The 144,179-nt window shown below is 39.6% G+C and overlaps 1 protein-coding gene across 6 annotated transcripts; it reads right to left on the reverse strand.

Moving 5' to 3' along the window:
• Positions 1 to 14,288: 14,288 nt before the first annotated feature.
• On the reverse strand, positions 14,289 to 67,563 carry DAB2 (DAB adaptor protein 2). Of its 6 annotated transcripts, none has more exons than XM_057540493.1 (15): positions 67,034 to 67,555; positions 36,258 to 36,450; positions 35,136 to 35,275; positions 34,333 to 34,431; positions 32,495 to 32,626; positions 31,927 to 32,007; positions 31,468 to 31,494; positions 31,168 to 31,221; positions 30,696 to 30,758; positions 25,327 to 25,980; positions 24,200 to 24,359; positions 19,112 to 19,744; positions 18,262 to 18,371; positions 15,980 to 16,015; positions 14,289 to 14,672 (listed from the first exon to the last, which is right to left on the reverse strand). In XM_057540493.1, the coding sequence occupies exons 2-15, from the start codon at positions 36,346 to 36,348 to the stop codon at positions 14,610 to 14,612; spliced, it is 2,343 nt and encodes a 780-aa protein (XP_057396476.1). In that variant the 5' UTR covers positions 36,349 to 36,450; positions 67,034 to 67,555; the 3' UTR covers positions 14,289 to 14,609. The 6 variants fall into 6 exon arrangements, with proteins under 6 accessions (XP_057396476.1, XP_007192229.1, XP_057396478.1 ...); XM_007192167.3 differs by lacking the exon at positions 67,034 to 67,555 and adding an exon at positions 52,417 to 52,503; XM_057540495.1 differs by lacking the exon at positions 30,696 to 30,758 and having other exon boundaries at positions 67,034 to 67,563.
• Between the last annotated feature and the right edge of the window lie 76,616 nt (positions 67,564 to 144,179).

The raw sequence follows: 144,179 nt of genomic DNA on the forward strand, positions 1-144,179 counted from the left end.
GCAAACAGAAAACTCCGGTGGTTTTCATTTTGGGAGACTCTGGCAGGGATGATAAGGGACTGTGTAATTTGGGGAAAAAAAGGTCTGTGGATGATTCCCATAGAGGCAGAGACTCAAAATTAGTAAAAGAATTGCACTGACCAGAAATGGAGACACAGACGTAGCTGTTCCAATCTGAGGGAGAGCTGTGTGGGTGATCTCCACACGGGCAAAGTGTAAAATGCATTTACAGACCTGGCTTTCTTTAACAGGTATAGTGGGTCATTTTGAAGAATCCAGGTACCCTCCCTAAGGCCTTTCCAATATCTTCCAGAAGGATATGGTCTCTTTATCTCAGAAACACACCTGTCAGCAAGATAGAGTCTGAGATGGAATAACTTGCTCTAACCCATCGGAAAGAATTTTTTCCCCCTCACTTTTATGTTCTTCAGGACTTGTGGAAAGGGCAGGATATTTTGGAATTATCGGAGAATGGGGACATCACAGCGGCTTTTAAAACACTGGTTGCACAATAGAGTGACTTGGGGACCTGTGAAAAAACACTGGTGCCTGCCCACTCCCACCTGATACTAATTATTGATCTGGGATGGGGCCCTGCATCAGTATTTTTTAAAGCTTGCTGGGTCATTCGAATGTGCGGTCAGGGTCGAGAATTCAAATGACTACCTTGAGAAAAAACACATGAAATGCGGTATGTTATTGGTTTTTAAAAATTTGCTGACACTTAAGGGGACTTCATAAGTATTCATTAAGCAAAAATAGGCCATTTTCAACCATTAGCACAGCAACACAGAGGGTAGGGTTGAGGAGATAACAGATATAGAGCTAGTTTTTCCAGTACTGCCTACCTTTTGATCTTTTCCATGGTCTTACCTAGAGTAAAATTACCTAGTCTTATCACCCTTTCTTGCCCCCTCTTTTCTTTTTCTTTTTTTAAGCAGGGCTAGAGCTCTCTAATGGGACTAATTTCATCAGTTCCTGAGTCTGCTGACAATTTTCATGGTCGACATGTAGGTCATGCAGAGTTGCCAAGTAATAAGGTGATTCGAATGTGTGTGGCGACACTTCTAACTACATTGATGAATAAATCTATGCCACAAGACACTTCTTGGGAATCTTTGCAAATGACAAGTGGGCTGTGTCCAGATACGGTAGGAATCTGTCAGATATAATGGAGGAATGCTGAACCCCCTCTCTTACATGGCCTCTCTGAACCCTGCCAGGATATGTATGGAAAGAAGGACTTGGAAGCAGGCAGGGTACAATGATACTTTATGCTAATTAGACTTAATGCTAATTGATTAGACTTCGTGATAATTGACTTCACAATTAGATGTGACTGGAGATTGAAAAATCACCTCTCTCCTTGGAGACTGACTCACTGGAGGCGGGGAATGGAGTATAGGGGGGTTTCTTAGCTGACTGGTTTGAATGTTGAATTGCTCTGTAGAAGTTATATTTATTTTTTTCTCCATGGTTCAGGCAAAATGTAACGTAGCAAAGTAATGGAAGCGGTAAAGTATAATAGTAATATACTATAATAATAATTATAAAAATATAGTATGTCTTACATTTTTGTAGCACTTTTAACTCTTTTTTGCCCTTAACATCTATCATGTATAGGACATGTTTTGAAATGAGATTTGTGTTTATCTCAGGGAAATGAAGACTACAGAAGTGAAAATGATAACATTTTAAATTTGTGTAATACTTAATGGCTTCCAAAGAACAGAATGAATAAATGTTTATGGAATTTCCGTAATATGCCAGGTTATATATGCGTAATCTCATGTATTCCTCAAGATAACCCATTTTACAGTTGAGGAAACTGAGGTGCACTGAGATGACATCATTTGTCCAGCATCACCCACCCCCAGTGGTGAGTAGCTGGAATTTGAACTTGGTGAATCTCAGGCTTGTCCATCAGTTCTGTTGTTACTATTCTAATTATGTAATGTGAAACAACATGAAACTATAAAATTCCTCACTAAATCCTCTCAACTCCATAAAAGGTAAGCTTTCAGTCTAGTCTTACAGATGAAGCTCAGAGAAACAACAGCCAAGGTGACATGTAAAGAAATGACAGAGGTGGGATTTGAATAAACCATGTCTTCAAACTCTAATTCTAGGGTTTCCCACTCTGTTGAGGGTTCTCAAAGTTTTCACCACTCAGGGGCCTTTTAAAATTAAAAAAAAATTAAAATTCCCACTGGTTTCAATTTGCTTGGGAAGTTTGCGAGCTTAAATTATATTTATCGCACAATAATAATACTTTTCCCTATTTTTAAGGCAGAGGCATGCACACATGGACATTAGAATGTGTACCCATCAGGCAGAAACCCTGAATTTTTACTGAGGTGATATAAATGAATGCATTGAACAAAATTTCCATTTGGCTCTTTTAAAGTGGTAGAATCAGTGTTTTGAAAGTTTATTATTAGTAATTTCATGGAATCCCTTTTAGGGTCCAGAGATTTCAAGTTGGGAACAGTTGTCTCATTCCATATAGGCTTCTAGCTGAGTCCCAAAAGATCCATGTGTCTTACAATGCTATGAACTTGTTGTGCTTTTACTTACAACACATGCACTTGCTGTAGATAATTAGAATCATTGAACAGGGAGAACTTGGAGATGACTGTCAACTGTAGACCCCTTGGTTTTAGGTGTGTTTTCCTTGCTGCTAGGTCCTTAACATCTAGGATTGTGCCTAGCACATATTAAGCTTCAATAGATATTGCAAGTTATATGCATTAATAGATGAATGAATGAATACAGGTGGGGAAAGTGATGTCCAGGACGGGTAAGTGACACATCCAAGGTCACACAGTCAGGGGCAGAGGCAGCGTCAGATTCCAGCTCTCTTCACTGCTGGTTCTGTGCCCGTTCATTACAATATTCTCAGCTGAGCTCTTTTACAAGAAAAGGGAAAGAATTTCTCTATCGAGTGGTTTTGGGGCTATTGTGAAGCTCAATGGAGTGATGTTAAGTCTGGCTATCCCTTTACAGTAACGAGGATTCCTGTGGCTCAGATCTGTTTACAATCAATCACATGGAACTACTTGGGAACCACTTGATTGCATTACAGCACTTCATTTTAAGGGAAGATTCCACACAGTCCCTTTCTCATTTGAAGTTCACAAAGTCTGGCTCTGTCACCTCCTATCTTTCTGTTTACCAGCACTCTTGACCTCCTACCTTCACGGAAGGCTTTGACATCACGTTAGAATCTCCCTCTCCACTCACACCCCAGCCTTTACTTTAGTTATTCTTAAAGGCACCATACTCACTGCCTTGATTTCATCAGTTCTATCAGTATTTGTCTTAATTCCATTCAGCCCACTGCCATACTCAGCTTCATCCCAACACTTGTCATGGCTTTACCTTGAGAATGTCAATGATCTCTTCTCTGACCACAATTTCCAATTCTTCCAGCTACCTCACTCTCATAATACTCTCAACATCCCCTTTCTTTGGCTTTACTGAGACATCCAGCTCCTTGATTTCTCCATTTTCCCCCAGATTAACACCCTCTTGCTGGCCTCTTTTCCTTTCCTCCTCTGTGTGCATTCCTTGCCCATTAATGGACCCTTCTCACAAGCTCAACCCCCTCACACCTCTTCCATCCCTTGGACCATCGTCTACAAACTCTCATCCTGGGATCAGTCCTGTCAGTTCAGTTTTCTGCTGCTTTGCCTAAATCGAGTTGGACACTCATCTTTGTTTACTCATTGGACTTTGGACACATTCTTTCCCCATTTCTCTTAAAGACTCCTTCACCTCTTGCTCTACCGAGAAATTCAGAAACACTTTGTCTTCCAGTGGGTGCCTGTCATGTTAACTTGCATGCATCTCAATCAAATCTCAGAGGAAGGGGAGGCTTGCTTTTATTTAGGAAAATCTGGTGCTCTATAGTTATCTCTTGACTTGCCAGGATTCTTCTGTATTAGCTGTCCTGTCCCTTATATCCTCCATTTCTTCATTTTGATCAATTTCTTCTCCTCAGCCTTGTGAATATGCTCAAGTCTCTTTTACCTTTATAGAGTTCTACTGAATTCTTTGATTTTTTTTCTCATTGCTAACACCCTTGCAACCCAAACTTTTGCAGTCTGTATCAGTTTTCTTCCTTCACCACATGGTTCTTCCTTTACCTTCAACTTATTGCAGCCTGCCTTTTATTCCATTGAAGACCTCCTTACTGCTAAGTTTGAGGTACATTTTTTGGCCCTATCTTTGTCTCATAGAGGCATTTGACCCTACTGGCTGCTCTTATGCTTTAAAATTCTCTGTTCCTTTGGCTTTTGCGATACAGCATTTCCTGTTCTTCTGCTTCTCAATTGTTAGCTCCTCTCCTTTGTCCATCATGCAAATTGTACTATTCCCCAGGGGAGTCTGTCCTCTGCCTTCTTCACTTCTCAATCTCTACCTACTTTTCTTACCTACGCTTTAAGAGTAAACCTATCATTTAGAACCAGAAGTCTCAAAGGGTGGTCTGTTGAAGTTCCTTTACCAAAATCTTCTGAGTTCTTGTTTTGAAATTATAGATATCTAGAAGCAATAATTTTCAAAAATGTAAAGCATATTGTGTTACTTTCCAGCTTAACAATCTTCAAGTACTTCTAAGAAATCTCCAGGTGGATTTTAATTTGTCCATCATAAGTTGAACTTGCCATGTCTAAAATCAGATGCGTAATTCTTTCCCTGTCCCTGTCAAGGAAGCTCTTTTTATATTCCTTATTTCGTTAATGAGTCACCACCTGCCTTGTTTTTCTGTTTCTATATCTCAAAATCATCTTTATCTTTTATTGCATTAATATTCTGACAGTATATGAAATGTTAAGCAGTTACTTCATACTTATTTTATAGTTACTGAATGATCGGTTGATTTCACTTGGTTCAGGTATATTTGGCTTCTGGAACTTGGGACTTTGACAGAAAGAAACTAGCATTTGAGGACCAAAATATATACAGACTTATTAGTTTACGATATGCAAACCCAGCTAAATATAATAGGGGATGATGCTTCAAAAATATTAAATTCTTAATTTTCTCTTTTAAAATTATGTTTTCTTGATACTTTGCAATTTCAGGGCTGAACCCTGAGGCTTAATGCCCAGGGAAGATGGTGAAATAAAGGAGCAATCGATCACCTGTGAATCTCAAAGCAGTGGGGACAGCACAGGTTACAATACAGAGAATGCTGCTTCTCAGGCTCAGAGACTGGAAGAGGCTAGAGATGGCAGAGGCAGGCTTGGAGCTGTGTGTCCTAAGTCACTTTTTCAGGCCAAATTCCAGAATGGGGTCAGCATGTTAAGTAGGTTGAGGTCAAAGACAGATGTTTCTGTCCTTGCCATCTGGAACTCTGGGAGAACAATTTCCAGACTTTCCCAGTTTGGGGGAAAAAGGTAGATCAAAATAGAAGTGTTTGTGCTGTGTGTTCGGGGAGGGAAGGAGGGATTGATTTGGCTTCCTAGGTTTCTTTGTCTGTCATGTGTCACAGAGGATATTTGTTCCCCTCTGTCCTGAGGAGGGGTGGGGAGGGAGCTGGCAGTCTTGCTATGTCAAAGACAAAGTGGCTCTGGAAGAGAGGGCAGGGATGGAAAGGCACTTACAGTCACAACTCAGGAGTCTAGTGTTAGTGAGGGCCACGTTGGGGGGCCCAGGCAGCAGGGAGGACCACCAGGCTCTGTAGATCCTCCAACTTCATGGAGAGGAACAGATGCTACATTCCTCAGCCAAAAGCTTTGGCTACAGATACCAAGATGGTAGTGCCCAGGTAGACGAGATAGATGCTGTAAATACCGGAAGAACAAGAGGCTGGTATAAGGACCTGACTGAGGGTCTAACCCCCTTCTCAACACTCCCCTCCACATCTCCCATAAAACTAAACATCATTGTAGATAAAAGCAGGAGGAAGGGGAAGAAATCGAAAACATTGGGCACATATGTGAAAGAGATGGTGTCACCTAGAGAGGAAGGTCCTAATGACTGCATTGAGGTTCCAGGACCGGATTTTGCAACCAGCAGAGTGGAGACTTGTAAGAAAGATCAGATTCATGGGAAGAAAGAAAGAAGGAAGGAAGGAAAGAAAGGAAGAGGGGTGGGGGGATGGAGGGAAGGGGGGAAGGAGAGAGGGAGGGAAAAGAAAAAGAAAGGAAGAAAAAAAAGAATGTGGATACATTTTTCTTTCTGCACCTGAGTGTAGTGTGAGCAAAATTTTGACCCTGTTTCAGAGGCACATGGGTCTTCTCTAGACACGTTTTACTAATCCATCTTCTCTAGGGATGGGGCCAGTCGATAACTATAGATGACTTAAGTCAGGAACGTCATCCTGTTTCTGATCCAGCATCACCTCCTTCATTTTTTCCCTCTCTACTGACTTGAGTTTTTCTTTGTCTTGAGGTTTTGTATGAATTGTTGAAGGACTGCAAGGTGTCTCCCTGCTTTGAGTTCACCTTGTCAGTTTCCAATCTCTATAGGTCTAGGGTTTGTGTTTGTCAAATTAGGAGACGAAGAAAGTCACCACCACTGAAGAAATGAGGAGAGAATAAGAAAGCACTGTGTAAAATAAACCATGTGTCATCAATCCATGGCTTCAATCCAGTTCATGAAGAGCATGATACCATCGGATGTTAGATTTTGATGAAACTGTACAACAGTATTACTGTTATAAAATGTGCTTGTGTGAACAGCTTTCCTCATTGACCGCGAGCCATGCACCTGGCCTAACTGTGGGCAGATGCAGGAGAGTTTGCTATTTACAATGTAGTAGAAATCGGGAGAACGTTACGCACAGCTCATCTTTCACTGTGAGCAGTCTGAGGCTTGCATTAAAAACACTTAAACATGCTGATGAGGAATGCCTGAATTAGAATGAACTGAGCCTGAGGTTAAGTTGGTGTGCTGCATTTGTAACAACTAGAAAATTCAAACTTTGTAGTGATGCTTATTTCATCCTGAAAATGAGCTCTGGAAAGGTCAAAGGAAGATCAACTTGCCTAATGAAAAATGGATGAGAAGTGTTTTTTCATTCAATCTTATGGTAAGTATATTGGTTATAGGAAGCATAAGAGGAGAGATGTACTGTGGGGAGAATACAATCTGGGCGAATGTAAGGTGTGTCAGCCTAGAGGCAATGGAACCAGTTTCTGGAGGCAGCGAAGTGGATAAGCGATTAACTTGAGGTTAAGCGCAAGGACGCTGGAGCCTGGGTTGGGATTCCACTTTGGCCACTAGCTGCATGACTTTGGACAGTGACTCAAGTTCTTTGTGCCTCAGTGTCCTCTGCTATAAAATGCTGGTGGTAGTAGCAGCCCACCTCATAGAGTTAATATGAAATTCAACTGTTTATTGTTACACTCTCAAAAGAGTGTCTGCCTGTGGTACAAGCTGGGTAGGTGTTTGGTGGTATTATTCCACGACTTCTATGGACCGTCCCTGAATCCACTACCCTTGCTTTTCAAATCTGGCAGCGTTGTGCCTGCAATGAAGAATGGCAACGTCCTTAAAATGAAGACTCTCAAAGCCCTTTAGCAAGTAATTGCTCAGGAGATTCACAGTCCTCCCCTCAGGATCCTTTTAACTGAAAAGGCACATCCCTTTGAGTTCAAATTAGGTTGTACTAACATCGAAGCCTCCTGGACTTCCCTGGTGGCGCAGTGGTTAAGAATCCGCCTGCCAAGACCTAAATAGACATTTCTCCAAAGAAGACATACAGACGGCCACGAAGCACATGAAAAGCTGCTCAACATCACTAATTATTAGAGAAATGCAAATCAAAACTACAATGAGGTATCACCTCACTCCTGTTAGAATGGGCATCATCAGAAAATCTACAAACAACAAATGCTGGAGAGGGTGTGGAGAAAAGGGAACCCTCTTGCACTGTTGGTGGGAATGTAAATTGATACAGCCACTCTGGAGAACAAGATGGAGGTTCCTTAAAAAACTAAAAATAGAATTACCATATGACCCAGCAATCCCACTACTGGGCATATACCCAGAGAAAACCGTAATTCAAAAGGACACGTGCACCCGAATGTTCATTGCAGCACTATTTACAATAGCCAGGTCATGGAAGCAACCTAAATGCCCATCAACAGACGAATGGATAAAGAAGTTGTGGTACATATATACAATGGAATATTACTCAGCCATAAAAAGGAACGAAATTGAGTCATTTGTTGAGAAGTGGATGGATCTAGAGACTGTCATACAGAGTGAAGTAAGTCAGAAAGAGAAAAACAAATATCGTATATTAATGCATGTATGTGGAACCTAGAAAAATGGTACAGATGAGCCAGTTTGCAGTGCAGAAGTTGAGACACAGATGTAGAGAATGGACATATGGACACCAAGGGGGGGAAAACTGCAATGAGGTGGGGATGGTGGTGTGCTGAATTGGGCGATTGGGATTGACATGTATACACTGATGTGTATAAAACTGATGCCTAATAAGAACCTGCAGTATAAAAAAAAAAAAAAAAAAAAAAAAAGAATCCGCCTGCCGATTGGGATCGACATGTATACACTGATGTGTATAAAATTGATGACTAATAAGAACCTGCAGTATAAAAAAACAAACAAACAACAAAAAAACTAATACTAAACTTTCTTTGGGTTATTTGTATGGAAATATGTTAATATAAATGTTTCAGACATTACATGAAATTTCTAAAAATCTTATATGTTCTGGTATAATGTTATAAGTCATAATTCTAGCTATTACTTTAAAATGTATATCTCAGAAATAACTAAATTTCCTTGTCAATTGTATTATTATGAACTTTCATCAAATCTTTAACCGTGGTCATTTTTAAGTCTTTTGTCATTTATAGACAGTTCTGGGTGTACACTGATGCTTTTGCAAAAATGTCCCTATAAAAGGGTTTCATCTTCAAGGAATTCATGGAAAAGACTCTGACAAGTACAGGTTTCTGGTAACTGACTAGACTGCTGAACTGAATGAATAAGCATTTTCAGAACTCTAATGGAAAACTTATGAATTCATAAAAGTGCTAACAAAAGATCAAGATGAAAAAAAAATTAATTACATGGGACTGAGTGAACTGATGAGGATGATTATAATTTTTGTGACTTTCTGTTGGAATAAAAAAAAAAAAAGAGTAGTGGTAACAAGTAGGGAGGCTATGAGCTGTAGTCATGTGATATGATTATTGATGACTGCCCAAGACACGATAAGAAAAATCCTATTTATTTTGAAAACGGAAGTGCATTAGTTACAGTGGGAATTTTTACATGCTATAAAACAGTTTTATGAAAAGATTTAGTGATGAGTTCCTAGCTTTTATAGGCCAGGGAACATATCTTATCTTTAAACATTAGGTACTATTTTCTCTCAGAACCATTTATGTTCTTATACCTTGTCTGTGTGACTTTTCATTTACTAAATATCAATGTTGTGGAAAATTCATCTATTTATATTTATGAAAACTGAGCCTCTTAAACCTTATACAATTAAAAAAAAAAAGAATCCGCCTGCCAATGCAGGGGACACAGGCTTGAGCCCTGATCCAGGAAGATCCCACATGTCACAGAGCAACTAAGCCCGTGAGCCACAACTACTGAGCCCACACGCCACAGATACTGAGCCTGAGTGCCACAACTACTAAAGCCTGCGTGCCTAGAGCTGGTGTTCCACAATAAGAGAAGCCACCGCAGTGAGAAGCCCGTGCACCGTAACGAAGAGTAGCCCCCACTCGCCACAACTAGAGAAAGACCGCGCGCAGCAACGAAGACCCAACGCAGCCAAAAATAAATAAATAAATAAATAAATAAATAATAAAAGACGTTGAAGCCTCCTGTGCAGTGACTTGTAGTTTCCCCCCCCCACTTCCATTTTATTATGTGTGGTGACCTTCATGGTACTAACTCACAGAGACTAGTCCTCTACATTCTTTAGCTCCTACCTTCTAGTAAAAGTGCCTTACCATTAGCTTTGCTGACTGTGCTCTCAGCTGTGCTTCTTTTCTGCCCTGAGGGCGCTATGGGGTCAAAGACTGCCCTGATCTACATTTGGAGGTCGGCCAACTTGGGGTTAAACTATGACCCAGGCATGTGGGAAACACATTAGCTAATCCATCACCCATTTCCAAGGCCCTCTTGCCAGGACTGGCTTCACGGGCACGTGAAGTAGCACAGGGCTCAGCACTCAGGAGGGCCCCAGGCTTTGTTTAATGCTCTGCTGATGCCATCTTGAAATTCTGAATTTTCCGTGGGGACTTCTGTTTTGAAAGCAAAGTTTGATGGGAAAGTGGAGCCTGTGCACAAACAGAAGAAATATGCACTGTGTGTCCCCCTTTCCAAGACACCCCATTTGCACAGAGTGTTTATGTTGCCCTGTGAACATGGGATTCAGGTGGATTTATGATGTGTGGGAGTTCAGTGGCTCAAAGTAAAAGTGAGTATAAGCTAAGTGTGTTACGTCTAAGACTAAGTTGGGGGGGTGAAGTGGCTGTGGGTGGGCCACTGACAGCCCTGAGAAGTCACACCCTCTGAACCAGAACTTCCTTCCAACCCACACAAAACCCCACAAATGACCAAGAAACATTATCATATCTTTCTTACTAGTGTTCCTTCCCTGCATCAGCATCCATGTCATTCTGAAAATAACAATATAGAAGGAAAGAAAAAATAGGGCAACACGTAGTTTCTTTTTTTCTATCTTTTTTTACTCATTAGTGAGATGTGCTGGTAGGATGCACATGTGTCAAGAAGTGAATTAAAAACAGTTGAGTTAGCTTTGTGCCGTGTTTCTAACGGTTCTGGGAAGAATGAAATACGTGCAAATACATGTGCATATATGAGTGATGAAATACAAAAATTGTGTAATTTCAGTGATTCCACATATAAATTAAAGATTAGAGTTAAAATTCACGCTAATGTTTTAATATTTTAATTTTTCTTTATTAGAACAACACTAAATGGCAAACAAAATACATCATGTTAAGAGAGAGATTTCAGAAGAAAGGAGATAGCTTTATATTTTATTGCCTTTAACGGCACTTTTTCCCCTGCTTTTTGAACAATGGATTTTTGCTCCATTTTTGTTTTTATTTTGCTCTGAGCCCCACAAATGACCCAGCCAGCCCTGCCTCTTCCTTCCTATAGAAGTTGGTAAAGTTAAAAGCTTGATTTCCCAGCCTCCCTTACACTTAGCAGTGGCCACGTGACCACATTCTGGCCAGCGAGCCATAGCTGAAGTCCACTGGAAAGGCTTGGGGAAAACCGAAATGCCTGGTTCGAGGAGCAGACATTGATTGTACTGCCTTTCCCCTTCTGCCCTACTTGAACAGTAATATCCTATTTGGTGCTATGCAGCCATCTTGTGACCATTAGGAAATAAACATAAGGAAAAAGCCAAAGGCTATAAAAGTTGGAGTGAAAAGCTAAGCGTCTGTGTCCTTGAGGGTGTTGTTGAGCTGCTGAGCCAACACCAGCAGGCATCAATCTAGACTTTTTTGTGAAAAAAATTATCCCCTACTAATTTTAGCCACTGTGAGCCTTCCATTACCCTTGTCCATTCATTACTAGTGGACTCGTGGGCCCTGAACTGCCTGCCTTGCCCAAAGTCTTTCATCAGAAGAAGAAAATTCTTCCTTCTTTCAGCCCTATTGTTTCCACCATCAAGGCTCTCTACTAGTTTCACAGGCCAGTGAGGGAGACAGGGAGGCAATGTCCTATTGACCCTTCCTTCTCTTCCTCATCCCTCTCTGCTATAGCTCCTGTGTTCCAGCACTCCTCTTAGCTGCTCCCAAACAAAAGGTTCTGTGATGATCCATCAGTGTAAGTAGGTACCTCGTGGAGGCAGCCTCAGACACACCCCAGAAACATCCAAAACCCAGACTCAGACCAGTCGGGTCACCCTGTAACTTTTGGACTGGCAGTAATTTCTCTTTCTTACAATTAAGGTAAGATAATAGAGATTGAAGTCAAGCAAATGAAAAAGAATTGACAGAAAACTCCACAGCTAACATCATAAGGAAAACTTAGTCTGGAGCCCTTCATAGTTAGATTTTTTCTTCTTCTTCTTCTTCTTTTATGATCACTCCATCTTTGGTCCCCGCAGAAGCCCAGTTTCCTTGCCACGAGCAGCCGCCACTGTCATCTCCCTGGAGACTGGCACTCGTATGATTTCAGCACATGGTAGAGGTCCAGTTATTAAGCACATACTTTCAGAGAAGCAATGGAGAACAAGGGGCTCAGTCTCTCATTAAGTGCGATGACACCTGGGTGGGCCTTGTCCATCAGCATTGCTGTAATTAGGACACGTTAACAGGGCTGCTGCTGCCACAGCCCGTGTGTGTCCATGTTTGGCATATCGACTTACGACATGAGACGTAGTTGTTTGTAATAGATGGGGGTTTGTTAAAACATAGCATTTCCCAGCAAGAATTAGGCATTTTATTATTTAGCAATCTCCTCCAACGGTTATAATAGCTTAAATATTTACCAGGGACTGTTGGGGAGCTCCTGTCTTTCACTAAGAGACTTTGTATTGAAGCTATTCCAGGAATATGGGTCAGAGTCCTCACTTGTCAGCTTATTGCAAGGTCAACCAAACTCCTGAGTTAGCTATATCCTCTGTTCTTTCCCCTCCCTGCTGTCACAACAGGAAAGACACAGAATCATACTCTGTTTGGCTCTCGAGACATGACGGTTAACATTTTGATGGAGGAGTTTGAAATCACTGCCTGAAAAGATCTCCCTACATAGCTGAATGAGACCTCAGCTATGGTTCATTGTCCAGAACGTGGTCACATGGCCACAGCTACGTGCAAGGGAGGCTGGGAAATCAAGCTTTCAGCTTTACCAACTTCTATAGTAAAGGTAGTTAAGATGCACAGTTCCACAATCAAATACCTTGGAAACCACTCACTAAGAGTTGAAGCACATTGTAGCCATTGTAAAGCATGGATGACATTCTCAGATGAGCTGGAACAGTAACAGATCCCACCTTGCAGAATTACAGTAGCAACAGAATAAAGTTATGTTGTGTAAATGGTAAAGCACTTCACAAATGCAAGATTATTTTGAGAAAATCAATACCTTCTCCCTTTGCATTGCCTGTATATGAGAGAAGTGGAGGCCCAGGCTGGCTGTTAAAGTTCAGCTTTTAGCTTAGATCTATGTGATGCTTAAATGAAACCCTCTTCTGTGATAATAGTGTTACCCTAAAAGCTGAATTCCTGGCTTACAGGTGTGAACACCACTGCTACTTAGAGACTCTAAAGAGGTCTGTTTCTACTTTGCAGGGATACTTCAGGAAGCACCTCCCTCGGCTTGGTCAACAGTAGTTCCTACTGCACTGAAGTGAATGTCATCCCTTGTACACACGAGCAAGGGTTAACCTCTGGCAAGATCTTGCTTAAACCACGTGGCAATATCACACAGGTTCAGTGGGTTAGATACACTGCAGAGTCACATAATTTGTGCAACCTGTGCTTATCAGCAGCCTTCTCCAGTTCATCTGTGGTTGTTTACTTGAAGCTGTTTATGTGTGGGGTCTGTTTCTCTATATTCTACTCCTTGTCAGAAAGAGACCAGATGTTTCAGTTAAAGGGAAAGGTAAGGCCGTACTACCAAACATCCCCTAACAGTAAATGCCAATCAATGACACCTACTCTGTCAAGTTCATCTTATTCCCTAGAGGAGTCAAGTTTAACATCAAGACTTCTACACTCAAGCAGGGTCTGCCTTGGGGTCATCTTCCCTGTAGCTCTAGGTCTTCTTGAAATGAATGAGAGCCTTGAACTTTTTTAATAGGGGAGAGTGTTTAAGAGTGTCCTAGTGCTAAAGACATTTGAGCATCGGCCTGCCCACCTAACTCAGAAGCTCAGAAGCCTCTTCTGAGTAGCTTATACAAGTCTGGACCAGTCCACACAGTTGTGTTTTGATGAAGTCAAACATGGCTAACTAAAGAACAAGGGGAGGCAAAGGGTAAAAGGCATGAACCAACAGTTCACTAAAGAATGATTTTTATACTAGACATAATTGAGGTTGTTCTGGTACAGGTCTTATCCGCTAGACTCCCGTTAAACTCCCAGGGAAGGACTATGTATAGGTCTGAGAGAGAAAATAGAAGCTTGAAAGGCATGAGACAGTAATTTACCTGTGGTCCTATTTTATGGATTTCCACTTTTTCATTTTTGTGACAATCCAGAATCTATTATAACTAACATTTGCTGACCTCACCCTGGTGTACGCTATACCTTGACTCTACTACGTCAACCGAAAGCAGGGGTCAAATGAACTGACAGTAACACATGAGATTCTGCCATTCCAGTTTATTGAAATGAGTAAATTTATAGCTTTCTTTGCATACAGAAAAGTGCACAGCAAAATAAGTATGTACAAAACAATTGTGTGGCTGGTCATCACTTTCAAAATGTTTCTACTTTCAAAAATTCAATTCCCTAGAAATAATTGCCTCCAGTTAGCACATTTAGGTATTTGGACATATAAAATACTATTTCAAGTCTGTGTTGATAATGACTGAGTGGGAAGTCAGATGGAAAATGATGCCATACGTGATCATCTATTGTCATTCAACGTAAAACCACAGGACTTTAGCTCGGACTACTTGGAGCTAATCAGTAGAGGTTCATGAGGCCATCATCTTGTTTAGATCCTGAGCAGTCATCCTCTTCTTCCACCTAAAGATAACATTGTATGTGGTTGATTAACACCCACAAGAACCTGAGCACTAGGGGTCAAGAGACAACATTAAAAAACCCAACATAAACAAAACAAAACAAAACAAAACTCATATGGCAAGAACAAACCCTTCGACTGTGCTGACAGTAGGACTGAAAATGAACTGGAAAGGTTTCCAAGGTTATGAGGAGAAAAATATTGCAGGCATTAGATTTTTAATGATAACACCGCAGATTTTTCCCCCCATTTATCATCCTACTAACTGTAAGACTGTGTGGCATCAAGAAAGCTTTCCAGTTACTTGATAAAGGCCTGGCATTACCCCAAGTAAGCACCTAACATGATTGGCACTATCACATTTAACTTTGTGATGTGTTTCTCTTCAGAATACGGTCCTTCTTTGCTGAGTTGAGTTCAATTTTTCTTCAACATGAACTGTTCTTCTGGAACTTCAGCTCAGGAGGATGGCCTCCTATTCCATAGAAAGGATAAAGGTTGTGCCCATTTGCAGTTCTAGTTACTGGGATTAGAGATTACTGAGAAGGCAGAGATGCTTCAGATCTGTGAATCATTAGATTTTTTTGCCCCATAAAACTCTGTTGTTTGTGAAAGAGCGGTAATGTTATATAAACCCAGGAGTAAAAATGATTGAAAAGAGAATCAGAGGGAAAAGAGGAGGAGAGATGAAAAATGATTTTTCCTCATTTGCAATAGCTAGCAAGAGATTGGAAAAAGGACAATTTTGCCCTTGAGAGAAGAATAATGTTCGGAAAGAGAAGTTATATCTTTAAAAACGTTCTTAGGTGTGTTCAAAGTCCCCAGAGAGAAACTGAACTTGCTTCCATTTTACTTTAAAAATGCTCTGTAAGTGATGGTCTGAAGCAAGGTTTAAGAAGATGCCTTGTTCTACCACAATCTTTAGGTTTTATGCTCTGAAACAGAACCCCGAAACACTCTGAACAGCAAGGATTTTAAAATTTATTCAAAACAGTATGATCTGAGGGGTTGTGGTGGCTGTATCGCCCAGCCAGAGGGTACACAGCACAGTGTTCTAGAAGGTTCTAGGGACACAATAAACAAGGGTTCAAGGAGGGAAACTACTTCATTTACATTTAAGCTAGAGAGTTTAGGTTCTTAATTTATTTAAAGCCATAGATTCAGTTTAGCTAAACAGAAAGTGGAAGGCATTCTACAAGTGGAAGAGGCAGCAAGAAATAAGGCAACAGATAATATGTCAAAGCTAGAACAAGGGCAGAGGTCAGGACTTGTCTGCTTATTAGCTTTGTCCTTGACTACTAAGGCCAACCTTTTTGTTCCTCTGGATAGTCAGCATGCCAAGTTCCTAGAGAAGTGTGGAGAAGAAAAAACCCATGGTTAGAAATTTTGGGTTGACTATCAATGTATTAAATATTAAGTTATTATTTTAAAATGTCAATCATAGTATCTCCTAGGACCGATTCAAGAGGATTGGATAAAATAGTCGATGTAGAATCTGTAATAAAGTGATTAACACAAGTGCTCAATAATGTTAGCCATTTTCTCCCATGGCAATTGTCCTCCCTACCCCTCAATCTATATATTTAGCAGGTTGACCAAAATTATCCTTCCTTCATGACCTAAAGAAGAAAGGGCCTCCAAAGAGAACTCTAGTCAATTCAATTTAGCGCAAAAAATCCTCCTAGACTTTCAGTGCAGTTTGTTCCTTTCTATTGTTCGTGTGTGCCTCCCCTGGAGAAGAAGCAATAATGAGTCTCTGTCAAGACTTCTAGCCCTTCAACATCTTCCATATATTACGCTGCTTTATTAACAGTAGAAATCATCTGGACGCTTGTTAAAATGAAGCTTTTCCTCAGCACCGAGGGGGATTCCTTAGGGCTGGGGCCCAGGAATTGGCCTTTTCAGTAATCTCACTCGGTTCTCTGAAGCTGATTTTACGGAAAAGCACTTTCAGAAATACTGTAATTACAGAAGTGGAGTGAGGGGGGCTAATCCAAATTGCAAATAAACTCAAATCTTATTGTTGGTATCAGATTTAAGACATTTATCTATTTAAAAGAATTCAGTTCTACGTGGGTCAAGACATAGTTTGGTAGTCTCACTTGAATGGGGCAAGACTGAAAAAAAAATGGGTTTGGGTTCTTTTCATTCTTCCTGTTGTTCACCTCTTTCAAAATGCAGAGAAGTCTCCTCTCCTCCACTAACTTCAACCTTTTAAGATTAAAGTTGCTTCCACTCACTGTTGAGAAAGAAAAACACCCCTCCCCCTTTCCCCTTCCCGGGTCTCAGTCTAAGGTGGTTACACACAATAACTCAGCGAGGATAAAACCCACCAGCAGACTCATGTGAGCTCATACTACTTTTGACGGAGGTACCAGCAGCTGTCACCACTTTGGGATTTAACACCGCCAGACTAGTTCAGACTAATTTGAGGCCCCTCACAAAGAAATATGTATTGATTTGGGAGGCAGAAGTGTTGTGATCATGATCTGTCTGGCTGACCTGTTTGGTGGCTTCAGAAGGTCTTCAGATTTTGAAGCTTCTATAGAAAACTGAGTAATTATTAGGAAGCTTTGCAATCACTTCAATATGAAGGTCAAAAATCTAGAAGGCTGTTATGTGTTATATTGAGTTTTACTTCCATACGGAAGTGAAATATCAAAAACACAGGATGATGGAAATCCATATCCATATGAGTACAGTACTGTCTTTTATAATATGAGAACTCTATTCATAAATGTCCAGCCTACTCATTACTGAATTAGTTGAGTATAGCGTTCCATATCTTTTACTTCTCCATGACAGAGATTTAACTTCTTTCCGATTCTAAAATTAAAATTTCACCCTTACCCCCATGCCACCCTTTTTCACCAAACCTAAGCTTAGCAGGATCTTCTACTTACAGAAGTTAGGCAAAAGGATTTCCAAATGGATCCCTATATACATCAGAAGATGTGGATTGAGGAGAAGCAATCTATGGAGATAAAACCATCTAGTCAATAACTATAATTACAATGATAAGAAAACACCTATAATTAAGACTTCTCAGATCCCTTTTAAAAAAATCACTTAGGTCACAGACTAATCAGATATTGTATGGGTCTATGATGATTTGTGTTTGCCTGCTTGTGATTGATGTGTGTGTGTGTGTATATATATATATATATATATATATATATATATATTATTTACATCAAAACCAAGTTTCAGAATTATGTTTGCCTCCCAATGCAAAATATTATTTTTATGAGCTAAGTAATTATGGGTGGGAAATTAGGAACTTAAATCTTTGAAAAATTTTTAAAGGTAGTATTTTGGCTCAATTTTCTTTCAAAGTGCTTTCCCGAGCTAGGTTAAGTGAGATACAAAGGACTTTTCTATATGATATTTGTTTCTCAAGTTCAGGAGAGTAGATCCTGCAAAAATAATCTTTCCCCAGTTTGAGTTGAGGTTTACACTGCGATGGTTCTCAATGATAAATCTTATTCAAATGTCCTTTACCGTCAAAGATACAAGCAAGGTTAATTCAGGAGGCGGTAACTCTATGTGGCATGTACTCTGTAGCATCATCTTCTAATAGTTGATACTTACAGAGGCTGGTGATGAACGGAAAGAATCTTTAGAGAAGGGGTTCTCAAATGCATTGTCAGCAGATTTGGTAACTGGCAGGGCACCTTGTCTGGGAGCTGGCTTTGGTAGTTCTAGAAGGTGAAAAAGTAGTCAGTAGACAAGCTTTCCCCAAATACATGCACAAATTCTCCAGTCAGGCTTATCTTAGAAATTAAGTTCCATACTTTTGAAATTGACATCAATGGAACAAAAATCACCACCAAATACCAGGACTCCCAGTGATTATTACAGGCAAATTCATCCCTTCTTGGAAGAGGAAGCCATGCATATTCGCTTGAAGTGGAAGAGATTCAGAATTCCCTCACTTAAAAGCACCTACATGGCAAACCTTCACCAAGCCTTGAGGCCAACACAGAAGTAAAAGCTCCGAGAGATTAAATCACTAATACAGTACAGCTAGCATTCAAATACTGGTTGCATTTTGAAGCTCTTTCGTTCTACCACACCTTTTTAACTTTCCTCATTAGATGGGTAGTACCGTCCATACATACCTACTCATGAAAAAATGAGTCCTTATCATACATACAGCCTCCAGGTGCCATGACCCATTGAATTTCAATAGCTCCTGGCAGCCCTTTTAAGAATTGTCACAAGAGGGCAGCATTGGGCCAGCCCTTAGAAACAGCTAACTAAGGTAAACAGTTAACTCCATAAGGTAAATGGTTAAGTTGTCTCCATAACCCCTGCTAAGCAAAAAGAGCAAGAGTAAAGCTATTGGTGGGTCGGGAGAGGGTTCTTCTGAGGGACTCTGTGGGCCCATGTGACGGTGAAATACTTGTTGGTACAGTTGACAGAGAAGTAGGTAGCTTACCATTGATCTTTCTCAACAGTTGATTAGCGTCAAAGTCATCATGGTCTGCATTCTCCTGAGGAATGCCAACTTTGTTGTTGAAGTAGTTGGAGAAGGCACTGGAAGTCCCAGAGGAATTCTGTTCTCCTTTCCTTGCTGGCACAGTAGGTGGCTGCCGCAGTTGGAAGTCCTTAAACATTTCTTTCACTTCCTTGACTTCTTTGTCCCCAAGTGGGTCCAAGGCAACGAAGGCATCGCTGGAGACGTCCTTCGGAGGGCCAGTTCTGGGAGGTGGTTGAGGAGGAGTGACCAGGAGAGTGGAGAGCATAGAAGGGGGCTGGGCTGACACAGCAGGAGCTGGAAAAACATTGCTCTGAAAAGGATTCCCCAGCGGGCTGGTTGATGACCAAGTATTGGGTGTCACGGATGCTGACGGGCCCCAGACTACAGGTGCTGGAGGTGAAGCTGAGGCTGCAAAGGATGAAGGCTGGTTCCAACCTGGAACAGCTGGGCTTGTGGTAAAGACGATTGGCTGACTGAATCCTGAAGGCTGACCAGCCATCATAGTGCCCGGGACCATTGTAGTGGATTGACTGAAGACTAAGGGTGCTGGGTTCCACGGTCCTGTCTGAGCAGGTATAACTGGCGCACCACCTGAAGGAAGGAAGTGGGATAAAGGACTTATCAGGAAACTAGCCTGAAGAGGATTCTTGAGTTTCAGAAAGTCAACTCTCCGGAGAGCAGTTTTAGAGAGCATCTACATGCCAAACCTTTATTAAGCCTTGAGGCTGACATGGTTTTTATTAGATTATTTCACTCTAAAGATGAATTAGCTGTAGCAAGCATTTAAATGCTGGTCGCATTTCGAAGCCCTTTCTTTCTTCCACACCTTTTTAAGTTTCCTCATTAGATAGATAGTACAGTCCATAAGTACCTAGTCATAAAAAAGAAAATGAGCCCTTCTCATACGTACACTGATGTAATTCAAACAGCTAGAACAGAGCCTGTCAATAGCATGAACCTATGTGTTGAGTAAATACATTTACATATAGAAACCATGCTTTTTATGAAGCAAATTAATATAATCCATCAGATACTCTTGAGACACTGGTTTAATCTTTTCATTTGGCAACTGGCTCATGTCTGAGGTCTTATGGAGACTAGCTATCAGGCATGTGCATTAGGCTTTAACATGTTTACATCCCGAAGAAACCATTTCAAAGCTTCTTTGCTTTTAAATGCTGCCAAGGTGGACACAGATATATAAAAGGATGATAAAATTTGGTTGATGCCAAGATAGTTTTAGACTTTTATATACAAAAATGGAGGAAAGGCTAGTTTTCCTAGGAGAGCTGTTTCAAATAAAAGTGCTTCCTGCCATGTGTCACTCACTAAACTTTGCCAGAAGTTAGAACAGAGTATTTAAAAGAGGAAGAGGAAGAGAGGGAGATGAGATAAAGTGAAGCAAAAAAACAAAAAAAAACAAACAAAAAAAACAACCCTTGCAATGTAACTAACCGCCTGTATCCAGGCATCTGCTCTTTGTGGGGAAATGGCTCTATCATCTGCACCCTTGCCATTGTTGATTTGTAATTCATTAAATCACTAAAATCTAGGTCTCGCCAATGTGTGCCCTCCTCTCCTTGAGAAGCTCATTCCCTACATCTTGTTCTGATACGTAGCACATTTTCTCTTCTGCCTCTTCCCAAGTGTATTAATGACCCAGTTAAACTGTCACCACTAACAGAAAACCTAAATTCAGCCTCATACCTATTCACAAACGACACTGCTCTCAAAACCTACTTGCTTTGAGCTTTGGAGCAGAGCATCCTTTAGTTATGAACGTTTTCTAACCAAAGTAGGAGAAGGCCTTCAAACTTGGGTTAGGAATGTGTTTGTTTCCAGAGTGAGAAATATTTTTAAAATAACGTTCAGGGGCTGATATAGTAAGATGTTGTATCTTGAATTTTCTTGGGATTGGAGCTTGGTGTTACTTGACTCAACCGTCATCAGGAACAACAGCCATTTGGCCGTGAACACAAGGTGTGCTCACGAAGACTGCTGGGTTTCAGTGGTGGGTCATCTTACTAAATCAACATGCTTATTTTTGGGGTGAGGAAACTGGGTACAAGAATATGAATTATTACAATTGGGAGGGTCACAGTCTGTGACAGAGACTAAAACTCAGGCATACCACCTCCAAATCCAGCCCCCTATCCTCCTGTTCTGTCTCCTTGGCATCAAGGAACAGAACTATATTTTTTATTAGAATGTTAATTCAAATACTTATTTGACATATACAGAAATTAGACTTCATGTACACTCAAGAGTATACATACAGGCAGACCTCAGAGATATTGCAGGTTTGGTTCCAGACCACTGCCATAAAAGGAATATGGCAATAAAGTGAGACACACAAATTTTTTGGTTTCCCAGACCATATAAAAGTTATGTTTACACTATACTGTAGTCTAGTAAATGTGCAGTAGCATTATGTCTAAAAAAACAGTGTACATACCTTAATTTAAAAATACTTTATTGTTAAAAAATGCTAACCATCACCTGAGCCTTCAGCAAGTCATAATCTTTTTGCAATAGTAACATCAAAGATCATTGATCACAGATCACCATAGCAATATAAGAATAATAAAAAAGTTTGAAATATTGCAGGAATTACCAAAATGTGATGCAGAGACACGAAGTGAACAAATGCTGTTGGAAAAATGGGGCTGATAGACTTGCTCGACTCAAGGTTGCCACAAACCATCAATTTGTAAAAAACTCAATATCTCCAAGGCGCAATAAAATGAAGTGCAATAAAATGAGGTATGCCTGTATTCCTTTCACAACCAATCAAGGGAACAGTTCTCTTAGATCCTATAATACAGGCTTCTAGAAGTGGGTTGAGTTTGAACAAAGTTATTGCTGGCATTTTAAAACCAATTACTTAAATTTTATTAACTGAAGCCAGAGTCACTCACTAATAATTTACACCAATTGGATGTGCAAAAATTGGGTAGAATTTTACCATCTTTCATGTTGGATGACTTGCCTTCCCTTAGGAAAATGTGTGGCTTTAGTCCTAGATGGTATTAGTGGGAGTGGTGGTAAAAGAGAAAAATACTTTTGCGAGGAATTAAAGGCTTTCCCAGTGTATACTTAGGCCAGCCTTCATTCCCATCTACCAGATCCCATGCATCATGTTTCTAAGATATTTAAGGTCCTGCTGAAGAAAGGTAAGGAAAAAGAAAGTGTGGGTATAAAAAGTTAGTTTTATTAACCTTTAGATGATAGATTAAAGCACGGGGCAGCTAGTCAAAGCCGAAGGCTCAGCTTTCTACAATGCCCTTTCCCCACCCCCAGTTCTCCAGAGGAAACGATCCCCCAGCTGGGTCCAGCGGAAGCCAGACCTACAACCTTCCATGGCTTGGCTGAGGATCCCTGCTAGTGGACAGGGGCTATACTGTAGGGCTCAGTTTGAGTCCCATGTCCAAACTGGGAAGAATCATCAGTATTCTGCAGTTGTATACCCCAAGGCCTCAACAGGGGCACCTAGCCAAAAAGCTTCACTTCGTCTGAATAAATTAACAGTTATAGGGTCCAGCTGTATTTTCAGGCTGACTTGTCAAATATCGGCTGTAAAAATTCTTCGGGGCATTGATATGAAACTACGAAGCTCTGCGATGTTACCTAGTCATAGGCACTGCATGCAAGCTCTCTATCATTCTGCAGGGAAAGCACCAACTAGCTCCACTTGAGGGTGGAGGAGAAAGGGATGCAGAAAGGGGAAGACCCCAAGAGATATGAAGTACTTGGGGAGAGTCTCCTGATGGTGTAAATGCCAAGCAGAGACCTGGAACGAGTGGGCTTCTCACACCTGCAGGGATTTCAGCCACTCAGCAGGTGGGAAACAACCCTCCTGTTGCTACCACAGTCCAGATATGATGGAACAGATCTAAGATGACAGAACCAAAATATTTTCCTTTGTCGGAAAACAGCAGGAAAAAAAAAGAGTCCTGATGATTGACTCAGCAGGAGGCAGAGAAAGCCAAGATCCCTGGTCAAATTTTACAAAATAGGGGAGAGTCTCCCTTCACCTATAGCCCCCCTCAGCCCCCTCCCAAGACAGAGTCTATTTGGAGCTTGTAGGGGAGCCAAGAAGTAGAAAAACAAAGAGAAGCTTCAGCAGGAGAGCAAAGACCATTGTCGGGGTTTCTGAAGACTGTTCCATGGAGGCAGGAGAGAACTGGAGGCTTCAGGCAAAGAGTAGCAGGGCCAGCCCTCGGCCGAGTGGCTTTCCCCAACGTCCTGCCACAGAGTGGCTCAGTGGCTTGCAGAGCTGGTGACACATTTTTGAATGACAGCTGCATCACCTCTCAGGTATCTGATAAAATTCCATCTCTTCCCTTATTTCTGTGTTCTTTTCAACTTCAGACTTCTATACTGTGGACTTACTAACTCTACTAAGGCACCCACCTAGCCAAAATACCAGCAAGGAGCTGCTAAGGCTTAAGTATTCAGAGACTGATCAGGATATATGCCTGTCTCACACCTACCATATGCCTAGAAACAGAACTGGGCTCAGAACCTGGCACTTTCATTCAATTACTCACACTTGCTTCAGATTTAACTTATAGCCACCTCTTGTGGTGTATATCCCTTCCAAGAGGGATATTGGTTAAATAGGGGATAGGGCTTCAATTTAGTAATGGAGAATTGCATGGAAGACATGCATGTTGCTACTTTTTCAAATAGAGACGATAGACAAGTCTCTCTCATCTCAACCCTGTTTCTCCAATGAAGCTGGTCTGGGCTTCAGAATCCCTTACAATTGTCTTCAGTAAGCCATGACCAGTTGGTTCAGGTAAGTGCAATACTAAAAATGGATTTCTTCTCATATGCCAATTCAAGGAGTCAAATTCCAGTTACAAGTCAAGAGTACCTAATAGGGGTGGGTTGTACAGAAGTAAAAGTGGGAGAAAGGCTCCCTAGGATGTTCAAATCTTATGCCCCAGGAACCCCTATGGATATGAAGTGCTCCCTCCTATGAATTACCATCTTAGAGTGAAAGTAACAGAGCCAAACCTAACTCCATCTCTAAACACCTACCTAGACCCCCAAGGGGCCCTACTGGGGCAGGAGCACTGGTTTTGAAGAGGTCCAGGGGGTTGGTCTGTAGGGTTGCAGGTTGTCCTGTAGATGTCTGGCCTGGAGGTTCTGAGACGGGAGGAGCAAAGATGTCTGATGCAAGTAAGTCTTTTGCTGGAGACTGATAGGGCAGAGAGGGACACAGAGGAGTTACTCAGGAACAGTGAAATACAGCTCTATTCTGTTCCCTACTCTGTACCTTGAATTTGGGAAAACAAAAACTTTTTCCCATTATTGATAAATTACTATAACAAACTCCAAAAGACAAAAAATTAAAAAAAAAAGCCACAGATCCCGGCAATGGACAGAATATTGGGTCTTGGTGACTGATGCAATGGAGGACCTTCAAAGTGAAATCTATTTTGCTGATTTACACATTTGTATCTGTCTGGTCTCCTTATCAGCTAAACGCTTGAAGCTGGGAGAGAAAGGGCAACTATAAGTAAGTAGCCTAAATATTTTGATCCTTCTTCTGGATTTAAATCATTCTGCATAAAGATGATACAGTAGTCTAATCATTAGGCCAGCATATTCCAATGAGATTTTTAAAATGAAACTTATATAAACGACATTTTAAATTGCTTTTGAAGGAAGTGGTAATCGTAAATATATGTTTCTTTTAAGACAATGGATTGTTCAGTCATTAATCAGAGGAGACAAACTCGAGAATTTTAGACCACCACCTTGGACATGAATGCAATATGGGGGGTGTATGGGGGCGTGTGTTAGTACGGGGAAGGTACAAAGGGAATCACAGGAACCCTTCCCCTCCCTTCCCAGAACATGATGATCAAACTTACCGGAGGTACAGAAGCATAGCAGCATTAAAAACGGAAAAACTTGTGTTTAGTTAATAATATGTGACGACATGCAAATGGAAAGCAGGGTGTGACAAACACTGCCGAGTGAGAAGCTTAAAAAGGGTGACAATTAGAGGAAAGTATTCCTGGAGAACGATGTGCCTTATCCCACCTTCTATTTTACAGCCACACAGGAAACTACAATAGCAGCAGGAAAGAGAGCTTGCATCACACCACCCTTTGGTACCGAACATGCATTCTGCCAATGGATATGTGAAGACAATTCACCTTAGCAGTCCTTCTGCCTCTTCCCGGTTTGGTACTTTGTGGAGGTGGGATAATGGCTATGGAGTCATGTGGTGAGGACTGGACAGAGCTTTCCAAGTCCTGCTTTACGCCATTCGGTACGGGCAGTCCTTTGGGAGGGCTTCCCACAAAAGGGTTCGGGGAGGATTTGATATGGAAGCCGTTCTGTTCTCTTTCAGATACCCCATTGTGAGTTCTCACTGTTGGCTGTGTTTGCGTACTTGATAAGGGCCACAGGCCTGCCTGAGCTTCCTGTTTGCCAGTCCGGTTAGAGATTTGGTCAAATTGCTGACCAAAGTAATCAACATCCCCATTCAGGGGCCCATTACTCAGAGGGGTAGACGAGCTACTCAAATTCTCTTTCTTCTGATCTGGAGATTTGAGAGAATCAGACGAAGAGGGTGTCGATTGGTCTGGCTGTGCAAAAGGATCGTCACGGAAAGGATCAGGGTTAGGGGTGGGAAAGAAGTTGAGATTGGCAGAAAAGGCATTTTCAGGCAAGAAAGATGCCTGAGGCTTTGGTCGAGGAAGAGAGCAGGAGGTGATGCCATTTGTTAAGAATAGATTTTCTCGTAAAGGATTCTGATTGGTGTCGATTTCAGAGTTTAGATCCACTAACAGGATATCTTTGCTTTCCTATCACATTTGGAAAGAAAAAAAAAAAGAAAGTGTTAGTCCATGTTGTGACTTCAAATGAGAAAGCTACATAAGATGACTAGGATTATCAAAATTTCCATTAGATTTCAGTCTTACTGGTTGACCATTACCTCCTCCCATCGCGTCCCTGAGTGCGTTTACTAGTTGTAGAATAGGTCCTCCTTGCCCCTCTCAGGCCCTTTTAAGTCTCAACTTCATTGGCCCTTCATTCAGTGAAATCTTACTGTTGTTTACTTTACATGTCTCCCCTCACCCTTTCAGACTGGCTGAGTTCATAATCATCATTGTTTCAATTCATGCCTTTGACAGTCTTAAAGGGAATTGATTTCGAGTCACTCTAAGTGACTATCTAAGTATATTGAGCTTGAAGGAAATGGCCTAGCCTCTCTTCCTACATGATGTACACTCCTATTGTATCCCCAGAGTCACCTAATATCACCTCTCTAAATGAGTGAATTCATTGCCTAATATAGTCATATCTTATAATTCTAGTTATAATAAAGTTTAAGGTCAAATATATTTCCCTACAATTGGTCTTTCCTCTAGGGGGGCAAAGAAGATTCTCCCCTCACAGCACAGCCTGCCAGGTATGCCTCTTTAAATACTTAAGGATCTTTTTGAAGGCGTAGCCAAGTTGGCTCTCTCATTCTCATCATCCTAGTCTCTCCTCTGGACGTACTCTTTTGTCTATGTCCTTCTAAGAACATGATACTCAAAATACTGATATAATCTAACATAATATATCACATTAACCTCTCATAGTTGTACCTTTTTTCATAATATAGTTTAGTGTTGCCTGTGTCATGACAGGAGTCTCCTCTACTTAGTGGATAAATTCAACTAATGTTTAAGTCACCTTTAATTTATGTATAATCTAATCTTTAATTTATGTATAAGGTGGAGATACGGGTTTAAGAGTTAATTTGAAAGACATACTAAATGAATAACTCTACAAATTCTATTCCTTCCCTATTATTTTTCAGTTATGTTAATTATTTGGATTCTCAATTGTCAGATATGACATTCTTCTCAGCATAAAAGCAGCAAATTTGATAAATCTGACACGTCTTTATTCAGGTCAATGACACAACTAATTAGGATTCACCCTGGGATATAGCTGTCATACTGACAGACCTTCCTTCTGATTGACTTTTATCAATTAAATACTTAACTATGCTAGCCACAGAAGAATATAAACAATAAAAACTGTCGAGTTGAAATGGAAGTTAGTTTTCTAGCATTATCCTGGGCAGATTATTAAATATTTTGGTCATTGTGACAATGATCAAGATGATCTCAAGGGAATATAAAATTCTCAAACTAGTAAATAAAAAGGGAGACTGAATAGGTCTCCTCAGCTTTAAGAGAAAAGAACAAAATTTTTAAAAGTTTAGGTCCTAAATCAAACCTAATTGGTGTTCTATATTTTGGCTTCCTTCACTGTTAGGTATAAAGGCACAATTTTTAAAAGCCAGCTTTTCTCTTTATAACCAGAAGAACTTGTCAGAAGAGAGAGCTTGTAATTAAAAAAAAAAAAAAAAAACTTACAAAAAAATCAAAGAAATTGATTGGAAGGCTTCTTAATGTAGGGATCTTTAACAATCAAAAGGTAGGACAAAATGTATTATGAAAGCTTGTGATTGTAATATTTATTCATTTATTATGAGCCACCTCTGGGTTAGAACAGTTGGGTGTTCACAGCTGGTAGAGTTCTCCTTCATTTACTTCAGAAGAAGTCCTTAGGACACCAAACAGGAGCCACAATGTTAGACTTCTGAATAGTCACCCTATAAGTAAAATGTATAAGGCTCTCCTCAGGTTGAGGTTGTTGTTAATCCAAGATTAAGAGTCTGATTCATAGACTACAACTGAAAGATGTAAGACTTCTCGTCCACCCCCTTGGTCAGCATTTCTTTAATTCTCTGTTGTACTGTAAACACTGCATCCACTTGGCCGTCATGTAAGCACCTGAGAGACAAGAACTGAACATGAAATATAGTCCCTGCTGTTAAGGGGCTCCAGTAAGAGGGTCAAGCAGGCAACCAAGAAGGTGTCTGCACAGACAAGGTTTAAAATACTAAGTTCTAGACTAGCTCTTCTCCAGGTAGCTTACCTTGCCTAACCATTCCAGCCTACCAAATCCTGGACCTCCCTACTCAAAGCCTTCAGTGACTTCCTGCCACTCCCCAATATTAAAATAATCTCCATTAGCCAGACTTTCAAAATGACCCACCAGGCGACCTCGTTTACTTTTAGCCTAACTACTACTCTATTTTCCTACATACTTCAAAGACCCAACTTAAGTTCAGATTCTTTACAAAGCTTTTTCTCATTGATCCTTCTATTTCAACTTCACCTGTGCCCACCCATGGCATCTTACGTATATATGACACTGTGCTTTGTGCCCTGATTCCCATCCCCATGCCAGATTTGATGGGGAAACCACACTTTATGTTCTTTTCATAATAACCATGCTTTCAAATGGTCAAGTTTATAAAGTTAGAGATCATGCCTTTTTGGTCTTTTTTTCTTTTCCTTTTTTTTTTTTTTTGAGATACAGTATGGAAGAATATTGTTCAAGTGGTTTGGCAATAAAAATTACATTCTAAGGTATGCTACTTAGTTTGCAACATGAGCTTTACTTGAAATGCAGAAAACTATTTTGTATAAATGTTGGGGGAAGGGTAGCTGGGTTAGGGAACCACTAATAAGGTCTAGGTAATTTAGATTTCTGCCTTTCTTCATCTCTTCCAGAGCAACTGATGTGAGATTTCAAAATTTTTAAACATGCTGGTTTTATCAAGTAGAGATAAATCTATTTCGTGACCTATGAATATGGAGTCAGTATGTAAGAACACACTGGCAAAGTCTAACTAGCACATAATTAGTGCCATTAGCATTCTTTTACTTATCAGATACCATCACTTTGATGGTATTTATCATTTTAATTTATTGTTAGTTTAACTAAAACTTACATTTTATTTCAACAAGCCAAAAATTCTTAGAATGCATAAAGTCAAATAAGAATGAGACTCAAGATTACTCGTGTTGTTTTTCATTTCCTTTTTTAGAACTTTCTAGAAGTCTACAGAAGCAGATTAAACAGTCAGTGCTTCCTTGCCTATCCCACTGGAATTCTACATCATAGCTTGAGTGTTTTGGTCTCTTTCAATATACTACTGGTTTCAATGTCAGTTATACTTGGAATGAAGGTCATTCAGATGTCAATTTACTTTGGGAAGGGAGCTACTCACAGAGGAGGTTGGCAAAGTTGCCTAGGAATCAAAAAACCTCAGATCTACGATGGACCTTTCAGGATGATCTAATCTGGTATTTCAAAAAGTTTATCCTTACACAATGGTAACAAATGTTATGAAAAACGAAAAGTTTTACAGACAAATGAGTTAGGACTCACTACTTGAAAGAACATTAAATGGGCTTCTCTAATGCAGGCTTTTTAGGATCTCTAAACGCTATATTATGCATTGTGATTCTCATAGAAGGAGGGGTAGAGAAGAGTGTCTGCAGCCCCTGCTCATCCCCATCTCACTGGGCCTGGGCGTTTGTGTGAAATTGCATAGGCATGCCATTCTCTGCAGTACTCCAGCAAGCGGGACTTTTAGTCCCCAATCTGCTGCTGCTTTAATTCCTATGACCTTCTTGGTCACAGAGGCTTGTTTGATAATTCCCTGATATAAGAGACCCCTAGATAAACCTTCTCCCCAACGTTCTAGAATGACACCCTTTTTGTCTAGTTATTGCCTTCTCATCTTTTATGTTCAAGTCCAGAAACTCACTTACTCAGAGGCATTATCTGAACCTCTAAACTGGATAAATACCTTGTAAGTAACATCAACTGTTAGGCTTTGTGATTAGTTTTAATGTTGGTCTCCCTGCTAGACAGTAAACTCCATGATGTCATTGACATTGTGCCCTGCAAACAGCAGGTATTCAAGAAACTGTTAAATAAATAAAATAAGTTGTAAGAAGTCATTCAAAATTACAAGTAATTTCACTTGAGGACTGTTTTGGAAGGTCTGAGACTTAGGCTTAAGCCTTGAAACTGGACCTCTGCTTGGGTCAATGAGAGTTTTTTTGAATCACCATTTCCTTATTTGTAAAGAAAAATACGGCTCCATTCTCACAGAGTTGTTACAGATCAATCAATAATAAGACTTGATACACTATAATATCCTGTAAAGAATGAGCAACTCTTTTAACAAAGACAAGCTTTGGTTAAATATAACTGAGCCTCTTGTTTTAAGTCTTATTTTACACCAAGCTTATGCTGCTAAATCACAACAGAAAGAATAGAAAAAAAAAAAAAAAAAGAAGAGGCCAGGAGTCTATACAATTAGTCATCTAACAAACATATTTCCTTTAAGTATGCTTACACCAAGGATTAATATTCAGCTCCTCCTTCTGATCCTAAGTAATACCAAGACGGACTGCATTGCCTGACCTATTGCTCAGATTTAACTTCTAAGCAATATTAATGTATCTGAAGTAGTGCTGATAGGCTCCCATGGTGACTTAAGATGCAAATTTGTTCTAGTAGCCATTTACACTTTATGCAGAAAAATCAGCAGTCACCTTCCAAATTTCAATGAGATGCTCAAGATTTCTCATTAATTGCCAATTTGAGCTATAGATGTCATTTCCATTACATTGCAAATTTAAAAACAGACACTTACTGTTGGACTACTTAGGTCAGGAGGTGTAGACATGTCCCCAAACAAATCCATCTGGTCAACACCCTTAAAAAAGTATTTTGATTAGATTCAGATGTGTCTATTAAAAAAGATTATTTTGTATATTTTTGTAGTTGTTTCCTAAACTAAAGTTTAGGAAAATAGTTGTCACAATTGGATTTTCACTTAACTAATACAGATTTGATATTAGGTTATTTAGGTCAGGAAGTGTAGACAAGTCCCCAAACAAATCCATCTGATGTATGCTTTTAAAAATGTATTTGGATTAGATTCAGAAGTGTTTACTAAAAAGATCACTTTGTATATTGACATAAATGTTATATTAACAGTTAGGGAAAGAGTTGTCGCAATTGGATTTTCATACAGATTCAATACAAATTTGGTATTAGGAACATCTTTAGTAAGTAAATCCCATGTTCAGGTAAGTAACAATCATAAAAAATTACATACGTACCAATTTCAGTTTGCAAGCTTGGTCATCAAGATTCATTAGGGCCTCACTCCCATTCTGAAAAGATGGTAAATATTAAAGGTTTAGTTGGTGAGTTTTCCCTACAGTTTAATTGCCTAGTGTATTGGCTTGCTAATAAGTTAAGATTTTGGCACTAATCATTCAACTGTACATCTTCTATGACCAGAGGGGTCATGAACACATAGTAATAAAACTAGGAGGGAAGCCTGCTTGGGCAGGTGGCAAACAAGGGCTTATACACATCACACGTGCAATTCACAAGAAGTAAAGATGCTGTTTTACCTCTACTGCTTTGTTGGCTTCTTCCATCTAAAAAGAAAGACACAAATTCAGTGATCTTAGTAAATTATAGTTAAAGAGAACTAAGTAAAGGAATAAATATACCTATGGGTTCACAAGCAGAAAGCAAGAGAGAGTCTTGCATATTATTTCTGCCCTACATTCTCCTCCCCTTTTCATATCAATACTGGATTTGAATAGAGTTATTGGCTTGGTAGCCCTGGAATCAATGTGAAGTTTATAGGGGGAAAATACAAGAGTCAGGCACTAGAAATCAGAAGGGCCTAACTATAACATCCAAACATTGCCCTATTGGGAAGAACAAAAAATATATCACTTTCTATACTTTGAAGAGCCACATAGACGCCAACACTTCAGGCAGGCCATGTGTTCACATAATGTTCAGACATGGTCTTGAATGTTGTCTTAAGTCTAATAGAGCCTGTATCAGATAGTACTTGCCTTTTTCTTTTCTTCTTCCTTTTTCTTTACATTATAGATAACTTGGAAAAGGTCTTTAAGATCAACAACTAGTGGCTCAGCCTGAAGCAAGAGAAAGCATCTTTATCAGTATTTTAATCTTACTATTTTCTTCCCTTTGTCCCCCATCAGTTCTGATTAGTAATGTTTTCTTCCTTTCTCTTAAAGCTCCTTCCTACCCTCTCCTGGTTTGTGGAAGATCACCACCACTCCCATCCCAACCCTCAAGATACATAAAATACTTAGATAAAACAAGAAGCACAGTGATAATTTTCCAAGTCCTTTCAAGATTTCTGGGAATAATTGACTATCGTTCTAAAATCAGCAATGATCTTATGAGAAAGTCCATTCTAACAATGCTTGTGTCACACACTACATGGGTATCAATGACATTTAAAGAAGATTCCTTAGACCAATTAAAGATAATTGTCCTCTGAGGTACTGTTTAGTCCTCCTACATCCAATTGTTTCTAGCAAGCTCTCTAGTTGAAAGACACACACTCTTATATTCAAGTCCCCCTCTAGGTATACCTCAAGGCTTAGAGCTTACCTGTTGCCCTGTTTTTATGGCAAAAAACTGGTGTTGGCCTTCTCCTCCACACACATAACCAAATGCTCGGTTGTCTGTCACATCACGGGCAATGAAAGAAATCTTATTTACTGGATGTTCATGTTCTATTACCTAAGAAAGGAACATCAAAAATGGTGTATTGAGAAAACTAGAATCTATTTGTAGATTCTATCTGGAGCACAACTAAGCATCAGATACGAAGGCATATATGAAAAGGCTAAAACATTTGAAGATTTTTTCACTCCTGGTTGAAGGCTACTGCTACATTTATTGTTACTAGGAAGGGCTCAAAAGGGGAAAACAAAACAAAACAAAAATCTAACAACAAAGAGTAGAAAACAGAAATAGAAAGAATGATCCTTCTTAAAATATCTATACTTGATTCTCTCTATCCCAAGGACATGATGCCACATCGCAAGGAAGGACTGAGGATTAGGAGACCAAGAATTTCTAAAGCGAAGATGGAACATATAACCTCTAAAGCATTCCAAGGAGGTCTACTTTCTCAACTCAACAAACTCAAGTGAATAGCATAACTAAGCTAGAGGAGTGTTCACAAGGATCCTCTGACTGGCTCAGACTGGCCAGAGAACCCTCCTAAGTATTATTGGGACAATTACCCCCAATACATTCTGGAAGTCACCAAATTCTGTCATCAAGTATTTGTCAACATCACATAGATGTCCACGTCATCATACAGGAGTTTCATGTGGCAGGGCTTATTGGTTTAGCAGTGCTTTCCCCTGTATTCCCCGCTCCCCTTTCTCTTGACCCTTTCAAGTAGATGGTAGGGCTCAACTCTTCAGGGATATTTGTAGATGCTCAGAATGTGTCTTGGCTTTTGTTTCCAAGAAACTAAGACCACTGAAAAGTTTAGATTGGGCATCTTAGGAGGTTTGGGAGTGAGAGAATGCTTGTGTGGGAAACCTGCCACCATTCTCTGGCAGGCTTGTGAAAACAAGAGTCAAAAGATAAGGGACAGTGGAGACAGCAGTGCATGAAGACAGCAGGGTGGGTGAGCATGTACCAGGGTTCCAGGGCCCTAAGTTTGACCAATGGATTTTGCATATTAGATAATGGGAATCTCTAGGAAGGGCTGAATAGTAACTTGAGGTCTTCCCACTGTATCCTTGATACAATAAACTATTGTGCAGCAATGAAAAACATTTTAAGCAGATGAATCTGATGATGTTATATTGAGTAGAGGGAAAAAAGTCCCAGAAGACTTGAAGTATAATAGCTTTTGATAAAGCCCAAACAAACAAACAAACAAAAAATAAGCAAGACTGTTCACGTGATAGAATAAGAGCAACCACAAAAAATGAGCAAGGTTACATCCATGGGGTAAGGAGGAAGGGAAAAGAGAGAAGGAGAAAAAAAGGAAGATGTGTTTCAGATAGTATTCTATGTTTGGTTAGCCAGTAAGTTCACCCGTGACCTTATATTAAAATGAGACCCATACATAGATCTATGATAGCATCACAAACCAGTGGTTAGGATTGATCTCGTGCTGTATATCTTGGTCCAAAAAATACCTAACTGATATCTATGGCATACCGGTGTTTAGGTTAGACTTACAGACTTGAGGTTCACATCTATTATAGGAAATAAGTTTCAAAGTAAAGTATCTTGACTCCTCACCTCCTACCCTATCTGTTTTTTGCCTGTTACTTCTGGAGAAGTGCAGTAATATGTAATTTTTTTTTTTTTTTTCCCTACAGAAGTTTGAAAAGGGAAAAGGGGAGCTGAAATTCATGTCACAAATTATTTGTCAGACTCAGGTGGTCAGAAAGGTGTCAGTGAAAGCGAATTCTTACCCCAGTTTTCTCATCAATGATTTTTATTCCAGAAAGAGAAATGTTGACCCAGATCCTTTGTTTGTGTTGTCCCTGAGACCGAGCAGCTGCCGCCATTCCCTGATGAAATTGGGAAAACAAGAAAAATCTAGTTAAAAGAACCCTATGATGCTTCTGATTCTAAAATTTTAAAAGGCAATCAGCTTTGTTTTCAGCTTGGTTTACCATCTATGAAAGAATTAGGCATCTTTCATAAGAGACAGCAGAATGAAATAGAAGACATTGATCCAGGCAATTACTAGTTAGCTCTGTGAACTTGGACAACTCCTCATTCCCTTGGCCTCTGAATAGTCATTGGCAAAGACAAGAAGACTGGACCAGAAGATCTTCAAACATATTCAAAGATGTTCCTTCTAGGCCTTGTCTTATTTAATGAGTATTACTTCCTTAATTAGTTTCACAGCATGGCAGTATTAGAATTTAAAAATTTAAAAAAACGAAAGGGCTAACACTAAAGAACACCAGTTTCGAAGCCGACTCCTGAATTTTACCTGAATACCTCCAGGCTCAGAAATTTGGTCTGCTCAAAGGAAAAGGCATCTAGGGTCCTGCTACACTTGATTAAATCAGGTCTCTAGACAGCACTCAAAATATGCAAACAAACTCATGGCTTCTCATAAAATGCAGCACTGCTGGATCAATTACGTGATTAGAAAAGTTTTTCTTTCAAATAATTGAGATATAGGTAAAAACAAACTTCTAATATCATTTCCTCTGTTGCATATTTGCTTAAGATATAGACAAAGTATGCTTTTCCCCTTTACCTTTAGTTTCATCATAGAATCTTGGCTCATTTTATCCCCTCTTGCATCGGGCACATCATCAATGCCGATTAGCTTGGCCTTGTATTTCACACCATCACCTTTGAATCTGGCCAAAAGATATTCATCTGTCTTTTCAGTGCCTGAGAAAAGAAAGAAATAGAGGATAAAGTTTATAAATCTATTGAAATATCAGCCCCAGGTATGACCAAATATACTCCAGGATCTAAAAATCTGAGTAGTAAATATCTTGATTATCTACAATTGATCATATATGCAATATTCGACCCTTATCCTTACTTCCTGTGAGTAAAAAAAATCACACTGTGTAAAACTGTGTATGGCATTGGGGCAGAGAGAAAATAAACTCTTAAAGATGCAGAATGGGCTGAGTTATGGGAAACTTACGGGAATATGTGAGATGGGATTGGGGGATATTTTTCAGCATAGTTTTAAAAATATTTTTTAAAAAGAATATAAGGAGGATAATACTTTTTTTTTTTTAATGAAAGGAAAATAGGCCACTGCACAATTTACTAGCATTTTTGAACTGTCAATAAAGCGGAAGAGAATTGTGGGTAAATTCCCTTGGAAATAACTAAGATAATTATCCATCTTTATAACTTCTTCTGCTTCTCTTCTCATTCCCATTTCTAAAGCGTGGACATGAAAGGCAAGGAAATCACGGCATATTCTCAAACTATAAATGATTAAGGATGCTGACACTTTTTAGTGGTACTTCAGGTCAAAAGAAGAGGGTCTCATAAAATAAAGATCTTGATTTTTATAAAACGGCTACTTCAGTAAAGCAAAGTGGTATATAGGTTACTGAAAGATAACCATATAATACTTAATAGTTGCATTTCCCAACTGAACAAGGTGTATGAAATCTTCCGAGCAGGACCCAAATTGGTGCAACCACAGAGTTCAGAGATACGTCTTATTGTATATGGATCGAACCAATCTCCTCTGCCAAAGTCTTACTTTCTTGTTTAGGAAAAGTTGACACTTGGCTGAGATTGAATTAAGGCAAGGGCCAGCTCTTACTTTGCCTTGAACGTCACACTTTGTCACTGGTAACCACCACTAGCTCCCCTCATTGGCCTCAAGAGGACTTCTCCATACCTTTCTTCTTTTCCTTCTTTGATGGTGCCTTTGGTGCGGCCTGTTGGTCAGGCTGACCATTAGTTGCACTCGTTTCTGCTTCGTTAGACATGGCAAGAAGGCAGACAGCCAACTCCAGCACCAGCAGACACTTAGTGACACCCAGCGATCCCCGATGGAGACGTCTCAAACAAACATAACCTGCTGCAGACACCTGTGGGCAGAGTTTAGAGGCACAATGAGATCATAACATAGCAAACCCAGACTTTATGTCCTAATAGGCCCACAACCAGTGATTTGTGAGCGTAGTTCTTCAGACTCATTTTGTTCTTTCTTCTCTGTTAGACTGAACTCTGACAGCAGGGGAGTGGGTAGGACTGTTTCCTTTGTAGTTTCCAAAATACAAAGAGGGTATTTACCAGATTTTTCTTTAAGTAGTTGATATCTGATAACATTTAATGTGATTATAGGTACAAACTATTGATACTATGTATAAAATAAAAAAGCTACAAGGATATATTGTACAGCATGGGGAATATAGCCAATATTTTATAATAACTATAAATGGAGTATAATCTTTAAAAACTGTGAATCACCCTGTTGTACATCTGAAACATATAATATTGTAAATCAACTATATCTCAATAAAATTTAAAAAATAATGTTATTATCTAGCTAAGAAATTCATATTGGCACTTTGGCATAAAAATGTAGTATTAAAGATAGGGATCAAAACGTGTCACACGTAGATGAATAAGTTTTCATAGCAAAGTTTAAATAAATTGAATGCTGAACTGAGAAGATTGCAACTGGCATCTGAAATTGGGCATTATAAATTATGGTTCCTCAAAAAATCATGTAACTATATAGAGAGTGATGAGGAGAGTTATGAATTTTATCTTATTCATAGATAAATATTTTTTAAATATTAAGATTCTGCATATGATCTCCAGAGCTATCTAAGCACTATATTTTAAAAGCCATCCAGGACTTCCCTGGTGGTGCAGTGGATAAGACTCCACGCTCCCAATGCAGGGGGTCCAGGTTTGATCCCTGGTCAGGGAACTAGATCCCATATGCATGCTGCAACTAAGAGTCCACATGCCACAACTAACACCCAGTGCAACCAAATAAATAAATAAAAGCCATCCATTTTTTGACACTAAAGCACATATCAGGGAAAGAATGGATTTATGGGGTGTCTCATTGTACATGTTTTGTGCTATTATTTAGTATTACTATCCTCAGAACACTTTGGTATGTGCTCCATAAAGCTCCCCTATGTGTCACAGTAGGTAAAACAAAAAGAAAAAAGTAAAGTCATTGCTAGCACACAGAAGTCAACTAACATTTCAAAAGGTTCTTTCACCTCCCAGGAGTGAAAATTTCTACACAGCTCCTGAGAGCGCTAGGGAAGGTTAACTTTCTATGAGAACTGAAGACTAAAGCAAAGAAAAGCCACTCATGGTGGTGTAATCCTGTGAAGACCATGCATGGGATGGTACACACGTCCCACCCCCTAAAGCTCTCTTCATTTTTTATAATCTTAATAGTCTTTTAAAATATATACATACACAATTACACAAATCTATGTATGATTAATGTTATCTGAATTATTTCATTTGAAGATTTAGTAGTTAATTTTTTTTATTAAAAATTTAAAAAAAAATTTTTTTTTAGTATTTATTTATTCATTTTGGCTGTGCCAGGTCTTCGTTGCAGCATGTGGGATCTTCGTTGTGGCACGCGGGCTTCTTAGTTGTGGCATGCAGACTCTTAGTTTCAGCACACATGCAGGACCTAGCTTCCCAACCAGGGACCGAACCTGGGCTACCTGAATTGGGAGCACGGAGTCTTACCCACTGGACCACCAGGGAAGTCCCATTAGTGGTTAACTTTGCCCAAAGACACCTGACTGGTAGGTGGCTGGGGAGACAGTCTATTTACAGGTGAAGACTATAGGGGACTCAAAGCCTTATTTACTCAAGATTTATTTGGGGGCCAGGCACTATTAGCCCTTTAACTGTATTAACTGCAGAACATTCATGGTGACCCTATGAGTATTATGATACAGTATTATTTCACTTTTCCAGAGGGAAAGCCAAGGCACAGAGGTTTTAAACAACACAGCTGCTAAGTTGAAACCAGGTCTCCAACCCAGGCTGTCTGGCCCCAAGCCAGAGTTCCTTAAACACTACACTGATGAGTCTCACATGGGAAGCCTCATGCTAGCTACAGAGATGCTCTATTATATACTTATAGTGCCCCTCACCTCCCCCCAAAAAAGATACATCCAAGTCCTAACCCATGAACCTTTGTATGTGACCTTATCTGAGAAAAGGGTATTTTCAATTGTCTTTAAGTTAAGGCTCTTGAGATGGGATCATCCTAGATTTAGGGAGGGTCCTAAATTCTGTAACAAATGTCACTATAAAAGAAAGGCAAAGGGAGGTTTGAGACACAGAGACACATGGAGGAAGTGATATGAAGACAGAGGTAGAGATGGGATTGATACATCTACAAATCAGGAACGCCAAGGACGACCAATGTCCACCAGGTGTTAAGAGCGAGGCATGTAATGAGTTCTCCCTCAGAGCCTCCAGAAGGAATGAACTCCAATGACATTTTGATTTGGGGGCTTCTGGCCTCCAAGACTGTGAGAGAATATATTTCTGTTGTTTCAAGTGACCCAGTTTTTCGTAATTTGTTATGGCAGCCCTTGGAAACTAATACAACACCTCTGTTTTGTGTGCCTTGGTTGGTTTCATGGTTCCAAGATTTATTTCCTGACAACATGATAAATCTCTTAGTTATATCCATACTCTTCTAATTTCAGGAAGCCAATAATACTCTTCTTAATTTCAGAGAATGTATTCCAAATCAAGAGGATATTTACCCACATTAACAATATCAGGAGGTGAGATAAGCTCTGCTCTAAGGAGGCACATCAACATTCATCCTCCTGCATCCTCACCTTCTCCCCAGTGGGCCCTTTCCTTTATTAGTTGCTCATCTCATCTTAGAAATAAGGAAAACACTTCCGTGTGACCCTGTAGTCCTCCAGTTATCATCTTATGATCTAAACATCTAAAATTGATGGGCACTTACCCTCCACCTTTTCACATCCGCTTCCCCTCAAAGGACTGTTCATCTCGCAGGAAGTCAACTTCAGCTGCTAATGACTCTCTTGACCAAATTCAATTACTTTGCTTTCATCCTTTTGGGGGTATCCGACTGCATTCATCAGATACCTACACCTCTTTGAGAGCCCTTTTCCCACCATTTTTTGCTCCCATGACAACCTTGAAGCTCCAGTGCATGGCTCGTGTTTATTGAATTGAGATAATCCGGATTTTTGTTGTTAAATGATGAAGCCCCCTAAAGTTTAGAATAACGTTGAAAGCTTTCCTACTTAATCTTGGGGCTCCCCTTGCATTTAGGACAAAGATTGAGACTTTTTCACTTTATACATGAGACTCAAATATTTTACCCCTACTTATCTTCAACATCCTTTTCTTTCATTCTTGGATAGAAACCCCAATACTTCTCATTTCTTTTAGAAAACATTTTGGTTTTGACTCCTTCCCTTTTCAAATTAGCATAGCTCCCTTTTCCCCCATTTTCCTGCCCATCCCAGTTACCTATTTGTCTCTGAAGACTTTCCCTTCCTCCCCTCCAATTCTGGCTGGAAAGGAACCTGGCATAAGAGTTTGTCACCCACCTTTGAAGCTGATACCATACTTTTCTGCAGGATATTATTTCTGACAAGAAAAGACTTAGCTCATTAAACATGGGAAGTTTTATCCTAAAGTGAGATATTTTAAAGGAATTTGAGAAGTGCCACAGAGCACTTTGAGGGGGCTTGGGAGAGGGAATGGTGGTGTGTGGTTTAGTCATAAAAGTGATACAAGATGTAACAACCTTATAACTCAAAACCAGCATCAAATCTGGTGTCGGCAGACAGGGCCAGAATGGAAGAGCTCTAAAGTGAGTGGTGCTACCTTGGTTTTACAGCAAAAAATTTCTCTTGTTAGATACTGAAGTACAACATTTCACAGCACTGGGATTATTTTAAGGTACTTGGTATCTTTTGACTATATCCTTTCACTGTTGGGAATGAGCAGTTACAAGGGGCAAGGGAGAAAAAAGTAGGGAGAAAAGGTTCCTTTAGCATCTTCCCATATTCCTCGAAGGAAAAGGATGTGTATGGTGGGTTGTAATAGCCAAGGGCAGGTCTCCATTGTAGGCCATACAATTTAAAAGGTATCTATGCTCCCTGAAATGATTGGAAGGTAGATTCTGCCCATAGGCTCCATGATTCAAAGATAAATCCCCTTACAAAGAACCATTAAAGTTTATCGAAAAATTTTAACAAAAATGTACATCCAGTTATGTGTATACCAGAGTGATAAACATTCTCCTTTCTCCACAGGTTTGAAGAGAACAGACTTCCCAAATGTCCAAGTTACCATTTGACATGTGGTAGACAGAAGAAGTCTTGCTTCCAGACTTAGGTCCCTCCATAGGAATAATCAACTTAAATCCAATGTTTAAAATTCAAATGCATAATCCTTCCAACAATGTTACAGAATTGTCAGCTGTGCTCATAAAACCTTTAGCAGGTTTTATAATGAACTGATTTTTGGAAAGGCTTTGGCCTTTTGACCTGGGGGCCAAAAGATGCCCTACCTTTTCCCGTGACTGCTTTCCCAAACCTAGGCATTGCTGAAGAAAGTGTCTAGATTGCATTAAGCTAAGTGATTTTTTAAAAAAATAATTTATTTATTTATTTATTTATTTTTGGCTGTGTTGGGTCTTCGTTTCTGCGCGAGGGCTTTCTCTAGTTGCGGCAAGCGGGGGCCACTCTTCATTGCGGTGCGCGGGCCTCTCACTGTCGCGGCCTCTCTTGTTGCAGAGCACAGGCTCCAGACGCGCAGGCTCAGTAGTTGTGGCTCACGGGCCTAGTTGCTCCGCGGCATGTGGGATCTTCCCAGACCAGGGCTCGAACCCGTGTCCCCTGCACTGGCAGGCAGATTCTCAACCACTGCGCCATCAGGGAAGCCCAAGCTAAGAAATTTTTTAATAAAGGGGAACAAGTGGGTGTAGGACAACCAGCAAGTATAATCCTCATTCACTGGGTTTAGTCCCAGGGACTCTTCTGACCAAGGACCAAAAATTAATCAGGAAACACACACACAAGGGATGTTATCATAAAAGAGGGATTACTAATTAAAGTTCAAAAACATATACAAAAGGTCACATGAACAGCTACCCATCTAAACCTAGCTGGTTTGCTTTTCTAGTTCTTAGGTCTGTTTCCTTCTTTAGAAGATTGAGAAGAGAAATAAGAAGATACATCTGAAAACAGATGAGGGTCTAAAGTTACTATATATTTTTGACTCCTTTTTAAGGCCTAATATAGAATAGCAAGTTGTAAAGGAAACTATGCTGAGTCAATAAAATTAGCTTCATTTGAGTGAAGATCTCTAACTTGGATTTTGGACTTAATACAAACCATGTGGGGACTTCCCCTTTCCATGGCACAAGAATCAGATGACCAGGAGAGATTTTGCAACACTTTTTTTTGGTTTCTGAGAAGGCTCTGAGAAATGTATACCAGAAGACTGTGTGAGTCATCTTCAGATGACTATGTCCTTTGCACTAGAAAACAATCTGCTATAGTTTATTTAGCACTTAAAGTGATTCATGCAAGTATTTAGAACCTTGCAATACTCAGAATAGGGACAAATTTGTGTAGGGACAAACTTGGCTGGTGCCTCCTTATTCCTCCTTACCTTTTCCACCAATAGGAGTGTATTGGTATCAGCAATGATTCTAATTAATGATTACAGGGTTCTAAAGCAATATCATGACACATGTTTGCCACCTCCCTCCCAGTCTATCTTTTTACCTATTATCCTGAGCAGAGAGATATTTTCTTGGTCAGTCTCAATGCTGGTAGAAGGAATAACTTGAGTTAAGAACTTATTAAACGGTAGCCCCATTCCACAAATGGTAGAGGACTTGTTTTTAATGTTAAGGGGAATGGTACAAACACCTAACCTACCAAGTCCTTAAAACACTTACCCTGGCAGCTCTATGGAATAGAATATGTATCTATTTTATGAATACTGAAATGGACTCGGTAACACAAGATCAATCACTAATAAATCGCTGGGCTCAAACTGAATGTGATCTGTGCTCCCTTTCCTACTATATGTGCTGCTGCACTTACCTTTTTTTTTTTTTTTTTTTTAATTCCACTGATTTTTAACCTGTATTTTTTCAGCTGGTTTCAAAGTCATAATCTCATTGACTTTAACATATCAATTAACTTTCCGGAAAGAGCCACGTAAAATAGACACGGGAAAGGGAGTTAAGGAGAATCAAGAACAAAGCAACGTAAATGTCTTTGCTAGTGTCCAGCACTTTGTACAGGTCAGAAATGTGCTTTCTTGTCCTTTGGAACTTTATGTCTGTCTCAGCTGAGCTAATGAACTAGGACATGTGAAATATTAACCTCTAGGGAAGATCTCGGGGTCCAAGAGGGCAGCAAACAGCCTTCACCACTATCTTCAAAGTAGCCTTTTGAGAATAAGGGACCTTGCCAGAAATGATGCAGCCAAGTTTCTGGTATTTGATGTAAAGCTATTCTCCTTTAACTGCTTGACTTTCTATGCTTTTAGGAAGGTTTATTCTTCTCTGTAAAGGCCAAGTTGAGTAGACAGTAAGATTTTTGCAGCCTATTTAACTGGGTAAATAAGACTATGTTAACACACACTGAAAAGGAGTCCTTACGAGATTTTCTTGTAAATGCTGACACTGCTGTAGGGACCTTAGGAACAAAACATGCCTAAGTCAAGGAGGTATACACTAGTTATGCATTTACAGAGAGCACATATCATTGCTGTTAACCCCTAGGAAGGATGCTGCACGACTGATAGGACCTATAAAGCTCTGAACCAGAAAAATTTCCCCTATCTTTGGAATCAAGTCAGACCAGAGTTAAGAGCTCCTCACACAGTTAATTCTGGGTAGAGGTGAGATAGTATAGCAGCTCAGAGTTCAGGCTTGGAAGTCTTACATACTTTCACTACTTTCTAGCGCAGTGGCTTGAGGCAACTTATCTAATATTCATTTCTTCACCTGTAAAATGGGAATATGGTTTGCAGAGTTGTTATAAAAATCAGTAAGAACTGATGTAGAGACCTCAGTGCCTTGCATCCAGAAAGCGCTCAACAAATGGCAGCTGTGATTAAGTCACAGCTAGGTTTCACGGACACTATGTGCCGTGTATGCGGTCTTGTGTTGTAGCCGGCATTGCTCTTCCACGGCAAGTGTTTAAACGATTTTAGAACAAGCGGGGCCAATAGGTGAACAGCTAGTAAGGAGAAACACTGTTAGAGCCACATCCTGTCCAACTCTGGCTTCTGTGACTCTAGAAGGTAGGTTCTGACAGGAACAGGACTGTGGGAATAAAAACTACTCTAAGTTACCCAGAGAGGCCTGTTCTAATGAGTCCCGAGTCAAATCCAAGCCTACGTCATTACCACTGGCAGTTTAGAAGGTCTACCTCACATCCTCTGGGGAATTTTATGTGGAGCTCTTAAGACGCTGAAGTCCATGTCACACCCAGATCCATTAGCTCAGAATCTATGAAGGAAGAGACGCAGGCACCAATATATTTTCAAGATTTGCAGATGATTCTAATGTACTGACAACTTTGAGGTACAGTAGTCTAATTTCCATAATCCTTTGTGCCCTTAAAGAAATACCAAGTGGGTTAAACTACTGAGCTGGAAGAGACCTAGGGAATAATTTGGTCACACCCTTTCATTATAAAGATTAGGAAACTGAGGGCAAGAAAGAGTATATAACTTGTCTAACTGTTAAACAGCTGGTTGTGGATAAGAGTTGGTACCAGGAGAAATCTAGATCCTAAAATGAGACTCTAGTGTCTTATTTCTAGAGATTGTATGAGTCAGCTTTTTTTAAAACTATTTTTTAAGAAGGCTGTACAAGGCCCGTGATATAGAGACTGAACCAAGAACACCTCCCATTTAGTAGATATACCAAGCAAACAACAGGATAATTTAGCAGAATAGTTTGGACATGGAATTTCATAGATATTTTCTGAACCAAAACAGAAAAAGGATTTTATGTGGTCTAATGATACATTGTCACTGGATTCTCTTTTGCCTATGTAGCTAGAGTTCTGCTTGGTCAAACTGGCTCATTAATGTTGATTTGGCTGCTTGGAAGAAAGTATTTGGCTAGGTTTGAGATGCAACCCACAGATCAAAGAATTCACATTATTTCAGTACATTCTCTACTACTCAGTGCTTGGCCTTTTAGTGTTTTTGTTTGTTTGTTTTTGTTTTTTTTAAAGCACGATAGGAAGTTTGAGTTCTTGAGTTGGCAACTTCCAATATTCTTGACTTATTATGACCTCTCCTAATTTTGTACTCACCTCCACCCATTTTGTTTTTAAAATAACTTTGTATTAGGAGTATCTCCTAACAGGGCCTAAAGAATAGTCATCATAATAAAAGTGTTTGGGAGAGTTTAAGGCTTTAAGAAGGAGCTTAATGTTATCTGAATGAAGGCCCATTCTCTAGACTGGGCAATGCAACAAATTCACTAGAAATGTCTAAAAATAGCTCACTAGTCTAACAGAAGTATGGTTTGCAATCAATTTTGCAATCACATTACTTAGTTGTTTCAGTGCAATGACTTATTTCTAACACTTTACTAGGGTTAGAAAAAGTAGAATGTGTAGATTCACAATTAGAGTATGCTCTAGCCTCTTGGCAAGCTGGGCACAAGTTAATATGCTTGTATGAACAAAAGCATAGCAGACTGATTCTAGAATCCCTCCTTACACTTAATCAAACTCTAAGAGAGAAAGTACTGTTGGAATATCTCTGCAGTCGTTGGGCTGTGTGGAATTTTTGTGAATACAGACACATGAAGCTTGGGGTTGGATTGACATGAGAGAGTATACCCATCTCAACTTTAACATCTCAGCCAATCATTCTACCCCAGTTCTTGAGTATGACTTCCTCTAGCTTAGACTGAACAGAATAGGAAAACTGAAATCCAACTTTATCCTTTAGCTCCCTTCTACAAAGGGAAGGAAGTGACATTGATACTTTGGAGATTTGAAAATCATGTTTGTGCCACTGCTTTACATTCCTAGCATTGGATCATTTGGGGTAGGCTGTGGTAACCCTGACACCAGGGACCATTTGGACATGGCTCAACTAGGCTATGGTACATGTACTCTGTGTATCTTGAGTGAGTTGGGCAGGGTGATGTAGCGGGTGCAACTTGACATGGAAAAGAGAATGGGGGATTTCTGGTCTAGTGTGCAGTGTGCTTCAACCTAGATTTACCAGAGCTCTGCATTTGATGGTTATTGGGCCCTGATCTCCCTAACGATGTGGTATTTGTTCCTTATCTGTTGCTATTGTCCTTTTTTCACTTGTCCCTCAGGAGCTATGTGGGGAAGAGAGATTGGTAAGGTAATGACTGCATCCTTGAGTGAAGTTCATAATATTAAGTACCATCTTGAACTACCTTATTAGCTGCTTCTCTTTCTATTAGTGAGATACCAAGTCACCTATGGAAGGAGCTAGGAGTGATTCCCATTAATTCTGAGGAAAGGTTATTAGGAATCCATTGTTCTGGGGGAAAGGATAATATGGCTTTTGAGGGGGTGGGAGAGGCTTGACAAATGCTGCTCTTCCCCATATACCTTGAGCTTTAGGCTCAGAGATAGCTGACGATCTAGTGGGTAAATTTGTATACCAAGCCAAGACATTTCTGGGAAATGGCCAGTGGATTGAAGTGGTCCAACATGGGGTGGTGTGTGTGGGCGGGGATGGGAGGGAGGGGTGGAAAAACTCCTTATGTCTGAGGAACGGGTAGAAGACAAAACGTCTAGACTCAAGACCTGGGCTCAAATGTCAGGGTTCCCATCTAACCCAGCCAAGAAGATATGTTGGCACTTCGGGCAGGCCTCAGTACCCTGGCTGGTGGGTGATATGTATGAGCACATTGAACGAGCTGTGTGACTAGAGGGCCTGTGGGGACATGATGGAACTCGGCAGAGCACTTCTCCCCCTACCCTGGGTCACCACTACAGGACCAGAGAGAGCAGCACCTGCCTCAGTCACCAGAGCACTTGCTTCAGTGGACAAAAGCCATCATGGTTTAGTGGTAGCACAGTAGCTCACACTGGGTGCTGTCATAACGCTGGGAACACATGCTGACAGTGACAGAACGGGGTCCTCGCCGAGTCTGGTCTAGTTATGAAGTGATAGTAACCAGAAAGTATACCAAAAAAGCAAGTGGAAGGAATAAGATTCTAAAAAGCTAAACGTTCGTAGATAACCAGAATGGCTGAATGGAATAAACCAGTTTTAAAATCTGAGTTTAGAAGAACTCTATTTTGTACTATTAGATGGTAAAGTGGGACAGTATACTCCATTCTGCTTCCCTCCCATCCTAAAGGCAAGGGAAGAGAGTATTCTAAGGACTGAACAATTTATATGAAATATTTTAGGGTTTTAAATTAAAAAAATAAACAAACCAAAACTACTAAATGGAAGCCTCTGGAATTTTTCTATTGCAGGGCCTCTGGGGCAATAATTTGAGAAACATTATGATACAAAAACACAAAAACACATGATTTTTACTTTGAATTTGGCATCTAAATGTACAGTGGATATTATGCTTGTACCTTACAGGAAAATGTAGTCAAAATACTAATGAATCAGAGTGAGGGAAAAGGACTGTCATTGCACATTTGATTTCTAGGCCAATACACTGACACTATTCCTACCTTCTTCAATAATCTTCCCTCATATCTACGTATACTTACCCAGCTGACCAGCAAATAGTTCATTGTTTTCATGTCTATCCTTCCCAAGTTACTTTAACATACTTCTACCAAAACTCACCCCTCTTCCTAATTCCAAACTAGTTTTTAAATAAATCATACAAATGAATCTTAGCAGTTTGTTTCCTAGAATGCACAGTATCAAGTTGTGCTTTCTCGTTCCCAAATGAAATAACCTGAATGACGTCAGCCCAGCCATGTAGCACACCTAGCACGTGGAGTTCAGAATACACAGTTTATTCATTTGAGCCCCTCTGTGATTTCACCTATGATGCTTGCACATGTAAATCTTAACTGGTTTTTTGTTTGTTTGTTTGTTTTTAATTAATTTATTTATTTATTTATTTTTGGCTGTGTTGGGTCTTCGTTTCTGCGCGAGGGCTTTCTCTAGTTGCGGCGAGCGGGGGGCCACTCTTCATCGCAGTGTGCGGGCCTCTCACTATTGCGGCCTCTCTTGTTGCGGAGCACAGGCTCCAGACGCGCAGGCTCAGTAGTTGTGGCTCACGTGCCCAGTTGCTCCGCGGCATGTGGGATCTTCCCAGACCAGGGCTCGAACCCGTGTCCCCTGCATTGGCAGGCAGATTCTCAATCACTGTGCCACCAGGAAAGCCCTCTTAACTGTTAAACATGTTCCACTTTCTACTTGAGTGCCATTATAATAGTTACCTTGAAAGTCCACGTGGATATTAGAAGAGCTCAAGAAAGCACGTTATTTAGAAGCACCTGCATCTTATTTATTTACTTAAAATTTTTTTTGCTTCTGTGTCTGGTTTATTTTATTCAACATAATATTTATGAAGTTCCAGCCTTGTATGTTGTTCATTATCATTGCCATATATCTCATTGTATGAATACACCACAAATTTTGTCCACTTTGGAGCTGTGATGAACAGTGCTTCTATGAACATTCTACTACATATCTTTTGATGCATGTATGTGTGCATTTCTTTTTATTTTACTTTATTTTTTATTGAAGTATAGTTGATTTACAATGTGGTGTTAGTTTCAGGTGTATAGCACAGTGATTCAGTTTATATATATATATATATATATATATATATATGTATGTATGTATATACTCTTTTTCAGATTCTTTTTCCTTATAGGTTACTAAAAATTACTGAGTATAGTTTCCTGTACTATACAATAAGGCACTTGTATTTTAAACATTAAGCTATAAACAAACATTTACATACACTAGTAGAATTATTTTATGATATACCATATCAGGCCATTTTAAAAGCAGGCAGGTCATCTTAAACTTTCCCTCTTCAGAAAACCAGTGCAAGAAACACTGCTTGATATTTAGTTTCTTCTTTAATAACCTGGCTGAATTATATTAAATTCCGCCGTGGTTTCCATTCCTAGGCAGAGCCCCACGTTCATATAATCTTCAAAGCCATGGCTTGAGTGTTTCTGTATCTTTCTGTAACTCACGTTTCAGAGATGTGCTGTATTTTGGAGAGTTTAAAGGAAGAAGAATCCAGCTGCCTTGTAACACCCACACAGAGTAGTCAAACTGAGGTGTATGTAGTGTGTGTAGACAGTCAAGACTTCTTTTTTGTTACATTTCTGTACATAGACCAAAACCATGAAAAAAGTTCTTATACCTATGTAGACCCAACATAAGATGAGTTTAAGTTATTTGATTCTAATATGTTATCTCTGGTTCTGAGTGGCCTTTTCAGTAGAATATGCCCTTTGTTTTAGTGTTCAATCTACCCTTAGAGTTGGCATTAACCTTCCATGAGAGACTTTGCCACTGGCTCCTATTTCCACGTCTGACACGATCTCTTCTAGTTGGGCAAGATATCTACAGCCAACAGGGCATTTGGGCTTCATCTCCAAGAATGACAATGGGTCTGCTAACCCCATAGATAAGAACAGTTTTTTGCTTTTTTTTTTTTAAACACTTACTGTTACCTGTGTGCTGAATATATTAACTATCACTTTAAGGATTTTTTTTTTAACCGTTTAAAAATGAACTTTTATTGTAGTCTGAGAAAGACGCTACTTCAAAGTGATTAGTGTAAACTGCCCTAAGGAGGAGAAACAGGAAAAAATGCAAATCTCTGAGAAAAACCTACTAATAAAAACCATAGATTGAATCACCTGGTTAATTTAGTAGTTACTATAGTGAAATCCACAGAGAAAAACAGAAGCCAAAACATAATTCAACATACGAGTCAAAGGATATCTTCTTCATGATTTAGCTGATTTCCCTTAGAGAAGACTTGGTTGTTTTCAAACAAGATGAAGGAAAAAGGAGTCATTTAAAAATAAAAAGGGGGACTTCCCTGGTGGCCCAGTGGTTGAGAATTTACCTTCCAATGCAAGGGACACAGGTTAGATCCCTGGTTGGGGAACTGAGATCCCACATGCCGTGAAGCAACTAAGCCAGCGTGCTGCAACTACTGAGCTCACACGCTCTGGAGCCCAGAGCACCAAACCTAGAGAGAAGCCTGCGCTCCGCAACAAAGATCCCGTGTGCCGCAACTAAGACTCAATGCAGCCAAACAAATAAATAAATAAGTAAATATTTTTAAAAATAATAAAAATAAAAAGGGACTTTCTACTTATTTGTTGAATTTCAGGTTTACAGAGAACCAGGAACTTGATAACCAGCCCTCTCCCCGCACCGGACACCAGTGCTCTATCATGCTGAAGGTTAGGAAGTCTCCAGAATGCTATCTAAAAGGCCAGGGGAACTCATCCAGAAGAAATAAGCATATAGGCTCATTTGCTTACTTCTTGGTTGCTGGCCAAATTAGATAAGTTAACAGATAAGAAATCCCCAGGTAATTGCAGATTCTGTTAGACAAGGAGAAAGGCAAGTCTGCCAACTTGTTTTCTTGCTTCTTGTGGTGATATATTAATTCTACTCAAGTGCTAAAAATTTAGGAGACAGGTTCCAAAAATGGTCTGAAATAGCTAGCCCACCTGCTTTGAACTTGTGTGCACGCAAATACTCTAAGAAGCTGCTGCATGGGACTTTCCTGGCAGTCCAGTGGATAAGACTCCATGCTTCCAACTGCAGGGGGCACAGGTTCCATCCCTGGTTGGAGAACTAAGATCCTGCATGCCACGCAGCCAAAAAAAAAAAAAAAAAAAAAAAAGCTACTGCAGAGTGAGATGGACAAAGTGGTGGAAATGCACAAGCATCCTTGAACTTGAACTAAGGTTCACACGCCATCATTATTCTCTCATCTTTTGGGAAATGGTATTGCAGCGGTCCCCAACCTTTCTGGCACCAGGGACTGGTTTTGTGGAAGACAATTTTTCCATGGAGTTGGGGGGATGGGGGGTGGGAGACGGTTCAGGTGGTAATGAGTGATGGGGAGCAGCAGATGAAGCGTGGCTCGCTTGCCAGCCACTCACCTCCTGCTGTGTGGCCCGGTTCCTAACAGGCTGCAAACTGGTACCAGTCCGCGGCTGGGGGTTGGGAACCCCTGAATTGGACCAAATAAACACATGGGGATAAGTCAGTGCATTTTTAAACTGAGGGATGGAAAAATTCTATATGGCAGCACATTAACTCATGCTAAATGAAACAGATTTGGGATTTTAATTGCTTCGCAGTTGAAGCAACTACATTGAACAATGAATGTAACAAAGTGTTCTAGTTTATCGAAATATCTGTATATGGTTCATTCACTGCAGAGGTAGATGAGCACAGGTAGTTCCAATTACAAGAAAAAAAAAAACCTACCACTTAATACCAGACTTTCGCTTATAAAGTCTAAGGCGGTGAGACAGGTTTTGTTTCATGAATTCTATACATAAATTCATGAGAATGCAACCAAAATTATACCTGTTACAATCATGTAAGTCATCACCATTAACTGGTCCTCCCTTCCACAAACATGTCTAGACATCTACCTTAGGGATCATGACATACAATTGGCAAGTTTGGAAGAGTAATTCAGGGAACCTTGTATCTACTAAAGCCTTTGGGAAAAAGCCACCCCTATATGATTCCAAACATTAACCATTATTAATCTAAAGAAGCTTTCAGGAAGTCAATTTCTATTCCACCTTTGGCAATCATTTAAGTGATTCTACAAATAAAGTTAAAATGGAGGTGGTGTTTCAGAGCACCAAGTTAAGAGTTCTTAGAAAATGAAGATACAGCTTACTGATTTTCTTTCTTGGTTGTAATAATCAAAGAACACAAAGAAAGACCTCAAGTATCACCTTAATCTGTACAGATTTCGAAAAGTTTATTCTGGAATTTAAAGAGAGACTTTGAAGATTTTCTAACATATATATTCCACTGGATTGTGTTCTTAAGTCATTTCTTCTAATATTAAAATCATTCCAGAGCTGGGAGAAAGGGGAAAAAAAATCAAATTTGTACCAGCTGCATAAAAACAAGGTATCTAAGAAAATTGCCCTGGTTATGTCATTATACACCATTTTCAAAGGCTCAAGTCTTGAATATTTCATTTACTATTTTTCTCTTTTTTTAAACATAAGTTCCTCAGGTGGCATTAACCAATGACTTTGAGGAGCCTAGAAAAATGATATTCTTCTTCCCCAGGTCCAACATAATTTTTTTTTTTTTTTACGTTTGACCTAGATATTATTTTGCAAGATTGAAGAAGTAATCAGTGTCTTAACTTTATATTTACATGAAGTAATATTCAATGCAGTGTGCTGTTTCCTATAAACCTACACTGGTAGCCTGATAAACAACTCAGTTTGGGTATTTTAAAAGGCAATAAATGCATTAACTAAATAAACCATCAATTCATATAGAGACAAAAGAATTGCTACTTCCCAAAGAGCTTAACAGATTTGAAATGATAAATTTATATACTTGGACAATCTAGTTTCTCTGGCTTTTTGGACTGTAAAGGCTCATTTATTAGATCTATGTCTGTGTCTTTTAAAATGTGTTATTCAAAATCATCTCCAGCTGCAAATAGTGTTAGTGTGAGTCTAATGCTGGTTAACTCTCTACTCCTTCCCCGTTAAATGAATTAGACTTAAGTTAATAGTGAGAATACTGTATTGTCTAACAGTTGCACTAAAAGCCTGTGAAGTGTGTCTGTTTTCTAGTTCTCAGAGCTTTGGCTAGAAACTGTAAGAAATTAACACAACATTGTAAATCAACTATACTTCAGTAAAATTTAAAAAAAAAAAAAGAAATTGTATCGAGTATTTGCCCTTTGCATTGTTCTTATTTATAACCTGCCTAGCACTCACAGTCGCAAGTATCACCTAATGGTCAAGGCTTGGCTTTAGGGCAAGCGATTGGTCAAAAATGTGACTTACTATGAGGAGACTTTCCCAGAATAAGCGGATGAAGTGAGAATTCTTCCTTCTCCCAGGCCTGCTGCATGTACACCATCCCTGTTGGGTTTCATTGCCTTCTTAAGATGACAAATCATGGGGGTGCCACATGGGTCTACAGTTTTAGCATGAGATGAACTAGTAGGCATTGTTCATTACTGCCGGCCACTTTGCTGGGCTTGCACTGAGACCTCCTGGCCTATTATGAGATGTCATATTTATATTCAACTACAAAAAGGTTTCTGATTAATCTACACAGGAATGCCAACATCAATGATTCACTGTGAAGGAAATTTACTTGATTCATAAAAAATGTAATATTTAAGCAAGCGGTTTCATTAGCTTTTAGAGCAATCTCATCTGTTCTCTGAACCATTAATGACCTGTTGCAAAATTCTGTGTCTGCTAAGTAATTGACATTTAAATACTTGAGGAAAACATGAATGGATATAAGTGATTAGATAAGGACTTCATTTGTAGCTTCTCTTTACGATCCCTATTATATATGGTCATTAAATAAAAGGAACTTCGGTTGGTCCTTGAAGATTTAGATTCACTCCACAGTGGCATCTGCTCTTTTCTAGTTTTATTATGTAGGCATTTTTAGCATCAGAGAATGCAATTAGATCATTTGTTTCCTTAGCTGAACTCTATAGCCCTGTGCAAAGACAAGTCTTTGAAAGCCACTATTAAGTTCCTAATCCAATCTTTATTAAAAAAGACTCAATATTATGGACCAGGAGGTTAAAACAAATCCTTAAAAAGGTAATGATCAAGCTTTTCTATAACCCAACGATGCCTTCTACTGCAGTAAAACTTGAAGTTAGGAATATGTTTATAGTCTTAATGTTTTTTTTTTCTTTTCCAGTATGGATTATTACAGGATATTGAATATAGTTCCCTGTGCTCTACAGTAGGACCTTGTTGTTTATCTATTTTACATATAGTAGTTTGTAATATAGTTGTAATGCCTTTAAAAAACAGAATGTAATCCTTAAACTATAGAAGTGTGTAGACAATGAGTTCCACCAAAGAAAACAGTGAGAGAAACAACACTAACATGCTTTCTCAGTCTCTCTAAGATAAGCAAGTTTTACTTTCAGGACTAATTATCACAAGTAGGATATGAATAAAATTTCTTTCTCATGGTCATTCTCTCCAGTGTTGAGGTTCTCTAACTGAAATTTCATTCTACATTTGCACCTCCACCTAAGAAATCCCTGAAGAGTCAAATGCCTCGGTTGACTCTTTCCTTTTTTTTTTTTTTTTATAAATTTATTTATTTATTTATTTGGCTGCATGGGGACTTCGTTGCTGTGCGTGGGCATTCTCTAGTTGCGGAGAGCTGGGTCTGCTCTTAGTTGCGGTGCACGGGCTTCTCATTGCGGTGGCTTCTCGTTGCAGAGCATGGGCTCTAGGCACACAGGCTTCAGTAGTTGTGGCATGCAGGCTCAGCAGTTGTGGCGCACAGGCTTAGTTGCTCCGCAGCATGTGGGATCTTCCCGGACCAGGGCTCAAACCCGTGTCCCCTGCATTGGCAGGTGGATTCTTAACCACTGCGCCGCCAGGGAAGTCCCCACCCCTGTTGACTCTTAAGAGCATGTCATCTGTCTCACACTGTGCTCAGTCAGTGTGACTCCACAGACGGTAAATCATTGGCTACCCTAGAGTCTGCTCTGAAGCCATGCTAATAGGAAATTAAAAAGGCCTTCAAATACGGGCAGCTTTTTTTCATACGTTGCTGAGAGTATATGGGGTTTAGTGACTGATCCCTGCTCAAAGCCATTACGATTTAGAGACTGGAAACAAAGTTAGCCCCTGAATGCCAGTGGTCAGTGCCATCAAGTTACTTCATGTAATAAATCTACATCCCTACTATGTGCCAGGCACTCTTCTACCGCTTGGGATATGTCAGTGAGCAAAATAAAGATCTATTCCCTTATAGGGTTTACACTCTAGCAGGGGAAAGCCATAAATGGATTATAGTCTTTAAGAAGGTGACAGATGCTCTGGAAAAAGAGAGCAGAGTAAAGCGGGTTGGGAGTTCAGGGTTGGGGATGGCTTTAATAGTTTTTTTAAGGGGGTGGTGTGATGAATTGGGAGATTGGGATTGACATATATACACCAATATGTATATAATGGATAACTAATAAGAACCTGCTGTATAAAAAAGTAAATTAAATAAAATTCAAAAAAAATAGTTTTTTAAGAAACACAGAAGGAATACCAACGTTTTAAAAGTTAAATTTATTGAATGTTTATTATAGTCCAGGTGTGATGCTATGTCTCTCTCATTTAGTCCTATAAGAAGGTATCTTTGGGCTTCCCTGGTGGCGCAGTGGTTGAGAATCTGCCTGCCAATGCAAGGGGCAGGGGTTTGAGCCCTGGTCTGGGAGGATCCCACATGCCGCGGAGCAACTGGGCCCGTGAGCCACAACTACTGAACCTGTGCATCTGGAGCCTGTGCTCCACAACAAGAGAGGCTGCAATAGTGAGAGGCCCGTGCATCGCGATGAAGAGTGGCCCCCGCTCACCGCAACTAGAGAAAGCCCTTGCACAGAAACGAAGACCCAACACAGCCATAAATGAATAAATAAATGAATAAATTTAAAAACAGGAAGGATGAAGATTTAAAAAAAAAAAAGAAGGTATCTTCATCCCTTTCTGACAAGAGTGGAAGCTGAAGTACAGAAGTTAATCAACCCCTTGAAAGTCACATGAGTCTAATATCTATGCTCTTAATGTCTTTGTTTTAGAACAATACAGGCAAAAGAGAGAATTAATCTAGTTCTTCAGATAGGTGGAATGGGCGTTAGCCAGAAAATACTTTTGGGAAAGAGGAATTGATAGCAAAGGGAAAAGAATATTTATGTAATCTTGGCTAGAATACCAAACCCGTGCTGGGTTATACGATGGGAAAAGGTTGAAAAGTAGGTCAGACTGGATTAGGGTGGGTTAACAGAACTCTATTCTGTCTAGACGGTGCTGAGAGGACTTTGAGGTTTTGAGCAATGGTGTAGAGGTCGGGGTGGTGACAAATCTGTGTATGGAGCCGTGGTATCAAAGAGTCAGATAGCTTTGTAGTATGAGAGTTGCATGAACTTGCCATTTGGAGTGATTCAAAACTGCCGGTTTCTTTCATTTAGTTACTTGGTTAATCTTTTGGAAACAAAGCCTTTTAACTGAAAGGTTAAGGTCTCAATGACAATCTCAAATGTCAGATTCAAGGTTATCCCATCTTGCCAAGCTATGATGCTTGGTGACCCTCAAACTTCAAATAAACAACATGTCCTAAAGGTGGCTTAAAAAAAAAAATCAAAGGCCATTATGTCTTATAACTTTCATTCTAAGACCCTAGAAAAAGAATTCCCATAATGTCAGTTTTATAAAAACTTATGTAAGTATAATGATATTTGAAATGTGAGCGACTAAAGGAACTTGTAAAAGGCAGCTATTGACTAAAGTAGTCATGTCATTATAGCTCCTTGCTTAAAGCAGAATAGATAGCATTTTCCCATTGTATATATGTTTCTCCATATAACTACTGAAAGACTAGAAGGAAGAGTAGCAAGGAAATGCTGGTTAAGAAGGGTGGCAGTAGGGTGAGAGGCAGATTTCTGCTTCTTATACAATTAGAATAGTGATATTAGGGTGACATGTGCCTTTCTGCATTTTTAAATTTAAATTCCTTAGAGATGTACTGATTTGTCAGATAGCAATATTTAAAATGTAGGCAAATCTGTAGTCTTACTTGGGCTAAAGACAGAATCATAAAGCTACTCTAGTATCAGTCACATGAAATTAAACTCAAAAGCTAAGAGGGGCTTCCCTGGTGGCGCAGTGGTTGAGAATCTGCCTGCCAGTGCAGGGGACACGGGTTCGTGCCCCGGTCTGGGAAGATCCCACATGCCGCGGAGCGGCTGGGCCCGTGAGCCACAACTGCTGGGCCTGCGCGTCTGGAGCCTGTGCTCCGCAACGGGAGAGGCCGCGACAGTGAGAGGCCCGTGCACCGCGATGAAGAGTGGCCCCCGCTCTCCGCAACTGGAGAAAGCCCTTGCACAGAAACTAAGACCCAACACATCCAAAAATAAATAAATTAATTAATTTAAAAAAAAAAAAAAAAGCTAAGAGAACCTACAAATTGAACTTGAACATCTCTGCAAGCACGCAGAACGCTGCTCACAGCAAGATTTCCACACTGTCATCTTAGACTTCGTTAAATGTTTACTTATCCAAAATTGTTGAGAAAAGCTCCTGATATATTAAAAGAAATTAACAGTAAGTTTTGAATCAATTGCTCACTAGGGTTTGAAAAAACTCTTATGCTAGCATTTTCAAAGTTGATCAGAGTATGGTCTATTGCCTATTTCCAGACTGGTTTGCTTAGATCCAATGGGATCTGTGTAGATAGGAACAAGGTGGCAACCTAATTTAAGAATTAAAGAACCTAATTTGTATGTTCAGTACAGCTGCACATACAAATTTTAAAAAGCAGCTTTCTTTGATTTGAGCAGAAATTGTGTAAATTAAAGGGATAACCTTAATTATTCAGTACTGAGCCAAAGGTTTCATCTATTTTCTCGATTTTTATTGGTTCTTTAGTAAATAGTTTGGTAGATGCTCTTAAAAGGAGAAAACAGGAGGAGAATAAGAAGTTGTCCTTGGATGAAATATCAGGTTGAAAACTATTCGCCACTATGATTATTATTGACCCTTATGATAATATCTATTGGGTTAGATAGATGTATGCGCCATGATGAATACTCCAGTGGTAGAAGTTAAACCAAAGACTTGAAAAGACCACACCATGTGGATAATTTCAGTAACAGCTTGTTGGCTTTTCTCAGGACCTGAGCAGATATAAACTAGAGGAACCTAGGGATATTGCTCATTATAAATAACCTTAAAGTCAAAAAAAAGACTCAAAACTATTTTGCTTATACCAAGAGATAAGGCAAACTGAAGTTCTCTGTTTTGCTCCCTTTATAATAAATTCCAATTAATGTTGCAGATGAGAGTAGCTTGAGTCACTCATTAACCTGGCGATCTGGTTAGTGTTTATCAAATACCTACTGTGTTCCAAGCACTGTATTATGCTATATATACAGTGACAAAAATAGATATGGTCTCTACTCTCAAGGGGCTTGCAGTATAGGCAGGGGAGAGAGAATAAGCAAGTAATAGTTACAACTGGTACTAAGTATTTCAGAGGAAATGTTTCTGATTAGGGTAGAAAGTTTCACTGCCATTAACAATGTTTAGAAGAGAAGGCAAAATTAGACGACTTCAAGGAATTCTATATATTGTTTTCTTATTAATATCAACCACGGAAAGATGAAAATTTTGTCTTAAGTGTTTAATTACCCTCTTCAATAGACAGTTTTAAAATGATGACATTTACTTAAAACATTAATTAGATGGGAGATATTTACATTAAATATTTGGGAATCTCCTATAATAATATTGCAATCTGGAAGACCATCTGTGTGACAGAGCCAGTGGGAGGAAAAAATCTTGTGATGTGCTAGGTTATGAAGGAATGTCAATGATGTTTCCTGCAAAGTTATCTTAAAATCCAGAGTTCTGAATCAACACTCTTTTCGTAAACACAGGAAAGAAACATATGCTCATTTGGCATCAGTTTTGTCACTTCAGGAGTACAAGCAATTCAGAGATGACACAAACCTCTATATTCTAGAACCAAACATGTTCTGTGGCACTCTTAATTACCAGATTTTTCTAAGAGTACAACAGGGTCACTTTCAGATCAGGCCAAACTACTGAACTGTGGATTTAAATGAAGCAATATTTTGAAAATGTAACCATGGGTCCCTACTAGTGGCTTTAGTTATTTAAGGAGCACTACCTAGTTTACGAGAGCATTAGCAAGAGAATATTAGGTAACAGTTGGTTAAGGTTAGCCTTCATCAAGAAAATGGACTTTATTATCACCCCAAATAGTAAGGTGCTCAACAAGTGTTGGCTGCATGAAATATAAGAATTTGGATCCTAAAACAGAGCAGAGTTGCATCCATTGTTTCTATTAAAGAGTTCTTGTATACAAAGCTGAAGATTTCTATCTCTACACACTATCTGGAAACTGAACTACAGATTTTCTTTTGTTCATGGATATACCTAAAAATCCACAACAGTATTGTCTGTAGCTTAGAATGAAGCTAAGATTTTATCTTAGACTGTTCACATATCTACTGAATCTGGCAAACTTTCGACCCTCTATTTTCCATAATTACCCTTTATTTCCATACCTCTCCTCCCTCTCCACCAAAAAAAAATTTTTTTAACTTAGTTCTGGGATTCCTCCCCAGTCTTGCTTCATTGCCATTCCGAGTTCCTGCTTCCAAAAAAGCTATACTATCTTGTGTCACATACCTTGTTCCTCACAATTAGCCAACTCTTAGTACAGTGTTATATTTTTTATACACACAGCACAGGTATTTCATATTTAGAATACTTGAAGTAAAAAAGCTCTTTGTGGGATTAATTCTTCCTTCCATCTTCTCAAAAGGATCCAATGAGAATCTAAGTTGTAAGAGCCTCTAGTTGTCTCTGACCCACTTTCATGGCTGAATTCTTGTAGTGGTGCCCTATCAGACCTCAGGGTCTTCCTGATTTTGTATTAATCAGGCATCAGTGTTCAATTCCTCTATTCACAGTCAATCTGAAATGCAAAGCCTTGTATATTTAGAGCTCACAGTAGATATATACATAGCCACCTGTTCCCTGGAGAAGCTGATCTCTTCCATTTACCCTGGACACACACACACACACATGTGCGTGCACACACAAGTACACAGTGTCTTCTCTTGTTACCTCCCTAGCCTGTAATACTTACTGCCTTCACCTACTTGAATTCCTACCTGTCATTCAAAGTTCACTCAAGATGTGTTGTCTTAGGTCTTCACTTACATCTCACTGACCCTACCATTTCTCTACACTTGACCTATTGTTGTCCTCTGATTCATGTGGAACTCTTCCCTTAACTCAATGAAATTCTGAGGTCAGGGAATCATTTATCCTACTTTTCTAGCCCCCATGCAGTCTGGTAGAAGGAGTGCACTTAAAACATTAGAGGTAATACACAGTTGCAATTTGTTCCTTAATATTAAAATCTTTTCTTTACCTTGCTGATTTTTCATGAAAGAACAGGTCTTTCTTCAACTGCTAAGCAATCGCTACTCAAACTCATCCTGCCAATACAGCCAGGTTAATTGATCTGAGTCAGCATTTTGTTTTCTGGATTTAATAAAGAGATCTACCGCTTAGCAGATAAAGATCTAAGTCCTTGCCCTGACATCCAAAGCCCAGTGCAGTCCATCTCTCCTTTCCAAATGATATCACCCCTTACCTCTCTACCACCTGTACTTTCTCTTGGCCAAACTGGCCAATCAGTATTCTTTGGGCATACACCTGCATGATGTACTTATGAGCTTCTGCCTAGAATGCATTTTTCTTCCCACATTTGCTGATTTGGCTTCCACCATTCCTTTGAAAGCCAAATCCATCATCACACCTGAGTCCTTTTCTTTCTGTACCACTCTGTAGCACTTAATTATAATAAAACCATATGTTAGTTGAGCGGTTGTCATTTTCTCTGAATTTCATGTAGGCAGCAATTGTTGACACTTAACGTGTTCCCTAGCAGGTGTTAGGTAAATGCTTTCAGCCAACTTTCAATTACAAACAATGAAAACTTTAGATCACCTGGACAAATCAGAAACCCCAAGAACAAGTTATCAGGCAGCCAAGCAAACATCTATGCATCCAGGTATCCTTCAGAAGACAGGCTGGACATTGAATAAAACTATCATTTCAATTCAAGTACACGAATTCTTCTGAAAAGCCTTAGCTATAGTTGAAACTTGGTCCAGGCAGAAATCAATATTAAATCTCCTTATCGTCAACCAGCTATGGATGGAAGAGCCTGTTCTATTTGTTTTCTTCTTCAAAACTGGGATTTTATTTAAGATATCTGACTTCAGAAGCAAAGGGTAAAAAAAGAAATCCCGAAACAAAAACAAAAAATAACACTACCACCATCCAGTGCTGATGTAGTAAAGCACAGCTGGCATTTTCCTTTTAGGGAGCTTTGAGCACCTACTATGTGTACCATTCCAACTTCTGATCCTCTGATCTACAAGTAAATTACATGTTTCTCATCTGGATTAACATTGTGCCCCAAAGCCAGACTGGTGTGGCATTCTTCATAGGACTATGAGAGCCTTCTGACAAATAGTCAAACACATTTGGCTTATTTCTGCTGCCCTAAATGGTAACAAAAAACATGTTAGCATCTGCATTACATATTATAGAAGATTAGAACAGCTCTTGGTCCCTTAGTGGGAAACTTCAAATATGAAAAATAAGTGACATCCTTTGGGTGAAATGTTTAGAACAAGGAAGGCAGATGCACCCAACATGGATACATTAGTGAAGATATTTTTAACTTTCCAGTTACTTGGGCATGGATTAATTCTAGACCTCAGGAGGACTTAACTGTCCTGCCCAGAGGAGATTTAAGTGGTACCTTAAGAATTAACATCTATGTGCCTGTACTTGTTTATGAAGCATTGCCACATTTTCTTGCTTGACCTTCACATTTAATAGTTTCATGGTAGGTAAGAAAGATGGTCTCATTTTCAGCCTGAATATGTTCATCTCTAGATTTTAGCTTGCCTAAAGACCACAAACAATGAGAACAAGACCACTTTCCAATATCAATTTAGTTATTTCATTGAGAATTATAGTCCTAGAGCAGGTACATTTCTGAAGCAGCAGCTCTGAGGAAGTTTTTTTTTTTTTTTTCCATGGCTTCTCCTTTAATTTTAGTTTGGAGGCAACTCGTTTTATTGATGGAGAAAATGAAGCTCAGTTGTTATATCCCTTGCCTTCAATAGCAAAGCTGGGTTGTGGACACCATCATTTGTAGTTCAAAGCCCAAGCTCTTAACCACTAACCTATGCTGCCTCTTCAAAGCCAGAGTTCCAATTCTCTCCTTCTAAATCACACCCTTGTATCTTTCAGTCTAAGGTGTGATCTCTGCTAAACACCCGTCTCTGATTAACACTGGTCATTCTTAGGACTGTTTTGCAAGGAGGGTGAGGTGACTAAGGGTCAGAGACATTGAGTAGCACATTCCACTGCAGGAGTAGAGTCTACATTCTTTATTTCACGTAAAATAGAATTTCTTCTAGACTTCCTTCTAGAGTTCTATTCACTGGGAGTTCTTCCGTTGCTAGCCTAGCAACATACTTCACGTAACAGGTATTTACTAAATATTCTGACAACCATCAAGATTTGAATCATAAAGATTAACGCTTGAATCCTGGCTCTACCACTTAATGGTATGACCTTGGGCAGGCTGATATCTATTGATCATATTGGAGCTAAGAAATGGAGATATCTTTTCTACCTTAAGTTGTTTCAAGTGAAAGTCAAATGGGAGAATGGAATAGTGCTTCATAAACCATAACGCGCTATAAAAACTAAGTGCAGCAGATTCATTTACCATGATGGCAAGGCCTACATCTGCACTCCGGGCAAGGCATGAAAAAACAAAATAAAAAGTTTTATAGGTTAGAGAGAACCATCTGGTTCAAGAGTAATGATCTAGTTTACGGAAATCTTTTTAAAAAGAAGCAACTGGGACAGTCTTCTAATAAATGGAGATTAATTATGTTTTTTAAAAACCCCAAAGGGAAGAGGATTTGGAAGCGAAGTGACAATATAAAACTAAGGAGTAGATCGGTTTTCCTAGAATCAAGAAAGCAATTATGTGAGATAGCAGGAAAAATGTCAAGGTTTGTGCTTTTTCATCTTTCTAAGATTCAGTTAAACTGAGCGATGTTTAAATGCTTTATTATTTCCATGACTGTAGGAATTCAGTTACTTTGCTATGGTTTCCACTGAACAACTGAAATATGAAAGTTACTCTTAGATCATGTGAAGGGCTTGCTGAAATACAGCTGGATGGGCCCTACTGCTCATATTTGCTTTAGTGGATGTAGCATGGGAACCAAGAATTTGCATTTCAAACAAGTTCCCAAGTGATGCCGATGTAGCTGGTCTGGAGACCGCACTCTGAAAGCTAGTCTGAGATGAGTTCTTTCTAGCTGTGAACTCTACAGTCTAGCTAACTACGTGTCCAATCTTGAAAGAATGAATGAATCTGACTGTTAAATGAGAACTTACACGGCTCATCGGTTACATAAAGTTCTAAGTCTGTTTCAGAATAACACTTTGCATCACATTGCTAGGGAGAAATAGGGTAGCTTTTTACCCAGAGAAAACATTAAACCGTAAATTCCTCACCCAAATCTCTTTCAGGTTGGAGAACATTTAAAACCCAGCTTTTCCAGTATTCTTACTTCCTAACCTACCGGCTCCTTTTCCTCCATGGTTACCTAAAAATATAAGTGACAGCCCTCGTGCATTCTGCCTCACCGTAGCTCCGCTGCCACTGATCGCTCACTCAGCCTGCTCTGTTCACTCAGAACTCTTGCTAGTTTAAAGCAGTTAAAGGTCACTTGCCTTTAGCTAGCTTAGGGGCTAAGTTATAAGTTACAGCAGCAGAAAAACATTGACTGGCTTGCTCTATATTGAGGCAACAGCTTTTATGTTCCTGAAATTTCATAAGCCATAATGTTTGTGTCGTGATGATGTAAGAATTAGCAAGAGTTGGACAATCTGGATTACAGTTTTGGATGAAAATAACTTTAGAAGAGAAGGATGAGGTAGGTAGAGAGGAGATTCTACCTCACTTAATAAAAAAAAAAGTAACTTCCATTTTTAGACCAGGAAGCAGTTTGTTCAGATTCTGCTTACCCTAGAGTGACAGGCTTCCTTCCAAGGTAGGGGAAAGATTCGGGAAGGGGAGTAACCATGGCAACCTGCCCAGCTACGTGGGCAAGGACAGTATGGGGCCCTGTGTACTCAGAAGACTTTTTATTTCTAGCCTAGCCCCTCAGTTTAGTTCCCGGGGTCCTCTCCCTTCCCACTTCCTTCTGTTATAATGCTGACTTCAGGGGGAAGGACTGCTCCTTCTCTGTAGGGGGTCTGGGGGTAGGGGGTGGAGGCAAAGACTTAAATGAGACCAGAGGAGGTCAGCTTGACCAAAGCAAACTGCAGGCTCCAGGCAGAGAACAGAGAGTAACTCCCAGTCGGTTTAGTGTTAAGCACAGCAAACTCCCTGGCTTTGTTAATATTAAGTGCTTAAGTGATTAACATTTTTCAGGTAGACAGGCGGTGCCCAACTTTGACAAAGACATTCCCCGTTCCGCCTTTAGTTTTCACAAAGATACATAATTCAGTGGTTCAGGGGGCAACATGAAAACAAAACATCAGAACAAAGTATTCTAAGCATACCGGATTAACAGTCTTCCCAACAAACCTGGGGATAGGTATTATTATTCTCTCCAGATAAGAAAGCTTAAGGTCAGAGAAATGATGCAATTTGCTCAAGGTCACGTGAGAAGCAGTGCTGTCCCTGGGATTTGAACTCAGGCAATGGGGCCCCAGAGCCCACACTCGCAACCACTCCCTGGCTAAGCAAGGTGTGAGGCAGAAACGGCCTGTGTGCCAGCCCTTTGTGTCCACACGCAGCGTCATTTGTTCCCCTCACCAGAAATCAGCGTACTCTTTATAGAAGGAGGCTCGATGGCCTGCTTTCCTTCTGAGTCACAGGATTAATCCAGTCAGGAAACATTACCATGAGTTAGGTTACCCTTAAATACATAGATCTGAGGTTACAGCTATTTCAGCTAAATGTGATTTTGGCCAACCTCTGTGCAATCCAGTGGCACAGCTTCAACTTTAGAATTACACAGCAGCGCCAGAGAATTTTCAAATACCACATCCTGTTCCTCAGGTGTTTCATATTTCTAGTCGAGTTCTCATTCTGGTTCTGCTTGGAGTGTAGAGAGCCTTATGCATTTGGTCAAATACCAAAACCTCCCTAACTGGTCCAGTTTCAAGGCTTTCCACCTGGGGAGGCATCTTCTGCTGCCCCTTAGGGCAACTTAACACCTGGAGCTCTGTCTTTGGCAGCCTTCTCAAGTATTTCAGCATCCTAGGTTTGTCTTTAAGAAAAGCATTAATTAAATCCTCAAGTCAAGAGAGACTGAGGAAGGGAAACACATGGAAACTTCAAAACTACCAAGGTGAAAAATATCGTGGTAGCAATTGTAGGCTTACAGACATATGAGGGTAGAGAGAGAATGAAGCAGCACCTACTGGCTGTACCACCAAGAGCCCATGTCTCCACAAAGCCTCCTGCTGACCAGCAGCCATGACCAAGGCTTCCGTCTTCCCGCTCTCTAAGTCTTCAGGTAATGGCAGGCATGGCCGAGCAGGCCAATAAATATCACACCAACCAGCTGGTCAGCAGCTTCCAGGGGTCCCTGTACCACCTTCCTTCATGCCAACAAGTGTCTTGAAAGCAACTCCCTTCAACCCTAACAAGGTGGCTGAAATCCATTCAACCTTTTGGGCAAGGCAAGACATAAGCCTAATGCACAGGAATTTGGACTTTTAGTTGAATCTCCAACTATAAAAGTCTTGAGTGGAAATGCAGACCCTGGATTCTGTGCTTAACAATGAGGCAAGGCTTTGAACAAGTGCTGTGGCTTCCTTCCCTCTCTCACATCCTCAGGAGAAGATCAGCCGTGTCCAAGATCACCAGAATGGCGACTACCTCTGTGTCACAGCTCAAAGTTGGAAGACATTCTCCTACCATCTACTTTAAAATGGAGGACGGTATAGCTTAAGAAGAACTGGTTGCTAGGGCATCCATTTGGATAGGAAGGGAGAGAGTTGGGAGTGGGAAGGGAAGGGGAAGTGAAGTTATTCATCACCAACAAGAAAAAGAATCCAGTCTGCCTTAGGAGGCTACTGATTAGGGATTTAGAAGTAATCTGTTCCAGAAATACACATTGGAAAAAACCACTAGGCCTCCTTTGTGCTTTCTCAACAAGATTGCACATTGCATCAGGTGTACCATTATTTATTAGCACATACGTAGCACTTCAACCCAAAGGATCCTTCCCCAAAGATGAAGGAGAGCTCAATCTCAAATACTTCTGAATTCTCATGGCAATAAACTTTCTTGCAGTATCATAGAGGCCTATCTATCTCCCCTCAAAGAGGGAGAGACAGAACCTGGGGGCGGAGGGGGCGGGCACCAGGCCTAGAGAAGAGTAGCCTGATCAAGGTCTGGCTGCTGGTTTCAGAAGCCAGGTGGAGGTGTCACAGAGCGTGGAGGCAAGCCATTTGGTAGCTGTCAGTCTCCCCCATTCCCAGCTCGTCCCTCCTGCCCCAACAGCCAGTAGATGCTCCTATGTGGGGAGCAAACCTCAAGCCTGCAGGAAGATCAATTACATACCCCATCAAAGCCATTCCAAGAGCCTTATCGGACCTCTTGAGGGAATTTCTGCAGCTGCCTTCTTTCCTCAGCCATTCCTTCTGTTTGAGTTAGCTCTGTCTTACCTCCCTCTCCCCACCCCTCCCCTGCTTTGCCTGATTAGGGCCAGAAATTTTTTCATTAAGTCACTTTATAGTGCAATAACAACATTTACTATTCATGAAGTCGCCCCTCCATAATGTTTAAGTCTTTCCATGTGTCTGGAAGCTTATTTCTGCTCTTCTCGTTTTACAGAGTGCCTCTTTTCCTTCCAAACACAAACTAAAAAGAAAGAGGATAAGGTGGGGGGAGGAGGGGAATGGATGGGGTGGAGATAACATCCAGATTCTTTAAGTGTTTTTAATCCAGTTCGATTTCTCTTTGGACTCAAAGGGCTCCCTGCTAAAATTGACGGCGGACCTGAATTCCAGGCTAAGAATTAAGTCAAGAGGAAAGGACGACAGAAACAAATAACAGAGTCGGCTCTAGGCTATGAAACCCGCTATGTTGACTGGGGCTCTACGGTTTTAACCCATTCATTTTTTTCCCCTTTTCCAAAATTTTTACTTAATCTTTCCAGATTACAGCAAGCAGGCAAACACCACTTAAACGCTTGGAGTTATTTCAAACAAGTTTGTTCAGTCTCTTGGGCAGATACTTTCTTAAGAATCGGGTGTAAGACAAAGTTCACATTTTAATGCCATACGTTGTCAGTCACCGGGAAAAAGCTTCTCGCGGGCACAAACCAGGACCCCAGCCTTTGTCACACGGCAAAAATAACCCCCCTCGGAGGAGTTAATTAGGCGGTCGGCAGCCACACCAGCGTCCGATCCGGGCTGCCCACAGAGCTTTTCAACAAGCGCACACACACACACACACACACACACTCTCTCTCTCTCTCTCACACACACACACACACACACACACACACACACGAGGCGCTTGTTAAATGTCACTAGCTGGACATCTGGATTCCGACCCCAAAGATAAACGCATTTCGTGGGAGCATTCCTCGGATGTCAGGCCACAAAACCGCCTGTTTGCCCAAGTACACCGTCTCCTTTCTAAGATGCCCCAGCAGTCCCAGGTCTGCATCCCAAGGCGGAGCGGAGTGGGGGAAGCAAAGGAGGGAAAGAGGTCGCCAAAAATGGAGCCAAAGGGAAGAAGGATCGGAAAGCTACTCACAGGCTAGCTAGCGCCTCCGCGATGCGAGCATGACTTCCCCGGGGTGCCTGAGCCGCCTGGCGACCGCGCAGCCGACACGGCGGCCGCGCTTAAATAGCCGCCGGCCCGGGAGCCTCGGAGCCGCGGGCCACTCCCGGCGAGATATGGTTCTAATCAGATGCTGGCAGCTGAGGACTCCCCAGGAATGCGCCGGGATGTTTTTGCTGCCTGGGCTGGGTAACTCCCCCTCAACGTGTCTGCTGAGTCTTCCAAACTTAACTGTTTATTAACTCGAGCTGGGGCCGCGCAGAGGAGCCGGCTCCCGAGGACTGGGAGCCCCACCAGCGCGGGGCGATCGCCCGGAGCCCAGCGAAGGGGAGGAGGAAGGAGACAGGGCGCCGTCCGGAGCCCAGACTCGCGGGGCTGGGGACAAGGGACAGGGGAGGGTGCGCTTAAGGACAGGAAAGGGAAACTCCGCAGGAAAGGGGTGGGACCCAGCGACCTTCATCTCACAAGTTCCTTCTCTGCGTTGCTGCTTCCAGGGATGTGGCGTCCCAAGTCGTCCTAACCCGGTAGGGCCCTTTGAACAAAGGGCTGCCTCTACTCCTGACTTTCCTGGCAAGAAGCAGTGGAGGCTAGCTCAGATCTGCTGTCGCTCCAGTTGCACGTGTGATTGCCCCCTTTAAAGGAACTCGTGTCTCTTTCACGGCAGATGTGGGTGCACTTAAGTGCACCGATTTAAATTGGTGGGTAATCTGTGCGTATATGTAAAACATACTGTATTTATGTATGAAATATAATCCTGTATATACAGATATAAAGACAATCCTCTCTCTGGGAAACTGATATAAACAAAAATATGCACGCCTAAATAACCTAACTAATTAAGCTATATATTTGATATAAACAGAGAGATTATATACTGGCTTCTCCCACAGTACGGGCATCCCTGTGTAGACACATAACATGACTTTATCTGCAGTGATTTCTATAGTGTTTCCTATACTTCTAAGAAAAATCTGAAATATGAGAAATAAAATGTTTGAAAATATTGACATACAGTTCTCAGCAGTAGAAGGCACTCCATAGCGTATCTTAGTGGACCTTCACAAGCTGGGGATTCATCTTGTCTGTATTTTAAAATCATGAACAATTGTAAAACATCCCCAGAAGCTTTGTTGATTTCTAAGAATTATGAAATTATTCTTGTGAAAAGTATGTCTATGTTTCCTTCTTTTTTTTTTTTTTAAGTCTGAGACAGTGTGTACTAAATGTGAAAAAAACAAGTTGTGACTTGGATGGGAAGGGGTTATTGATTTTATTGAGTAAGTAACACACAGTGGATTTGCATTTTACCTCTGGAAACTGGGGGTTCAAATCAGGCTCATGGGACACCAGATATGTATTTTGTGGTCCCAGCCTAGCTCCGACTGCAAAACCACGTAATTTGGGACAGCTCAGTGTGAGTGACAGCCCCTGCTCTCAAGTAGGTCAGGCTTGGGACAGCCCCGGAGCCAGGCGTGCAGAGCAGCAAAACCTGTCAGCGATGACAATACTACCTCTTTTGACCTTTACTCTTTCTGCCACCTGTCTCATCCCCTCATACCTGGGGAGGTAGACATGAGGGGGGTGGTGCTGACAGCTTTCACTATTCCTCTGAGGCAATTTGCTATTATTTAAAAAAATGACTTTGTGTGAATGACAAGAGGTATATAAAATTTAGTCTTGGGACTGTATTTATAACATTTGTGCAGAGAAATTTATTTATTTATTTATTTATTTACTTATTTATTTATTTTATACCACATTCTGTGTTTTGTTTTATTATTTTTTTAACATCTTTACTGGAGTATAACTGCTTCACAGTGGTGTGTTAGTTTCTGTGCAGAGAACTTTAATTCTGGTACATTTTAGGACATAGTGCTTTATTTTTAAGATCCAGAAGTACAGAGGGTTGGTTTCCCTTCCAAAAGCTAAGTAGCTGGAACAATGACAGCAGATTTCAGGCAAACAGAGGCTTTGACAATTTGAAGAAAAAAAAAATGGGGCTCTCTTTTAACCTCACTATGTAACACTTTCTCAGAAGTGACCACCCACATCTATTTTTTTTTTAATCGAAAGACTCTTATCAAGAAATGTTGACTTATGTTTGCCCTACCCCACCAAATGGAAGGGATTTGTCTAAGAAGCCAGAGGAAGAACATGATTTCATCTGCCATAAGCTGTAGTTTCAAGAGAAGGTTTCTGCTGAAAACAGTGCATCTGTGAACAGTGCGCTTGCACGTTCAGCCTGAAGAGGACATCTCTGTCATTTCACACAGACATCTTACGAGTCGACAGTGGATAACTCTGATTTGACTTGAAGTGTGTTTTTATATCTCTAGGGCTCTGATATTGCTTCTGGCAGTAACTCAGTATCCTGCTCACATTAAGAAAGAAAGAAAAGAAAAAAAAGACAGAGAGAAGAATGAAAATAAACGTAACCCTTTTTATCCCTGGTAGAACATAGTCTCCTGTCCCATGGAAGCTGCTGGCTTTTCAGTAAATCTAAAATGAACATCCTTGCTGCTGGAGAATCACACCCAAGCCCACCCAGACATTAACCCTGCCTAAACCACGGTCTTTTCTTATCACTTCTGAAATTACTGTTTAGACAATTAAGGTGAGGAAAATTGAGGGCAATGTTTGAAAAACTGTGGTCCTTGCATGACTCTTTCTGTGCACAAAACCTGCTTGTGAGGGAAAAGGAAGAAAAAAAAGAAAACCCCAAAACTGACGACTGTTCCCAGCCTAGGAAAGGGGTAGTTAATCCCGTGATGGCTTGCTGAAGAATGCATGGTTTATTATTAAAGTAATCTCTTAAGATTTTCCTGGAATGTGCTTCCACAGCAACTCTGCCTGTGCAAGCTATCCTATGTGTGTGTCTTTTCTTCCATAATTAAGCTGGGTTTTTTTCCCCCTATAGCTCACAGACGAAAGGCTTTCTCTCTCCCTTCTCCAGGCTTTCTCCTATCTCCTTCCCTACTGCTCTTGTTTCCCTTAAACATCCCATTTTGAATCCTGCCATTTCCCATGAATTGTAAGTGGTTCTTTAGACTTGGCCATAGGTAGACTGTCTGTGCACCTTGATTCCTTGCTGGATGCTTCCAGATGTTCTAATCAAACAAGGACTGGTTGAAATCTGTGGATCTAGCAAGGTCACATCTTTTTTTTTTTTTTTTTTCCTCCTCGGTGTTGTAAAAAAAAAAAAAAAGAAAAGAAGAGGATAGCTATTGTTCTCAGAAAATGTTCTTTGACCTTCACTCATTCTGCACATTCACAGATGCAGAAAAACTGGCCCTATCAGATTTGGCTGTTGGCAAGGCAGGGCAAACATTGGAGGGTTTTCCCTATCATCTATCTATCTATCTAAAATCTAAGATATTTGGAGGGTAGTCTACTAAAGGCAGCCTGTTTTTGTTTTGTGTTGTTGGTTGCTTTTGTTTGTTTTCTTGGTTACACCTGTATCGCACCTCAGAACTCAATATTTATTATTTGCTTCTGATGTGAAACATTAGTGAAACTCAGATGTTACTTGAAAAGCTGGAATGTTGTAAAGTGAAGGAAAAATTCAATATGATAGATTTACATAACTAGTTACATTTTGCTATAATACAAATTTTTATAAGAAGAAGTTGTAAAGGGGAAAAAGAGTCCACATATGAATTACTCGTTAAAATATTATCTTATTTGGAAAGTAAGTTGGAAAGAGTTATTAAAAATAAAAATACATGTAATACTACAAAATGCTAATATTAATTATTATTGTAGCAAATACTTATACAGTTCTCTATCCTATGAACAAGAATCTATCCCCTAGAAATAAAATATACATTAAAAAATACAAAGATGTTACTTGCTGCATTGTCCACAACAGCAGGAACCTGGGGACAAATTATGTCTGTCAGTAAGGGGATGATTGAATAAATTACAATTCATCTGCACTATGAAATCATATGCAATCATTAAAAAGAATAAAACTGGAGTTGAACCCTGTAATATAGAAGGATTTCTATGAGGTAGTGTTGAGTGAGAAAAACAAGATATAGAAAAAAATGTAAAATATGTTTCTATTTTAGTAATACAAAAAGCAACACTTAGCTATGTAGGTTTGAGTGTGTGTGTGTGTGTGTGTGTGTGTGCATGGTTATCAGGGACACTAGAGACTAGTGACGATACAGATTACTGGGGACCCAATGGAGATGAGGGTAGATGGAGGAGGAGGGTGAGAGCCCTGCAAAAAGGGAAAAGAAACTAAAAGAGCCTGTATGCAGATATAGTTATGGATCTCATTTGTGCATTTAAGTGAAATGATACATGCATAGGTTTGTATAATTTTTAAAAAAATACACCAAGTGATTTTAAGATAAGGAGAGAGAAGAGCTGTAAAAGCTATAAAATGGCTTTTCCCTGAGGAGTTTTCCTCAAGGTCTTTCAGAAGTGAGTGTTCATCAGTGTTCTCCTGATCTAATTTGGCCTCTAGAGCACAGTTCTCAAACTTTACTGTTCACCACAGGCCTCCTGGGAACTTGCTCCAGGGAAAATTCCTGGGTCCAGCCCCAGAGCCTGGAAAGGTGTGGTGGCCAGTGGGGGGGTGTTGGTGTGGGAGGAGAGGCATGCAGTGCATGGGAACCTGCAGGTTTAACCAGCCCTTCCGGGTGATTTGGACGCTGTGGTTTTGGGGACCCTCTTTGAGAAACACTGAGTTTCTCCTGTGGTCAAGAAGACACTCATTTTGTTCCTCTCTGAGCCCTGAGAACTGTGTGGAGAGGGAAAACAGCAAGCTTGAGAGGAAGCAGGTGCCACTGGTCTTTAGATACTGCCCTTTCTCTCTCCCCTGATTCTCTGCAGCCTCAGACAGTGTCCTGGCTCTGGTGGTGACTTCTCTCCCTGCCCCCTCCCCTGTCAAGTCTTGTTTTCAGAGAAGGATCTGATACCAGTCATTTGCATGGACCTGTACCCAGATATTTGCATTTCCAACCATGACCCTCTCTTGGTATGAAAGGCACTGCCCAGTGTTAAAAGGATCTCAGACATCAGTAAGAGCAGGGACAGATTTTTTTCCTATTTTTGAGCGGGTGGAGGCGATTGTCAACTCCACTCTGCATCCAGCTTAAGGTTACTTAGAAAGAGAAGATTATAGGACCTCCAACTCCTGGAATGGCCCTCTGCTATCCCTGAAGTCATTTTACATATTGGCTTCAAAGGGGGCCATTTGAAAATTGAAGCTGTATATTATGTACATAATTGTTTTTCTGATACAGCAAAGGAAAGTGAGATTTAAGATCAGATCTGGGTTATTAAAGTTCAGGCTCCATCTCTTACCAAACTACAAGATTTCCGCAAGTTTCCTAACTTCTCAAGGACTCAATTTTCTTATCTATAAAATGGGCGTGCCCTGTCTTCCCCTCCCATTTTGGCTTCTGGTGGGAAGAAAAAGAAGTTATATACCTGGGAGGACTTTGGAAAGTTTGAGATTATAGAAATACTATAAATTATTCAAAACGTATTCAAAAAATACATTATTAGGGGGGAGGTGGGCAAGAAAGGTGTTTTTGTCCCAAATGATTTCTGCCACCAGCATCAGAAATTCTATCACTAGTAAATCATGTGTTTAGATAACGATGCTCCTCTGGCTGCAGTGAACTTTCCTAAGGCTGATCCCTTGGGCTAATCCCAGACCCTGATTTTCTAACATATTAGTGAGGATTACTTTCATGGATCAGTTTCATCCTGTCAAAGAGAGATGAGTGAATTTCTGCTGAAATGGGGATATTAAAAGCAGGGGAAAGGCAGAAAATGAGAAAATGAGCACCAACCTCTTTTACTTCGGAGATCTGTTGCTACTACTGAGAAAGGGGCCTCCGAATCTAGACACTCAATTCGATCCAAAAAAGATTCTACTCTGCTCCAACTGTGGCCACTTGCTGTGCTGGGGTTCCTGGGTTGGCTTAATAATCTCAGTTCTAAACTGGAACAGCCACTTGTGAATCAAGGGGGAATACTATTTGCTGTACTCATTTAATCCTCAGGCTCAAAATCACTTCTTAATTAAAGAATGAAGGGAAACCATGTCTGGACTCCAGGGTAGTTTAACTCTCCAATTATTATTATTATTGTTATTATTATTTTGGCGGCATGGCTTGTGGGATCTTAGTTGCCTGACCAGGGATGGAACCCGGGCCCCCTACAGTGGAAGCATGAAGTCCTAACCACTGGACCACCAGGGAGTTCCCTCCCCAATTACTTTGAAGCTTAGATATACGTGTGTGCCCATGCTCATGTGCATTTTCTGAAGAGGTGCACCACAGATTTCACTGGATAATCAAAGGACCCCATGGCGTAAAAGAAGATTAAATTCCACTGCATTATGGTTGTCTAGTCACATTCCTCCTATTCATTTTTATCTGAGGATTTTTATCTGAGTGTTTTGTACCAATCTGATGTGTGTCCTCGCAACATCATTGTCAAACAGGTTAGGGCAAGCATTCCTTTTTCTAAAGGTTAAGAAATATAAGCACAGAAACCTTGATTTACTTCTGTTTACAAAGTTAGAGACAGAGCTAGAACTATTACTCAACTTTCCTGAATGACCTAGAACGTATGGCTTGTGTAGTCATGACCCAACCATAATGATAGTGGTTAGTGACAACACTTAGGGTTTACTGTTTCCTGTATCGGTCTGTCCAATATCTGCTGTAGATACCCCTTCATGCAAAAGACACTGGCAAATGGAAGAGTGTCCAGAGCAGGGCCACTTGGACAGTGAGGGACTTTTCTTGGGGACTGAGAACTACTGGATGTGCTGCCATCATGGCCTGACTGAATAGGGCACGTTACGCCAGGGGTTGGGAGTGGAGATCTATGGGTAGTAGAGCTCTTTCCAAGTATCCGAAGGCTTGCCCTGTGGAAAGTAGATTAGACTCTTCTCTTTGACCACAGAAGATAGACGGGGATCCTTTGCTGGGTTAAATAGTGTTCCCCCAAGATTCATGTCTACCCTGGAACTTCAGAATGGGCCTTATTTGGAAAGAAGGTCTATGTAAATGTAATTAGTTAAGATGAGTTCATATTGGATTATATGAAGTCTCATCTCCTTCAATGAAACCTTTTTATCTGCCTTGTGATACTTTTTGGTCAGAATTTCTTGGCTTTTTGTTATATCTTATTTTCATTTAGCATAACTCTGGAACCGGTGTATCTAGGTGTGAATCCCAGCTCCACAGCTTACCAAATGTGAGATCTGAGAATTGCTGAACTTCTCTTCAATAAAGTGAGGGAAATAATAGAACTTCCTTCATAGTGTTGTTATGAGGATTAAACAAGTCAATTTGCCTAAAAGACTTGTAGTCGTAGTTAGCACAAGTAGAGTGCTGATGATAACGTGATCTTTGTCTGAATATCTTAAAAGAATAATTTTTAAAATATCAAGTAATTTTGAAAATAAGCTTACCCTAAACCTCAGAAATTTCACTTCTAAATCAGCTTAGAAGAACTCTAACTCATTTGCTAAGAAATATGTCTAAGAATGCTTAGAATAGCAAAAAGTAGAAGCAACTTAAGTGTCTATCAACTGGACAGCAGCTAAATAAATTGTGGTGCAGGCATCCATTGGGAATACTCTAACAATAATAGCAATGACATGGATGTATGACCCAGAACTGCTTGCATCAACACAGATGAACTGTGTAAGCAGAGCAAGGTATAGATGAACACGTAAATACTTCATAGACGGTTTAAAATATAAAAAATAAAATTGTGCATTAGAGACACAATACTCATATAAATGAATACAAAGATGCATGGGAATGATAAATCACAATTTCAAGATGGTGCTTTCCTTTGAGAGAAGGAAGAGAGATAAATAAAAGAGCGGTCCAATCAAGCTGATAATTTTTTTTCTAAGACTTGCTGCAGGGTACATGGATATGTATTGCTTTACTTTTATGGCTTTTTTATATAGACTCTCTTCTAAGCACATTATAGACATTACTTTACTTAATCCTTATAACAATCCTGTGAGTTAAAACCTGTATTATTTTCTCCATGTTACAGATTAAGAAACTGAGGAAACTGATGAACATAACAGGCTTAAAAATGCCAAAGCCAGGTTTTAAAGCCAGGTAGCGTGGTTCCAGGGTCTGTGAATTAACCCCTATGCGATCCTGACTCTTGTTAGAAGTTATGAAGAAATGAAAAGGCTGTAAGTGACACGGACTCTCCAGCACAACTCTGGAAGGCACGCCAGTCACTTCCGCTTGCTGGTTTCTGCGACTGCTCTGCCCCTCCACTGCCCCCCACACACTCGGGCTTCACACCTCAGCTCTCCTTGCTCTGCTCCCCTCCCTGGATCTATGACCTCATTCGGATCCATTTGTCTGTCTTTGATCATGACTTCAGCATCTTTCCAGGCCATCTCTGGTGTCTAGATGTTGAGCACAAGGAGAAAGTTCTATCCTGACCTGAAGCCTGGGTCTGGCCCTTTTAGACAGTGGTCCTGAGAGGGAGAAGAGAAAATGGGAAGTTATACACTCCAGCTGAGCACAGCAGTGACGAGGCCCTGCAAAGGAGTGTTTCTCTGAGAAAGGTTTTAAGAGAGACTGGGTAGGAGTAGAGGTGGTAGCAGGTGTGTGTGTGTGTGTGTGTTGGTTCAGGATTAAGCTGCTGTTTTTAAAAAGAAATACTGGTGGAAGATACAAGGTGTGGGGATGATTCAAAATAATCAATAACCCTCAAACAATTTCTCCTTGGCTTTCAGAGGTAATCACTCCATCTAAAGGAAGGTATCCTGATTTTTCCCCATGGCAAGGAAAGCATACTTATTTTGGTTAATATTAAGGCTGATTCCTCTCCTCAGTCTCTCCTTGGTGAAAGAGCATTCCTCCAGGCCAGCCAGGCAATTGGCAGGCCTCTGCCAGGATTGCTGTGGCTTTGATCTTCCGTGGAGGAACTGAACTCACCAAAGGTGTGCTTGCTGAAGAAACACCACCTGCCAAAGCTAGGCTAGGTGTATTGGTGTGAAGGGAAAACCAGTCTAGAACTCTGCAGTTGCAGGTGAATACGCTTAAGTACTATAGTCATTTTGCTGAGGCCAACCAGGAAACGTGTAATCATAAACTTTAAATGTGTTTATCTGTCAAGCGGACACTTTCTATTATTTCGTTTTATATTGAGGCAGTTTTTAAACTACTGTTAGACATTAACTATACTTAGTAATTTGATAACACTCTGCCCCTCCCCCATCTCTGTCCCTCCGCCCATCTCTGTCCCCCGCCCCACACCTTTATATTTAGTTGTGATTGAGTTATAGGCAATAGTATGTTGGTAAACCAGGTCTCTGAAAAAGAGAGCTGTGCTTTAGTGTGTTAGCTGATTTCCACAGGGTAACTACACCCACCAGGGCTTATTTCAAAGTATGATGTGACGTCACATCACTGAATGTAGAGATGGAAAGATCAGCTCTTGTGAGCATGGGTGCCGGCTGTAGCACAGCCCTGGTATAAGGCATGTACTAGCCTCTTTCTCTCCCAATACCTTCATTACGGAAGGGTCTATTTTCACAATATTCCTGGTCAATAACCATCAGTTACATTGATGAATCAACTACCTATAAATGAAGAATGTTTCTCTGGAACAAGATCTGGGCCATAATGATTAGATATGGAAACAGAATAATGACTTTTCCTAATTCACACTGTAGTACAATGAAAATCACATGGGATTGAGATTAAGTGTGTATAAATTCGAACTCTGGCTCTATCATTAACTATTCTCATATGACTGGATAAATTGCTTAACCTCTCTGAATCTTAAACTTCTTATGTGTAAAATGGGAAACAATGCTTGTGGTACAGGTTTATTTTCAGGATTAAATGATATAATAATGGATGTAAGATAACAAATTCTTGGCAGATAACTCATATTCTTCTCATTTAAAGATTTTCTTATGAAAAGAATTCTTAAACTTTTGGTGCTGCCTCCACTGTCTGGGGGTGAGTACTAACAGGTGACAAAACACTCAATAATGTAGTAGATAGGTATTGATGGAAAAACTTGGAACTTTTTAATTTATAGTTCTTATCATCTGATAGCCTCCAACTCCCTCCACTGTGGTCCAAACTATCATCATTCCCCACATGGATTATTAAAATAACCTCTCTCTACTTATGCTCTTATCCTTCCCACAGTCTATTGTCATCAGAGGAGAGAGTGATTCTCACGAGAAAGGTCCAATAATATCACACTTTTGTTTAGAACACTTCAAAACTCCCGTCTCCATCAAAGTCAAAGCCAGAGTCTTTAGAAATGGCCTCCACGGCTGTATTGACTGCCCTCCCCCCCCCCATGTTACCTGCGTAACTGCCACTCTTACTGACCTTCCCCTCACTCACTTCACTCACCAGGCCTCTTCACATCTCAGATCTTCATACTTGTTATTCTCTGCCTGGACTGTCTTTCTTCAGATTCATGACCAGTTAGCTCTCTAACTACTTTAGGTGGTTGCTCAATCGTCACCTTCTCATGGAGAGTATTTTTGACCATTGTACTGGGTTGAATAGTGTCCTCCAAAAATTCATGTCCAGCCTGGAACTTGTGAATGTGACCTTATTTGGAAATAAGGTTTTTGCAGATGTAATCAAGTTAAGATAAGGTCATACTGAATTAGGATGGACCCTAAATCCAACAACTGGTGTCCTTATAAGGAAAAGGAAATTTATGGAATCTAAAAAACAAACAAAAAAAATGAACAAACATAACAAAATGGAGTTAGTTATACATACAAAGAACAAAACAGGTGGTTGCCAGAGGGGACAGGGGTTGGGAGAGAAAAGAAATAGGTGAGGGAGATTGAGAAGTACAAACAACTTCTTCTTCTTCTTTTTAAAATTTTGGCCGCTCTGCATGGCTTGTGGGATCTTAGTTCCCCAACCAGGGATCAGGGATCAAACCCGTGCCCCCTGCAGTGGAAGCACGGAGTCCTAATCATTGGACCACTAGGGAATTCCCGAGAAGTACAAACTTCTGGCCGCAAAATAAATGAGTCATGGATATGAAATGTACAGTGTGAATAACTATGTAATATCTTTGCATGGTGCTGTATTGTAATTAGACCTATTGTGACCATTTTGAAGTGTATGGAAATATACATTTCTATGTGTGTGTGTGTGTGTATATATGTGTATATGTTGGGTAACAGGAACTAACATAGTGCTATGGGTCAATTATACTTCAAAAACAAACAAACAAAGGAACTCAGAAAAAGAGATCAGATTTGTGGTGACCAGATGTGGAAGGTGGGGGAGGGAGAATTGGATGATGGCGGTCAAAAGGTACAAGCTTCCAGTTATAAGTGCTAGGGATGTCATGTACAACATGATAAAGATAATTAGCATGGCTGTATGTTATATATGAAAGCTGTTAAGAGAGTAAATCCTAAGCCTTCTCATCTCAAGGAAAGACATTTTTTTTCTATTTCTTTAATCTTATATCTATATGAGATGATGGATGTGCATGCAACTTATTGTGATAATCATTTCATAAGTCAAATAATTCTGTTGTTTACCTTAAAACTATAGAGCTGTATGTCAATCATATCTCAGTAAAACTGGAAAGAAACAGAAACAAAAGGGAAGTTTAGACACAAGACACATAGGGAGGAAGGCGATGTGAAGATGGTGGCAGAGGTTGGAATGATACTGCCGCAAGCCTAGGTAACCAAAGGTTGAGGCTGTTAACAGAAGCCAAGGGAGAAACATGAAAGCGATTCTTCCCTAGAGCCTTCGGAAGGAGCAGGGCCCCCAATGCCTCCTTGATTTCAAACTTCTAACCCCCAGAACTATGTGAGAATAAAATTCTCTTGTTTTAAACCACCTAGATTTTGGTAGTTTGTTACAGCAGCCCCAGAAAGCAAACAAAACCATTTGATTTCAAATTACTGCCCCACTACCTTCTACCTTCTACATACCTTCTGATTTACATTTCTCCATAGCACCTCTCACTAACTGACAAGAGCCTGATGGCTTCTAAGTTTCCCTTAAGCAATATGGCTCATGACTGTGGCGATTAGTAAATCACGGTAGTCTCCAAACGTAACTTAACTTTCCCTTTTCACCTACTCTTCCAACTGGAAATGTTTATCCCTACATGTGTGACATTGCTTCCTTAGTAAAGGGAATACCTGCTAAACTCATCTAACTTCTACTGTTCCTCCTGTCTCAGGTTCAAGAAAATAGCTGTGTGTAGTTACTGCACCAATACAGATCCATTAAAACAAATAAGACCAAAAAGAGAGAGTATATGTTATTTAATTTGAGGATTGAATTTCTAGTATGTCTGGAATATGTGCCTGCTATTACCTATATATAGCATATAGACAGACCAAATTGATTTCCTACCATTTGGTGATTTTTCAAAGATCACTTCTGTGAGATACTGTAGGAAGTACCCAGCTAACTATGAACTATATTTGAAGCAGACTGAATCTAAGAAAGCCTCTAGATACATCTACCAGTTTAGGGGAGATACACATATAGTGAATCAAATTAAATGACACCACCAGGCATGTAAGCCAAATCCAGAATGTGGCACATTCTACAGGAAAAGCCTGCTTTCTTCAACAAGTCAATGGTATTAACAAAATGGAGTGGGGTGGGTGGGAAAGACCTCTATAGATTTATGAAGACAAGGAGAAAACTGTGCAATTTTGTGAGTCTTGTATAGATTCTGATTCTAGCAAACAAACATTAAAAAATATTTTTGAGGCAGAAAAATTGGAATTTTAGAAGATACTAAGGAATAATTAATTTTGCAGGTGTGTGAATGCATTGTCCTTATGAGTTAGAGATGTAAAGTGTTTATGGGTAAAATGATAACCTACTCCATCCCCCAAAATGAGGGAGAATAGACAAAACAAGATTGTTGAAGCAGAGTGATGGGTATATGGGGGTTCTGTATACAGTTCTCTCTATTTTGGTTTATATTTGAAAATTTCCATAATAAGAAAAGTTAAAGATCACTGCTACCATTAGGTGTTCCGTGGAATTCATTCATTCAATTTTTCCATGTGCTAGTTACTGTTGGGTTACCAGTGAGTGCTGTAGATAAACAAGCCTTAACTTACCCTAGGATTTCCATGATTTAGCTCAGAGAACTTTTCACATGGAGCTATTTTATAGGAAAACCAATATTCTGTCAGTGTTGAGAAGCTCAGGAATCAGACTCCGGATATAACAGTACCCCTTGTCTGAGAGGGTGATTTTGTTTTACCCTAATTCCTCTCCAGAGGGGATCCAGACATCTGTGTTTGCTGGAGGAGTACCTTCTGGGATCAAGGATCAACTGAGTCACACTCACCACCCTCCACTCAACATTAGGCCTTATCAGCAAGCCCAGGCCTGGCCCCTTCTTTGATGCCCCTATGGTCCCAAGATTTTTTCCTCTGGGTTACTGACTTCAGGCTGGAGTCAGATGACTTGCAAAATGACCTCGTCTGTCCTGTCTGCTTCACACCAAGGGGGTGAGACCAAATAGGTGCAAAGTCTGTTTGGCTTCTGAGCCCTAGACAGAGGCCCGTATTGCTGTCATGTGCTTGTCTGATGAGATGTTCCAGAGTTTGTTTTTTTCTTTTTTCTGGCTTCATAAAGTCAGGAAATCAATCGACAGTGCTTCAAGTAGATTTTTTTTTCAGGGGTGTCTTTGGTAGTCAGGATATGGCTACCGAAGGCAATTCTACATTGTGAAGTTACCGCTGATATTTGGGGGGGGGGGGTGAGGGATTTCACTTCTCATCCTTTTTCTTCTGTTGCTCAAGAGTTGTGGCACCTCTGTCAAGGGCAGAAGAGGGATGGGATAGAACTCGGAAATTGTTTGACCTCGATGAAGACGATGCTGGTTATGCATTCTTTGCATGCAACTTTATAGTTTAATAGACTTTCAAATATATTCTTATTTGATCCTAATATTCATCTTGCAAGTTAAACCAGTATAATCGTCTCCATTTTAAGGATGATACAATTATGTCTCAGAAAAGTCAGGGAACTCCTTCAAGTGCACTTAGATTGCTTGTGAAGGTGCCAAGATTCAAACCAATTCTTCTAAGTCTTATTACCCCACCCAGTGACCTTTCAACTACTCTGTCTGACCTCTTAAACATTTGATGAAAAACAAGGAAGAAGCATATAGATATCAGAGTTTTAAAATTATCCATAATGTCTTCATTAGCACAGATGCTGTGAACTTAGCTATGTTTTATTATTATTATTATTATTATTATTATTATTATTATTATTATTATTGCTAGATACATTCTCTTTTTAATCTCCAAGAATCTCTGGGCATTATAACGTAAAATCATAGAGTCTTCTATTTTGCGTAAAATATTTTCATTGGATCAGAATATTATTTTGGTAAAGTATGTAATATATGGCACAATTCAGGGCTGTCTCCAAACAAGCTGATTAATTGCTAGACAAAGGTAGGATCCTCTGGCTTATGCCCGCCATCAAGATAGGAAAACTGTCCTTGGTTATTTGGATTAATTTAAGTCTCAGAGTAGTGGTAAGTCAGCACACTTGTCCCTTATGACGGAGGACTGCCCAGAGGACACGTGAGGGGAACATTAATGTCTCTTCATGGCCATCTGGTTCTTCTTAGCTGAGGAATGCTCACTGATCATGGCACTCCTAAGCAAAGCCCATAAAAGAGATATAGCCTTCGATCCAAGCAAGAAAAACAATGTGAGGGAATAGAGGTAGGGTTGGCAAAGAAGTGTTTATTCACACAAAAAAGTAAAGCCTGAGATGAATCAGGTGGAAAACTTACTCTTTGGATTGGGAAAACTTTTGGGTTGAAGTTATCTTTTTGAAGAATTTGTACTCTTTTTATTTTTGGCTGCTTTGGGTCTTCGTTGCTGCGCACAGGGTTTCTCTAGTTGCGGCATTTGGGGGCTACTGTTTGTCACGGTGAGCAGGCTTCCCATTGCGGTGGCTTCTCTGGTTGTGGAGTATGGGCTCTAGGCGTGTGGGCTTCAGTAGTTGTGGCACGCGGGCTCAGTAGTTGTGGCTTGCCGGCTTAGTTGCTCCACGGCATGTGGGATCTTCCCAGACCAGGGATCGAACCCGTGTCCCCTGCATTGGCAGGCAGATTCTTTTTTTTTTTTTTAATTAATTAATTAATTTATATTTTTGGCTGTGTTGGGTCTTCGTTTCTGTGCGAGGGCTTTCTCTAGTTGTGGCAAGTGGGGGCCACTCTTCATCGCAGTGCGCGGGCCTCTCACTATCGCGGCCTCTCTTGTTGCAGAGCACAGGCTCCAGCCACGCAGGCTCAGTAGCTGTGGCTCATGGGCCCAGTTGCTCCGCGGCATGTGGGATCTTCCCAGACCAGGGCTCGAACCCATGTCCCTTGCATTGGGCAGATTCTCAACCACTGCGCCACCAGGGAAGCCCCCAGGCGGATTCTTAATCACTGCGCCACCAGAAGTCCGAAGAATTTGTACTCTTTATTATTATTTAATAGACTCCAAGTTGAACTACCATGTAAGTCCAGACACAACAAAAATACAAGAATGTTTTTTAAAAGCGATAGAAGTATTATGTTAAGTAAAGAAGTAAGTAAATATACTTGTTATTTATCTGAATGGATCTTCTTAAAATATAATAGAAGACACTGTAAAGAACACAAAGGCTGATGAGGGCACAAAATCATAGGATAATTTACTTAACAAAGGATCCTGAAGTTTGAGATTTCTCAGTAGAAAAGATACTTTTTTTCAATCCAATAGAAGGTACACTGGGCTGAGGTAGAGTTGATGTGGTGATTAATACTGGCCCAGTCGCTACTTTGTGTCCTGTGGCAAATGACTGATCTCTATATGTGACATTCTTCAATTTGAAAAATACCTGCCTTGCATATTGTGATAAAAGAGATAAAATCAATCATGATAGAAATATTATATAGAACACTTCTACTGTTGGAAGACCTCTCATTACACATTTTTGGTGTGAAAGGAGAATGAAACGTATGTTTTTGCTTTCAACTGATTTACGTAAATCATCAAAATTTTAAATTGCAGATAATTTGACAATGCTCTGAGTTAAGAGATCATTTTACTTTTTAGGGGACCCTCAACATGCTTAATTAGCAAGATTTATGTTTATTAACCTTTCTCCAAATTACAAATGAAAGATCAGGCAGAGAAAGATGTTATCATTGCATTGAGTATACAATATGTCTACAGAGTCTAAATAAATACATGTCCCAAAGCAACTGGCATTGGAAATTGAAAGTGAATTATGACTTATTTATCAATAATGATATTAGATGATTCATATTTGTCTCCTAGCAACTAAATACTATGGATAGGTAAAGAAAAGTTCTGAATCTGACTTTAATCATTACTATTATTATAACATATATAAACAGAGTGTTTAAAAATGTATCCAAATATATAATCTCCTTTCAGTTATAAACATTATGCAGACCCAACTAGTGGATTATACAGTGATGAAGCCAAAATATTCCAATTCAACCTTCTAGGAAGTAATCAAATGAAATAGATTTTTTTTTTCTCTTATTATGTCTACAGGCAGCTATGAAATATTGAGTAGACTTTTTAACTCTTCTGATAGCTGTAGGATTCCTCACAAAAAATTTTATTCTGGCACAATTCCCTATTTTACTTTTTCATGCTTCCCTCTTTGTATCAATTAGAAGTTGATATTTGTAATAACCAAAACCAGAGTTTCTCTTAAAATAGTTAGATTTTATCATACAACATGATATGAAACTGATTTAATAGAATAAGAAACATTCTGCTTCTTGGGGATACGTTTTGGAAGTTACTAAATATTAATCAATGTGTCAGGAATTTTTGGTCTAAATACCAGGATTTACTTTCTCTTCAGCTTAAAGTTGAGGTAGAGAATGAATATTCCTTTAAGAGTTACTATAGCAATACAATTTGCATTTGAAACTGTGAACATTAATAAAAACTTGGAAGGTGACACCTTGCAAAAATATTTCAGTTATTCTGAATAAGACTTGAAACAACATTTAACTCTGGATGAAGGCAGGAGGCTTGGGCATCCAAACAATGCTGCTTCTATTAGAAAGCAGGCCTAAAATGAAATGGAAATCATATTTACTTTCATTGCCCTCCCTCCACTCTCTTTCTCTCTCTCTCTCTCCAAAGAGAAAGAAAGAGAAAAAAAGCAAAGAAAGAAAGACAAGCTGAATCAAACAAAAGCTGTTGGGACATATTTTAGGAATGTTGCATGCATATGTGTGTGTGTTTATGATTGTGTGGGTATGTGTATGTTGGATTTCAACTAGAGAGTATTTTCTACATCTCCACAATTTCTACACCAGCTTAAAACCAAATAATATTTAATCACTTCCATAAAAATGTCAAAATAAGAAAAACATGCATGAAAAAGGCAGCAGTGAGAAGAAGGCATGCTATATATGATATAGCTGACCACAAACGTCATTCACAAAACAAGCAAGTGGCCTAACCAGGAATTTTCCAAATGCTTTTTTTGGGAGATGTTAACTCCCATACAGAGAGCTTCAAAATAGAAGAGGAAAATGACAGGTTAGCACAGACCCTTTTTACTGATTTATCCCTAAAATAAAGACCACATCTTGAATTAAAATGCAAGTCCCCAGAGGGTGCTTATGAGAAAGCATCATAAATACAAATAATAATTTAGCATGCCAACCTTTTTCAGAGAAACAAAAACCCAGTTCCAACCAGGAGGAGACCTCTGTGTAAGCCACTGGCCCTGTTCTTTCAACCTGGCCCAGCCCTCCTGGTTTTGGAAGCTTTTCTACTTCTGACTCTGTTCACTTTTCCTTTTGGTGTTTTAGAGAATGATAGAGTTTATCCAACAGGAAATACTGGAATAGTTTTTGCAAGACCTCCATTTCTCCACCACTGGCTTGAGCAAGAATAAGGACCACCACGTGGTGGTGTTGAATTTTGCTAAGAGGGCTTTGAGGCATTATACATAACATCTGTTTAACTTTAGCTGCATTTGGGGAAAATTGAAATGGTATGCATATCACCTAGAACCATAGACTTTCAGGATCTTAAAGAACCCCATCCAGTCCAGTCTCCCAGCCGGCGCTTACGTTTCTTCTACAATACTCTCCCTGCCCTAAGACGTTATTCACCTTCCTCTAGAACACTCTCAGCAAAAGGGATCTCCTGAGGCATTCCGTTGTGTCTTTACTTAGCTTAAATACCTTTTCTGTTTGATCCTCATCAAAAGCAGATACAGGAGAAGATTCAGCCTCCTTTTGCAAGCTACAGGTTTTGCTTGCATCTTTCCTTTTTAAGGCTCAGAGACATTGCATAAAACTAACCCAGATGTCAGCTGATGTATTATGAACTTAAAGTGGGAACCTTGAGTTCCTTCCTATCTCTCTGTGGATTCTGGAGGGGAGATGATTGACAGTTTTCTTGGCTGGCTTGGAGCTCATGTTTCTGCTACTTTTTTTTCAGCTCATTGTTCACCCTGCTGCTCCTTGTCTGCCTTCTCTGTTTTGCACCATGTCAAACTCAACATCCTTCCTTGATCAATTCACTGTACCGCATATGAAACCCACGTAAATAAAAACCTTTGTGAGTTACAGCAGTCTTTTCTGAAGGTGTATGGAAGTGAAATGGGATTTTTTTTTTTAAGGTGTTCTTTTTTTCCTTCTAGTTGTATTGAGATATAATTGACATATGGGACTGTATAAGTTTAAGTTGTACAGCAGAATGATTTTACCTACATTATGAAATGATTATCACAGTAAGTTGAATGAACATCCATTATCTCATATAGATAACAAAATTAAAGAAATAGAAAAAAATTCGTTTTCCTTGTGATAAGAACTCTTAGGATTTACTCTCTGAACAACTTTCATATATAACATACAGCAGTGTTAATTGTATTTATCATGTTGTACATGACATCCCTAGCACTTATAACTGGAAATTTGTACCTCTTTACTGCCTTCATCCAATTTCCCTTCCCCCTAACCCCTGCCTCTGGTCACCACAAATTTGACGTCTTTTTCTATGAGTTCTTTTGTTTGTTTGTTTTTGAAGTATAATTGACCTACAACACTGTTAGTTCCTGTTACACAACATAGCGATTCAATATTTCTATACATTTCAAAATGATCACCACAATAAGCCTAGTTTTGATCTGTCACCATACAAAGATATTACATAGTTATTGACTATATTCTTCACACTGTACATTTCATACCTGTCACTCATTTACTTTGCAGCTGGAAATTTGTACCTCTTAATCTCCCTCACTTATTTCTTTCCTCCCACCCCCCTCCCCTCTGGCAAGCACTTGTTTGTTCTCTGTATCTATAACTCTGTTTCTGTTTTGTTATGTTTGTCAGTTGTTTTTTTTTTTTAGATTCTACATATAAGTGAAATCACACAAAATTTATCTTTCTCTGTTTGACTTGTGTTGAATATACACATTTTATTTGATCTACATATATTAATTAAATATATTATATATTTTAATAGATTTTAAAATTCATATATATTCATTTTGATATATATACAACACAATATATATTTGAAGGTTAGAATCCCTATTGTTAAAAGTCTTATCCTTTGCTCCTTTATAGAGCCAAACTCTTTTCCCAAGCCCAAATTCCTGTTCTTTTCATATGCAGAGTGTTTAGAAATCCCTTTTGTTTGCTCCCTAGTGTCTTTGCAACCATGAAACTCCTAGAAGAGAACATAGACAGAACAATCTTTGACATAAATTGTAGCAATATTTTTTTGGATCTATCTCCTAAGGCAAAGGAAACAAAAGCAAAAATAAACAAACTGGAACAAATTAAACTTAAAAGCTTTTGCACAGCAAAGGAAACCATTGACAAAACAAAAAACACTACTGAATGGGAGAAAGTATTTGCAAGTGATGTGACCGACAAGGAGGTAATATCCAAAATATACAAATAGCTCATACAACTCAACATCAAAAAACCAAACAACCCGATTTACAAAAATGGGCAGGGGCTTCCCTGGTGGCGCAGTGGTTGAGAATCTGCCTGTCAATGCAGGGGACACGGGTTCGAGCCCTGGTCTGGGAAGATCCCACATGCCGCGGAGCAAATAGGCCCGTGAACCACAATTACTGAGCCTGCACGTCTGGAGCCTGTGCTCCACAACAAGAGAGTCCACGATAGTGAGAGGCCCGCGCACCGCGATGAAGAGTGGCCCCCACTTGCCGCAACAAGGGAAAGCCCTCGCACAGAAACGAAGACCCAATGCAGCCATAAATTTAAAAAAAAAAAAAAAAAAAAAAAAAAAAAACTGGGCAGAAGACCCAAATAGACATTTCTCCGAAGAAGACATACAGATGGCCAACAGCACAGGAAAAGATGCTCAACATTTTTAATCATCAGAGAAATGCTAATCAAAACCACAGTGAGGTATCACCTCACACCTGTCAGGGTGGCTATCACCAAAAATACCACACATAACAAACATTGGTGAGGATGTGGAGAAAAGGGAACCCTTGTACACTGTCAGTGGGAATGTGAACTGGCGCAGCTCCTGTGGAAAACAGTATGGAGTTTCCTCACAAAACTAAAAATAGAGCTACCATATGACTCAGTAATTCCATTCCAGGGTATATATCCGCAGAAAATGAAAACACTAATTCAGAAATATACATGCACCGCAATGTTCATAGCAGCATTATTTACAATAGCCAAGACATGGAAGCAACCTAAGTGTCCATCAACAGATGAAAGGATAAAGAAGATGGAATACTACTCAGCCATAATAAAGAACAAAATTTTGCCATTTGCAAAACATGGAAAGACTTGGAGGGTATTATGCAAACTTCTAAATGCTTGTTGGTGACATGCTGATATATCTTTATCTCCTTTACTTCAAGCATTTTCATGCTCTCAAGTTCTTATCATCCACCCCAAAGGTTTACCAAGACATTTTAAATTAAACTATTCCCTCCTTGGGGAGAATACATATGTATATATTTAAAAGTTTTTGGTGTCTGAGAATCTTTCCAGGTTTTGCTCCATTTACATTGCCTTTGTTGAGAAGGTTACAAGGATAATGGAAGAATTCAAACAACTGAGCAAGAGAATAGTGAATTCTGGATAAACTCACTGACTACCACAAAGTGCAGATTTTTAAGCCTTAGTTGTTGGTTCAGTTGTGCTGTGCCACATGTGAAAAAGTAAAAATAGATATCCTTCTGAGCCAAGAGTGGAAAAGTTGGCCGTTATCTAGATTAAAAATATGTCTAAGTCTGAAATTGGATGTATAAATTCCTTGGAGTATTGGTGAAAGTACTCTGGGGGAAGAGAGTGAGAAAGTTGGGATTGGGGGTGAGAGTTTCCTGGGTTCAAGTTTTCCTGACATATTACTATTTCATTTTGGCTTATGACTAGAAAATGTAATTAAGGCTATAAAAAGTATGAAAATGAAGCAAAGAATAGGTGTCAGGAACTGACTGTACACTCTTAATTTTTCAGGGTAGCTCTGATTGCAAATGTTCTATGGTTATTGTCTCTCATAATGTTCATATCATGCTTATTAATTTATGGTTCATAAAATATATTTATTCCAAATATGAGCATAAGAAATTATTTGAGTTAAAATATTGCAAATCTAAATTGCAAATATAGTATTCAGTTAAAGAAGGCAGACTGAACTCATGTGTTACCCTGTCTCTCTCCCAAGCCCCCATTAAATTATTATTAAATGGCTATTATTATTAAAAGGCTATAAACCCAAAAGGACAGAGAGAACAGAAAAGGGCATCAGCAGGCAAGCTGTTTGAAAAAATCATTGAATAATGGATAGTGGATGAAGGTGTAGACGTTGGTTTATTAAGGCAGAAAAATCCAGACCTCATGTACATGCAGGTAGCACAATAACTATAAAGAAGCAGTTGACACTGCAGAACCCTGGAGAGGCTTAACTCACGGCAGTAGCTGGTAAGGTAGATGGAGGATTGAGGCATGGGGCTGGACCAGGTAGTAGATGGTAAGGTTATATAAATTGATCCTCTCCTCAAGTAATAGAACACTAACAACCAGGTCCTTTCAACTCCCCAATGCCCACCATGAACAGACATTAATGCCTACCACATCCCTAACTTTGCCCATCATTACCATAAGAAATCAGAGCTTTATTTATCAAATGGAGAAATTAAATGAGAGTGGCTGATGATTCATAGACACCAGACATGGTGGAGGGTGAGTGAAGAAGGTGAGAGTCATAGTTCAATACAAGGAAACGAATAAAATCTGCTCATTGGAAACTTCTAGAATAGTTTGATTCTTCCAGACCCCTTTTCCTTCCTATGCACACAACACCACAACCAGGAAGCTGTCCCCAAGACAAGAGGTTAGAAGGTCTCTAGAAAAACTGAATCACATAGAAGACCCCCCTATAGACTAGTGGTTGGGAAGCCCTAATGGAATGGCCAGCTGCCTACAAGATCTACTTGAAGGGTAGTCAGCTAACCCTGTCTGTGTACACTGAGTTTCCGCTCAGGTCTTGAAGCTCCACTCTTAAATATGAATGAAAAGCCTTGGATCACCAGAATGTAAAGGGATGCTCTCACCATGGAGAGAGGGGCCAAAGTAAATGAGGTGAAAACAGGGAAAGAGAAGAAAATGGAGATAATGCAGGGATAATACACATGCTAAAACTCTATAATAACATTCTTAGGGAGATGTGAAAAGCTATTAAATTCATAAACAATAACAGATTGTTGTAAAATAAACCCTATAGAGCTCGTAGAAATTAAAAATATGATAGTGCTATTCCTTCCATAAAAAATGAGTAGTAGGGTTGGAAGATAAATTCTAGGAATGCTCCCTGAAGTAGAACCATAAGATGAGGAGGTGAAATTTTTGAGTAAGAATCATAGAAGGTCAATTTAGGGAGTCAACTATCTGACTTGTAGGAATTTCAGAAAGAGATATTAGAGGAAGAAAATTATAAAGAATTAAAGGAAATTTACCAAAATGGATAGATAGGCATCTCCAGAAGGAAAAAACAAAACTGAATATTCAGTACAATCAAAGTGAAACTTCAGAAGCCAAGGATACAGAGATGACCCAATTATTCATGATTAATTTGATCCTTACAAAGTAAAAGTAAGACAATTAAAATAAAGGGTTAGGGGCTTCCCTGGTGGTGCAGTGGTTGAGAATCTGCCTGCCAATGCAGGAGACACGGGTTCGAGCCCTGGTCTGGGAAGATCCCACATGCCACGTAGCAACTGGGCCCGTGAGCCACAATTACTGAGCCTGCGCGTCTGGAGCCTGTGCTCCGCAACAAGAGAGGCCGCGATAGTGAAAGGCCCGCGCACCGTGATGAAGAGTGGCCCCCGCTTGCCGCAAGTAGAGGAAGCCCTCGCAGAGAAACGAAGACCCAACACAGCCAATAAATAAATAAATAAATAAATAAATAAATAAATAAAAAATTCAATGTTGTAATTCTTGAATTTCTAATTAAAAAAATAAATAAATAAAAATAAAGTGTCAAACTAATTTTGTCACTTTATCCTTAAGACCTTCACTGGTTCACCAATTTCTTCAGAATCAATTTTCATCTCCTCTGCACAGTAGGCAAGGCCATTCACCAGCTGGTCCTAGCTCACCTCACTTCTTCCAGTCCGGCAGTCTTATGGAGATTCTTGCATTTGCCAGAACACAATGCTATTTCCTTTACCTGAGTATCCTTTCTTCATCTGCCTTGTCCTTTTGAACAAGGACGCTGCCTTTCTTTATGGAGTGCTCTCCATAACTTCTGTAAGGCTGAGTTAGGTCACCTTTCACTGTGCTCCCATAGTATTCTTGCTTCTGGCTAGTATAGTGATAGTCACTCTATCATAATTCTCTAGCTGCTTTCTGTATCCATTCCCCAAGCGAAAACATCTCGAGCGCAAAGACTGTCTCTTGTTTATTGTGTGTCCTCAGCACTTACCACAGGACCTGCACATGGTAGGCTTTTTTTTTTTTTTTTGTAATGCAGAAAGTGAGTGAAGGATGAGATAGTCAGGGCTGTAGACAATTGGTAAATCAAAATGGAAGAAAGTCAGTGGTTCTGTTAATGCCTTTCTAAGGATATTTAAAGGTATTCTCTTTTCTTCTTCCCTTAAATTACCATAGTTCATCAATTCTACGATAAAATTTTTTTCACATTTTAATATTTCTGAAGTTGGAATAGGTCATACGTTTGATGGCTTGCATAGATTTTTTAATTGGCAGCATTATCAATCTTTTTAGTGGTAGATAAAATAATGGTGCATCTTGCAATCAAAGGAGTGGTAGAGTTCATGAATTGTGGCGCATATAAGTTAACTATATGTATAATATGTATGCCAAGTTTGTGAAGGAATAGAATGGGGGTCCTGAGTTGGACTTCTAGAGCACGAGGAATAAGGACTGTGAGATCGTGGAGCTATCAGTTTCCTGGCTCAGAGAGAAAAGAGGAAACAGAGGAAGAATGGGAGCAGTGTAGGGAAGTTGTGGGGTTTCTCCTAAATAAACAAGATAGGCTGCAGGTTGATAAAGCTCCTTACCGCAATACACTTATCCAGGTCTATGATAAAGTGAGTTGTAAAGCTTAGTTTGACTTACTGTTTGGTAGTGTTGAAATAACATGTTTTAACTAAGTTTCACAGGCCACCCTGCCAGAAGGGAGAACAAATTATTGAAAAGAAAAACAGGGATTCTTCTTTCAGGATACGTCATCAGCCAGTTAAGAAAACTTGGAAAGTGGAAACCCTCCATGTTCTTATAGGCCACGACGCCAAACCAAAACCCAAATTAGCCATTGTTGGACAAAACCCCTGATTTTGCAAAACCTAGTCCCAAACCAACTCTGGCTGAGTACAATCAAGTGACAGACAATATTTAGAAAGTATTTTTCAGAAGAATAGTAGAACGTTCACTCCACAAGGAAAAAACCCTACCATTGAACCCCTACTGAAATTTAGTGACGGCAGGTTACAATAATATGAGAGACTTGATTGTGCTAAAAAATATTTATTTTGGCAATTTGTGAGCAAATTAATAGTATATATTTCCAGATCAGCAGCCCTTCCATCAGTGACTTTTGGCAGTGTACGATATAGGACATATAGATTAACTTAACCTGAAACAGAATTTAATAGATATCCTGACTACATATACTCCCTCCTTTCACCATTACTTTATTAAGGTTTCTATTCTTTTACATTTTGTCTAGATTTTATTTAGTTCTAAATGTACAGTCATGAGTAGTTCTACAAAAATCATTGTTAAAGGGAAAACAAAGAAGTAACCAACAAACCATTTTTAAAACATGAATCCTAAAAGGACTAAATAATAGTGGTATCTCATTTTTTTTTTTTTTGGCTGTGTTGGGTCTTCGTTTCTGTGCGAGGGCTTTCTCTAGTTGTGGCAAGTGGGGGCCACTCTTCATCGCGGTGCGCAGGCCTCTCACTATTGTGGCCTCTCTTGTTGCAGAGCACAGGCTCCAGACACGCAGGCTCAGGAGTTGTGGCTCACGGGCCCAGTTGCTCCGCGGCATGTGGGATCCCCCCAGACCAGGGCTCGAACCCGTGTCCCCTGCATTAGCAGGCAGTCTCTCAACCACTGCGCCACCAGGGAAGCCCCGTAGTATCTCTTTTTAATGCTGAGTAAACTGATCTTTGGCAATAAACAGCTCACCCCTAAGAACCGAATCAACTGTTTCCTGGTAAGAAAATTCTGTTTAAGTACAGCAGAAGAAGCCCATGATTGGCCATTGCTTATCCAGTGGGATATATCATTAAAGTGCTCACAGACTGTACAACCATTAGTTTTTATCACAAGTCAGTCATAGGTATTATTGTAAAGGTAGAATTTTTATCTTTTAAGTGATCATTTTTCTTTTTTTTTCCTGCTGTGAAGTCATGATTCCCAGGTCTTAATTATCAGGGGACATTTTCCTGTTTTCTTTAAATCAGAGAGGCAATGAAGAAATGTTATCCTTTACAATTGATTAAAGAAAGAGGGTAAATTTAGATGGTCAATTTTCTGAGCTACTTCACTGTACAACTGGGTGGCAAACTTACTTTGATACAGAGCTTCATTTTTGTAACACATTAGGTTTGATTTTCTGACTATTATTGAAAAGTCCAAGTGACTCATGATTGCACTTTCCTACAGCACTTCTGAGAGCTCTAGAGATATTTCATATTTCCAAAGAAGCATCATTGTTGTTTTTGCCCAGGTGTAAAGAGTTTTGTGTGAATTGGTGCTGCAAGCAAACAGCATGTATCTACAAATTGAGTGTTTCTTAGACAAAGACAGCTACTGTAGCCTCAAACAAGTCCATTTATTTGGGTGAAGGGAGTATTTTGTCAAGGAATGACAAGCTGACATATATTTATTAATGTCTCTCAAAGTGTGTGACAAATTCTGGCAGAGTAACTGTGAATGCAACAATTTGTCACAATGTTATGGAATCCTTTCACACGCAGAATTCATGCCTTTGTTCAAGCTGCCTAAAGTATGTAAGTTTTCTAAAAGATTTCTTGGGCAAAATTCCCACAAAATTTCCCCTATTATTTTCAAGGCTTTCAGCTCTTCCTTATATACATGAGATAACCTTCCTGGTTTTAACATTCTCCCCAAGAGAATATGTCTCTTTAGGAACATCTTGTAAATAAGACTTGAGTCTTCAAAGAAAAGTTGTAGAACTTACATTTATACTGGATATTTTCTTATAAAAATGTTAATAAATTATGTGATGAGCATTTTCTATGCATGTATTTGAAAGGATCAATGTCAATGAGAATGTGGCCACATATTGTTTTTTAGATAGCTGATTGCTTGTGCTATCCAATACTTTCATTCTGGCATTTTTCCTTTATCTGGTTGCTACTTCTGTAATTTTGATTTTTTGATATTTACCTCTAAGAAGTGGTTGTAATTGCCACTCAAATAAGACATGTGATAGAGCCCAAAGATGTCCCACAATATTTTAGTAGTAGTAGCGTGAATGTATTTTTAATATATTTTAATACATTCTATAAAATATATATTTACATACACGTATATATAAAATTTTAAATATTAAATATACATGTGATTTTGCAAAGCTTAGATGGCTGACCACAGGCAGAATGGTGAAAATTTTAGGGAGGCAGAATTTCAGTACCTGCTTTCTAACCATCAGGGCTGTCCTGGCACAGAAAGGGCTGCTTTGGAAGCAGTAGGTTTTTCATTCCTAGAAGTGTTCACACAGAGACTGGGCCTCTTGCTGAACATACTGTCAAGCACTGCAGACATATACGAAATGGTCTCTAAAGGCCCTTTTACCTCTGAGTTTCCATGAACTAAAATATCATTTGAGGGAAATTGAGTTTTAATGACTTGTTCTTTTGAACCAAAAGGAAGTCTTCTGAGTGGGGGAGAGAAACACTGTTAAAATTAATTGAATGCCAAATGTTGAGATTTGGAAGATCAGTTTATACAGCATGGTATTTGCTGTCCAAATGTTTATCTCAGAACGGATCAGGACCACAAATAACACTTAATCATGCCTGTATCACTTAACTAGTAGTCTTTTCTTATTAACCAATTTTCAGGTTTTGCTCTAAGCCCAGATGGCCATATCCTTCTGTTATGGGTTGAATTCTGTCCCCCTTTGGCAAAATATGTTGAAGTCCTAATCTCTGGTACCTCAGAATGTGACCTTATTTGGAAATAGGGTTACTGCAGATATTAAGTTAAAATGAAGCCGTACTGGAAAAGCATTGGTCCCTAGTCTAATACAATTATTGTTCTTATAAAAGAAGACCATGTGAAGACATAAAGACATGGGGCGAAAGTCATGTGAAGATCGAGGCAGAGATGGGAGTCATGCATCTACAGGCCAAGGAACATCAAGGATTGCCAGCTTTCACCAGAAGCTAGGAGAAGGGCATGGAACAGATTCTCCTTCACAGACCTCAGAAGGAATCAACTTGGCCAGCACCTTGATTTCTGACTTCTGGACTCCAGAACTGTGAGAGAATAACTTTCTGTTGTTTTTTAAGTCCCCCAGTTTGTGGTACTTTGTTATAGCAGCCCTAGGAAGCTGATACATCTTCCTTATAGTCAATCACCTATAAGAGACATCTATGTATTTATATTTTTCCAGAAAATTTCTATGCATGTGCACACATAAATATCTTTTTTCCTTCCAGTATACATTGGAAGTATATCATATCTACTCTATATTTGGCTTTATTATCTATTTCTATATTAACATAATTGAAGATTTTTCTATATCAATACATGAAAAGCTACTCTGTTCTTTTGAATGGCTGTGTACTAAGCCACTGCATGGATTTAATAATATATTTGACTTGTCCTTTACTGATGGTCATTCCAACTCTTTAATTACAAACAATGTTGCAGTGGACATTCTTGGATAAATGCCTTTGTGAACACATTCAAATATGTATACATGATAAATTCCTGGAAGTAGAAATGTCACGTCCAAAGACAGAGGCATTTTCAAACATGACAGTTTTTGGCAAATTGTCTTCCAAAAAGGTAGTTCTAGTTAACATTTTTATCTACATATGACAGTTACTGTGTCTCACTGAATCTGTATGGGGGGCTTCCCTGGTGGCGCAGTGGTTGAGAATCCGCCTGCCAATGCAGGGGACACGGGTTCGAGCCCTGGTCTGGGAGGATCCCACATGCCGCGGAGCAACTAGGCCCGTGAGCCACAATTACTGAGCCTGCGCGTCTGGAGCCTGTGCTCCGCAACAAGAGAGGCCGCGATGGTGAGAGGCCCGCGCACCGCGATGAAGAGTGGTCCCCACTTGCCACAACTAGAGAAAGCCCTCGCACAGAAACGAAGACCCAACACAGCCAAAAATAAATAAATAAATAAAAATAAATAATTAAAAAAAAATCTGTATGGGACCACACTTTTGATTTTTTCCCTGTCTTTAACTATGAGTTTAACTATGAGTGAGGTTAAGTACGTTTTCATATATTTTGGCTGTTTGTATTTCGTTTCTTTTAAAATTAGCCAATTTTTCTAATGGGCTATTCTTATTCATGTGTAGGAGTTCCCTTTTAAAAATTTATTTCTTAGCCCTATTACATTGCTATGAGGGATATAGTGCAGGTGACAACTATTAAGTATGAATATTTTTGTCTTAAAAGTAGTTTCTGTATGTAGAAAAGACTATTCAGAGATTTGCTTTTGCTTAAAAACTTAGCATTTAATTGATTAAAATTAAAAATCCAAAACCATACTTCTTACTTAAGCTTTTAAATTCAGTTTACAGATTTATTACTCTATTTATAAATCTGGATGATTTTAGTAACCATTTTTAGGGAAATTTTGAATGTGTGTAATCACATTTATGCCCTTAGTTAACTAAACTCCTCCATATATGGCTGCGTTGGGTCTTTGTTGCTGCGCACAGGCTTTCTTTTAGTCGTGTCCAGCGGGGGCTACTCTGTTGCTGTGCGCGGGCTTCTCATTGCGGTGGCTTCTCTTGTTGCGGAGCACGGGCTCTAGGCGCACAGGCTTCAGTAATTGCAGCACACGGGCTCAGTAGTCGTGGCACGCAGGCCCTAGAACACGCGGGCTTCGTAGTTGTGGCACATGGGCTCAGTAGTTGCGGCGCACGGGCTCTAGGGCACACCCGCTTCAGTTGTGGTGTGTGGGCTTAGCTGCTCTGCAGCATGTGGGGTCTTCCCGGACCAGGGATCGAACCCATGTTCCCTGCATTGGCAGGCGGGCTCTTAACCACTGCGCTGCCGGAGAAGTCCTCCTCCATATATTTTTAAACTCATTTTGTAAATTTCATCTGCTTGACTTCCTTTTCAAGTATGTCGATCATCTATCTGAAAAACCTTCCAAATACTTAATATTTTAAAAAATCTTTAAAAAAAACAAGCACATAAAAATAGTGAAGGTTAATCTTCTTTCATATTCCAAAGCTTTTATATATATATTGTATGAGTTAAAATTGCAAGTCTATATCAATTATTTCATTATGCATTTTAAATTGTAATACTGACCTCATTTCTCATTTTAATATGCCAAGTTCCTTCCAAACATGGATATATCACTTAACCAAAAACATTAATAAGATTGTTTTGATCTTCTTAAATGTTTCTATACTTAATTCTAAGTTTCTCGAGGGTTGAAGGATGCTTAGCTACTAAAGGAATTATGTCATCTAATATCATTTTTGGAGTTGACTTCTCAGCTTGCTTGAGGCTACTTAACAACCAGAAATTTAGGTCAGGACATTCACTGAATTCTGATAGAACATACTGAGGCCTGTTTAAGAGTTCATAACAGGGACTTCATAATTTAAAGGCTGGTATTTTAGTCCTACCTCATGTTAGCAGAGATCCATGGTCTGTTGAAAGGATCCCTTATCTCTCATCTAATTGATTACCTGAGAAGCTTAGCCATTTTTTTGGAGTTTTGAGATAGAAACTGATTTTCGTATCTAACTCTACAGTTTGTAAAACTTGGTGGGAGCCTGCATTCTTTATATATACTTTCAAACGTAACTCTTTTATATATTAAAATAATATCAACTGAACCTGTATATTGTCCCATGGCATTCCCTTGCTATTCAGTTGCAACCTCAAAGGACATTCTACTGACAAGAAGAAGGCAGGGCATTGGTTTCAATCCATCTGAATCTCAAGTACCTTTGTTTAATCACTTGTGATTTGATTGAAAGACCTCATACATCTTGATAATATGGTCACCAAATGAAGGTCATATACATAACATATACACATATTCAAATGTATCCACAAAGGCATTTATCCAAAAATGTCTATGGCAGCATTGTTTATATGAAAAAGATTGGAATCAATCCAAAGGCCCGTTAATAGAGGATAGGTTACATAACCTATTAAAAGGCACTTAGAATTCTTCTGCACATTTCAGGACTGAAGATGACATATTATTTGGCTTTAATGCTTTAGTTTCTGGCAAGCTCAGCACCAAACCCTCCTGACTCCTGACTCCATGATTCTTGGATGCAGGAAAACAACCTGAACTGCTGATGCCATAGTACAGAGAAATAAGGACTGTATTTGGATGGAAATAGTCATCCTGATAATTCATGCCACCACTACCAGTATATTCATCTGATCTACTTTTCCTTAGTGTGATGTTTGTGATGAAAGAATATACAGTATTTGGAAAGTAGTAGATTTGAACATCCTTTTCCCACAGTGGGTAATGTTCTAGGACTATAATCACGAGAGTCTGCTTTTCTGTGTATATGTTTTAAAAACAGGGACTATTGGGGCACTAGGCACAGCTTTGCCTTCAGAAATTTATGATCAGAAGGAGGAATATTTATCTATTCTGATAAAATTTTATATTATGACGAAGAAAATGATAGAGCCAGAAGAAATTGTAAACTTCCTCTTTGCATAAATAAGGTAGAGCCCAGAGAGCCTAAATGATGTTCTCCACGTTCTATCAGTAAGGGTAGAACTCTTAGCGCTGGGATCCGAGAACCATGGAACCTGAGTAAAGAATAGTCCATTCATTCATTATTATGCCATGTTCAGACTGAGGATGAAGATAAAGTCCATTTTTCTCTGAACTATAGGTCAGAATCCAACCAATACTGACTTTCATGAATTCCAAACAGGGATATTTGAAAAAAATTCTAGAACCTCTAGCAAAAAGATAAAGAAAGCAACACATTTCCTTTTTTTTTTTTTTTTTTTCTTATCACTTTGTGAAGTTGGTTTGGATGAGGTAGGGGATCAGGAGTCAACTGATGAGAACAGGGATTGGTTGTATTGGTTTGGGGCAGGCAGGCCAGGGAGCCGCATTTCCCAAGTTTTTTGTTTTCTTTTTTTATAAATTAATTTTTATCAGAGTATAGTTGATTTACAATGTTGTGTTAGTTTCTGTTGTACAGCAAAGTGAATCAGTTATACATATACACATACCCACTCTTTTTTAGATTCTGTTCCCATATAGGTCATTACAGAGTATTGAGTAGAGTTCCCTGTGCTATACAGTAGGTCCTTATTTGTTATCTATTTTATATATAGTAGTGTGTATATGTGAGTCCTAATCTCCCAATTTATCCCCCACCCACCTTATCCCCTTTAAAAACACACACAATATAGCTGGGCTTTTAGATATAGGACAGTAAATAAACCCCTGAAATGTTATGCAAACTTTTGCATTTAAGTGAGTGTGCTTCATCTGGATGGAAGATCCACAGTTTAAAAAAGATTCTCAAAGTTCCACGGAACTAGAAACAGTTAGGCATCAGTAATAATTGCCTCCTAGGCACTTTGACTAAAATTCTCTGCTTGGCAAAGAGTATGCAAGCAAGAGGTAACCCCTTCTAGGGTGTAACATTTAGTCCACAAGCCAGTCAATGCTTAATTTTTTTTCCTATAGAGATTGTAACTTTTTCATAAAAAGTAAGGATTTCAACAAAGATAATTATAAATCACTATTTTTACAAGCTAAAAACATGCCAATATGACATAATACGAGACGTGAAAATAGCTGCATTGGAAATTAAATAATTTCTCCCAATGAATTTACCTATTGTTAATGCTTATGTAATCCACATGTCAAAGGGGACGTCTTCTCTTTCAGATTTAAATACAAATGAGGTCCTATACCTCACTTTATATTCTTACTGTTCCTCTAAATATATCTAGGAATTGGTGGTGTGGTGGGGGAAAGCTAGTGTTTCCCTTCCCATCTCATCAACTGAAGCTCCTCTTTTCTCTCTGCTCCAGGCCATTCTAAGCTTGAACAAAGCCTATTACTTTGTAATTTTCTAAAAGCCTTGGTGCACACGCGTGTAACAGATTTTGCTGAAGCTTTAAGCGCAATGCAGGGGATTTCCATCACAGCACTACAGATAACTTTAAACTGAGCATTAACACTGCTGTTCACAAATGACCCCTGGTCCCCCGCCACTGGGCTTTCTCGTGGAGCCCTGCTTCTACAGGCTTTGCAGCCTGCTGTGTTTCTTAGCTCCTTTGTCCTTCTCTTAATTTTCATCCCTCTATTCTCTTTTTTCTTACCCCAGTCACTGATTAACTGTTAGCTGTTTGTGAAGAGCAGCTTATCTAATCTCTCAAAAAACCTGTCGTTTTACACACCATGTTTTGGGAGAGGTCTCATTTTTTCTACCCAAAGCAAACTTTCAAGGTATTTTCCTAGATGAAGATGGTTGATCTCTTTAAGTGACCTACTACTAAAATTACATTTGCATACATAATTTTAATAAGAAATAAAATAAATAATAAAACTATTTTCATTTTTTTTCCCATCATGCTACCCTTAACTTTCCTCTTTATGACCAGCAATCTCTTATTTCTTCTCACCTGGTGTGTATCCAGCTGTACTGTATGGGGTGTCAACATTTCCTTGCTTTCATCTAATGCTTGATTTTGAGACCTCTTGAAGGCTTCCTCTTCCTCAGTTCTCAAAATTTATATTTCTCTGTCAGAAATAGGGTTGTCTTAAGATCTTTGGGAAGGCTTATATTTATCTCTTCTCTACACTTAGAGTGCCTTTATTTTTTTCCTTTTTCTTAGCATGGTCAGAAAAGTATGGGGAAAAATCCCACTCTCTACATTGCTAAAACCATCCTCCAACCCCGAGATGCTTTTCAATTAAGAGAAAGCAGCCAATAAACACACGACTGACTCATTCCGTTTACTTTTCCTCTCTGTACACTATGAATACTCAGTTTGCAATGCAGCCTCTTTTATAATTCTAAATCTTTAAAATAAACTTTACTCTTATTTAGGGACTACATCTTTTATTCTCTGAATGTTTAAAAACACATGTTGAACAAAGCATAGCAAACATTTTACACTGGATCGCCTGGTATTCCATTGATATAAGCAGCTGGTGATGTTCTGGAGACGTCCGAGAGGTTGGGATTTCAGGTAAGGCCATGTGGATGCTCTTTTGGAGGACTAGAGACACAGAAGATGTAATCAGGAATGAATTAGAAAGCCCTTCTAGGATTTCCAGGTAACAGGATAAGATGCTGCTCTGGGAAATGGCAGTGAGAGAACGTACGAAAGGGATGGTGTTGGGAAGGGGTTGCCCAGAAGGAGGAAGGTGATCCAGGTGAGATAAGATGACTAAAGAAGAAGAGATATGAGCTGCAGAAAGTACATGTCATGTTTGGTTAACTGACTGAACACGGAATGCCAAAGACAGTAAGAAGCTGAAGATTTCTCAGTGTCCATACTCAGAATATTTGAAAGATGATTCATTACTTGCTCTGATAGAGATACAGGAAATGGAGGATAACTTGTTAAAGCTTTGTAATATTCAGGGTCAGCTGATATTTCTACACTCATTTCAAGTGCATCAAATATGACTGATTTCCTGGGAAAATTTATGTATCCGAAGGAAAAGAGTTTCTAATTAGGATCTGTTTCACTGAGACCATATACATGGCAAAGACCATTCAGGCAATCTGTCATGTGTCCTAAATTATTTGAAAAGCTGTCTACATTAATCAAATTAATTGTGTAGGACTAGCCTTTGGGTTCTCAGACTATTTTTAAACATACATACAAGAAGTTTCTACTTGTTCTGTAAAAAGTCTATTTATTAAAACATGGTTATGTCTAATGACTTTTTTCCCTTCAAAATCCTGTGTTTAGAACAATCACTGATGGCTTGCAATAAATCATTTCCAATTTCACTCCTTTCTCAGGCAATGTTATCCAAATCTGTAGTTTAAAAAACCATTTATATACCAAGAGCTCCTAAAGTTATTTTCCAGCTCTGACCTCTCTCCTGAACTCCAGACTCAAATACCTGCTGCCTTTTATACATCTCTACTGGGAGGTCTAAGAGGCATTTCAACCTAACAGGACCAGAGCTCTTAATTCTCTCTGTTTCTCCTTCTTCAACCTGCTTCTTCCTCATTTTTCTCAATTGATGGTGCCAGGATCCACTTAGTTGCTCAAATAAAAATTTACAAAGTCATCCTTGGTTCTTTTCTTTTCTCTCATCCTCAACATCGACACTACTAATAAATTGGGTTTACGCTGTCTAAAAAAGCTCTTTGTGAATCTTCCCACTTTTCTTCATCTCCTTAGCTGCTACTTTGGACTATCTTTCCTTCCAACATTGAATCCATTATAGACAAGGTAGCCAGAGTAATCTTGAAAAAATTCAAATCAAAGCATGTCTGTCCATCTCTCTCACACTTAGAATAAAAACCTATGTGATCCTGCATCCATCTGCCTCTCTGGCTTTAACTGATCACTGTCCATTCTCACACGATGGTACAGCTGCACTGGATTGCGTTAGGCTTCTTAGAAAGTCCAAGGCTATTCATTCTTTATGGGCTTTCATGTTTATCAACCTGGACTGTCCTCCTTCTAGAGCATCATACGTCTGGATCCTTTCAGTTTCCTAGTTCTTATCTTAAATCTCGCTTCTTCCGTTTAGTCTTACCTGATACTCTGTCACAGTCAGAGTCTCTCCAGGAAAATGAAACCACTCTTAAGTATTTAAAACAGAAATTTTAACATATAGTGTTGTTACACATGTGGTGGGAGAGCTGAGAAGCCAAAAAGGAGATGGAAAAATAACCCAGAGCTTGCAAACAGCAGAAAGCTACTACCAACTCTGGGTTGGAGAGACAAAAAGAGGAGGTAGGTTTACTGAAATCCAGGACCACAGCAGAAGCTAGAAGCACATCAGGCGTGACTGGCAAGAGTCAGGGAAGGGATGTAGCCTCTGCTGAAGACATTACCCAAGGCAGGGAGAGAGGGAAAAACACGTTAATTTCTCCCTTCTTGCAGTGCTCCAATCTCAGTGATTCCATTTGTTAAACCCAGCCGTAAGTTAGCTAACATAGGAGCCTGTAGAATGTAACCTGCAAGGTCAGCCCCACTCTGGTACAGAGCAGAACAGGACATGGAGGAGAAATTAATCTGAGTGGAATCAGACCAAGGATGGGTATATCGGGACGTCCCTGGTGGCACAGTGGTTAAGAATCCACCTGCCAATGCAGGGGACGCGGGTTCGAGCCCTGGTCCGGGAAGATCCCACATGCCACAGAGCAACTAAGCCTGTGAGCCATAGCTACTGAGACTGTGCGCCACAACTACTGAAGCCCGCGCCCCACAACTACTGAAGCCTGTGCGCTTAGATCCCGTGCTCCGCAACACGAGAAGCCACCGCAATGAGAAGCCCGTGCACTGCAACGAAGAGTAGGCCCCGCTCGCCGCAACTAGAGAAAGCCTGTGTGCAGCAGCAAAGACCCAACGCAGCAATAAATAAATAAATAAATAAATAAATCTTAAAAAAAAAAAAAAAGTATAGGTATATCACCCAACCTAAAGTAGTCACCCTTACCCAGACACATCCTAACTCGTTGTTTTTCCATCACAGCACATATCATTCTTGAAAGTTTCTTATTTGTTTATTTTTTTCCTGTCTTTCTCTAGTTCACATCCAACACAGTATCTGGCATATTTTATGTGCTCAAAAATGAATACAAAGAGGAGAAATTTTTCTCTGTAGGGTCACAGTAGGAAAGATACATAAAGAAGTCCTTTAATAATCTTCCAAGTTTGTACACAGTGTAACTAGAACTCAGAGCTGGGTTATTGATTAAATCAGTAGTAGATGCCCATTCCTTATGGATTCTCTACCTTAGCAGGGGAGAGTGGTGCTATATTTTTCTGAAGAGACAATTATAATGCTTTTAAAATAAATACCTGTTGATTCAGTCTTAGAGTTTAGCTTTTAGTAACTTTCTTTTTTAAGAAAAACTTTACTGAAATATAACACGCTTTTAAAATATTGTAGAATGTTTTTGGTTACAGATGAATGTTTCTAAAATCAAGAAATGCTAAGAAAGACTAAAGTATGTAAAAATTTCTGAGGGCCTCCTTTTTCTTCAGTTCCCCCAGTTAGTAATAAATACACGTGTCCTTGCTGCTTATCACACCTTCAGCTCAAAGATCTGGGAGCACTGTAGGCACAAAGTTACTGTTCTACTGTTTTTAGCTGAGAAACATGAGATTTAGGTACCAAGCGGTTTCTTTCAGCATTATAGCTTCACAGCACCAAAGGACCCTTAACGAGATAATCAAATCCACTCCCTTTGCCTCCAAAGTATGCATTGAATTATTGAGCTAAAACAGGATTATATCTAAATCCTCATTTGTTAAGGCTCTTGGGGAAGGAGATTGTAATGACCCCATTTTAATAGCATTTACTGTTCATAAATGTTTCCTGAAATTTATTCTCCATTCTTCACACTACAATTTCAGCCTGTTTTATCTCACTCTTTCCTGACCTCCCATAATGTGCTCAATTTTGTATTGCTTTTTAATTTTTTCATACACAAAAATCTCATCTCTATAACAAGATCATCAGTAGGAATTACATTGCTTTACACTGTTTCAGTTTGCCCCAGAGTACAGGTTCAGGGGTGTGTCAACTAGCTGATGGGTTGTAGTGTTAGAATCTATTTTGAGTGGAGAAAGTTAGTGACTGAGTGATATCCACATGATATTGGGGCATAAGGAGATATAAGAAGAAGAAGAAGAAAAAGAATCCAACCTTTACTGAGTACTTGTTATGTGCCAAACACTCTTCTAAATCCTTTTACACGCATTAACTTAGTTAATCTTCACAATGACTCTATGGGTTGGCACTATTATTATCCCATTCTAAAAAAAAAGGAAAGCTGATGTACAGAAAAATGTTAAATGTCCAAGAGCATGCGGTTGATAAGTAGCAGTGCTGACATTCAAATCCAAGAACCCATGCTCCTAACCACTAAACTACAGCTTCTGTGGGTGAGGGGAAGGGGACTTTAATAGAAAGTGTCCAGGAAATGGCATATGGTGGTTCTGGTTTCAGTTCTCACTACAAGAAGAAGTGACTGTTGCTTGCGACAGCAGACAGAAGACCACTATCCTCCCAGAGGAAACACAGCTGCCAGGGAGAAGACACTTACAGACACAGAGTAGAGTGCAGCAAAGTATAGTCAGCATTTGAGGGAAGCAGAACTTTATGAAGAATTTCATCAATAAAGAGTAGCCGTGGCATGAAGAATGACCTAGACTTAGGAATAAGGATCCTGAAGAAAGAAATGGACATTCCAGCCAGACAACCCAAACCAGACATCACATTGCGCAGATAACTGTGTACACACAGAAGAGCATCAGACAAGATCAGATCTGTTTCCATAGCCCCTAGTCATGTAGACAAGTCTTATGACTAGTTGCTTAGTAGAACATATTGATGGTTTTCTTTACATCATTGTTTATAATTAGAAAATTAAAGTGCATAAAATTCTTATTTGAGAGTGTGGATGTCATCATTTTAGGTAAATTCTTTCATCACCTTACAAAAGTTTCAAGTCAAAGGGTCCTTCTATATATTGCTAGATATGAGTTCCTGGTTGGAAGAGTAGGATGAACACACACTCTGACACCAGAATTCTTTCACTCTGACACCAGAATTCACCAGAATTCTTTCACTGTCCTTCTATATATTGCTAGATATGAATTCCTGGTTGGAAGAGTAGGATGAACACACACTCTGACACCAGAATTCTTTCACTGTTGACAAGATTTAAGTGCTACATGCTACAGGTACATAATATATACGTTAGCGTTATCACCTGATGTTATATTGGAAATGGAAGTTTCAACAGTTTCCCCAGCTGTTAAATAAATACACATGTACATACACATATATAACCGTACGCATATTCACACCCTTATTCCTCCAGCGCACTGCCTTCTCTCATTCCAGTCTCCTCAGGTGATTGTCAAACTCTTTCCACGGTCCTGCCCCACTATACTGAATGGATATTATTTTACAATTTTCCATTATTTTCTGCAGGCACAAAGTGATGCCAAGTCCTCCACCGCCACATGCTGCCAGGCTTGTTCTTATTGCTTTGGCCAGGAATGGCTATCCAACTCCTAGATTTATCCAAATCCAGTCACTCTCTAAGGTCCAAATCAAATTCCTCAGATGATATCCTCCACAAGCCCCAATCATTCCCATCTCTATCCTCCTTTGGTACCTCCTGTAAATGCCACTTTGACAATCAGTCACATGGCACCCTGCACATTGCTGTTGTTCATGTGTGGGTGACTTTTCTGACAAATCAGTCATATACTTATTGGGCCTAGGAACTGACTCTTAAACTTCCTGCCCTTACACATCCCCTAGGACAATGGCAGACATATAGCTGACTCTCAATGCACAAGTGTTCGAGATAAAATGAACTGAAAGCACTTAATTGTTCTCCTTCAGACTAACTGACGTCAATAAGTAAATTATTTTTGAAGGACTTTCTCCCCCCTTGTGTCCCAGAAGGACCTGTGGGGCACACTGCGTATCAAAAAGAGTCAGAGTTCCCTTTAAGTCCACAGCATGTTCAATGAGATCGATTGAGTATATCGTCTTCTCTCCACATGCTTTTTAAATCCGGGTAATTTATGCATCTCTGATGTTGGACACAAAAGCATTTCACTGGGAGAGAATTGGAGGGGAAAAGTCTTATTATTATAGAAGCATGCAATTGTTTGAGCATAAACATATTTTTATGGTAGTCCTGCAGTTGAATTTTCTCACGTGGGGTTGATGCCTGTCATGACAGTTTGAGTCCTCTGTGTCCAGAAACTGGTACAATTCTGTTTTATCAGCATTGGTATTTGGGCAGGCAGCCTGAATGGATTAATGGGAAATGATGAACATAAAATATAAGATTTACCTAATGGGTTAAACTCAATGATCATATACCACAGTGATATGCCTTAGCCTCAAACATTCTGATCCGCCTTGAGAACTACAGTACCTGTGAATCCATCAACTATGAAGTTACCTAAAACGCTCTTCAACTAATTTGTGCTTTTAGTCTCAATCACCTCCTGATGTGATGACTTTAATAATACTAATAATACCAGCAGCTAACATTCAGGAAATACAATAGGCCCATAATCGTCTCAATTAAAATCCTTACAACAACCTTGTGAAGGAGGCACTATTATTACTCTCTTATTAGTTGTTCTTTGGACTTTGTTTTTTCTTTCCTCCATTTTCAGTATTTTGAGTGAACTTTTAGGGGATTACCACTAACCCTTAACAACATATTATTTCATTTGTATTTCTACAGTCATTTCTTCAGTCCTTTACAGGCTTCTTAAAAAGGTATGCTAAAAGAAGAATGATGCTAAAACCACATTTAGAGAGAGATTCTGTTCGTCTTTGTCTGGGGAAAGTATCAGTACTCCTAAAATCATTTTTCATGTGCCCAGCATTGTATTCGCTCCCTCAACCCCCAGTTTTATTGAGGTATAATTGACGTATAACTTTGTTTTAGTTTAAGGTGTCCAACGTAATGATTTGATATATGTACATATTGTGAAATGATCACCCCAATAAGTTTAGTTAACATCTATCACCACACATAGTTACACACTTTTTTTTTTCTTGTGGCTTTTTAAAAAAGTCAGGGACACACACTGACCAGTGACCTTAAGAAGCAATGACTACCACAACCTTGGCTAAAAGAAGTGCTCACTAATTATGTATGAAACAGGAAAGAATGAGGCAAAAAAATATATTCTGATTCTTTTGCTCTAGCCCTAAATTATTCATTCACAACCATTCATTCCATAATTGTAACTGAATCCATGAGTCCCTGCCCCTCCGCCCTCACATTATTTCCTAACTCAGTGAATGACACACCATCTTTTCAGTTATTCAGACCATAAATCCAGGGGCCTTCCTTGATACCTCTCTTTGCTTTTCTCTCTGTCCTTCTATCTATGGTTTTACCTTCTAGATTTGTCTCAAGTCATTCCACTCCCTCATGAACTGCATTAATCCATGTCACCATCATCTCTTACCCACACTACTGCACTAGCTTCCCAGATAGCCCACCTACAACTCCTTTTGCTCCTCCCGCCCCACCCCGATTCAATAGGCAGAATAGCTATTTTAAATACAAATCTGATTGTGTTACACTTCCCATGGGCTTAAGGTACTCAGTGGTTTCCCTTTGACCTTAAGATAAAAACAAAATCCCCACCTGGTCTTAGAAAACCTCCTCCCCCCTGCTTGCTTAGCTCCCGGTGCCATCTTGCGTGGATGACTCCATTCCCCTTTATGACCCCCAGCCCTCCTGTGCCATGCTTCCTCCCTTGTACATGAATTCGCTGGCATAGCCTTCCCTCCCTTCTTTACTCGATGAACAACCTTCAGAAGTTAGTTTCATTAAGGAGTCCTCTTCCTTGACAACTCCGACTGTCATATCCTCCTACAGTCATTCATTTATTCACTTATGCATTCGCTCAGATAATTCAACAAATACCTACTGAGCAACTTCTCTGTGCCAGGCTCTGTGCCAGGGCCTGGGATACAATAGCAAGCGAGGCGTGTGTGGTTCCTGATCTCATTGTCCAAAGTGGAAATCAGAGCACGAGTCTGTCTTCTTTCACGGGACTTATTGCAAGCACAACTTGACGCCTATTTTTATTATTAGATTTACATCTCTTAACCTCCATGCAAGCAAGAATTTTTCCCCACTGTTTTGTTTCTAGAAACCAGCACCCTACCTGAAATACAATGTGAACTCAATTTGAATTAATTTTAGAGATTTAAACCTAAATACATTAAAATTTATCTACCATATTAAATCTTAAAATATTTATTTTTTTCTTAGTCTTGTCATTTCATGAATTGTGGTGTTATGTTAGTCACATTTTTATTATTAACTTATTTTTTGTTAATTTATTTTATTAAGTTAAATTAATTTTTTATTAATTTATTTCAGAATATTTATTGCTCACTGATCAACACTAGCTCATTCCTCTCTATAATTCCTCCAGATATTAAATGATAATACCTGTTTGGGGAAAAAGATCTGAAGTATCTGGGAACATTAATTTTCTATTTTTATTTATTTATTTATTTTTGGCTGTGTTGGGTCTTCGTTTCTGTGCGAGGGCTTTCTCTAGTTGCGGCAAGTGCGGGCCACTCTTCATCGCGGTGCGCGGGCCTCTCACTGTCGCGGCCTCTCTTGCTGCAGAGCACAGGCTCCAGACGCGCAGGCTCAGTAGTTGTGGCTCACGGGCCTAGTTGCTCCGCGGCATGTGGGATCTTCCCAGACCAGGGCTCGACCCCGTGTGCCCTGCATTGGCAGGCAGATTCTCAACCACTGCGCCACCAGGGAAGCCCCTAATTTTCTATTTTTAAGCTTTATTCAAAGTTTCTTATTCATATCTAAACATTGCGCCCAATCGCACACTGACTGAAGTTCTAAAACATATTTTATAATGGCTTTCAAAATCTGAACATATTATGCATACTTGTTACTTCCTTTCCATTTCTTGAAAAAACAGTATTTCTCAATTTAAGTTCTAAGGGTTCCATGGTCAAATGCTACTGGCTTAAACACAGCAAAACAAATTTCTTGCTGCAGCATTTTATAGAGCCCTTGACCAGTTATTTAACACTGTGAATTCCTAAAAGTCCGTGTGTGTGGTGGGGAGAGGGTGAAGGGGTGGGAGGAGTGGAGGGATGGAGGTAGTACATATTCAGAACACCAGCTTTCTCAAAAACATTTGATAGCTGGACTCCTTTTTCCAAGAGCTCTTGTCCATACATTTTGGGAAATGCTGCTTTTAAATCAGCCTGATTCTAGATGTGGGATAAAATGTTGGCAGATCACTATTTCGGTCATCATTAAAAAAATGAATTTTGCAGTTTTCTCTGGAAGTCAACTGACTCCTGAAAGAATGTGTGTCCAATTCAACCCAGCAAATGATTATTGAACACCTATTATCTGACCATCTAGAGCTGGCAGTTTTCTTGCCTAAGAAGACTACAGTGACATGCCTGTTCCTGTGGATGGGGAAGAGAAGATCATTGGGACTGAGTCGCTATGTTCCAGGCCTGCTGCAACGCCAACGCACAGCACCCCTAAATGTGGAAGTTCTTATTCCTGATTATAAGACAAGGGATGCTCAGGTCACACAGTTAGGAGAGGGGAGAGCTGGAATCAAAGCAGGGCCTCCTTGCTTCCAGGCCTGTCTGTCTCTTTTTCCCTGGCCACAGCATCCTGATTTATGTACAGTCTTGTGTGAGAAGTTCACTAAAAATAATGTGAATATTGTATAAATAAGTCCTATGGAAAACATCACGGCTGTTTTCCTGTTTCCAACAGATGGTATTCTTCCCCTTGCCTAAACTGGGTTTTCGCCCAGAACCCGGTTTGGAGAGTGTGTTTTGGAGAAATATGTAGCTAGCAAACCCTCTGCCTCCACTGCTCTGTCTTCTTTAAGTAAATTGTGAAATTTCCCTTAATGCAGAAGTAGAACTACTTCTCAGCAGAAATTCCTAGCTTGTGTTTGTGGTTTAGGTTGGTGGCAGATGTGATTTCCTTCATAAAATCTTAGAACTGGAAGGAAGTGAAAAGATTGTCATAACATCCCACTCAGGCACAACCAGGGCATTTGAAACCTGGAAAGAGATAATGATTCGTCCAGAATCACATCAGAAATAATAATACAAGTAAATATTAATGATGATGCCAGGATCATTACTCCTGTGTATTGAGAATCTACCTTTATAAGGTCCTTGTTATGTAGTATATATCATCCCTATTTTCTGATAGGGTATCTGAGGGTAAGACAGGTTAAGTGACTTATCCAAGGCCACACAGTTAATAGGTGGTAGAGCCCAGGTTGAAACAGTCAGTCTGACTCCAAGGCTTAGGCCCTTTCCACCATGCTGCTCCCTGCCTCCATTCTGTAGGCTCAAGATAAGCAACAAGGAGTGATTCAGTCCAATCTCCCTCATCCCCAAATCAAATGGAAAATTGGGGAGCCCAAGAAAGCCTTGAAATCACATCATTTGCATGAGGTATGACTGAAGAGAAATAGGCCTGAATTTTTAAAAAATGATGGTCATTGATCCAAAGAAGGGCATTTGCTTCACGTACTCATCATAAGAGGATGTATTATTTCAGCAGTGATGCCACAGCCTGAAACCACTTTGGAATTCCTTTTTATGCAATTATTTTTGTAACCTGCCATATGTTTCTTTGAATAACCTCATTAGTGGTAAAATATTTTCCTTTGAGAACATATTTAATTTTTCCCATTATTTCGAATTCAGCTTGGTGAATAAGTGGGGATCAAGTTTGGTGATAATGGTCAATATCATGTAATGAGACCTGTTTTCTTGAGTGACTTGATATACAGACTCAGAGGGTTTTAATTAAAGTTAAGCTTTGCCCTTTGGATCAACAGTGATGTCAGTGGAATCCAAGACTCTCTCAGATCTGCATGGAATCTGAGAGAGCTCCTAGACCCAGCTTATATGTGCTGTATGAAGATAAAATAATTCAAAACAGCTACATATGAATAAACAAAATTCTTTTTTTTTTTAAATGAGGCTTTTCTTTTTTTAATGTAATTTTTTTTAATTTATTTTTTTGGCTGTGTTGGGTCTTCGTCTCTGTGCGAGGGCTTTCTCCAGTTGCGGCAAGCGGGGGCCACTCTTCATCGCGGCGCGCGGGCCTTTCACGGTCGCGGCCTCTGTTGTTGCGGGGCACAGGCTCCAGACGCACAGGCTCAGTAGTTGTGGCTCATGGGCCTAGTTGCTCCGCGGCATGTGGGATCTTCCCAGACCAGGGCTCGACCCCGTATGCCCTGCATTGGCAGGCAGATTCTCAACCACTGCGCCACCAGGGAAGCCCAACAAATTCTTTATCATTCTTTATTTCAAGTGAGTGTAAGATTATGATGATTGTTATAGTCATTTAAATTTTTTTTTTTTTTGGTATAATCAGTTCCTTATTTAGAGTTCTTACCTGTCTTTGAAGGCCCAGCTGTATCCTACTTGGTTCAAGACAACACCCTACCAAGAAGAAACTCTGAACCGTTACAACATTTGCTCTCTTTTCCAATTTCTTAGAATCTAGTCAAATACTACACTGCATTCTTATTTCACCTTTCATGGTGTCTGTCTTATCTTCCTACAAAGACTGTAATATTTTTAAGGACATAACTCAATTTTTTTTGTTTTGTTTTGTTTTATTTTGTTTTGCTTTGTCCTGTGGTGGATGCACTATAAAATGAATGTTTTTGGGATACAATGCTTCTCTCCATCACTTCCTCATTTTTGTATGTCTGTTCTCTATGAGTACAAACTGAGTTCCTGGAAGATTGTCAGTATTCAATACCTTCTTCCCTTTGACCTTACTCACTCTGATCTCAATTTTCCCTGAAAAGTTCCATTTACCAACATTTCTTTTTTATGTGAGGAAACTGGATTGACTATGGTTATATTCAGTGGTTGACTGAAGTGTAAACTTGAGCTATTCTCAAGGGCTTTTGGTCAATGTAGGCAGCCTTCATCACTAATCTAGGCCCAATCTTCTAATAGAAAGTTTGTATATTAAGAACTAAAAAAAGTTTTCTGGGATAAACAAAATTTCTCTTCTACTGGGTTAAGAGGCAAGCCTTTCTTGAATTGATGGCCTCAGGACTGTCTGCCACAGGTCTGTTTTTGCTGTTTGATAAGACGGAGGTCAAGTCAAAGGTATTTGTTGAAGTGTGTTTATAAAACAGCTACTTTCTGCCCAGCCTTTGCAGATTTTCTCCTTTCTGCGGTACTAGGTTAACTCTTAGCTATAATTGCATTCTGAGAGCCTCAGAACAAAGTAAGGCAGCATGGGTGACCACCTAAATCCCAGAGTTTAAAATCCATTAGCTCCACGTAGAGGAAGTCAGCGGCGAGAGGGAAAGTGGACTTTTCTGCCAGTGGATAAACCTCCCCTCTGAAAAGGAAGTGTGCTTGGTCATAGTAGAACTGGAGAAAAATGCAGAGAGGGTGTCTTTCTACTTTTTCCATTATAGAGAAAAAGTCAATTGAGAGGCCTGGGAAACCACAAAGAGTAAAATATTGCTGGCCAATGGAAATAGGCACATTTGGAAATCAGGAAGTCAACATTCTGCTCCAGCAGTGGTTCAGTGAATGACACTCCAGCATTGGTCCTTTAGGAGAGCAGGGTGGTCTTTAATGTTTGCTAAAGGGAAACTTTCAGAAGAGTCAGTCCAGGGGGAGAGACTAGAAAGGTAGGGTGATGTATTATGGTAAGGATATATAATGAAGCTCAGTTTTTAAAAACCCGAAATTTTTGTTTCCTTCCTGGTTCATCATAACATGTGGCATGAGTGTTCACAGAGCATATCCAGCAAGGAATTCCAAAAGCACAACACACAGATTTATAAGGGCAGTCTTTATCAAAGCAGTCTCATTATCTTGTAAAAAGTTGACAGAGAAAAGCCATCTGGAAAGTTAATCTTGAATTGTGTTGTATCAAGCAAAGTCAAGGTAATATTCTCAATAAGACTGAAAACAGTCTGAACCAAGTGGTATGACTTAGTAGATTACTCATTTAAGCAAACCAAAACATGAAATCAGAATTGTTCCTAAGCGTTGGGATGGTAAAATGAAGTGACTTCCCATAAAGTACTCTTAAAATACAGATTTCTGCCTCTTATCACCATGTCCCCACACCCCCAAACCCCTCCTTCACCCACTCCCACTCTTAAAGACTTTGATTCAATCCTTCTGTACTTAGGAATCTGTTTTCAACAGCATTTAAACAGCCATGTTTGGGAACCTCTAGTCAAGGCAACTAACAAATCAGGATAATTTCTACCAGTGGGTTTCCATTCTGAACACATGCTGAATCACCTGGGGCACTTATAACAACACCAGTGTTGGGGGTTCTTCTCCCAGAGATTCTGATTTAACTTATCTGAAGAGTAAATTTCTTAAAAGCCATTCAGTCAATCCTAATATGTAGCCAGGGTGGTGAACCACTGAATTGAGACAAATCAGACCCCAAACTTCCCATTCTGAGACTCTCTGGCTGACACTCATTTGACTTGCAAAATAGTTACATCCATTTTTTTTAAATTTCATACTTTATTATTTCTACCCTTGATCAAAAATCCCAAACTATTATAAAGCAGACATTTATCTTTTAATATTAAAATTAATTTTGTTTTCATAACTGTTGACCTTTCTTAGGATATTACTTGGCTGCAGTAGCAGCAGGAGTGGGATTCTGTGACACAAGACCTTTTTCTCCAAATGTTTAAATTTCTCTCACAAATCCCCTATGCTTTTTTCAGGGAATGCACCTGCCAAAAGATAGAGAAGGTGAGGCCACCTATTCAGAATAGACAGCATATCCTTCAAGCCCAAAAGGCTGGCCAGGAATAAGAAGACTGAGCAGGGATGCCTCAGTTGTCCTAAGAGAAAAGGCAGCAGAGACTTCTGGAAGCTGCAGTACAATTCTTGCCTGGAGACACTGAGCTGCTCCAAACCAGGCTCTGCTTCCTGACTCATTTGACTAAAGCCCACTATGCTGCCCTGTAGACTATCCAAGACACCACATGCCAATTAAATCTGCATTTAATTTAATCTGCAGTTAAAGTATTTGCATCTTCTGTACTGCATCTGAGTCCTGGAGATCCTGGGTACTGCCAACATCATGATTCCCCAATCCCTCATCACTCTATTTAACTTATCTGAATTCATGTTGATAACCTGAAGAGTGTAACCCCTGCCTACACTGCTGGCCAGTGGACTAAGACCCAACATAGTAAAATGGACATTCTGGACTGTCCCTAGACGGTTATGCCATTCTCTTTACTTTTTATTTGACTTGTCCAGGCCATGGTAATGACTAGATGGAACCTTGAAAATGTTAACCATTACATGGTAAAGTCTTTTTGGTACAGAGTTCTAGGAAAAAACTATTTTAGAGTACAAGAGGGAATTCTGTCAGAAGCTGGTAAAATGCATGCTGTGAATGAAGTAGTTAGAATACACTTCTTTTGACGAACAAAACTTTAGGAAAGGGAGTGTATGGGAAGGGAAAACAATATTCAACCATCCCAAAATAGCTGGTTCATTACTACAGGAAAAAGATAAGACGAAGGCAGATTAGTCACATTTCCTTATTTGTTATTATACCAAAATTATCCAGTGAATTGCAGTGTCATTTTGCATTACTACTGAGACTTCTTAAATGCACCAAATCACTGAGAATGGAGCAGAAGAAAAAGAATTACTTAAATCAAAGCACAAGTTTTTAAAACAGTGAGTGACTCAGGTTAGTAATATGTATTCCTTTTTTTTTTTTTTTGGCAGCAGTCTAGCCCTGTTCCTTTAAGCTATCTGGTTCACTCCAGGTGTACAGAGCTGACAATGAAACCAAGTCTTGGCCATCTTAGTTTGCTTCTGTTTTCTTTGCTGTTCTCATATTCGTACAGATTAGCTTTAAATCTTCTTGGCCTACAAATGGGACCCTCACTTATTAATATATTCATTCAACATATATTTATTAATCATCTATCTTGTGCTACGTACCACCCTATGATTTGTCATCTTGACTTACTTCATCTCCTGCCATAGGAGTGATTCACATATAACAGTGATGTTTCCAGCTTTCTTTTTGTTTCTCTATTCACCTGTAACAATAAAAATAACAATAGCTAATACTATATGGCATTGACCTTGTGCAAGGCACAGTTCCAAGTGCTTTATATAAGTTAACTTTTTTGATCCTCCTGAGAACCCCATGAAGAAGGCTTCATTTTTATCTCTATTTTCTAGAAGAAAAAGCTGAGGTACAGTTTAGATGTTAAATAATTAAATAATATCTCTGAGTATAGCACAGCTAGTAAGTGGCACAACTTGGTTTTGAACCTGGGCAGTCTAGCACCAGAGGCTGTATTTTTAATCACCATGGAATCTCTGGTTGCATCTACAAAGCCCCCATTAGGGGCACATCTCTGCTTTGACCTAGCCCTCCATGGAAGTCCTTCCACCTGATTCATTCCACTCTGAAGCAGAACTCGGAAAGGACATTTGAAACTGAAGACCTGCCTACTGCATACTTTTAGCCTTAGTTACAAAGACAGTTCCAGTAAATATAGTAAATATTTTTCTAAGCTAGTAGTTTCTTTTTTTTTTTTTTTTAATAGTGTTAATTAGAACATTTGCTTTCCCCTAAATGGAGGCTGTATTTTCTTCATTAGTAAGATATCATATGTTCTCATCCTAGTTAATTCTAAGATGATTTATTTCTGTAATGTCAAGTGTTTCTTAAATATGAGGTCATTCTGTGTATTTAATTTTTCTTGGCTAATGTTCAGCATAATCATTTATACATTAAAAGAAGTAAAAGTTTTAATTCAAGGTCAAAGCCTTGGGCACACATTACATTTAGACAGCTCCCTTTGTGGCAGAAGTCATGTTGTTTAGCTCATGATCCAAAGATGGCACATGGGCCAGTATCGAGTAGCCCATGAGTGATCTGTCATCACAACTCATTTCTTTTCCCAACACTTCCTTGATTTTCTATGGACCTTCTCTTAGATTCACCAAGATTCCTCATCTTCCACTCATGAAATTATACTGATTCACAGTCTCTGTTTTCTATCTTTTCATGTGAGAGGTTTACTGGGATATAAATGAATGATTGAAAAGTCCTAAATAGAAAAATATATTAAATAGGGAGAAAGTCCTTTTTAACATTTTATAGCAACAAATAGCTTCACAATATCCAGAAAATGGTCACATAAATCATCTATAAAGGGAAAGAAAACAAGAACTTTAGACTTAATGAAGGTAATGATGATTGCTTTTGTGGTGTGTGTTTTGGTAGAGAATGTATTTGAAGATCGTAGGAATTCCTAAGACCTTGTTGGGAAATAACAGGATGGCAGGAACTAGGATCCCCCATATAGCACCCCTACCCCATTACACACTCACTTCTGATATGCCATGAGTTGCCAGGGAAACTCTACACACACACACACACACACACACACCCCACACCACACCATACACCACATATGTATGCTTCAACTCTTCTCCTTTCTCTCTGCAAGGTCCGATACCTCATTCTCTTTCCAAAATAAGCAGAGGAATAGGTATATAATTTAAAATGACAGACTTACTAAAGACATCTCTTGATGTGCTAATTTGACAAAATGCCTTCACTTGGAAATACGTTATGGTCCAGACAGGAAATCAGGAGGTGACATTGTAGTCCCAGCTTCAATTCATTGATCTCTTGAGACAGATAAGTTGAATAATTCAAAATGAAAAATAAAAAAATTACTCTGAGAGCTGAGTCATCCAGTTTGTATTCATTGATCCAATTATCTGGACGAATGCCAAATCCCCATTTTATTTTATGCTGTGAATGCCTTTTTGGTTGGTATGTCTTGTGAAAGTACTTTGTGGTTCCTGGGGGAAAGTCACCCTGTGGTACTATCAGCAGTTTTTCTCCTTCTGACTTGTTAGGATAATAACTTTTGTTTTTACAGTCAACACTTAGAAATTCAGGATAATGTAAAATGCCCTAAGCTTATGACCCAATTTTTATAGAACTATCCTCATTTGAAATATTTTATCTTACCATCCCCATAAACCACTGTCTTAGAAAAGTGAAGCTCTTACAAATGTTGTCTTTGGATTTGGATGGACTGAAATTTGAATCACAGCTCTGCCACCCACTAAGCTGTGTGAACTTAGGTAAGATGTTTTACACTTTGAAGCCTCAATTTTTTTTCATATGTTCTTCCATTTTAGAGTTTGAGGATAAAATAAGATTATGCATGCAAAGTTGTAGTATAATGGCTGTCTAGAAAATGCTCATAAATATTAGCCATTATTAGTGGCTAATTCAAATATTTTGGGGTCATACTGTTTATTCTAGATTGCCTTTTATATCTAGAAACTCTCCCCAAATTATTTTTGAAGTCTAACGTATTTTATTTGTAAAATATGATGACTCTATCTAAAGAGAATAGAGATTATATTAAACAGATAATCTCCATGTCTGTTTTAAATTAGTATTTTGAACTTTCTTCTCCTCAGTTACGAAGAAATGAGTAAGTAACTGAATGGATTTGCTTGAAACTTACTTTTATCCCTTCTTTAACTATTGATGTTTTATGAAATTGCTAAGTGAAATAGTGCAGGGAAAGAAAAGAAGAGGTAAATGACACAAAATAGCAAATTGCATAATTATTTCCTGAATATTAGATAAGACAGAACATTTCTTCCAAAGTGTTAAAATAAATCCCTGTTTGTTCTAACTGCAACTTTGTGACCTGGCAAAAGGGAGGAATGATTAGTCGATTTTATGGTGGGGGAAACCGAATATGGAAATTCCCAGAAAACCTTGGCTCAATTATTCATTGCTTATTAATGTTGTTTCCTCCAATCACTGAATCATATTGTCTATTGGCTGATCCATTCTTTTATTTCGATTAGGCAAATATCTATTGAGCATCTTCTATGTGCCAGGCACTATTCTACATGTTAGGGATAGAGAAGTGAGCAAAGCAGACCAAAACCCCTGCCTTCGTGGAGCTGACAAAATAAGTAATTAAACTGCCTATTATGTTATATGGTGATACATTCTATAAAGCAAATTAAAACAGGAAAGCAGGATGGGGGGTAGGGTTACAATTTTAATGAGAGTGGTGATTAGCAAGGTGCTCCCTGATAACATGACATTTGATTCAAGGCTTGAAAGAGATGAGGGAGAGAGTCATACGGGTATCTGGGAGATTTGCCTTCCAAGCAAAGGGAACAGCATGTGCAAAGACTTTCAGTAGCAGGATACATACAAATTTAGGAACAAACTGTCCAGGGTTGAGTGGACAAAGGAGGGAGTAAAGGAGTAAAGGATGGAAAGGGGGAGTGTCAGGAGTTACAGGGTCTGGCAGGCCATTCCGATGACTTTGGGTGTGAATGGGACTAAGCTGCGAGGGCACTTGGAGGTTTCTAAACAGAGGAATGGCATGATCCAACTTCAGTTTTATTGGGATCACTCTGTCCTGGGTGGAGAATAGACACTGGGGAACGAGGACTGAAGCAGGAAACCAGCTAGGAAGATATCGGAATAATCTGCACAAGGCTCTAGCAAAGGAGGTGGTGAGAAGCAGCAAGGGCCGACAGAATTGGCTGAATATATTGGATGAGGTCTGTGAAAGAAAGAGAAGAGCTGAGAATGACTCCAGGGTTTTTGGCCTGAAAAACTGGAAGGGTTGAGTAGACACCATTATCTGAAAAATTCAATGTCTTTGGTCCAGAAATAAAGCTGCAAATTCAATCAATGGTAAAATCATTTTATTTGCACTGTACTCATTGGAAATGTGTAAATTTAATTTAAGTAGGGGCTGACATAACATCTACCATTGCTTTTTCTGGAAATAATAGATGGTCTAAAGAAATAAATCATATAAACAAGACTCCAGAAAATGCTCTTTGGACAGGAGTCTGTTTCAAAACTTAACAAACAGATTTTTAAGCAAGAATATTCTCCTGCCTCCATCGCAGACTTAAGCAAAGATAATGGACCCAGGTTTGGGTATTTTTAAAAGTCTCCCTAGATGATTCCAACCGCCAGCCTTCTCCTTCTCCTCGCCACCCCTTCCCTTTAGGCTGGTGAGAACTACTGTATTCTATGAAGTTAGCTGATGTTTTAAGTACGTGCAAAGCAACTTGGAAAGGGTTTGTATATCATAAACCATATATTAGTTATGTTTTTGCATTCCTTAAAGTGGGTTCCTTCAGGAGCTCTATCTGCATTTTGGAATTACAGTGCTCCAAGAATCTTTGAAATCATCTTAGTACCATCCTAGACTTAATGGTGTATGCTGAGGCTGAGAGATTGATGAATGTTTCCTGGAACTCTATGCTAAGACACATTCTGAGGCTGCTTCTGGGCCTAATAGAAAGTTAACTGAGACAGATTAGTAAAATTGGCCATGGGAGAAGGATGGAAGGTTACTTGGCACATACCACGTATCTGCCAGCTTGCCTTGTCCCAATCTCTCATTTCAGGGAACTTTGCCTGAAGCCCAGAGACTGTTAGGGGTCCCAGTGTTCCGTCCAGCATGGTCCACACGCTAGGCCGTCTATGTTACCCTAGAAAAGAAATGCCCCGATACACACACGTGCACCTATCTCTATGTATAAGAACCTAAATGTTGAAACTCTATAGCCTGCAATCCAGACTTTTCACTAATCTAGACAGATCTGAATCACTGAACTTTTACTGTATATGAAGGGCAATTTCCTTGAAAGAGCCTTTCTGTTGTTTTTATTTGTTTCTTCCTTTCATTTTATTTTATTTTTAAAAATTTTATGATTTGGCATGAAGTGGAAACAATGAAATAAAAACAATATTTTATAGACTACAGTGGATTTACAGCTAACACTATGATCCACAAAACCGGGCATAAAGAATTTGTTCTTTCTGTCTCCCAGGCCATGGAATGTAAAGGAAATGGCTGAAGAGCAGCTGCAAACAATTACTAAGCATTTTCAATGGTCTTGCGAAATGCCCTGAATTCAGAGCATCCCTTCAGAAGCCCAGATTGCACCCCTCTGAAGAAGTGCCCCACCATTGGCCAAATCCATATTCTGCCCCTCTTCGGCAGGGTTTCCTCATCAGACTTTATGGAGGCTCTGTCTCCTGACACCCTGAAATAAGAGCCCCTCTCTCTTTTTCATCTCGAACTCCCTCTCCTTGCCTTGCCTTCATTCTGTCTTCCAGAATGCATTTCTTATGATTCCTTTAGTTTCAGCACATCACAATTGCAGACACTGGCTGCTGGAGAGACACAATCCACCCTGCACACGCAGGAGGAAATTTTCCTTTCGTCCTGTCCAACATGAGTGAGCTAATCATGAAAGGCTGCCCGCATGAACTTTCTTATTATTGCACTGGGGATTCCTGAGTTTTAGTCAACTAGAAAAGAGACTTTTCTGAAGAAACTTAACTCCTTAGACTGATATGTGAAATCCACAACATAAAATGCCACTAGAATGTGCATGGTAAACTGTGGTTGCCATAGCCAACTTTCACTTGTGTCCAGAGAGAAAATACACTGTAGGTGATTGGTAGGAAGGGTAGCTGAAAGAAATTTCAGTAACTCAAACGAAGATCTGGATGGGAAGACTGGATGTACTGATGGCATTTCAACCCTGTTTATAGCCATCACATCAGGCTCTTGATTACACAGTGGCCTCAATTTACATCATAGAGACCCAAGAATGTCAGCAATTATGGACTCACCTGGTCTTTTGTTAACAATTTACCCCTCTGTCGCGGCCAGAGTGAAAGAATAACTTTGCACTGTAGTTATTCAACCCAACTAGGTCAGGATACGGATGAGCAGAAAACTGGCGGAGGCTTTAGAAAAGACACTTTGATCTCTCTTTTTCTATATTTTAAAGGAGTAAATAATTGGATGAAATAGAAACAGTTTTCTGACTACCATACACTCAGGTGTTCTACATGTTAGGAAATAGGAAGAAAGGGCTGACTTTGTGCTCTAGCCCATCTGGCAGGATGTGGTAACTGTGTGCCCTGTCCTGTGTTACAGCATGAGGACCAGGGGGAGGAAAGGAGCAGAACAGCTCCCTTTACAGGCCTCCTCCCCACCTCTCTGCCCGCACATCTTGCCCCCTTGGCATAGACATTCTTAACCAACTTCAGGCATAGGCTCAAGGGGAGGGGAGTAGAGACAGCAAAACTCTAAAATCCTTGTCACTTCCACACTGGGTGGCCTCAGATCTCAGGGTGAAACCATGTTAAGGAAAATGATTCTCTTGGTGAGTCCAAAGCAAAATAACATGTTCTAATGGTCTGTCCTCAAGTATGGAAAATATTCCTGAGAACGTCATGTACGAAGCTTGAGCAAAAGAATGTGTGCTGGTGAGGTGTCAAAGTTGAACTCCAGGACGCAACTGAGAAAGCGTAACAAAGGTGCTTAAATCATGTAATGAAAAACACATAGTCTAGATTTAGGGTTAGAAAGAAAGTATTCCCATAACTCTGGATAAATTATTAGGAAACAAACATTTTAAATTGCAGCCATCTGAAGCAAAGTTTTAGCTGCTGTTTTTTCCCTTTTTCTGCCCCCACTCCCATATTTTTAGTAAAGAAATGATGTTTTGTCTACACGTGGTGTTACTCTCCACGGGGCCACATGACAGAATCATCACCTGCATGTGCTGGGTGATCAGCAGTTTGCATAGCATGACAAATCCATTCTCAAATAAGGATTTTTGGTAATGAATGACCTCTGTGTTTATTTTTTTTTTGAGCAGTTCACATTTAAAATTTTTTAAATTTAATAGGCAATCTTTGTAAAGAGAAAATAAACATCCACCTTATGGTTGTAGATGTTACAAAGATTGGCAGGAAGTGAACCCAAAAACTAATTGGAGAACTATAAGAAGTCCTACAACTGCTGAGATTTACAGGGACCCGGCCAAAAACTGGGACTGTTTAAGCTCAAGTAGCTAAGGCTGAGGATACTGCATTATTATTGAAAGAAACTGAAGTCATATATATATATATATGAAGTCATATATATCTTGTCCATTTCCATTTTCTGTGGAGATAGATTAAATAGGAGCACAGAGGAATTAGGTAAACTAGTCGACATAATAGATTGTTGATGAAAAATTTAAAAGAACTAACAAGCTAGGGATGTATGTATGTGTTCAGATGGGTGAATCATATGTAGGAATTGAAGAGAGTGAGCCCTTCACTCTTTGAAGACCCATTCAGTTGATTCTCTGGCATTATTACTGGCTTCACAGACTTTTTCAGAGAAGTTACTCATTACGTTAATACTTATAACTTGTTTAACCATTTCAACCAAGGTGAGCAGTCACTCTCGGTACAGTTTTACATGTAGAGCCAGTTTAGATCTCTGAATTCCTTCCCAAAGAAAATGAAAGTAAAATTTTAAAAAAGGAATGTTTTTGGCTCATAGTTTGCCTTGTTCTGGGAAATGAATATGCTCCTAATCTTAGAAGTTAGTTTCCTAATTTTGGAATCTTCCTACATCACACTTTGACTCCCAAATGTCTGTCATTTTCACTCCAACCAAGCATTTGATTCCTCAGTAGAGATTCTAATTTTCAGACATCAACCTGCTAGTCTTTTTTAAAAATTTCTTTCTTTTAAACTTTAAATTCTGCAACTGTGAAATATAATGTACATTCAGAAAAACAAAATCTAAAACTAGGGATTAACAAAGTGGTTATAAAGAGAACATCCACGCCACTATCACCCAGAACAGAAATACAAAGCATAACCCACCTGAAACCCCTTCTCTCTGCACTTTCCTCATCATAACATCCTCTCTCCTTCACTATAATAACTTTTATGATATTACTTTCCTTGGTTTTCTTTACGGCTCAGCCATGGTTCCTGAAGTGCCCGAGAACTCAAAGTAGTAAATCGTAGGTCTTGACTCCTCCTCCAGTGCTCTTAAGAGTTGTTAAGTGTTAGGAAGAAACCTTCCTCCCACAATTCCAGTTAGCATAGGTCTCCTCTTTGGGGCTTGCTCTCTAAAAACTGTTTTTAATTTTAAACAAAAAAAAAATCAGAGTCTTGAGGAGATGCAGCAAATTTAGTTTTTCTGTTACTTCTTCTTTAAAACAGTTTTACTACTACTATACCCATCCTTAAATAATATAGTCTTATTTGTCCTATTTTTGAACTTTATATCAAGGGAACCATACTATAAATATTCATTTACTCAGTACTGTGATTTATTCATGTTGGTTAGTTAGAGCCTTTTCATTTGCTTTGCAGTATAGTATTCCAGTGTATAAAGACAACCCATGCTACTGTTGGTTAACATTTGTGTTGTTTCCAGACTGGGGTTATTATGAGCATGCTATGAGCATTCTTGTTCATGTGCCTTGGAAAAAATGTCACGCATTTCTGGGTCATAGTGCTATATCACAGGCTTCAACTTTACTATATGATGTGGAACTGTTTTCCAGAGTCATACAAATTTATCTCTTCCCACCTATGGTGCATGAACGTTTCTCTTTCTCCACACCCTCACCATCACTTGAACTCGTGAAACTTTTTAGCTTTGCTCATCTATGTATTCCTCATCATGGTTTTAATTTGTATTTTCCTGACTACCAAAGAAGATAAGCATCTTTTCATATGTTTATTGCTGACGTAGTTGCCCCTCTTCTGTGATATGACTCTTCAAGTCTTGACCATTTTTCTGTAAGCTTGCCCTTTTTTCCTTATTGATTTGTAGGTCTTTATATACTTTGAAATCTAGTGCTTTGTTGCAGTTTTTATATATATTATAAAATTATATATATATATACACATTGTATATATATAAAATCTCCCACAATGTACTAGAAAATATTCTATTTTTTTCATATATATACATATAAAATCTCCAATCTTTTCTTCAGTGAGCTTTAAGAATTGAGGGTGGGCTGTGCGCTAATATAATGATTGATATGGATTTAGAAGACAAAAGAGTGTTAAGATTTACACTGGCTTGATGTTAATATTGTACTGCCTTCTTATTTACTATTGTACTATCAGATTCAGAGTGTATGAAATCATTAGCGGAATAGTATCATGCATCAAAAGAACAAAAGAAGACTCTAAACCTAGAAAGGATCCTAAAGGTAATTATTAATATATCCCATCAAAAAATTCATGTTGCTGATTTTAAAATGTGGCTCAGCCGTGGTTCCTGAAGTGCCCGAGAACTCAAAGTAGTAAATCATAGGTCTTGACTCCTCCTCCAGTGTTCTTAAGAGTTGTTAAGTGTTAGGAAGAAACCTTCCTCCCACAATTCCAGTTAGCATAGGTCTCCTCTTTGGGGCTTGCTCCCTAAAAACTGTTTTTAATATTAAACAAAAAAAATCAGAGTCTTGAGGAGATGGCAGCAAATTTAGTTGTTCTGTTACTTCTTCTTTAAAACAGGAAATACTTGGGGAGAAAATGTCCCTTATTTATTTCCTACAGAACGCTGGCTTTTCAAGCTTTCCGATCAGGCTTCCTGCCTCGAGGGCTGGGGATCTTAATTCCAGAAATCTGCATTGTCGCTCAGATCCAGAATCCATCTGTGGTCGATGGCTGCTGGGAGGCCCAGTGCCCCTGACCTATACAAGCATCATTCCTTCTTGATTCCCAAGGCTCCAGGCAGTATGTTTATTCAGGACTTTGGCATTTATGTTTGCTTGGCACATTTAGTCCAATGGAATCTTTAATGGCCACTCTGACTGTTCAGTGCCCATTTCAAAGCTGGGCCTCAAAGGAAAGAAATAGGGAAATAGGAATAGAACTTGGTAGGGAGGAAGACAGCTTAGAGAAATGGCAATTAAAAATTTGTTTTTTCATGTTATGCTTTCAGGAGTTATTCTGTTTTCTTGATGGCATTAATAGAAGCATTTGTTGGCTTATGCTTGAGTCTTTATAAACTGTATTTTATATGACTCTAAAAATGAAATAGAGCAAAAAAACTAATTTTAAACTTGCTGTATCTCCCCAGAGCAGAAAACGGATGTGGCAGTGTATAAGTGAAGCCCAAACTGACCATGACAAAATGATAGAGCAGTGTCATTTTAAAAAGGAAGCTCACTATTGGGATATATAAATAGACATAAACCAGCAGTTCTCTAAGTGCGGTCTGATGACCACTGGTGGCCCTTATGTATGCTCCAGGTGGCCTTTGGGCTGGTCTCTTATAATTTTAGTATTTAAATACAACTACCTTAATACTTTCTCTGTAGTCCAGAATAAATCAGTTTATAGCCCTTATCACTGTCTCTTTAAAAACAGCATCTCTCAATCATTTTGGTCAGGATATGTGGTCTCTGATGCCCTGTGCCGTACGGAAATGGTCTGTGGGCCAGAAATATATAAGATGCCCTGGAATCACATAGATAGACCCTTTAAATAAGCTAACATTTATTGCATGCCCAATATGTGAGAGGAATTGCACCAAGTAGTCCTAAAAAAGGATTTATTGCCCCCAGCTACTTATTGCTCTATCCTAGCTTATGATGGAAGGGAATGAGTTCTAGAAGGGTTAGGAGTGTAGACTTTAATTCTTTTATAATCTTCTGAGTGTTCACATTTCTTCCAGAAAATGGACATCTATCTACTTATAAAAATCTTTAAAAAATATAATGTTATCTAAAATTAATCGAGTGATTAGCCAGTGACAGGCACTAGTCTAAAGCCTTACGTATATTCACTAATTCATTCTAAGTTTAAAAATACTAAGTTTGGTGTATTATTTTCCCCATTTTATAGCTAAGGAAACTGAGGTACATGGACATTTCTTATGGTCACACAGTTAGTAAGTGATGTTGTCAGAGTTTAACCTCAAAAGTCTAACTCTAGATTCTCACCCTCATCTGAAACTTTGTACTGACTTGATTCCCTAAGGATTTTATATTTGGGGGAAAAATCAGCAACGCAGAAATTCAAGAAATAACAGCAAATATAAAAGTCTACCATAATCAGCATTGGGTTCAGGGATGTTTGTGCAGACTCTAGCTGGTAATGGAGGGCCATTGATTTTACACTCTTCCGGGCCCATTTGGATAAAAGACTATGTGTCCAAAAGCTTGCTCAAAATCTCACCCTGACGTGGTTGCGTCAGAATGTCTTACTTGGGGGAGCACACGGCTAGGGTTCCTTTTAGCAGCCTGGAGCTAAGTGGCATTTTAGTGCCTCTGGGAGGCCCTGGATTCATGTCACGAGCACAGGAAGCAGTGAGTAGTGGGTGCAGTAAAAGTGTGGGCAGAACCCCTGAGAAAACAGGCTGCCACACCCGTAGAAGGCTGGCCAGTCCAGGGCTGCCCCTGAGTCGAAGGTCCATGAACAGCAAGGCCTCCAGTCAAGCACCGAGGCTGCACCAGGGGAGGCTGCTGCAGGTACAGAGGTTATCATGGGGGTTGCTTGTTCCTTGGAGCTCTCCTCTCTTCCCACCACTTCTCAGGTGGCGAGGAACCCACATAATGTCAGTCCTCTAGCTTAATATCTGAGAAAGGGTATTTAAGAGCAACCTAGGAACCCAGGAACATGTACGTATGCAGTTTGGAGAAATTCCCTAATGCGCATTTTCTTATTCATATATGAGTAACAGGACAAAACATCATGGGGCCCATTAAAAGCTTTCATAAGATGGAAGAAGAGATTTAACTAAAGGTGTTGTGGGAACCACAAGCATTTGCAGAAATGAGAAATAATTTTACAAGTACCTGCTTTGATTCTTAATAAAAATCAAGAGCATATGGACTTGTGAACTAAATATGAGGTGAGATGACAGCAGACTGGGATTTCAAAACAAAACACAACAAAACTTTTCTGGCTGGGAGGCAAGCAGAAATAAATAGGAAACTGTAAATGGGATAGGGAAAGAATAAGAGAAAACCAAACTATGATAACAGGATTACATTTACATTAGAAGAAGAACTGGCACAATGGAAACTGTAGGAGATAAATGGAGTGAGTAGGAAGACACAGATGAAAATGTGTTCCAGAATCAGAAGGGACAAAGAGACAAAAATGATTTCAGAAGACATTCGATATGAAAGGCATAGAAGGAATCTCCAAATATGAATAACATATGCCCCAAAGGAAGAGATCAGAATAAATAAGAGGGAAGGAACAACAACAAATATAATAGAAGAAAAATGTGCTGAAGACAAATCTGATCCTGTAGGTTGAGTGTCTTATCCCATCTCTGGTAAAATCAGTTTAAACACCAACACTTTAAAGGGCTTCTGCTGCCCAGGACACACTCTCCTCCTTGAATTCTTCTTAATGTGGGAGGACCTCTTAGTAGGATTAAGGGAGTGGAAATCAGATAAAAACAGAAAGATAGGTGTGAGCTCTCAGACATGGCTTGTGCTCCAAGATACTAAAGAGGGATATAATTAACATATAAAATAGATGGAACCTCATGTGCTTGTGGGTATATTAATAATCCAAGCACAAAAGTTAATTAAATCTTCCATTTTGCTAAGAGCACAGGCCACACACTCAGAAGGTTGGAGCACGTAGTCTGAGCCCACCGCCAATCCAATGCGCAGCTACACAATTCATTTATCCTCTCTTTGCCCCACTTTCCTCCCCTGTGAACCTACTGCAAGGTGGCGTTATAAGTAGGTGAACAAAACCACACACATAAAACTTTCCCATAAATGTGATGTTACTAGGAGCACAGGCACCGCTAGGTCAAACCTGGTGACTGGACTGCATCTCTCAAGGTGAAGGAACCACACCAGGTGATTCTCTAAGAAGAACGTAAGTTGAAAAGCAAGATCTCCGATTTGTGGATAAAAACATCTTCACTTGTTAAGAAAGACACGTACACTAACCTAAGCAATTGCAGTTCTCCAGTTCCCGGACACATCAGATAAAAATCATTAAACATACATCAATCATGTGGAATAATAGAAACAGTCACAATAGTGGAAAGTTATCACAGGATCCACGTCTCTTGCTTTGAAAATAAGCTTGTCAGCTTTGCTTCATCATTTATTTTCCATAATGTTTCCACTTTGCTTGATCAGTGTTCATATACCAGCAGGAGACTTCTATCTCAGAATAAATAATATGTGCCTCAAGATATTCTCTTCACTGTACTTTAGAATTTTATACTTATTATAAGAGCACCTCACAGCAAAACTCAACACAAGAATAAAGAAATAATGTTACAGAGAATGTGTCTTTAGGCTGTACTCAAATGTTTTCCAGAACATTTCTAGAAGGATTCCATAGAAACACAGCTGCAGGAAGAGGTAGGCATGCTATTGTCTTTCTGGGTTCCAGCACTACTGACTCTGGTACAAGGGAGTTTATTATTAGAACCTCATGTTTTCATGGATATATTAGTACTTCCAAAGAGCTTTGGCTGTTGGGGCCATGACAGAGGGAGGGCAACAGTTGTCCAATCCCTGAGTGTAACCCTGCTGATCAGGGCCAGCACTAGGGCAAGGCCATGGAGTCACTTGCTTTGGGAACAGAATGTACAGAGCGCCAAAAAACTCAGTCATCAAGACAAATAATATTTGAATGCAACATTTTGAAAAAGAAAAATAAATGCAAAAAAATCCACGGTGAACAAAATCTGGAGGGAATCATTGTATCAAAATTTCAAATGAAGACAAGATCAGAACATCATTTATGGAGCTGAAATCAGATTACAGTGAGCACAAGTACTGTCTTAAAGAGGGGGTAAAGTTAGGAAAGGACAGACCAAGGGAAATGTACTGAAGAGGGCAGGAAAACACTTCTGACTGAGTGATGGTGAAGGGGTTTTAAGATTGATTATTGGCACGCTCACCTCAGGAATGTTTTTTATCCCTGGCTAGAGAGAGCCACGGCCCAGTGGCTTTGCAAAACTCTTGCAAAGCCTAGAATTTAAGCAGAGGTGTAGGGGGCACCAGGCTTCCTCTGCCTTCAACGCAATTTATACAGATTCATTTGGAAGCAGCAATGTGCTCTTGTGTTTGAGGGACTGGGGTGGATATTTAAGTGGATGTTAACCCAAGAGGATAAACGTTTATTCTAAAAGAAGAAACCGCTGTTAGCCACACTTTTTTCAATCCTTGATACACAGACGCTGGCCAGTGAGCGTGGGTGGAGCAATGTTCTTCTCCAGAGGGGACCGTGAGCTCCTCTGGGGGTAACTCTGCTGCCCTCGTGCATCGTTGCTGGCTGCACCGCAGGCTATTTGCATAATGTATGCGTGGCGCACTGCCACAGCCCAGCAGGTCAACTGTCCGGTCATGGAAGGGGAACCATTCTCCCACCCACACCCAACCTAAAACAGTTATGGTTGTTCTGGGTATTGATTCCTTCCCTTTCCCTCAGCAAAGAGGAGGGAGGTGGAGAGGAATATGATTAGTAAAAAAAAAAAAATACATCTCAAGCTGAGAAGTGAATAGATGATTCAACAGTCTTCCACATTCTTTCTACTGCCTTGCTCAAAGTAAATGGCAGGGATTTATTTTTCTTCTTCTGTTAAATTCAAGTGTGGGTTACATGGCTTTCGGAGTGAGCAGTTTATTCTTTGGTCCACTTTCAGCTTTAGTTCGTATCTTAGTACTGGAATACATATATGTGCTCCTAAATTAACATCGATTCTAAATATCCGCCCAGACCGAAAGGTTTAGGATCAAACTCGGTGGCAAGAGCCACAGTGACATGCAAATCATTATTCCAGCAGGTGAAGGATGAGTGGTAGAATTTGGAACTTGTTCCTGGGGCCTTAGCCAGAGGGAAGTCTGTGCTGGCCTTCGATGCACTAGAAGCACGCCCCTGCCGCACTACCTCCAAGTATCAGATGAGGCAGCAAACTTGAACATGCACAGAGTCACTGAAGCTCAGTTTATCACTCTTTCTTTTCTATCAGCATGATGAAATAGACCTGGAAGAACTGAACAACTCTCTAAAGTAGATTGGGAAAAAGAATTTTTATAATCTTAGGTTAGGAAGAGCTTATAGCTACTATTCCTCACTCTGTATATGGAATGCTTCTCTTCAAAGAAGTTTCCCTGCCATAGTTGATGCCACATGAAAGATGTCATATTTCACATGGCATTTTTATACTGCCTTGTATTCCAATTACCTGTGAATATGTCATCTATTCACATACATGTATATGAATTTCTGAAGGGAATCACTGTAGCCTATTCATCCTGGAATTCCTTGCATAGTGCCTTGAATATACTAAGTGTTTACTAAAAGTGTGTTAAAAGAATGAATGAATGACTGAATAAAACTATAAAGTTTCATAAATTTAAGTTGGTCAACATGCCATTAGGCAAATATATTTTTAAAAAATTGGGGCCTGTAGCTTGTAATACTCCCCAAATTGATCTACATACTCAATATAATCCCTATCAAAATCCTGGATAGCTTTTGCAGAAACCAACAAAGTGGTCATAAAATTCATATGGAAAGGAGCTGGATAGCTAAAATAATCTTGAAAAGGAATAAATTTAAGGGACTCACACTTCCTAATTTCAAAACTTACTGCAAGGCTACAGCAGTCAAGACTGTGCAACACTGGCAAAAAGATTGACATACAGGTCAATGGAATAGAATTGATAATCCAGAAATAAATCACATTTACAGGCAACTGATTTTTGACAAAAGTACCAGACAATTAAATGGAGGAAAGAATAGTCTTTTCAACAAATGGAGTTGGGACAATTGGATACTCACTTGTAAAAGAATGAAGCTGGACTCCTACCTCACACCATATACAAAATTACAAAATGGATCAATGACCTAAATGTAAGACTAAAACCATAAAATTCTTTAAAGAAAACATAGGCTAAATCTTTTTGACCTTGGATTAAGCAATAGTTTCTTAGATAGGATACAAAAAACATAAGCAACAAAAGAAAACGATAAATTAGACTTCTTCAAAATTAAAAACTTTTGTGCTTTACCATGAAGAAAGTGAAAAGACAACCCACAGAATGCCTTTTCAAATCTTCTAACAAAGAAATGAATCTTGAAGCAAAATACCCCTTTCTAACTAGAACAAAAGTATTTTAGCAGTGATACAGTTCAGATTTGGTGACTGTGGGAACATAGGTGCTTTCATTCTCTGCTGCCTTTTAAAAGAGTGCTTTGGCAGTACCTATCAAAACAAAACTCTAATGTTCCTTGCTTTTTATTCAGAAAGTCTACCTCTATGAATCTACTTTACCAAAATGCTCACAAAAATACACAACAATTAATGTACAAGGATGGCTATAGATGGATCATTTATGGTAGCAAATATGGAAAAAAACAAGGCCTATCAATGGGGAGAGGCTTAATAAATCATGGTAGAGTCTTCATTTATACGATGGCTGTTATCTCATTTCCACAGGAATGAAGTAAAAATCTGTATAAACTGACGTGCAAACTTGTGCACAATAAATACAGTGAGGGCTTACCTGGTGGTGCAGTGGTTGAGAATCTGCCTGCCAATGCAGGAAACACGGGTTCGAGCCCTGGTCTGGGAAGATCCCACATGCCACGGAGCAACTGGGCCCGTGAGCCACAATTACTGAGCCTGCGCGTCTGGAGCCTGTGCTCTGCAACAAGAGAGGCCGCGATAGTGAGAGGCCCGTGCACCGCGATGAAGAGTGGCCCCCCCCTTGCCACAACTAGAGAAAGCCCTTGCACAGAAACGAAGACCCAACACAGCCATAAAAAAAAAAAAAAGTTACTTAAATACAGTGAAAAAAATTCATGATACATTACAATGTGTACAATGACTTATTTCATAATAAACATAAAACAAAGCTATTGTGTCCATTTTTTTCTGAAGAGACACCTAAATATTATTAATTAAACAAATACCTGCTGTAATTTATCTTGGCTTATGCTGTAGATCAGTGCTCACATGAGAAGCAGCTTAATTCCAAATAAAAATACATGGAATTCAAATATTTGCCCTTTTCATGTTCAATGTGGAGTAATATTGGAAACTGCTCTTTGTTTATTTTATCTAAGATGTCTTCAAGTATATACTCGAAATTTGGTGACTATTCACTGAGCCAATTTCATGTGATATAGTAAAAGACTAATAGGCAGAAATATGATTCAAATTTGAAGACATGCACATATAAAAGCCTGGAAATATTTACACCAAACAATTTTCAGTGGCAACGTCTTAGAATATGGATAGAAAAAAAAGAAGAAATGAACAGGGCGGGGGGGCATATTTTACCTTTTATTCTCTCCTCTTCTAAATATATTTGAATTTAATACTGGCATTTAATAGTATGCTTTCATAATTAAAAAATAAAAAGTGAGCTAAATTATACATAAATTAAAATTACTAAAGGATTAAAATGCAACTACATTTGGAAGATAACTTTTTTTTTAAATAGTGTAGTTTGCTTTTTTTTTTTTTTTTTAATTTACTCTTTTTTTTCTCTCTATTCCTGGAGCAGTAAAAAACTGTCCACTTCCTTGAGTCCAGTTTTTCTCTCTATAGATTCGTCTCTTCCTAGTTAAGTAGTATTGAGACAGACTAGCTTAAACTTATATTTAAAAGCCCCAGCATTTTGCAGTCTCTAATATGCCTTGCATTCTGCCTCTCTACCAGGATAAGGTCTCATTTGTGTTCAACTGTTAATATTCACTTTTTGTTATTCTGTTGGTTGGCCTGACTTTAAGATTGCATGAAAAGATTTGTCAAATGGCATGAGCCATTATTAAGAATCTAGAGTGTTCCAAGTTTTGAGACTTGCACCAAGTGTTTTCAGTATCACTTACTGTTTTATGTGTATGCTTGTCAAAAGCAATTTCTCCTGATTCAGCAAAATTCAATGCTTTCTAACAAATGATCGGGAGGGTAAACAACTCATTTACATGGGGAGGTTTATATTTTCAGAAATGCCTCAAGGGAACCTTTCCAAGAGGCCAGAAAGGAATTCAGCGAAAAAGCAACAGCAGGAGGATCCTGTATTTCTCTGCAATTCAGCAGTACTGGTTGCCAATACCAACATCATAACATTTCAGAGCTCAATTTTCCATATTTTGAAACTTCATACAGAGATTCCATCAAGCAAGTCAATCTGCTATCAAACTCGACTTTGTCTGTTAGTTGCTGAACTTTCTACTTCATGGCTCCTGAGCTAAGCTGCTAAAAGTTTTACATCCTGAGAATAAATCAGAAATGATGGGAACTTGTATTATTAACTCAGTGATTCTCAGACTTTGGCTTGCCGCAGAATTGCCTGGAGGGTCTGTCAAAATGCAGATTTCTGGGCTCAGCCACAGAGCTACTGATTCAGTGAGTTTGGGAGAGAGCCTGAGAATTTGCATTCCTAGCAAGTTTTTAGGTGGTGCTGCTGTGATTCTGGGCACCACGCTTTGAGAACTGCCTTATTAACTCTTTAGGCTACTAGGGCCCCAGTAACTAGGTATTTTAGCTCACTAACAGGTATCCTTCCGGCTTTCAAATTTTAAGGAACCCAGATATTAGTGACATGGTCTCTGAATCTGGTTATTCTAAGAGGAGAAGAGGATGGTACATGTGGCTACAGGTTTTCTAAAAGAACTCATCTGGGAGCTGGGGAAAATGATTCATCATGAGATGCAGATGGTCTTTTACAAGGGTGCTGATTATTTCAATGTAAACAACTTCTCTGACCTTTGTTTGACACTGTTGAACTAACTGGGGGAAGTGGAGACTCTGGGCTTAAAGGTAGGTACCGTGCTTTAAGATTTCATAATTTTAACATTCCAAAATAATGGCCTCTAACCCTGTGCCAGTCCTTGCTGGAATTATCCATAGCCCCCAGGGACAGAATATTGAGGAGTGACGGATGCTTCTAGGTCACTTCATTAGGCTTCTGATCATATAGATAGTTTTTTTAGTCTTTAAAGCAAAATCTGTGTAGTTCTGCTGTGTCATTCAGCAAAATCACTATACTTGGGATTGGTTTCTTCTGGTGTGGAAACTCTGCTAGTTAATTAATAATTCTATTATTAATTAAAAGTGAAATCTATTAGTGTTACAGCATAAACTGGATCTGTGCCAGGAAAACTGGGACCGTATAAATATCCAACTGAATCAGCAAATCCAGTGTTCCAGATGCAGTGTTCATTGTTTTATATATACTTCAATGTTTTCTTTTTACTGTGTTCTATTGAAATGGGCTGAACTTTTATTTTACCACCAATTTAGTCAAATTGAGTTTCAACTGAATCATACTCATTGGCACAGTTTTCCAGAAAGCTGAGGTTTGCCTTATGAGAAGCCAAAGGCAACTCCAATTTTTGTTTGAACCATCACTTAGAGTGGGAGGAGGCTGTATGAGCCTTCACTCCACACACACTTAGCATGCAAGAGGACTACGAATTCATCTTCACTGGGAATTAGGGGGAATTATAAAATTGGAGCACATTATTAAATTAATAATGATATTTAGTATTTATAGATGTTTTCACCGTTTAAGCATTCCTCTAAAAGTGCAATTATCATTTCCATTTTACAGTTAAGAAAGATGAAACATAAAGGGGTAAAGGGGTTTCCTTAGGTCCTAAAACAGCTACCTTGGAATACAGAGGGGGCAGCATGGGGACACTGCTGGGACTGGAGTCGAGGTTCCCTCACTCCTGCTTTATAGTTAATAATATGAAGGAGAGAATGGACTTTCTAGTCAAAAACAGCTGGTTTTGATTCCAGCTTTTGTCCTTATTAGCCACATGACAGTGAACAAATTACATAAACTCTCTGAGCCTCAGTTTAGTTATCTGTAAAGTGGGGCTATTGTCTTACTTCACACAGTTGTTGTAAAGATTAGAGCTAATTTATGTAAAGTACCGAGTACATAAGTATTCAAAGAATATGGTGATTATTAGCACATATCGGGTATTGGAATTCCAAATAGTAGACTCTGTGAGGCCAAGAAACAAGTCTCCCTTGCTCACTCTATGCCCAGAATCTAGCACAGTGCCTGGCAGAGAAGGCATTCATTGAATATGTGTTGAATGATTAAAGCACCACAAATAGTATCTACTTGTCGTTTAATTAATCACACGCTTGACATGGCCATCCTTATCCAGATTGTAAAATGCGCAAGAGGCCATTCCTGTGGCCTGATCACATCCGATTGCAAATAAAACCAGGGAATCATGATAGAGACCTTTTACCATTTGTGATACTCTCTCCTAAAGAAAGAGAATAACAAATTGCAGTTTTTACTCAGAAACCTGGTGGAGATGGAAGTAGAAAAACTTGGAGGGGGTGGAATTCCTGAGCTATTATAGAAAACCCAAATAGATTCCTGATCCTGGGATGGGAATGCATAGCCCAGCGTTAATTGCTATGGAATAGACCCTTGTGTCAAGATTTATGAGGCCCAGGCCAGTAAGGGCAAGCCATGTCTTCAGCTTGTACACAAATGTGTGTATGCACACAAACTATTCAGAGTAGTACGCGGGGAGGAACCTCTCCTTAGATAGATTTTGGGATGTGCCTGGTGTCCACCTCCCCTAAACTGGTAGCCCAAACTGATCATGTATGAGGTAAGTGTATGGGCCAGACAAGTCTGGATCTGAAACCCAGCTCTTCTACATTCTAGCTCTTTACCCTGTGCAACTTGCCTAACCTTCCTGAGCCTCAATGTACCCATCCATTAAATGTGGATGATAATAAAACCTAGACACCTAATAGGGCTGTGGGTGTTAAATGTGATAATGCATGTAATATGCCTGCACAGAGAAAACACTAGATAGATACTGGCAATGATGATGATGGTGATGATGTATGAAGTTGGAAAGGGTCCCAAACATGATACACTGGTCAGGGAGGCTTGGATAGAGCTCAAGATACAGGATCTTCAGTTGGGTGAACAAAGGGGAATTGGTGGGTGCCAAAAGCAGAGGTAAGGGCAATCCAAACCCATTTTCATCTATTTAACAATTTTACTTGATGATAACTCTGAAAGTTGTGAATATCAGTGAAAACTGCCCTAGTTATAGCACTTGACAGGTCAGCATTATCTAGTTTTTTACTGTTCTGCAGATTCAAGATTGGTTTGAAATCTTGAGTTTTTTTGCATACCTTTGCAATGACAGAATAAGAAAAATGCCAGAATATGTTCAGAGATAACACTCCTATTGGGATCCAGCAGACCAGTTTACCATCACCATCCATCTCACTGATGGTGTTGCAACTTGTGTTTTTTGACGTTCTCTGTCTTGACCACAGACAAACTTAGAGTTTATCAATTCAGTCCCTCTCACCTCCAGGCATCATGTAATCCCAATATGACATTCTATCCCCTCATCCAGGAAAAGTAGGCTGATAGCCTCAACCACACAAAGGTGTTAATGATGTATATATTATTTCTCTCAAACCATTTGCAATTTGAAAAAAAAGAGAAAAACCTGGAGAGGCTAATCCTTACCTCAAAGGGATTAATATTTAATGATGGAATTTCAGGCTTTGTAATACATGGGAATGAGCATGCACTGAGGTAGAAACAAGATATACATTGGGGAAAAAAAAAAAAAAACTAGGATGGCTTCTTCTCATCCCTACTATATTCCCCCAATTCTGTATGTCTCTGTCATCCCCTATTCTAGATTTCACACTCAACTATTGAAGGGAAAATTCACAAACACACAGAATTTGGAATGGTTGTGTGGTCAAATACATTTAAGAAATACTGACTTATGTAATTGTTCAATCCAATGTATTAAAATTAAAAGATTAGAGGAGAACACAGGCAAGATCATTTTATATAGTTGTGTGAAGATTCTAATAAGTAAATGACAACAAACTCAGTCCCCAAATAGACACTTTCAATTAAGATCCAAAGTAGTCATTTTCTTTCTTTTTTTTTTTTTTTAAAGCTGGTCCCGATTTCTGTGCAGGCGCCCTCCCTTTTTTTTTTTTAAATATTTATTTATTTATTTATTTATTTATTTATTTATGGCTGTGTTGGGTCTTCGTTTCTGTGCGAGGGCTTTCTCTAGTTGTGGCAAGCAGGGGCCACTCTTCATCGCGGTGCGCGGGCCTCTCACTATCGTGGCCTCTCTTGTTGCGGAGCACAGGCTCCAGATGCGCAGGCTCAGTAATTGTGGCTCACGGGCCTAGTTGCTCCGTGGCATATGGGATCCTCCCAGACCAGGGCTCGAACCCGTGTCCCCTGCATTGGCAGGCGGATTCTCAACCACTGCGCCACCAGGGAAGCCCAGTAGTCATTTTCTTAACCATTAGCAGTGGGCAACATGTCTCTAGCGAAGGAGAGCCCCATTATCAGGCAGTATTTTCAAGGGTATTAATACACTCTACAATATACTCCATGAGGGTATAGACTTTGCTTGTTTCCTGTAGAGTCTACAGTATGGGACATGGTGCCTGACACATAGTAAAGTCTCAGTAAATATTTGTTCAATAAATGAGTGAACAAATGCGATCCACAAACTTTGGTTATGATGATGCTTTTATTAATTCAAAAATTTTAAATTGTGGTTAAGAAAAACATAAGATTCACCATCTTAATCACCTTAAGGGTGCAGTTCAGCAGTGTTATGTACATTCACATTGTTGTGCCACAGATCTCTAGAACTTTTTCATTTTGCAAAACTGAAACTCTATATCCTTAAACAACAACGCCACATTCCTTTTCCCTCCAGCCCCTGACAACCACTGTTACTTTCTGTTTTTAAATTTTGACTACTTTAGATACCTCATATAATAGAATCATACAGTATTTGTCTTTCTGTGGCTGGCTTATTTCACTTAACATAATGTCCTCAAGGTTCATCCACATTGTAGCCTATGTCAGAATTTCCTTCTTTTTTTTGAAAGGCTGAATAATATTCCATTGTACGTATATAACACATTTTGTTTATCCATTCATCCACTGATGGACACTTGGGTTGCTTCCAACTCTTGGTTATTGTGAAGATAACCACCACTTGGTTCATGTGCAATGAACACAGGAGTGCAAAGATCTCTTTGAAATCCAGCTTTTAATTCTTTGGGATATATACCCAGAAGTGGAATTGCTGGATGATACGGTAGTTCTATTTAAAATCTTTTGAGGAAGCTTCATATTGTTTTCCATAGTGGCTGAACCATTTTATATTCCCACCAATAGTGTACAAGTGTTCCAATTTCTCCACATCCTTGATGAGGCCTTTATTGACGGAGGGTGCTGGGCATTAGAATGTGTTGTTCAAGTCAACTCCTGTAGGAAGCATAACTGACAGAGGGTCTCAGCTGCCACCCCTCTGAATCCATCACTGTGTCTGTGCTGTGGTCATGTTTCCCAAGGACTGCTCCTAGCCATGACTGAGCACAGGGTGTGAGCTGGAGATGGGGGAGAATAACACAGGCCAATTGCTGTGAGATGCAGGACTTTCCACCAGACCCAAGGAATTCCCGTTGGCCTGGCCAAAACTTTTTGAAATTTCATTGCCATCTGCAACTCTTCCACCCAACCCTCCTTCTTTTCCTCTCTCCTCCTACTGGTAGCAGACCTGCAGCCCCATATCAAGGATCTCTTTGCCTTTTTCTGCTTCCTTCCCCAGTAATCTCTTGCATATCTAATTCTGTCTTGGCATCTACTTCTAAGCAATTCTGAAATAACACACAGATATATAATGGCTAAGTCACAGAGAGACTGGAAAGGTCTACACTATGAACAGTTTAAATTTAACCTGTGCAAATCCAGCCATGTAATTTGTTTTTTAAAAAATGAATAAGTAAATACATTTCATCATATCAAAATTATCATTAGTCTTACTCAAGTGGACTCAGTGTCGACCTTTTTTCTTAGAAACATCCTCTCTCCCTCTATCACAAGAAGGTCACCCAATAGCTATGAAATGAGAAAACTATTGATCAGAATATACATTGAGAAGCAACAAATGCATTTATAGAACACCCACAATTTCAGATTTAGATGAAAATCCATCCATGTGCGTTAAAAAAGCAGGGTCAGAATTACTTACATGTTAAACTTACTGCTTAATATCCCTTCACAGAATCCAGCATCATCTGAAACCCTGGCATGTGAACCAAAGCTTAATTTTACAGCTGGGCTTAAAATCTCCACTTTGGGCAATTTCTGACATAGTGACATCTTATGTGCCTAATACACTTACAAATGAGAATATTGCTTGGAATTTGAACGTCTACCTAATTTTGACACTTAATCATATCTCTAATCTTACATGAACCAAGAATTTTTGGCTCTGTATAAGTATTTTACTTCCTATAGAATGCTCATTCCAGATAATGTTTGTGCAATGCAGAGAAGAAGGTAGGTATTCAATATCAACTTGTCGATGAATATATGAAAAAAATCGATTACTAAGATATAGAAACAGATTCAAATGGACATTTTAGTATTTAGGTCAAGATGTCTTCAGCAGACACAGTTGGTTAATAAAACCCAACAACTGAAATGCAAAAGACGATATTTGTTCTTGAACTTAAAAATGATTCTTTCCAGCATGCAGGGAAGGCCATTACCCTGAGGACCCATCTTGCCAGGTCCAAGCCGCTCCCAGGGATCTCGCAGCAGCCAGCAAGCACAGTCATGAACTGGAATAACATTTACTGGAATGGGATGGAGAGGCCTCAAGGGTGACTCGAGGGTGATTCATAGGAACAATTTATAAAATTTTCACAGGGTCTCAAATTCTTTCTTGTTTGGAAAAATGTAAGTATTTCTATACACAGGGCAAAGGAAGATAAAGAGGGAAGGGTGCATTCCCTGGTGAATTCAATGCAGTTCATCGTCCCTGGTGATTTCAGTGCAGACCCTGTGGTTGCTCTTTTTTTTTTTTTTTTTTTAATGTAATACAAAAGGCTAAAGCAAACACACTCCATCAGCTGTGAAAAATGACTAAGTGCTAGCTGTTTGCAAAGGTATTACCCATGTGACTCCTACACTTTGATGGTTAAAAAAAGCCAGCGTGGGTTTCTTTTTCATGCCTGTGTGTGTGCTCACGTGCGCGTCTCAGGCTGGGTCAGGTTCGCTCTTGGCCTGGGTCTGTCCAGCTCCGGTTTCAGTTGTAAGCAGCCATGGACAACTTGCCTTTTTATTCTCTTTGGAAGCTCTGCTCGTAGAGCTGTTTAAAGGGCTCAGGTGCTGACAAGCTGGGCGCTGTCAGTTATCTGGGATTACAGGAAGTCCATCAAATCACAGAGCTGCTCTCACTCCACACACGGCAGCAAAGAAACGAGCATGTCGTTGTCCTCTTTCCTTGTCTGTCTGTCACTGGCAGCCCGAGCCCCTTTTTCAAACTCTGATTCAATATTAATTCTGTATTCGTGATGTTTTAGCAAATACATCATGCTGTTACTATAAATAAATAACAATCCCTTGAATGTTTTTCCTTTAAATTTTACAAGTTTAAGGTTTTATTTTGAGAATCATATACTCCCTTCCCCTAGCATCTTGAGTGCAGCACAAACACATACCCACACGTAGGCCGCAAAAGCCTGGAAGACAAACTGGGTCTTTATCATATTCACATGCAGTAATGAGTCTCAGAATCATGAGGTGAGGTGCGTACTGTTAAAAAACATAGACTTCTGGTCTTTACTCCAAAGGCTCCGATCAGTATCTTTAGGACTGAATATCTGTATCTTACACACCAAAGTCTGAGAACAATTGATATATTAATTCTCTAACATGGTCTCTACCCAGTACAGTAAGACTTTCACCTTTCTTTTAAAGCTCCTTCTCCGATCACTCTACCCTCTGCCACAAGCTATTTCAAGAGCGTAGTCTCACTTATCCATCTTAGCTATCCTGTGGCTCTGGGGTATTTCTCTTGCCCACCTCAGCTCCCTTTGGGCACATCTTGCTGAGGTCTCTGCTGTAAACACATTCTCTGGCTGGTTCCATTCCCATACCTGTGCCCGGAGTCTTCATTTACTCTCCCACTCCTGTCCAAGCCTTTGCTGCTGGCTCCTTTCTGTAGAACCTGCTGCCCACCCAAGTACAGCAAGCCCTACCAGGTACAATGCAAACCGCCGGCTCTTTGAATTGCCAGCTCTGTGAGTATGATGAAATTGCTGATCTGTTTCCCGATCTGTATAATAAGAGTTGTAGGAGGTACATTTCTAAAATTCTCTGCTTCTGGACAGCCAGTAATTTTCTGTACTCGCATCATGTTGGACTATTAGCATCTCCCACGGCAGCTGTTCTGGCTCATATGATTTCCCAATCTGTCTGTTGGCCGCCTGTTTGGGAGGTGTCCTGTCCCACGGGACAGAACTTAGCAGAAATAGTCTCTGGGTGGTGTGACTAGTCCATTACAGGAGGTCAAAGAGAAGGATACACTAACCAGAGATGGGAGGGTGGAGCCCAGAAAGGAGCCCAGAAGGCAAATGGGGTAATCCTGAACAGAGGGTGAACATTTGGCTAGTCTAAGCTAGTGGCAGGTATACACAGATCTTAAACCAAAAAGCAAAGCCCATTTAAGAACCAAAGGAAATTCAAGTATTATAAACAAATATTGGGGTTGGCATTTATAAGAGAGATGTTTGGGGAATCTAGGCTACTGGCAGGTAAAAACTGAGATTTAAATCCCCAAACCCATTTAAATGGCTTTGGGGATTTAAATTTAAATCCCCAAACCCATTTAAGAACCAAAGGGATGTTAGGTGTCATAGAAAAAAATTGTGGGATGGTTGCAAGAGGGTATCAGGAAAAGAACTGCGAATTCCACGTTGGCTGGCAATGACCTCTGATTCAGCCTCTCTATGAGGCATCAGTTGTGCCTGCTTGCTATCTTTCCCTACAGGCACAGGGAATTCCAGCCCTTTTGTTCTCGACCCACTCAGACCTTGGACTGGCCAAAGCACTGGTGTGTAATGGGAGGCTTGGGCCCCCAGTGGGTAGTGTGTGAGATCGGGCTTGCTCTCTTTGCAGTGTCTGGGATTTGTGCGGTGGGGACTGAGACGGCACGGACAAGTTGTAGCCTTCCCCTCCTTACTTCTGCCACATCTGCCTAGTGCCCATGACTGCCCTTCTACCTTATGTCCCAAGTGTTGCTTGGTGCCCCAGCTCCCTGGAGCTTTGCCAGTTGATTTGACTGGGGGTTTATATTAGTTTCCTGGGGCTGCCCTAACAATATACCACAAAACCAGTGGCTTCAAACAACAGAAATGTATTGTCTTCTAGTTCTGGAGCTGGAAGTCTGAGATCAAGGTGTCAGTAGAATTGGTTTCTTCTGAGGGCTGTGAGGGCTGTTCCACGCCTCTGTCCTCGCTTCTGGTAGCTTGCTGACAATTTTTGGTGTTCTGTGGCTTCTGCCATACTACTCCACTCTTTCTGTAGTGTTCTCCCTGTGTGTGTGTGTGTGTGTGTGTGTGTGTGTCTGCGTCCAAATTTCCCCTTTTCATAAGGACACCAGTCATATTGGATTAGGTGCCCACCCTGTTCCAGTACATCCTCATTTTAACTAATTACATCTACAATGACCCTATTTCCAAATAAGGTCACGTTCTCAGATACTGGGGGTAGGACTTCAATATACGAACAGGGGAGGGACACAATCCAACCCATAACAGGATTCTTGCCCAGTTTTTTACCAATGTATTTTTCTTATCTCTGCAACTTCCCATCTGCATCCTTAGTTGTTAATAGGAGTTGAGCTTTAAGCCAGATGGACCACTTGGAATCACGATACTGATCACTGGTCACCTGACTTCACAAAGCACCCCAGCCTAGAATCTTGCCATTATGTTCTGTCTAGCAGATCAGACCCCCCTGGAAAGCGATGTTGATCCAGGAAAAGATCAGCCATGCCTTGAAAGTTATTTTCAGTGCTTTGACCGCTTTCCTCTCCCCTGTTTTGAGGCCCGTTCTGTAGACAGCTTAGTGCTCTCCATCTTTCTCTGTTTCTCAATGTCTTCTTTACTTATTCATATACTCTTTCTTCAGACAGCTCTGTGCAGGCAGTATCTCGGCAGCCTCATAGCTGACCTCTCTAAACAGTAATAGTGCTTCCACAGGCTATATGCATTATTAATTAAACTAATAAATCGTACGGGTTAAAGCAACACTTTGTGCTTTAGAATTCACAAGGTACAACGAAGAACACTACCAAGAAGTCACATATGACCTACAAGTGCTTCAGTTATGAGCACTTTACAGGAAATCTCTAGGTAATGTGACAACGATGTGTTAAATTACCAGAAAGTTACTGGATATCTGCGTATCTACTTTACCTTTACATGTAACTCACTGGAATATTCCTGAATTCTCATGAATCATTCATTTGGCAAATCTTCTGTTTTGAGCATTGCTCAGCACCATTATGTTAGATTTGAGGGGTACAAAAATGAATAAGAGTCTGTAAGAAGAGTGTGGAAAAACTGATTCTTATATCTGGGAGTGAAAAATGAGTGTAGGAGGTGGGGAATTTGGCCTGTGTTTTTTGTTCAAACACTTAGACCATCGCATTCTCTGGAGATGGTTTGTTATTAGAAGCTAATTGGTTCTCTTGGAGTGAACTTGGACAATTTCTGACATTGTCCTTCTGACATTAACTGTGAATCCTCTCCAGGCTGTAGTGCATCAGGGCTAATTCCTGTAGTTGGCTGATATGTCAAAGAATATCTCCAAGAAAAATAATGAGTCCAGAGAAGGAGCAGGGGTGGGGATAGGTGGCAGGAGTGTGAGGGTGGGAAGTTATAGGGG

Source organism: Balaenoptera acutorostrata, chromosome 2 (genome assembly GCF_949987535.1).
Source record: "Balaenoptera acutorostrata chromosome 2, mBalAcu1.1, whole genome shotgun sequence".
Classification (NCBI taxonomy): Eukaryota; Metazoa; Chordata; class Mammalia; order Artiodactyla; family Balaenopteridae; genus Balaenoptera; species Balaenoptera acutorostrata.

Coding starts and splice junctions, on each gene's coding strand:
- DAB2 (XM_057540493.1), bottom strand. CDS start 36,348: ATGTCTAACGAAGCAGAAACGAGTGCAACTAATGGTCAGCCTGACCAA. Junction 24,360..25,326: donor GAGGCAGAAGGACTGCTAAG/GTGAATTGTCTT, acceptor CTGCCCTATCAG/TCTCCAGCAAAAGACTTACT. Junction 16,016..18,261: donor TCCGTTCATCACCAGCCTCT/GTAAGTATCAAC, acceptor ACACTTCTCTAG/GAACTTGGCATGCTGACTAT.